This window comes from Argopecten irradians, chromosome 8, assembly GCF_041381155.1.
Source record: "Argopecten irradians isolate NY chromosome 8, Ai_NY, whole genome shotgun sequence".
NCBI lineage: Eukaryota > Metazoa > Mollusca > Bivalvia > Pectinida > Pectinidae > Argopecten > Argopecten irradians.
This window is the reverse complement of record NC_091141.1, coordinates 33,546,358-33,652,024: the sequence shown is the minus strand read 5'-3', so window position 1 is coordinate 33,652,024 and position 105,667 is coordinate 33,546,358. Positions and strand designations below refer to the sequence as shown.

The following is a 105,667-nucleotide window of genomic DNA, read 5'->3' as shown; positions in this document are numbered from 1 at the left end:
TGAAACAACATATATTTCTTATAAAACACAAATATTTACAAGACCGCTTCATTATATTTTTCTAACCGTGCGGAGTTTTGGAAATAAGAAACCTGTCGACCTTACTAAATTTTACAAGTATACGCACAGACCACAGCACACTAGATAGCCTATTGACCATTATGAGACGCTCTAAGGGTCTAAATAAAAAAAAAGAATCGGTAAAATTCGCATTCTACATATATATACGCAAGTGTACTATGTAGAATATAACAGGAAATTAATGAGTACTAAAATTGGCCAAATTTGCGAGTATTGTGGTGTTTTGGGGGTTGGTTCGGGGGGGGGGGGGGGGGGGACTCCGATAAAGATAGTACAATTTAGTAATAGAATGACTGAGATATGAGTTTCACAATGTATTTTGATGATTTTGTGAGGGCTTAAGGCGAGAGATTTTGTTTTTGGGGGTCCTAAGGTATCCCCCGAGAAGGAAAAATATTACTAAATGTATTTACGATTGCTGAGATGAGTTTTACGATGTATTTTGATGACTTTAGAGCGTTCTTAACATGGTAATTTTTCGAATTTAAATTCCTGCAATTAAATAATGATAACTGTGAATGTCGTCATATCATTATGCAACCCTGCTCGATCTGAACTAGTCCGCTAAACCTGCTTATATTATTAGGCTTTTTTTTTTTTTTCCTAATATATATTAGGCAAAAAAAAAAAATTAAAAAAGCCTAATAATATAGGCAGGTTTAGCGGACTAGATCTGAACATACCGGTTTCACACCACCGGTACATTGTTGTGTAACCCAAAATAAATATGAAAATCCCTAAAATGAAGTATGAAAAATGTGCAGAAGGACCTCTTTTATTTTTAATGCGCATTTTGAGAACATTTCAGTCGACGAAAATGGGGGGCAAAAGATAAATTATTGATTTTTTTCTTTCAATCTGCATGTATTTTTCATGTCTCCGTATGTTTGTAACAGATGATTTTTCTATCAAAACGTAGGTCTAAAGAGGTGGGCCCCAATAGGAGGTTTCAGAAAAGATGGCGATGACGTCACACAAAGGTACATCCGGGCGCTCAAAGGTACAACTCCGTATATCTACACATAAACATAGAGGGAAAACAGCCGCTTGCGATGTTTGTTTACATTTTATTGTAATAAATAGTACGACAATCCGAGAACTATTGCGTTATTTTAATTGTAAAAAGGGTAAATAAAAATATTTAACAATAATATTTAGATATAAACATCTGGTATTTATATATTTTACTCCGTTTATACTCCATTTTCTACCGCCATGAGAAAAAAACACGGTCGTCATTAGACCTACGTATAAACATTGACAGAAGTTACAAAATTGACAGAAACTACAAATTAAATTCCAAGTTCCACCAAAAATTACACTGATATTTTAATAAGCAATTACTGTTTTCTAAGTCTTACTTGGTAAAACACCTTACGATGTTTGATTATGACCAAATTAAAATTTGCCTTCGTAGATACCCCAAGCGTACTGCAGCCATTACGTACAATACTGCCGAGATCCCGAATTTCGTCATTTTTCATAGTCACAAAATTATGTATTCTGGTTAACTTTTTCGTTAGAAATTTTGGAATTTAGTTTATAACATTCAATTGAGTCATTTTATAGTTACTTTTTATCATATTTTTAAACAAAACTTCGAGTATTTTGAATTCTTAAAGCCGTGCGCAATGTGTCCCGGTCGGCATTTATAGTAATTACGATCTACATTGTAGCTATATTCATAAATCTAAATGTAGTCTATCTAACATGTATTCAAATTATTTAAAGTGAATAGTCGGGCAAAGAAAACCAGTCTAAATGCGTTCATTGGCCTTCCAGAAGTTCTCACATATTAATACGACGGCCAAGTTCTGCTTACGTTTCCCAGTTCTGACCATTAAAGTAAAGGAAAGTTGAAAGCATTGAAAGCGAGGCTGCGTGTAAATGTAACCACGGACATAGTCAGCCGGGAGGACGTATTAGGATTCCTATACTTTAAATTAATTTCTTCGTACGCAGACAGATTTTGGCGAGAGATTTTATTATTCCACTTCATAAGAAATTATACTGGATACATTCACACAATTTTTACCGACTTTAGCCATCCTTGCCCGACTGTTCACTTTAAAAGTAATATCACCTCAATTTGGGACTTTACATAACGGCACATGGAATAAAAGTGATTAAAAAAATAAAAAATAAACTCATACAATTGAACGATTTCACTATTTTATTTTTCGAGATATCGGCAGCCATACTGTACGTCTACGTACTCATACATGTATATCTTCATTTATGTGTAACGGTGGTTTATACCATTCATTTAAATATACATGGGAATTAAATAACGAAATATATATATTTTACAATTACTTATTGAGATATGTGTTGGTAATTACGTATAAATATTATTAATTTTCCAACTATCGGCTGTTGCCCGAGGTGATCTACCAGCGAAGCCATGCACGAGCGGCCGTGGTCTGGCCAGGTGGTTCATATTTCGTTATATTTATATTAAATAGTGTTATAAACAGATTTTTCGTGTATAACAGAAATATTATACATTGAAATCAATTATCTATTCATAACTTTTTCACAACATGGCTTTCTACGTGTGAACAAAAAGCGGGTACGTGTGACGGCCCGGCACCGCTTCGCAAGCTGGATTCAACACTAAATCTAAACAAATATATTTAGCAATAAACAATTGTAAATATAAATGTCTGTAACCTCTGAAACAATAAGAAACTATTTTGAAATCAGAATTTGCAAGTAAGAAAGTGTATGCTTTTGTCAACGTATCGATTGTGTAGCAGGGATGTACGTATCTGCAGAGATTTAAATACTATATCTCTGGTATCTGTTATTGTTTTTATTAGTCGCCATACCGTGTTTGTACCTTTGAGGACCCGAATGTAAACTTTCTGTGACGTCACGCCATCTTTTCTGAAATCTCCTATAATTGTCCATTTTCGCTACGATCTTATTTCGCACATAAAATTACCAGTAGATTCTATGTATATCAAAATTCCTCGTTTAATTTTATGTGTAAACTAAATTACATACATGCACAGTCGTATTACTCCAGGGTGGACTGAATAGGAAAGAACTACTTATTCATTCGTGGTTTAACCCCTGGCACACCATACGCCACATGACATATGTACCCGCGACATTAATGACATCATTATTTACATGTAGTGACGTCATTTCATAGGTTATGACGTCAATAATGTGTCATTATGTAGGGGATAAATCACGCTACCCAATAAGTCGAAATATAACATATTTTTCACCGTGTGTATTTCCGTAAGTACTAAGACATGTGGCTAAAATACACATGCATGTTGACAGTTCCGCGATCGGCACACCAGCTTCCGGTAGTTGATTGTCTCAGATGACGTCACAACTCAAGGGAGGTAAGTCATAGAAAAAAATCTGTCGTCGAAAAGATGTGAAGATTGCTTTCATTAATTTTACTATTTAGAGACAAAATATAAGCAAATATCAAACTGGTATATGTTTAGATAGGCATTACAAATGTTTCTAGCATATTATCTCATTTTCCATGTCCTTTCTGTTTTTATCACCTTTAAGATACCTGGTATATAAATATTTTCGGTCTTTGCATATTACAGAATTAGCTCCATTGCAGCGATTGATATTGAACGCAAAATTTAATGTGCATGCGACAATAAGTTGATTTACAGTATTCATTGATAATGTATTGGTTCTTTTAACACAAGTAACTTCTCTTATTGATAAACAAAAGAATCCTAGGTTTCGTGTATCTTCGAATTTTTACAAGAAGGTTTTTCAATCCACATAGATAAAGAATTTCGATATAACAAAAAGTAAGACCAAAATTTAGCCGATTAGAGAACGATATGTAATGTTGATTTGTGCTGGGATTGAATTTTACAGCAAAACTAAAACCAAACATGATAAATGCAAGATCATTTCAAATTCCTCTCTACATTGAAGCATTTTATAATTAGCTGTTTTCATTATTTCAGATTATTGTATTGTCTTATATCATATCAATAGGAGTTGAACAACAGGACGAGCCTATAAAACGACCTCTCCTGTTGACATAAGTTCATAGGTACGACAAAGGAAGTAAAAGTGCGGATGAATTGGAGAGTCACTGGATACTGTTAACTGACATTATTGAAACAAATATCAATCAAAAAAGAGTAAAAAAAAAAAGGGAAAAAAGAAAGAAACAATTATTAATTTAATATTCCGTAAATTACAAGGTGAATATGCCCTGCTGCATTTCCTTTATGTGAGTTCAACAATATGTCTTTCGGAGAAAAAGACGTAGTGTTTGCTCGTAAATTGATAACTTTACCATTGATACCTACTCGTAAGGGCAAATAACTCCATAATATGCAAAGACAGAATGACTTCACACTGTCAAAACATCTACGTGATGAGTTTGCGCAGTGTTTTAATCAAGGTGACGTGGATAAGTATGGGACAATCGTAACATCTCAGAGAGATTTCCGATAATCTTCGGATATTGGCGAAGATTAACGGAAATTTCTCAAAGATGTTGCGATTAAAGTATAAGAGTGACCCATGGGTACCTTACTGAATACATGGCTGTCTTTCTTTCCCCAGAAAATACTTTAAAGTGTTAAACGTAAGACAATGACACATAATGTAATTGCACTTCAATGATATGTATTGTTTACATCATAAATGTATCATTATGAATCATGAATATCATAAATATATTACTATGTATTATTAACATCATAAATGTATCATTATCATTTGTTTACATCATAAATGTATCATTGTGTATTATAACATCATACATGTATCACTATCATTTGTTTACATCATAAATGTATCATTGTGTATTGTAACATCATAAATGTATCATTATCATTTGTTTACATCATAAATGTATCATTGTGTATTAATAACATCATACTTGTATCACTATCATTTGTTTACATCATAAATGTATCATTGTGTATTATAACATCATACATGTATCACTATCATTTGTTTACATCATAAATGTATCATTGTGTATTATAACATTATATATGTATCACTATCATTTGTTTACATCATAAATGTATCATTGTGTATTATAACATCATAAATGTATCATTATCATTTGTTTACATCATAAATGTATCATTGTGTATTATAACATCATAAATGTATCACTATCATTTGTTTACATCATAAATGTATCATTGTGTATTATAACATCATACATGTATGACTATCACTTGTTTACATCATAAAAGTATCATTGTGTATAATTAATATCATGATTGTTTCATCATGTATTCACACCATGATGAAATTGCGAATCTAAAAAGCGGGGCTAAAATAATAAAAAAAAACAATAACAAGTACTTTTACACATATAGGTCGAATTCCAGACAAGGTTCAATTTTTTAAGAGATGGCGAAATAATGGAAAGATGTAAAAACATAGGTTTGTATCGCTCAATTAATAAGACTTCTTTATACATGTATGTGAACATTCTGTGATCCCGAAGGTAAAGTATCTCTATCCTTCCTAGCCACAAATCAACGAATATTTGTTCTCCGAGTCATACTTCGATGTATAGGCGATATCTTAAGTAAATCCCACCGTTTGATACCAGTCTGATTTCTGAAATTGCCATTCAAAATTTTACCGAGAAAACAACTTTTTTTTTGTTGACACCGTGACGCCATGAAGGCGTTATGCATTAGAAAATATGCAAGACACTCTCGGACAACATGAGTATTGCAAACCACCAATATACTGGTAGGATTTATTCGCGACGTTTTTTTTATTTTCTTTTATTTTCTTATTTCGCGCTTTCAATTACATCTACACGAGTTCATTCACGGACGAACATCAATAAGCGCACATTTTGGCACGTGAATAAATAATATGTTTGCATGTTGCACTGTTATGCGAACTGTTGGCTAGTTGTATTTACGTAAATAGATACACTAGGAAATATCTGCACGCAAAAACCTATCCACATTAACAGTATATTAGGTGTTATCAGTTTGTACGAGTTCGCATCTGTCGTATTCGCTACCAATCACTTCTGTTATTCTTTGCCTTGTACTGGGTATCATGCTGTCATACTGAGTGGAAGCATTCGGATTGGTCATCTTGACATTGTCATAGTCATCACTAATCACCATGGTAGCCTGATTACCATGGAAACTGTCATACATCCCAGAAATTACTTTCATTTGGTCATATGCTTGGTGACTGGTTTCCGTGGACTTCTGAAGTGGTTGTTGGTCGTAAAATGAGTTATAATGATCATCGACATGAACGTTTCCCGAGTTATGTTGATCATTGACGTGAACGTTTCCGTCCTCCTCATCAACGGTGGAATAGTGATTTCCATCCCGTTCTACACGTTCAACTGGAAAACAAATACCATTTGTATTATATTTAAACATTTTTTTTTATAAAGATGAAAAAGAGAGCATATTTTTACGCTCTGGAAATTTATGATAGTTAATTGCGAAATAGCAAATGTCAATAAACATAGGTATATGTTAAAACAGAAAATAGACGCAAAAGACAATAGATTAACAAAAATCTATTTTAATCTGTTTTAAAATTAAAAAAAAAAAAAAATATCCAACTTACCTTTACGTGACTTCTTTCTTTCCAGATTCCTTTTCTTGAGGTTTCGTCTAAATAAACAGACAACGCAATGAATAATTACAGATTGTAATGATAAACAAATGATTGTATAAAAAAAACGTAATGTAGCACATTTTAAGATACACCGGGCAATATCCTTTTAAGAAATTCCATTAAATTTCATACTGGATTCAATTTCTGGTGTTTCAATCAAGATTTGTTAATATTTCCGTCTATAACGTGTATATGTAGTTCATGAATTGTTCCGAATAAAATTAACTTAATTCTTACATCTTACCCGTTGTTACATATATAATAGTATATAAGTATCGAGATGGAATTTCAAATAATTATTTTCATGTTATACATTTAAATGACTCTTTAACTACACCGAAATGGTTTTTTTATGTTTTGCCGAAATTGGCACTCCTAGAATGCATAATATATATGCGACAGTTACATTCGAGAAGTTGCGAGTGCGTCAAGAATACCAGGCTAGCGTCAAGACGGCAGTGACTAATAAACAGCACGAACGAGTCAAAAGTCCGGAATACTATATGCAATGCTTACCTAGCCAGTATCACTATAACAATAGCCACTATGACTAAGATAAGCGTGAGGACGACCAAAGCCAGAATTCCACCCAGAGGCATACGGTAGTCTCCCCTTTCTGATGGTATAGTACTAGTGCTATTAATACCTGAAACCGACGGGAAATGGGAACATTTTATCATAAACTCAAATACATCATTTTATGGCTTTATTTTGAGAAACGCATTAAAATAGGATTTATAACCGTTACATAACTACTGTTAACGTATATATATTTCAGTAGTAATAATATTTCAACATTTTGCATTCAAATATGATAACAATAATGGTATTTTTCTGATTACATTACCATGCGCACAACATTTGTACAAAGGGTGCATATTCTTCACTGCCTTAAACTGATCAAAATCAATTTTGCGCTAAAATACGGTAATCTCCTTGTGTTAAGGGATGCCCAAGTTAATATGCGTAATATAACACAATCTGATTGTAATTTAGATAAAAGTACATAAGTACTCAATATGGCAGTTTTAAAAGGATCTGACAACATCCCATAAGGGGTCACGTTTTATTATCACATGTAATTTGAGATTAAATTCTACAGCCAGCTACCGACATTTCGTCCCAGTATATATATATATTAAGCTTTATTGTGATCTTTGGACGAGATGACTATGTGCACGGAGAATACTTCTGACGGTTCTTTCAAACGATTTTGTCCCCTGTAAGTCACTTCCAAGATTCTGGAAGCAGCAATATGATTATCCTCGATATTCCAGACGTTCCGATCACTTACAATCTCTGCATCCCTGGATTATCTCATTGTAAAACTGAAGGCAGCTCAGATCAATAAAATATGAACCAATCACAGGTCTGCAATTTCCGTTGAAGACTACAGAGAGAGAGAGACATCCGACTTCAAAGCCACACAGTCAACCACAGTGTATCGTTATTCGGCTCTTTTGATGTACATCAAAGGTTCTGTTGCCTCCAGTTATACTATAAGGAAGTCCTGGGGCGTAGAGATCGTGAGTGATCGGAACCTCTGGAGTATCGAAAAAAATTGACTATTGGAAATGTCACCAGAACGTGACCCCTGATGGGATGTTGTCATATCATCTTATCAAACGATATGTTGATAAAGATCTGTATTTTGATCAGATTGAGGATATCACACTTACTTGTGTTACAGGATTCTCCCGAGAATCCTAACGGACAGACACATTGTCCAGTTGTTGGTAAACATTTCTGATACTCCTCACACTGGCAGGTTTCATTACATGATGATCCATAGGTCTCATTACTACATACTTCAGTAAATAAAAGGAAAGTTTGTGTAACAAATGTGATAGTACTGTTCAGCTGGTTATTTTCGCGGGGATGACATTTTTGCTATTTCGCGGCACATTGCTATGATCGCAAAAAAATGATCTTCAAGAATTGGTTGAATCATATATATCCTAAAAGTGATATCGCAAAAAAAAACCCGCTACAAATCGCGTAAAATTTTGATCCCCGAAAATAACCGTCTGTACAATAATTAATGGCCAGTTAGCTTTACCCTACAAACAGGAAACAGAAAAAAACTCTTGAAATGAAAATAATCAGTACAGAATCCAAATATGATACTTCTTTTCTTCATAAGCTACTAATTTCTTTAATCCAAATTTTGTAGTACTTTAAAAGTTACTATTTTTGTTAATGAGGAAACAGAATAAATATGATGAAATGAAAATTATCAGTACAAAAACAAATGTGGTAGTAATTACTTAATAAGTTACTATATCGTTCAAGTAGAAAACAGGAAAAACCAAATGTGTTAGTACTTTATTTAATAGGTTTAGCACAATATGATACCATTCAAATAGAAAACAGCAAAATATGTTGAAATAAAAATAATCCGTAGTACTTTATTGAATAAGTTACTATATCCTTAAAGTAGCAAACAGGAAAAACAAATGTGGTGGTTGTACTTTATTTATTAGGAATATTAGGTAAGTATGATATCATTCAAACAGAAACGGGAAGAAATATGTTGAAATGAACGTAATCTTTATTACTTTATTCAATAAGTTACAATATCCTTAAATTAGCAAACAGTATTAGTAGCTTTATATATATAGTACAGATAGTCAGTTTAATACAATTTAAACTTTCTTTCGCGACTCTTGCGATCCAAATAAATTCGCTAAAGTTTATCTCCACGAGTTTATATCACATTATGTCTATTGATAAAATTCATCATTTGAATATTTCCGCGAAAGGAAATTGTCGCGAACTTGATTTGAAATGGAAACCGCGGAATTAGGAAAAGAAGGAAAAGAAACTTGGTTTATAATGTATTTGCATGTGTTACTACCATGTATTATGCATGCATTACGTATGGTGTGGTACTGAAGGTTTAAATATTTCAGAATGATGATAATAACATAATAAAACAGTATTAAAAGTCCTGGAATTAAATGTAGCGAAACAAGGGAGGTAATGCCTTTACTAAAACTTACAATCATTACAGAAGCGACCTTCCCATCCGGGTTTACAGAAACATGTTCCATTTACCGGATCACAGCCTTCGGATCCCTGCGGCTGGCACATACAAGGTTCCCGACAGTCCGGACCGTATGTCAAGCTTGAAGGGGGACAGACTGGAATGGACAAATCAATATTGTTATTTATCAAACAATTCGATTAATGTTTTGGCTTTACATGCTCCAGTGCTCTATTTATTTCGTCGCATGGTGCTTTCGGGCATGGTCTATGAAACAGCAATTTCCGACTATACATAATATCGGGTTACAAGCGTATTTGTACCTGTCTTCCTCGCACGATTCATCAGTGTATCCCGAGTTACAAGTGTTTTGTACCAACCTTCCTCGCACAATTCCCCAGTGTATCCCGAGTTACAAGTGTTATTATACCCACCTTCCTCGCACGATTTCCCAGTGTAGCTCGGGTTTCAAATGTTTTGTACCCACCTTCCTCGCACGATTCCCCAATGTAGTCCGGGTTACAAGTGTTTTGTACCCACCTTCCTCGCACGATTCCCCAGTGTATCCCGTGTAACAAGTGTTTTGTACCCACCCTCCTCGCACAATTCCCCAGTGTAGCCCGGGTTACAAGTGTTTTGTACCCACCTTCCTCGCACGATTTCCCAGTGTAGCCCGGGTTACAAGTGTTTTATGCCTACCTTCCCCGCACGATTCTCCGGTGTATCCCGGGTTACAAGTGTTTTGTACCAACCTTCCTCGCACGATTCTCCGATGTAGCCCGTGTTACAAGTGTTTTGTACCAACCTTCCTCGCACGATTCCCCAGTGTAGCCCGGGTTGCAGATACAGCCTTCCTCAGGATCACAGAACCGGTCTGGGCAGTCACACGTCTCGGCACAGAACATTCCGTATTTGTTTGTGGGACAAGCTTTGAAGAAAAAACATTATAACATGTCTGTATAAGGGCAAATTGTGACGTACAACACCTTATAGGTCATTTTATTATATTAATTATATTTCACATGCATTCCACAAGTAAAGATTCACGTGAATTTCAAAAGAAAAAAATACACGCAGTCTCACAAGAAAAAATTCACATAGATTCACAAGAAAGAAATTCACATGAATTTCACAAAAAATGCACATCAATTCACAAGAAAACATTCACTTGAATTTCACAAGAAAAAAATCATATGAAATATTTTACAGTGAATTTTTCGCATAAAATTTGCATGAAAAAATTATGAATGTGAAGATTGTGAAATTCACATGAAAAGAATAATCTTGAAGCATTACTTCACTGTGAAAAGAACATGACACTAGAATATTTTTTTTCCAGGATTACCTTCAGAGCATGTCATTCCCGTCCATCCAGGCATAGAGCACGGACATTGTCCATCAGTCTTGTTACAGACGCTGTTGTTTTTACAAACACATTCAAATCGGCAATCCAGCCCAAACCAGTTATCGGGACATTCTACAACATTAACATACCAGTTGCATATATATATTTAACACAAAATTCGTCTGATATCCAGTGATTTCGCCCGTGTATTATTTTTGCATATGTCACTTGTGTAATATGACCTAGAACGATTTTCATTGGCTGAAAATTCATTGTGACATCAGACAGAAACAATAAAATGACGTCAGGTAAAATGACGTAAGGTCAGGATTCCGGGGACGGCGGGACAAAATGTCGGTCTCTGCTTGATTTTCGAAATACATTTTGACGTTTAATTCTTATGTAGGTATTTGTAGATATGTGATAAAAAGTAAAATAAAAACTAAAAACTTCTTAGACTCGTTTCAAAAAATCTCATATGAAATGAACTCTTATGTAAGATTCTATATATAAATAATTGTTACCAACCACAATAATATTTTTTACGATGATATCCCCAAAAATATAGTTATTGAAACAATGTTCGTACAAACTGTTAATATATAGCTAATGAATAAGGGGGCTTAATACCTTTCATTGTTGGTGTGAAATGATTTTTTTATTATATTTTTTCCAGATATAATTATTCATACTTGAATCTGAACTCATTTAGTTATATTTATTGATATAAGTTAAATATGCAATATTCTGTACAGTCCGTTATTTTTGCGGGCCAAAAATTTCGCGATTGGTAATAAAAAATAGGAAAAGTAAATTTTAGCGAATCAGCATTGTACGATTTGATTCCCTCTTTGCATATTACAGAGTAATCTGCCCTTGCGGGTAGGTATCGATTTTTACGTCATGTTTTTTGAGCGCAATTCACGTCGTTTTCTCCGAAAAGTATGACGTTACGCTTGCAAATACATGACGTCACAATCAATACCTACCCGCAAGGACAGATACCTCTGTAATATACAAATACAGAATACATTATATGTATCATTCAACCAATTCTAAATATTTCACGGACCAAAATTTCGCGATCACGTTGCTGATCCGCGAAATGGCGAAAAGATCCTCGTTACGAAATTAACAGGCTATACGGTATATAACTTACCGATTTCACATTTTGGTCCGATGTATCCGGGTTTACAAAAACAAAAGCCAGTATCCTGGGCACATCCCGTATATGCATTGCTCCAAACACAGTCACATTCTTCACATTGACCCATTGTTCTATATTCATCAACGCCACAGCCTGAAGGCACGAAGCAAAACATACCTGATACAGAGAATTCTTCTTTGTGTATGTGTGTGTGTGGGGAGGGGGGCATAGTGACCGAATGACTACTGTGTTCCAACATTTAAAAAAATATTTTATTAAAAAAAAGGACATAGTCATTCAGATCCCCCGCCAATGGAGATATCAAAGCTGAAGTAAGTTTGATTGTGGAGACTTATGTGTAGGAAAAAAACCAGAAAAAAAGGAAGTTGAGCCAAAGACAGATGGAGTATAATTCAAGTAGAGCGGGGCTGCAATTTTTGAATCAGGTATACAGCCTTGACATTTATATTAAACTATATACACAAAGATGGGTGGAGTTTTGCAAAATAACATTTACCATTTACCATGATATTTTCAGCAATGTTTCCATGGTAACGGAAAAAGTGCAAAAAATGAAAACCTAAAAATAGCAAAAGGTACTACTAGACCATAAAAAGAATGTGTCTTTGAAGTTTCGTGGAAATATCTCTGCTGGTTTTAGAGTTATGCTCCGGAAATGAACCTGCTACAAAAATATGATATTTTCAGCAATATTTCTATGGTTACAGAAAAAAGCACAAAAAGTGAAAACCTAAAAATAGCAAAAGGCACTACTAGACCATAAGAACAATGTGTCTATGAAGTTTCATGGAAATATCTCTGCTGGTTTTAGAGTTGTGCTCCGGAAACGATTCTTACACAAAAATCTGCCATTTTCAGTAATGTTTCCATGGTTACAGAAAAAAAGTACAAAAAGTGAAAACCTTAAAATAGCAAAAGGCACTTTAAGACCATAAGACCAATGTGTCTATGAAGTTTCGTGTAAATGTCTCTTCTGGTTTTAGAGTTATGCTCCGGAAACGAACATGGTACAAAAATATTATATTTTCAGCAATGTTTCCATGGTTACGGAAAAATGCAAAAAATGAAAACCTAAAAATAGCAAAAGGCACTACTAGACCATAAGAACAATGTGTCTATGAAGTTTCGTGGAAATATCTCTGCTGGTTTTAGAGTTATGCTCCGGAAACCATTCGTACGGACGGACGGACGGGCGGACGGGCGGAACCCATTTGTATATCCCCCGCCAACTTCGTTGGGCGGGGGATAAAAATGTAACGAGATACATGTGTCCGAGTTTCAAATTCGTATACTGTAAAGCAACTTTCTTTCGTCGCTATTAAATTTCGCGAATTTGATTTCAAAAACAAGTTCGCGAAGATTAAGATTCGCGAATTAAAGCATTGAATGGAAATTCCTATCAATAATTATGATAAAAAATTAAATTCTGTTGTTGTTATATATATATATATATATATATATATCAGAAATAATCTCATTCAGATATATTATCCAGATACCACAAATTTAAATGCACTATTTAAGCACAAAACATAAACGATACTCATCATTTGAACAACAATTGATGTTTAACCGTATATATATATATATATATATATATATATATATATATATGTCTAACAAACACAAATATGATATATGTGATATAAAATAATTCACCATGCTTTTGGTATTTCTTGTGTCATGGATTTTTCCGGGACGCAATTAATTATTTTTATTTATTTTATCTTGAAATAAAATAAGAAGCTCAAACTTTTCAATGATGGTAATGATGTAAAGTAAGCAACTTTTGTAACTGAAGAAAAAATCGTGTGCTCCTGTTTTTGACAGAGATACATGTAAAATACCATTTGTCAGCGGTGGAGCATCTAAAGTTAACAAATGGCGCACTTTAAACCGTATCTAAACAGTACCAGTGTCGATAGAGAAATATGAACACGATACCACATGAATTGCATATAGATGCAGAGGAACCCGGTTATATTAAAGCCATCTTGGGAAAAGAATATCTATCCAAATTATCCAGATTTTAATATAACCAAGAAAGACAATGAATATGTGTGAAAAGGAATTACATTCAATTTTAAATTAAGTAGTATTTCATAAGAACCATGGAGAAAGACAATGGATATGTGTGAAAAGGAATTATAATCAATTTTAAATTAAGCAGTATTTCAATAGAACCCATGAGAAAGAATTATAATCAATTTTAAATTAAGCAGTATTTCAATAGCACCCATGAGAAAGACAATGGATATGTGTGAAAAGGAATGATTATCAATTTCAAATTTCAAAAGCATTATTTCAATATGACCAATTTCAAATTAAGCGGGTTCTACTTTAAATAAATAAATACAATAAATAAATAAATAAGATTTTAAAAAAAAACTAAAAAATTAAAAAAAAACTAAAAAATTAAAAAAAAAAAATTAAAATAATGTATAAATAGATAAATGAAATAAAATACATCAATTAAGTAATTAATTAATCAATAAATATAATGATAAAATCATGCTATAGTACCTTGATTTTCCCTTTGTATGCATTGATCGCCTTGTTGGATATAACCTGGACAACACTCGTAGTCAGTTGTTACGTATACGCTCCTGGATCGTGTTGTTAATTGATAACTATTGACAGAAATATAGAATCGTGAAATTATAAACATTGACATTTTGAAGAAAAAATATAAATTATAATGATAAAAAATATTTAATGCAGGTATACTATACTTGAAAGAAAATGAAGTAAAAATTACTCTTGCCCTCAATAAATGTTTTACAGGAAAAAACAGCTAAGAGTGTAAACAATAATGGACATGATGTGGACAAATATGTGACAAATTTAATTTGATACTTAGTATTGTAGAGTATATTATTGTAAAATAATAAAAACATTACTCTAAATCAAAATTGATAAAACAAGAATATATTAGCAAGGCGTCATTAGAAAATACAAAGAAAAAATAATAGTGCGTTTCAAAAGAATTAGCGTCTCTTCAACATATTTATATAGCTACTATATAAACGTGGACATTTTCACGTATGAGCATTACGCTAAGTCAGCCTTAAAACTGTTAGCTTTGTGCTGAGTATTATTATTTGATACATTATTCATCTTTTTGTTTCAGTTATTTATTTATTTGTACGTTGATAAATTCGCGGAGACTTAATCTAAAAGAAATCAGCGAAAAATTTCCACGCCGCTAATTTTTCCACGTCATGAACTAAAAAAACGAAAATATACCAAGCATAAGTTTGACCTTATGTATATATTTATCTAGAACTTAGCAAGTCTGATCTGACACCGAAGAGAATATAACCTAATTATATCAAAACAACGACCGAAAAACTAAGCCATATTCTTCTGACTATTTTTGACGCACATTTTTCAAAGTGGTATGGCGCATATCGGATCGTTTCGACCTAAAGGCGACCGTTTTCAAAATTCAAAAATAAATATCAAAATATGACGTTTCTGAATACATTGATCAATATACAAATCAATGTGCAATAACCAAATTTGGTTTATTGTAAACGCACGAATTTTCATACCTTATAGCATAAGTACATCATTGAATTGATTTATAAGCATTCTTCTCTATATATCTTTTGGTCTTTTGAAGAAGTCATGACAAAATTGTGCTCGTTCTTGTTAAAAGTAGATATTTAAATTCTTTTAGGCCACTACCTTTCCAAAACGGCTTTTTTTAAAGGGAATGTAAATATTTATTAGATTACTGCTAATACTACACTTAGCATCACCTTTTGAACAATTTGATTAAAATAAATCAAATCTTCATTTTCATAACGCGGGTCGTCTAATGTTTCCAGCGGCAAAACAATAATATGAATCTACACTGTTAACATTGATTTCACACGAAATCACGCATGGTGTTGTAACCTCTTAGGCCATTGGTATTTATTCTTATGTAAATATTGTTTTAAAAGAAACTTTTATTTTTTGTATCGGAAAGGTAATGGACCTTAAAAGTAGACGAATTGAATTTTTAGATGGTAAGTAAGAAGACCATACTTACATTCGCTTAGCATTGTAAGCTTCACATGAAGGTATGAACCAATAATCTATCGGATCACAGGGAACAACTAGGTAGTCATAGTCGTGGTAAAATTGAGTTCTTCGCTCTCTGAGGAATAAAACAAACATCTCACCATCACATTTCCCCACTGATTTCTAGAAATAATTCAAAGTAAGAATGTAACGAGCATTTTCATTGACTTAGAATTATGTTTGCATCACAACGTAAGCATCACGTCATCAATTGTAATGTTGCACATGAGTGGCTAATTCATCAGCGTAACAATTGACAGATGTCAATCAAACCGCACGTGAGTTTGTATTTTGCATTGTGTATTCTACGATGTTTGCTCCGACATTAAATAGGGATACGTACGTTTGCATGCACGAGACGTGGCTATAAAACACCTGGCGATCCTTCTTAAAAGAGTCCCTTATTAACATTAAATATTATATTGTTGTTGACTTGGGTTGATTGCAACAGAAGATTTGCTGGACTCGAAGCCTCGGGCAACAGTTTGTGTTCAACAAATCATCTGTTGCCCGAAAACCCAGTCGATAACTGTTTTGTTTGACCCATTGACTCAAATATTGCATTGACGTCACAAATTGTATGTGTGATGTCACTCCGGTCCAACAGCACATTTAAACAGTCGGTTTTCTAACAGTTCTTTGGACCGTTCGATGGAGCAATTCATTTGTTGGCATTTTGGCCAATAGTATTTATATAGAAACTATTTTATAGGGGTATAATAATTCACTATATTAGATAGAATGATAAGGATAGATTTGTATGTTGTGGAATTTTAACACACAAATCGTAGTGTATGCTCATCACAAACACCTTCATGGAATATTATAAGACATTCTAATCGCAGTGGTTTATCTCGATAATATTAATATTTATCCAAGCTTATAATATGCATTTAATGCGGCCGAAAGAAGTATGAACTATTGAAAAAATATTGTTTTCTTTGGTAGACGTACAATTGCATTTGACTAGTTTTTTCACAGTCGGATAGTTCCTAGGTTTCGGAGATGTACCGACATATTACCACAAGGCCTCTACCTCTGCGTTACGAGTTTGAATCCCATGTTGGGCAATTGCCGGGTACTATCGTTTTTGTCCGGGTACTCCGGCTTTCTTCCGCCGTCTAACACCTGTCATGTCATTAAATGACCTTGGATATTAGTAGGACGTTAAACTGTTCAAACTAGACCCTTGTGTGAATAATGGTTGGTCCTTTAATCATGGCTGGTCAGAAGGTTTCTGTATGCGATATCGGAAGAACATGTAGTTTGGCCCTTAAATGATCTTAAAAAATCGAACAACGGTACATTTACTGTAAGCTTTTGAAATTGAGTGTCGCTCTCTGTACATCTTCAAAAATTAATCAGTGTTATTCTACTGAACTGCCTTAAGTTTTATTATTACACGTTCCAGTGGCGTAGAGATAGTAAGTGATAGTAACCCCTGGAGTATCAAGGATGTGTCGTGAATACCGTATAACCAGCTATTTACGCAGTTCAAATTTAAAAAAAAATGTGAAAATTAAATATTGTCAAAATTTCGTGATTTCACTTTTAGGACATAATGAGTCAACTATTTGTCAACATTTCGCGGAAAAATTTAGCAATCATAGCGATGGCCCGGAAAATCGCGAAAATACCATCCCTGTGGAAACATCTGTCTTATATATGGAATATGTTACGATGGTCGATATCAGTTGTCACATTAATTTTTTGATAATGGTACGATTTGTACAATTTTTTTTTTTTTTTTTTTTAAATTTGTACATGTACACATGTTATATCTAATATTCATTAACATTCCATTTTGATGATTTGGGAAACACAAAATAAACCATGTACCAAACGTTTGCAGTTTACAGATAAATGTAACTGTTTTCCTAGGGCTTTAATTGTGCCAGATATTCCAGACATACCATCTTTACATCTTTACCTCTGTCAATATATCTTACAATTATTTTTATACACATATATTTCATAATAATAAATTCTAGGTTGGTATTACTGTTGAAAATTAACTTATATATATATATTAAAATGCAAGAGTGGGACTCTTGATCGAATTACCAGCCAAATGCCGAACCAATTTACACCACACAGGTGACCTAACGTCAACATAAATAACAAAGGTTGTATTTCTATATATTTGCCCGAGTATGGAATGTTAATGGATATCAGATATAAAATTTGCACATGTACAAATTTCAAAAAATATACACGTAGAAGTCGTACAAATATGTAAAAAAAAAATTAAAAAAATATACACGTACAAGTCGTGCCACTAATAAAAGATAATGTGACGGCTGATATCGACCATCGTAAATATTCACTTGTTTAACATACGTCCATTTTTTTAATCGTCTGAGATGTTTATTAAAAAAGTATCACCAGAGATTAACATGCAGATAACCATTTTTGTCTCTATCTAGTATGATATATCTTTTTTTTTGGATTTATTTTATTTTTCCAAATTTTTATCAGACAGAGTTATATAACATATAAACAAGATACATAACACATATTATGCATGTATTTCGTTTTACATTGAGACATATAAATATATTGCCAAAAAAGGAGCAGGCCGTTATAAAGCTTTATTTGTATGAATTATAATACATGAGTACTTCCCTCCACTAATTGATAATTAAAAGTTTAACTCTCATACACATTTATAGACTAAGTTACACGCACAGACTCATATCATGACTTATAGATTACATACATACACACTCATTTTCATACAACCATACAAACTTACACATAAGACACCTGCACGTGACAATAACAAACAAACATAGAAGAAGAAAGAGTTGAAGAAATAGAGAGAGAGAAGTGTGGGAAACAGGGAATTCGGGAAAGGTGGATACAAAAAAGGGGGGAGGGGAGAGGGGGTACAAAAAGGGGGAAGGGGGGGGAAGGGGGGGGGGGGGGGGGGGTGCCAGGAGCAGAAATGAGGCTGGGTTAGCAAGAGCAGTATTTTAAAGATTATAAGATAATTATCATACCAATTATTATACCAATTATTATAAGGTTTAAAATTATTTTGCATTGATAAAAAGATATATATATATATATTGATAACTTTATTCAGCTAGCTGTACCAGAGTCATCCATTTTTTTCCATTCATATTTAAAAATCTGCAGCTCTTGTTCACCTTGGCTATTAATTATATAGTTCTGAATATTATAGTATTCCTTAATTTCCGTGATTGCTACATATGGATTTAATCTTTTATTGAGACATCTACATTTACGCTTTAACCGTCCAGTGACTCTATTAGAAAATAGAACTTGTAAATATTGTAGCTCTAACTGTTTAGAATCTGAAATACATTTTTTAAGTGAATGTGAATTTTATATAGACATTCGTAATGTTCTTTTTGAAAAGGCAGACCAAATTTTAACAATTTAAGAACTATAGAAAAATTAAAATTTTTAATGAATGAAATGCAATTGCAGGATATTTTAAGTAAATCTGTATTTTTATTTATGAAAAAGAGACGCTCTATCATTTTATAATGGTTAATAATGTGAAACAATACTTGAATGTATCTATCAGGTTATATCACATGTGAGACGTTCATGTGAGACGTTCGATACAACCTATTTATTCACTGTATAATATTTGAATATTTTGAGTATGCGTGTCTCATAGGTCAAATATTGGCCGGACATTTTTAATGTATATTCTATATGTTTTTTAAATGTGTGACACGAAAATGAAATATATATTATCATTATATATAGAATTTAATCGAAATGAGAATTACATTGTCTATTTTGTATGAAATCTGATTGTGATTTTGCGAAATTAAACCAAAAAGGATTTTTTCTTAATTAAAGAAATATGGAATAATAAGTGCGTCGAAGGGTGTTTCCACACTTTGTAAAAAAAAATTAAAAAAATTTGCACTTCTTGACATTTCCACATAATGGATATTATTGTTTCTTGTTCAAGATTACAGAGAGGACAGAGAGGCGAGGCAGACAATCCTATTTTAAACATTGAAGAATTTGTGGTCAAGCTATGATGTATTAATCTATATTGAAACCACTGAAGTTTTTGGAACTAGTTCTATTTGACTTAGACCATTGATAATACGGTGAAATCTGCCTTAGCGAATACCTCTGTATAAAGTCACCTGATCGATATGACAACATTGTTATGGTTCATAATGGTCGATTTGACCACTTGGCTATACGGATTTTCTTTGTCGATTGTGTGGTCATTATAATATTATATTATACAGGTTTGACTTTGGTATACAAAACATTAGTGCATCCATAACGTATACTAGGACGTAAGTTTGTTAAAGATGCTCCAACGCCGACAGACTATAAATGATACTCATCATTTGGACAACAATTGGTGTTTAATCGTGTATATATATGTCTGATTAACACAAACAATAATATAAAATAATTTATTTTGCTTTTGGTGCATTCGCAGTCAGAACTTCATTCTATATAGAACATAGTGGCATGGAATTTTTTAAGGATGCAATTAATTATTTAAAGTATTTTTATCTTAAAGTAAAATTAGAAGCTCAAACTTTTCAATGGTGGTAATAGTGTAAAGTAAGTAACTTTTGTAACTGAAGAAAAATACCAAATAGTCTGCTGCTGTTTTTGATAGTGAAAAAATAACAATTGTCAGCGGTGGAGCATCTTTAAGGAATCTGTTTGTTTAATAACAAAGAACTAAGATCTCATTATCATCATATATTTGGTTAATGATTCTTGCATGCAATAGATCAAATGCCACAGTAATCAGATATCTATTTAAATGAATTGATCAACGTCGTTCAATTACACCAGCTGTAAGGTGCTTTAGTCTGTATTTCTTAAAGTTTGATTTTAATACGAAAGTTACCAGTATTAATTCAAAATATGAAATAGGAACAATTTCATTTTGTCCTATATGAAAAAAAATGAATGAAAAATAGTAAAATTTAATAACAATAAGTAAATATATAAATAAATAAATAAATAAATAAATAAATAAATAAATAAAATAAATAAATAGATAAATAAAGACTTACCTTACAGGACAAATATTATTGTGAAGTGTGTATACCGATGTGATAAAACACAACAGTTGTGTAACGATTATAACAAACATTTTTGAAATGTGTGGTATCTTGTTGTAATGGCCGCTATAATGAAGGTGCATCCTCAAATGTATCTTGTTTATATTTATATTTACGGTAAATATCAGAAAACAATAATAGCCTTAATAGAAAAAGGAGGTCAGTCATAGAGAACATGACAGTACACAAAAGAAATGCCAATTACTATTTTAATTGTCTGCTGGAAAACTTTTAAAACTTTTCCTTAATATCTAACAGCCAATCAACAGTTGGGAGAATTTCGGAGAACACGATAGTAGGATATTTACCGTACATAGATTTATCTAGTCACTCTTTAGCCGTGCTTCATAAACCTAAACAGGAAATAATTGAGAAAGTCACTGGTCAAGCGGACGTAGCGTGTCATTGAGGCGACGCGCATGAGTCAAAAACTTAAATTCAACAAGGAATCATGACTACTTAACATGTACATTGTACTTCATACTGTAGCCCGAGATACTCTTGCCCTGACACCAGACTTAGACATTATGACAGATTGATGTCCGGTGTAGGGCCAGAGCGCAAGTGTTTGCTATATCAAAAGGTGGAATTCGCCGAAACCGTTTGGTATCGGGCCTGGTTATCTCCAGTTCAGCTGACGACCTAGAAGCGCCACTTATCTTGGTCTTTTCAACAAATAAATAACTTATCTACCCAAATATAAGAATGCACCGAGATTTGAGACGATTTGCATACTATGACAAAATGGCGACGATGAGGACGGAAATTTAAAGTGGCCGAGTAGATTTTTTTAAAACCAAGGTAAGTGACGCTTCTCGATGGAAATGTTTTGTAAGCAGTCTGAATTGGAGGTGACCTGGCCCCATACCAAACGGTGTACGCGAATTCCACCTTTTGATATGGCAATGCGCTCTGGCCCTATATCAGACATCTGTCATGGTGTCAGTGCAAGAGTATCTCGGGTTATTCATACTGTAAACGAATGTATTTTCGCGTCGACATTTGGCGTTTTCATGTTTAACGACAAAGATAGGTTTCCATATACTTTGCGCTCGAATTGTTTTCTCGGAAAAGGAATGCGAAAAACATATTTTCCTCATTGCCTAATGTTATCAACATATGCAAACCCATTTCGTGAGGGGATTTCTAGATTTTACAGTTGCTGTAAATATAAGTACGTGTAAAGTCAAATAGGGTGTAGCATGCAATATTATTAAAGCAAATTCATTTTCAGTATGCATGGATGTAAATGAATTATTAAAATGTGTATGTTGAGAAAAAAATGAAAAAAAAAACCCATAAAAAAGGTAAAGCTAAAAGCACCTACTCATGTTTTACTCTCTGATATTATTTCATAATTGATAAAAAACAAAATGTAAGTTAAAAAAAATCAAACAAATAACAAACAAATTAAAAACACTTATCTCATACGTTTTTGACCTTCCCAATTGTTTCCGTGTCACCAGGGGCATTATAAATTATAAGTTATTGGATATGTTCTATTACTGCTGTGAAGTGACCATTTTAATACATGGCAACTGCCAAACAGGGATTCGTACTCACGACCCAGAAGTGAAGGGTTTGTGGTAATGTGTCGAGACATATTAACCACTCGGCCACCGCGGCCCCTTGTTGGTGGGTGTTTCCCCAGATGTTCCAGCTTCCGTAAACCCCCTAAATCTATTTCACCCTTTAATTTCCCTAGTGTTGATAGGATGTTAAACCAAAACAAGTGGTAAATATGTGTTTAATTCGTCCCTCGGATTTGATTTTGTTTAAATCCCTCGCAAAATAAAAGTATTTATAGTAAATCATAATTATTACATCACTTATTGAATTTCAGGTGAAGCGAAACACAAAAAAAAGTAAAGAAACATTGCCTTATAAGATGACTCATATTTTAGTCCTAGATGTTGACCTTTCAACTGATATCTACACCCTATATAGACGACAGAACACGGTATATGTCTATGTTTGAGAGAACTGTGTCAGCAATATGGAGATACTGGGAATTACTGTGCCGTTATGGCTGGTGTTTACGTTATTAGCACTGGCCCTATATACATTGTAAGTATATAGATGGAGTGTGTTTGTAAACATTTATAAGGATAGCTTAATTGTTGTAGTTATCACGTAATGGTAAACACTGCTGTTTTGTTATATAATGTACATGTATTTACCTTAAATACTACATAAATAGCTCCCAGCGATGATGTTTTGCTATATTATGTATATATATTTACCGTAAATACTAGAAAACTCGCACGTAGCAATGATATTATGCCGGGAAGCGCTGCTAGAGGCAGCTTGTAATTAATATAGTAAGCAATAAAAGTATAAGAAAATGCATGCGCGATAATGAGAAAGAGTTGTAAGTAAATATCTAAGATTTTATTGCTGCCTACGATAGCAGATTGAAGCTACAGTTGCTTTGGTAACCATCCTAAGCATGAATAAATTACGACGTTTTTTACCTAGAACATATAGAGTGCATCATTGAACACAATGGTTTTCTATGTATAGAAACATGAATAACATTAATATAATACCGGGGTATTTGTATTATAACTTATTTGTGCAGCTTAATAGGCTTCCTATAGATGTTGAAAAGTTAAGACAATACTCTGATTTCTTGTCTATTGGGGTTTGGGTTTTATCAGTTTAACGTCCTATTAACAGCAAGGGTCAGGTAAGGACGTGCCAGGTTTATTGGTGGAGGAGAGCCGGGGTGCCCGAAGAAAAACCACCGACCAGCGGCCAGTACCTTGCAACTGCCCCACATGGGATTCGACACTTGCGACCCAGAGGTGGAGGCCTTGTGGTAATATGTCGAGACATCTTCATATAACCAAAAGCCCTTATCCTTGTGTATTGTTAATCCATTTATGTCTGAACATTTGTAATTGGTTTTTCTTCTTTTATGAAGTAAACTTATAAAAAAAAGAATGAGCTTATTATCCTCTTTATAAACAGTATGATGAGTCGACACCATGGCACGTTTAAAAATCTTAACATTCCTGGCCCTGCACCCTGGCCGATTATTGGCAGTCTCCCGGAAATTAATAGAGGTGTAAGTATTTCTACTTCACTGTCTTGACATCGACATTTACATCCTCGATACTCACTTTTATTTACCCACCTTTGGACGTACACATTTCAAAGCAGGAACAAACTGATCAGTCATACAGGGATTTTGTTTTTAATTTTTTTTTGAAGACTTGTGTGGTTTTATTAGTTTAACGTCCTATTAGCAGCCTATGACTAAAGTACCAGCTTTCTGTCTCACAGTATGCTCAAAATGAGGCAGACAAAACCTTAGTTATATGTGCTATAACATGACAAACATTTTGACGTTATTTTTTTCAGTAATCTATTAAACACCACAAGGTTTGATGAATTAGGCTGTAAAAAGCATTCAAATGTGAAAAGATTCAAGTGTAAAGACAAACATGTATAATGCATATTAACATTAGTTAAAACACATAATTTATGCAGTGTAAAAGTTTTGTTTTAATGCCTTATGTATGTTTAGATAAAAACATATATGCATGCAGAAATCACCTTACAATTACTAGCAAAACTGTAAAAATTGTGAATGAAATTGTAGACCACAACTTGGCTTCATGGTCTCACCGTATGTACGCATTTGACTGCACTATCGATGTAAATATAATGATTTTCGGCAGTACTGCCAATAATCATTTTCAGCTCTTATTTTGTACTTGTAAAATTAAAACATATGCATTGTAGGTATTGGAAATCTCAAAATGTTGCTAATTTTTAGTGGTGAATAAAACATTAAAAGCTCTTCTTAATTGGGTAAGTATGAAAATTACGGCATATAACTTAAGTGCAGCGAGCATACGACAATTATCATAGTATTAGTTACCTTTGTATTATCGAGGATGTGATTTACAAAATAAGCCAAAATGTTCGTTATAGCTTTTTAATTGCTCTTATTCATGGACAAAATTTGACCAATTGCTTGGGTCTGAATTGTAGCAAATAATAAATGATTTTGAGGTATCCTTCGAATATCGAGAATGCGATCTTACAAAATAAGAGAAAGTGTTCGTTATAGCGATGCATTTCATTGGTTTTCTACATTGACAAAATTTGACCAATTGCTTGGGTCTGAATTGTAGCAAATAATAAATGATTTTGAGGTATCCTTCGAATATCGAGAATGCGATCTTACAAAATAAGAGAAAGTGTTCGTTATAGCGATGCATTTCATTGGTTTTCTACATTGACAAAATTTTTTCTACCAAATAACTAAAAAAAAAAAATGGTTTCGAAGTATCACTAAGAAGGGTGAATTTTTCTTGAGAACATTGAATGACTAGTAGTTTTTCGGGGAATACTGTTTAACAAAGTGTATATTAGTAAATTTTGATTGGATTCTTATGTAATATTTAGAATATAGAATTATTCAAAACATATTTTTTTTTTTTTAAAAAGGTAGTTTAAATCATGTTTGAAGCATACATGTATATAAGTCAAATTTGAAGGTCTTCTACAACAATATCGAAGAATTTAACCTTAAACCAAATGTCGCTGACGTCTAATCTCTTGCATTACAGGGATTTCAGAAATTCCAAGTCGACTGTATGAGAAAATATGGAAAAGTTTACGGGTAAGTTTAAAGGCTCATTCTGCATTTTATCGCATTTTTTTATTTTTTTTGCGGGGGGTGGGGGGTCGCATTTTTTTTTTTTTTTTTTTTTTTTTGCGTGTCTGTTGGTTCGAATGGCTGATAATAGCTGCAATATTGTAGTTCAAAAGACTTGAAGACAGATAAAAGTGTGGTCTTAAGAGCTACAGGTGGTGCCCATTAATTTACTACTAATGGAGCAAAGTAAAAATTTTGAAAATGAATTTTTTACACCTTTGTATTCATGTTATTGAGACAGTTCTGTATCCCTTACTTACTAGGCAACGTATAAAACATTAAAGTCACAGTCAGGGGCGTTACATATGAATATGGCGGACGTTTCAAAAGGAAACAATACAACAGTTCTAAAGATTGTGAAAGTGACGTCTTGTGAGCGATGTGATTGATACAACGAATGATGTTATGTTGGTCTTACGCGAAATATGATATATATTTTCCTTCGGCTCGGACGCTATTTCATCCCTCGAAAATATTATAAGGCAATAGTGCCCTCTTAACCAGGCCATAAAAGATAAATAAATATTATCTCCATGATAACGCAGTCTTACATTAAGGGTAGCATATTTTTTTCATCGTGATATTTTATGTCGCGTTACGGTAACTCGACTTTTTCAGATTACTATGTCGACAGGTCGTGTTATAATTCGTCTTACCGAATTAGACTTAGTGGATAAAACTTGTAAAAGTACTTTTTGGTTATGTATAGATTCTACGGTGGACTTTCGCCTCAAACGCTCGAAGTCGGCGACAAGGAAATGTTGAGAAAGATTCTCGTTAAAGATTTCGCAAACTTTACGGATAGAATAGTAAGATATTGAAAACTGACAACTGTAAGTTCTGTATTTTGTATTGAACATATTTGGCAACAAATAACGAGTATAGCGGTGTATTTAATGGCTGATATCGTGGGGGGTGCATATAATGACAAGTTAAAGCGCTCACTCTCCAAATGTCAGTCTATTTAGGGGGTTAAAAAGCTACGTTATATTTTGTTGTGTTAACTCGAATATCTAATGGCAATTTCAGATAAATTTGATAATGATTTTGATACGTTGTTATCATCATCATTAAGAATAAAACCTGTATAATGTTTTCGTTGGATGTGATATAGGCTTAGCAAGGGGATAATTAATATTTATATTAAGGTTTGAATCTAGGTTCACATTAAGCATAACACAGTACATAATGTATGCGGCAGAAAACTTGGTATGAAAATAAAGGAAAATAAATAATATTTTCTTTGTCTGATCTTCCTTTTGAGCTATCAACAAAGTAAATACTTTAAACTTGGACATTTTTGCGAGGGGGGAATGCGCTTATCACGCGGAGGTCGCTTGATCGCAAAATATTCCCCCGTGCGTAATAGTTTGTACATGTAAAAAAACTTTGATGTTAAAATCTAAAAGTGTATCTATCGCAAAAATAACAACACCGCGAAAGTTTCGTGCATGAAAATCGCGAAATTAAACACTCGTAAAAATGTCCACGTTTTCAGTAAACTACAATGTATATACTTCACAAAGACAGCTGTAAAGCACTAAGGTTGTAATGTTTCCTCTATTAGGTATTTAAAGGGTTCAATGGGGACGCAGATATGGGGCTCCCTAACTTGAGTGGGGACCACTGGAAGCACGTGCGCAGTAAGATCACCCCTGCGTTCTCCACTGGGAAACTACGCAAAGTAAGAAATCAGAAAATTGTGTTTAAATTATGTATTCATATGTCATGTCAACCAATATTAAATGGTTTCGCTCGTATGGCATCCTCGATACTCCAGTTATTACTATCACTGACGTTATATACACCCCTTGATTGTCTCATTGTAAAAATGGAGGCAGTTCAGGAGAAACAAAGTAACCAATCACAGGCCTGCAGATTCTTCATTTGAAGTTTATAGAGAGAGCTACGCCCAGCTTCAAAGCAACACAGTCAACCACAGAGTTCCTTTGATGTACACCAAAGGAAAATTGCGACGTCATCTGTTGCCTCCAGTTTTACTATAAAATTGTCCAGAGGTTGATATGACGACAGTGACAGTATCCCCTGGAGTATGGAGAATGCTCAATGCCAGAATATAGATAAATTATCATATTTTATAAGTCATTGTAATCACAGGGACTTGAAATGTAGAAAGAAGGAAATACGGGTAACTTTTTTAAAGGCAGGTATACACTTCATTTATTACTATAGTTCTTTTGTCCTTATATATGGTATATATAAATGTACACAGCAGACCGATTCCTATCTACATTTCAAGCACCCATGATTATAATAAACAATGCTCGAATGTACAATTCATATTACCTAAGTCCTATCAAGGTTTGTTTTCTAATACTACGTGTATGTATGAATAAATAACTTGTTACAAAATACAAAGGACAATAAACAGTAGTTGTTTCACCTATAACAAGCTTTTACTTACCAGGGGTTACTATCACTGTCACCCCTGGAATATCGTATACCAAAATTGGCCTGCTGAGACTTCTTTTGATTATTACAGAGACAACCATTCAGTCAACCACAGTATGACGTTGTTCGCCTTTTTATATATATTAAAGGTCCAAACTACCTTCCCAATCCGTTGTCACCTTTAGAGCCTTCAGCTTAGCTATAAAATATTCCAGGGGTGGATATAACGACAGTGATAGTAATCTCTTGAGTTTCGAGGATGACCAATACAATGTAACATAACTATCGTGAGTTATGAAAACATATATATTTTTTTAGATGGCTACTTTGGTGGACCATTCTAGCGACACTCTATTGACGTCGCTTCGGAGGAATTTGAAGAAAGGAAGCGGAACGGTTGAATTGATGGAGTATGTAGTATAGTAATAATGTCGATTTATAGAAAAGAATAAAATGATATTTTAAATATTTTTACTGTTATATAATTATAACATGATTAATTCATTAAAATTTAGCATTGACAAAATGGTTAAAGATGTTCCACCGCCGACGAATGGTAGTTTTCTCTATCAGAAAAAGAAGAAGACGAATTATTATTTTTCATCAGTTACAAAGGTAACTTAACTTACACTAGAACCACCATTGAAAATTTTGAGCTCCTTATTTTAATTCAAGAAAAAAAAAATTAAAAATAATTAATTGCGTCCCGGAAAAAAATCCACTACATTATGCCCTATATGAATTGAGTACTTTGAGTACCAAAAGCAAAATAAATTATTTTATATGTATTTTAGTGTTAATTATACATATATAATAAAATACACGATTATGCATCAGTTATTGTTCAAATGATGAGTATCGTTTATACTCTGTCGGCGGTGGAGCATCTTTAAGATGGCTTACAGTGAACCACACAAGTAAATTAACTCTGGCTATTTAGTTTCACAGATATCATGTACGGTGTCAATTTTCATGTTAATTGTATTGTTGAATCTTAATAAAAGAAAGGAAAAGTTTTATGATAAATATTGTATTTGACATTTAAATGCTGTCTTTTACCTTTATTTCAGAATATATGGAGCCTATACAATGGACGTGATATGTTCGACAGCGTTCGGTATTCAAATCGATTCGCAAAGTAATCCAAATGATGAATTCGTAGTTAATGCAAGAAAATTCCTGATTTTAAAGTTGTTTTCTCCACTGATATTGATTCTGAGTAAGTCAAATACGACCGTGATATCTTTTATTGTGATTCTGAAATATTGATGTTGATGATGATGATGATGGTTATGATGTTGATGATGATTGTGATGATGATGATGAATGATGATGATGATGATGATGATGATGATGATGATGATGATGATGATGATGATGATGATGATGATGTTGATAACGATGATGATGATGATGATGATGATGATGATGACGAAAATGGTGGTAATTACGATGATGATGAGTATATGATGATTGATAACGATGATGATGATGATGATGGTGATGAAAAATGGTGGTAATTATGATGATGATGATGATGATGATGATGATGAGATGATAAGTAAAATACGACCGTGCTATCTTTTATTGTGATTCTGAAATATTGATGATGACGATGATGATGGTTATGATGTTGATGATGATTGTGATGATGATGATAACGATGATGATAACGATGATGATGATGATGTGGTGGTGGTGGTGGTGGTGTGGTGGTGATTACGATGATGATGATGATGATGATAACGATGATGATGATGATGATGATGTGATGATGATGATGATGATGATGATGATGATGATGATGATGATGATGATGTGTGGTGGTGTGGTGTGGTGGTGATGATGATGATGATGATGATGATGATGATGATGATGATGATGATGATGATGATGATGATGATGATGATGATGATGATGATGATGATAACGATGATGATGATGATGGTGGTGGTGTGGTGTGGTGTGGTGATTACGATGATGATGATGATGATGATGATGATGATGATGATGATAACGATGATGATGATGATGATAATAACGATGATGATAACGATGATGATGATGATGGGGTGGTGGTGGTGGTGATGATTACGATGATGATGATGATGAGATGAGATGATGATGATACGATGATGATGATGATGATATATAACGATGATGATGATGATGATGATGACATGATGATGATGATGATGATGATACGATGATGATGATAAGATGATGATGATGATATGATGATGATGATGATGATGATGATGATGATAATGATGACGATGATGATGATGATGATGATGATATGATAAGATGATGATGATGATGATGATGATGATAGATGATGATGATGATGATGATGATGATAATGATAAGATGATGATGATAAGATGATGATGATGATGATGATATGATAACGATGATGATGATGATGATGATGATGAGATGTTGATAACGATGATGATGATGATGATGATAATGATGAGTAAGTCAAATACGACCGTGATATCTTTAATTGTGATTCTGAAATATTGATGATGATCATGATCATGATGATGATGATGATTATGATGTTGATGATGATTGTGATGATGATGATAACGATGATGATGATGATGATGATGATGATGATGGTGGTGGTGGTGGTGGTGGTGGTGGTGGTGGTGATTACGATGATGATGATGATGATGATAACGATGATGATGATGATGATGATGATGATGATGATGGTGATGATGATGATGATGATTATGATGATGATAACGATGATGATGAATGATGATGATGATGATGGTGATGGTGGTGGTGATTACGATGAGTTTGATGCTAAATATTAATGATTTTCGCCACTCGTTGCAGTATTTTTACCAAAGCTTCACTTCCTTGCACCATTGTTTGGGTTTTCTTTCCTGGATAAGGACATTCAGCTGTTCTTCCGAAAAATAACATCCAAACTTCTCTCAGAGCGTGTTGTGGGCAGTAAGGTAAAACAGTATGTCAAAGCTCTTTGTTTTTCAGTGTGCCGTATTTTTTTTAATTGGTAAATCAAGAAGAACTTTTCAGACGTTATTTGCCACTAAAAGTTACCAACATGTTGAAAATTTCAATCCTTACAACACACAGTTTTTAGTTTTAAAGAATATATTTTTGAACATAATTATGCAAAGTCGCTATAACTTCCTATTTTGTTCAGTCACGCATTCAAATTTCTAAAACGTTTGTATTTTATGTTTAGATATTTTGATTAGAACATTGATTTTAATGTTTTATGTGTATTCCAAATATTATTCGAGAACAGACATAAAAGTCAGAATGTACTCCAAATATACCGAGGGTTTGAATTTGTGTGTAGCTTCAAAATCTCAACAAAAATATTAAAGAATTCATTCTAGTTTCGTAAAGCCTCTTTTTCTCGAGCAAATCTTTACATGCATATGTCAGCCAATTAGAGACATCGTTACAAACTGTAACACCATTTTTTTACATTATGAAATGTAACGTTACCTTTTCACCCAATGGAAATGCTTGTTATAAACCAAACCGACTGGAATATTTTTAGGACCGTGTAGACTTTCTTCAATTGATGAAAAATGCTCAACATGAAAGTGAAGATTCTGACGCGGAAAACGATGAAGAACAAGATGAAAACAATTCCGTTAAGACTTCTGCAACGTCATCTTGGACTAGAAAGGGTACATATGGCATTTCATTAGTTAAAGTTTCAACGCAACATTTTCTAGAATTCAACGTATTCTTATATCGTCTTTACCGGGTGTTGGTGTCACTTTTCTTTTTTCAATGGTATAAGGGTAGCGTACAAATATTTGCAAAAAAAAACAAAAAAAAACCCCTATGAAATTAAACAAAAATATTTGCATTCATGCTTATGATGAAATTGAGATTATTCTTCGTTTTATTGTTCCATTCATTGCTTTATAAATAGATAACATATATTCCATAAATCAATACGCAACGTTATTTTCGTCAATGTTGTGACGTCATGATTACGTCACATTTTTTACGTAACTTTCGGATTTATGAAAGTATCCGAATCCAGGTATGAAAGAAAGACGATCTACTAATGAGTAAGTCTAACCAAGCCCAGACTCGGTTTGAAGGATTATAGGATTAACATATGGGAGAAAAGTAAAAACAAAGCAATATTTTTTCAAGAAATAGATCATGGATTTTACAAAAAGAAAAAAATCTAGAATGTCTTATTCAGAAACAACACTTACAATCGATTTCAAAACTGCATTCATCGTCAATTTATTAACTCGTTTATCCCTAAAACGCATTTGAGCTCTTCTGATACAAAGTCTGGGACAGTCCATTATAAATATTCAGGGGTTAATGGTTCAAGGAACACCACATTTGATAAAATTCTTGGAAATGCACACTTTTAAATAAGTTCTTTTTAAAGCAGGCATTACATTTGATGATATTTTAAGAATGTATAGCTTTAAATATGATTTTCTTTAAAATATGCATTACATTTGATATTCTTGGAAATGTATTGCTTTAAATATGTTTTTCTTTAAAACAGGCATCACATTTGATAAAATTCTTGGAAATATATAGCTTTAAACATGTTCTTCTTTAAAACAGGCATCACACTTGATGAAAATCTTGGAAATATATAGCTTTAAACATGTTTTTCTTTAAAACATTCATTACATTTGATAAAATTCTTGGAAATATATAGCTTTAAACATGTTTTTCTTTAAAACAGGCATTACATTTGATGAAATTCTTGGGAATGCTGAAGTGTTTTTCTTCGCTGGTTACGAGACCACAACGATAACCCTATCTATGGCCTCATATTACCTCGCCTTGTATCCCGAGTACCAAGACAAATTACGACAGGAGATTACAGATAAAGTTGGCTCTGTACGTGTATTTTACCATTCTCAATACTACAAGGGTTACTTTCACTGTCATTACATCCACCCCTGGACTATCTCAGAGAAGAAACTTCTTTTCTAAGATTACAGAGATAGCGATACCCAAACTCAAAGCAGCACAGTCAACAACAATTAATTCGTTTACTCTACATCAAAGAAAAATTGGTCAGTTATTTTCTCCTGAACTGAATGTAGTTTTACTATGGGATAGTCCATGGGTGGATATAATGACAGTGATAGTAAACCTAGAAGTATTGAGGATGACATTTTACAGGATTCAGTCTGTCTTTGCATATTATTTATCCCTTTGTTAGTGCATATCGATTGTTTTTGAGTGAAACATACGTCGTTTCCTCTAATAACTATGACGTTACGCTCAACAACATATGGCCGTTGCAATACATACATGACAAAATTCCATCAGTTTATCGAACAAATGTTCGATATTTAATTAAGCACTGGTGTCATAATGTTTAAGGTTTAAGACTGTTTAAACTCATGATATTTCGTATGCCTACATATCACTTCTTAGATGTACTTTAACATAACTTGGTGAATAAAAAGAGTGGCTCTTTAAGTGATATGCATCGTGAGTGTAAAAATCCATACAAGGAGATCCTATCACTTATTCACTTGTCTATATAATATGTTTTGTTTATAGTCCGATCTGTCCTATGACAACGTTCGTGAGGTGGAATACCTAGAGATGATCATTAATGAAACTCTCCGTATAAGTCCTCCTGCGACAAGGTACGGTACTTCGTAGAATATTACTTTCAATAAACCTCAACTAGTTAAATCACTGTATATTGAAGCCATTTGACTCATTGTAACGCAGTATGTTGACACTATTTGACTCATTGTAACGCAATATATTGACGTCATTTGACTCATCGTACCGCAGTATATTGACGCCATTTGACTCATTGTAACGCAGTATGTTGACGTCATTTGACTCATTGTAATGCAGTATGATGACATTTTGACTCTTGTAACGCAGTGTATTGACGCCATTTGACTCATTGTAACGCAGTTTATTGACGCCATTTGACTCATCGTACCGCAGTATATTGACGCCATTTGACTCATTGTAACGCAGTTTATTATTTTTCTGGATTTTTTGTAACTTCTCATTGGTCAAAAACACGCCACGTGATCACCGATAAAAACTACATTGCACGATTTTTCCGGAAGTAGTTTATAGAAAAGGTATATCGCACGGTTATTTTTAGCTAACGTTATCATCTACGTTACCAAAACGCTTCGTGTTCCTGGCACTTTGAAACAAACGCTTTGAGTTTGAAGCGTAACCACAAAATGTGACAGACGACGTTGAATGTTTCGGTTTCTATCAAAGATGATATTGACTTCCAGCTGATAACTTTAAATTTTCAACATAAACACGGTAGGAAACAATCGAATAACATTCATTAAGCATCTGGAGCCATTGAATAGTGAATACGTTTGATATTTATTTTTAAAAATCCACCTTGACTAGTAACAACATTAGGCCTAGGCTAATCCTACTGTATGTATACGATTTTTATTTTACGGAATGGAGTACTAAGAATAATAAAAGCGTGAAGTGCATCAATTGATACTGTCTTCAAATGTTTTTTTAAAACTAAAATTGTCACAAAATTATAAGATTGTAACTGTCTTCACGAAGCAGAATTTACAATGCGTGTTTATTTAGTGTCACACTCATTTCAAAATGTAAAAATCCGGAAAAATAATAAAACAATTATAGCATTTTGATTTCGGTCAATACATGGTTATATCGACCACAGAAAAAATATCGACCTCGGACTACGTCCTCGGTCAATATTTTTTCTTTGGTCGATATAACCATGTATCGACCTCATCAAAATGCTATATTTGTATAATATATTGACGCCATTTGACTCATTGTAGCGCAGTATGTTGACACCATTTGACTCATTGTAACGCAATATATTGACGTCATTTGACTCAATGTAACGCAGAATGATGATATTTTGACTCCTTGTAACAGTATATTGACACCATTTTACTCACTGTAACGCAGTATATTGACGTTATTTGGCTCGCTGTAACGCTGTATGTTGACACCATTTGACTCATTATAACGCAGTATATTGACGCAATTTGACTCATTGTAACGCAGTATATTGACGTCATTTGACTCATTGTAACGCAGTATATTGACGTCATTTGACTCAATGTAACGCAGAATGATGATATTTTGACTCCTTGTAACACTATATTGACACCATTTTACTCATTATAACGTGGTATGTGGTCACTGTGACTTATTGTAACGCAGTATTTGACATTTTGATTCATTGTATTTTAATTCTTCAGGACAGACAGAGTTTGTATCAACGACACTGTGATAAATGGCGTACAAATCCCAGCAGGGATGAACATCAGTGTGCCCATCTATGGTATCCACCATGATCCGGACAACTGGGAAGATCCGGACAAATTTATTCCGGAAAGGTAGAACGAAATATCATATATTATTACAATGGACTATTCATTATCCTATACACCTCTATGTTAACTACTAACTAGTATCCATCTTGATTCGGTTTGGAAACGCAGTTGGCTTTTAAGTAATTGGCCCAAATATCTGAAAGCATTTCGTCTTTACTTACCCCATAACCATTACATATAATATAATTACAATAGAAATAGAAATTCCAAAGGGGTTTTGGCGCCCACCAAAGAATGGCCTATATCTGACAATGGAAAGAGGGATCTTTCTCTGCTTTTCAAACTTCAACTACGAAAATCCATGATGACCAGTCCCAAAATGCAATATCCACAACTACAGTTCAAGGGGAGTCTATATATTGAATTTGAGGAAGATCCCTTTAGAAATAGCGGTAACAGACTTCAACTATCAAAATTTAAGATGCCGACATGTCAGTCATCGTGTTCCCCGATCAGTCCAAAAGCACAATATGTACAACTATAGTCCTAAGGTAACATACAGATCAAATTTTTGACATACCCCTTCTGTGCTTTTGTTTATAGAAATAACGGTAACAAACTTCAACTATTAAAATCGAAGATGGCGGCCAGTTGGCCATGTTGTCTACCGATCGGTCCCAAAATACAATATGTATAACTAGGGTTCTAGAGGAACCTACATATGGAATTTGAGATAGATCCCTTCAGTACATTCTGAGATGTAGCGGTAATAAGAAGCATTAACGGACCACAAACCACGGACGAAAGGCGCTTTGAAAAAACAAATGGTTTTTTTACAGATTCGCGAAAAGCTACGACCCCATGACCTTTCTTCCTTTCGGATATGGACCCCGGATTTGTATCGGCATGCGACTTGTTCAAATGGAACTGAAAATGTGTCTAGCTAAAGTAATCCGTAACTTCAGGATTTCTGTTTGCAGCGAGACACAGGTACTAACTATCTTGTATATGTAATTTGACATTGGCGGTTTCGAGGTCCCAAAACGACGTGGGTAAAGTACAATTTACCGTTGATTAGTCCCATTGGAGAGATTGTGACGTCATCTGTTGACGTGAATTTTGTGACGTCATAATCAGGTGGGACACATCGTCGGGTATTGTATTTTATCCACGTCGTTTTGGGACCTCGATACCCCCAATTGATATTCTGAACTTGCATATTAATTACTTATTTGTCATGACGGTGAGTATTGAATTCATGTCATGTTTTTTTGTGAACACAACATCACATATAATATTTCAGAAACATCTCCCAAGATTTATTGTGCTCCCTCATTGACCTCAATCTCTAGGTGCAATGAACTCTGGGAGAGATTTCGAAAGATTTCGTTCACAAATTGATGACCGATACTGGTATATAACTCTACAATATGTAGAAAAGGAATATAAATGATATATAATTCATGTACCACGTGATATCAGATAACGTTTGTGCGGTACTATCCTTTCAGCGGAAAGATCAAATAGATTTGGTTCCATCACCACTAGAGATACAAGTCCCGTACAAACATCATGGGGTATTACTTGGTACCTTAATCCCATTGTCAAAAAAACGTAACCTACTAAAGTATGGGTTTTTTTGTCGTTTTTTTTTTTAATTTACCTCAATCCACGAGATTATGAATTTCACATTATTATTTATTAAAGAACTTTATATTTCAGAGCTAATTATTTCCTTCCCCTACAGTCTCAAAATGGAAATAGATTTGTTAATTTATTCGCCCCATTACCTCTCGGAAGAAGTTGTTTTGTATTTCATTCTTTTTTTTACTCTACAGATTCCACCTGAAATGTTGAAGTTGGGCTTGTTAAAGCCACAGAATGTAAAACTGAGACTGGAAGAGATCAAATAGACAGTAATTCTGTGAAGAAAGTGATCGCGAATAGTATCATATACTTTCCAATACTGCATAGATGTTTAATTTCATGGGTGTAAAATTTCGCGATTTATCGCGGGGTTATTTTCGTGAATTATCTTTGTAGCCTTTGAAAGCGTTAAGACGACAAGCTATAATATGTAAAACTTCGCAAATTTGGATGGATCCGCAAATTATGCGAAATTATAAACCCGGGAATATTAACAACCATACGTGTCTGTCTATTAAACAAATGTCAAATAAAGTACTTTAGATTTCTTCATTAATAGTAATAAAATAAAACTTCATCAAGAAGCCTTAACGGTCACCTGATATTTGATACTTAGTTATGTCATTTACATGCCATCTGGTGTATTTTGTTCACGAAATAGGAACATACATCCAATAGGTCTATATACAAAGTTTCATTAAGCTTGGTGCATATTTACTCACATCACCGTGTTCATAAAGTTCAATCATTATTATTGCAAAGGGCAATAACTCCGCCATTATTATTATTGCAAAGGGCAATAACTCCGTAAATAAGTTCGAGTCGAATCAAGCTGATTTTCGAACTCGTCCGAGATATTTCCAATGTTAGTCTACAGACAAAGTTTCAGTAAGCTCGGTTCATTTTTACTCAAGTTATCGTGTTCACAAGGTTCAATAATTATTAATGCAAAGAGCAATACCTCCATTAATAATCGTATTAGGCCGATTTTCAAACTCGTCCGAGATATATCCAATGTTAGACTACATACAAAGTTTCATTAATCTCGGTTTATATTTATTAAAGTTATGGCGTTTACAAGGTCCAGTAATAATTATAAGTGCAAAGGGCAATAACTCAGTACATTACCGTCGAATCAAGCTGATTTTCGAATTCGTCTGAGATATTTCCAATGTTAATCTACAAACATTTTAAATTATTAAACTCAGTTTATATTTACTAGTTATCGCGTTCAAATGGAAATGTTAACGGACGTCACACGACGCCGAACGAAAGACTATCGCAATATGGTCACCATGACCAATGGTCAGTGACCTAAAGATCTCATTTATCTCATGTAAATTTCAAGCATAATGATACTGTACGGGTCGCAGGGTCAAATTATGTGATATGGGTAGAATCAAATATTGAAATTAGTAGAAATACTATTTTATCTGGATGACCAGCTGTACAAAGCTATTCAAAACATGTAAGCAGAGAAATCCCGATATCCGTTTTACATGTACTGTAAACTATTTTTTTTTCGTGCGATAAAATTTCCCGTCTTTTGCAGAAATTATGATTTCGCGAAATTAAATCGCCGCGAAAGTGTTTCAAACACAAGTAAAGTAGAGTCTAGATCGCGAAATTAAATCGTCGTAAATAAGCGTGATTTAGACAAAAAACGTGAAATTAAGTTTTCGGGAAAAGAAGTTTAGTTGCATTATACTGCATCTTAAAATATCCCCTTGTTGCCTTGTACATGGTCCTTTAATATGGGAAAGGGAAAAAATAATTTACAATCGACAAATATACATTTTAATGCATTTAATGTTAATTATAAATTTCACAATTTGTAATGCGATTCATTGGCATGTTCATTATAATTTGACAAAATATGGATTTAAGCACCAAATAGAACACAATCTAATTGAAATTAGACTTGTAACTACGCTCAACTAGATGCTCTACGTTAAAAATTCTACTGGAGTGTAATGTAGAGCATCGTAGTGGAGCGCAATTAAAAGTCTAATTCCAATTAGATTGTAAATAGAACACATATTACATCAATAATACAGTCAGTAGTACAATCACAAAACACATCTAAATCGAATATCACAGTCTTTACTTCACTCTCTTCAATCACAGATACATCACAGCGACAATAATGTATAGCACGTTATTATCGCGGGGATGACACTTCTTGCGATTTCCGCAGGATATTGTGGTAATAGCGAACATTTTAGCCGCGAAATATCAAGAAATGGTTTAATAATATATATTCCTAAGGCAGTTCGCGACAATCTAAAGCGGCTAAAATTTATATTTTCTCGTTTTGAGATGAATTTGCGTAAAATATTGACCAGCGAAAATAACAGGCTATACGGTATAAAACGGTATGGCACAATGGTAGATAAATAAACGAAGGGCAAAAACACAAAACGCAAAATACATGTTGGCTGGTTTTGACATAGGATGAGTTCACATGACCATTCCTAATAATATACCTGATATGGGTAATGATTTGAATGCTGAGTGGACGACTAATACCCCCTTCTGCCCAAATTTAGTAATAACTCCATTAATAGGGTACATTGTTGAACCTATATAGTTCACATAACTCCCCTTTGTGCCAGGGTTATGTGTATCAAAATCTGTCGAGTAGTTTAGGAGGAGCTAGGCGGACAAAACTGTGTCTACAGACAGACAGACAGACAGACAGACGGATAACCCAATTACAGTATACACCTTTCCCCCTTAACTTAGTTGCGGGATATAATTATGAGCAATATAATTGAGTTTTGGCAATGAAGTAAACATTTTGGTATAAATTGATCAACCAAATAAAAATGGATTGATTATTTTTAGAAAATAGATGAAAGGTCACCTATATAACCACATTCGTATCATGTAACTTTCTTAAAATAGATATAAATAGATTTGTCAATTGCAGTATTTATTAAAAATTAGCATGTATACCGTATGTATTGCAAGCTTCATCGTGACAAGATAAACTCTAGGTTATACAGTAGCCAAACAAAGGACAGTTAATCTGTAAATTATCTGGCCATACAAAAGGGCAATATCTCTGTAAATATTCGAGTCATACAAAGGGCAATTACTCTGTAAATATATTGGTCATTCAAAGGACAATAACTATGTAAATTATCATTGAAATGACCTAAATTTCGATATAAGAAATAAAGCTGAAAAGGATACCATGACAATGGACAAATGTAATGCCAATTGATTTATAGGATTTTTGGTTCATGTAAAATACTGACATTATCATATAACAAGTACTTCATAATGAGATAATAATGATATCTTTAGAATATAGTATATATATGAAGTATCATTCAGTCTGGTATTAGTACAATAATACATATCACTGTTTAAAGCCAAGCTATATAATCACAAACAAATTATAATTTAAAAGATAAAGCAATACAGTTCTGAAAAAACCCACTTTTTGATCTTTAAAAGTAAAGGAACCTATAACATGGATGTCAACCTGAAATCTTCTATAAGTGGTCCTTTATACATATAGCTGCTCTTTTTATTATACAAATTTAATGTAATTATTAATATTTAAAATGTATGTATACTGACAGTGTATTATGACATCATGTTGCACATCACAACAAGACAATTGCTAATTTTGCTATTCTGAAGCTAGCTGGTCACACGTAGAACTTGCTTGCTTTTTTATGAGCTGCTGTTGAGGCAAAAGACACCAGACCCGGTGTCATGTCAAAATTGTATCTCTCATCAAAAACTATCCAGGTGCTTTTTTGATGGGGGATACTTTGATATGACACCGACCTGGGACTCTCATAAGACCAATGCCTCACATATGTGGTTCTTATGTATACAGTGTAATATGTGTGAACAATAACTGATTAGGTGGTTACACATGTGTTACAGTGTAAGTTACATGTGTGTTACAGTGTAAGTTACATGTATGTTATCGACTGTTGAGTTAGTTACACATGTGTTACAGTGTAAGTTACATGTGTGTTACAGTGTAAGTTACATGTGTGTTACAGTGTAAGTTACATGTGTGTTACAGTGTAAGTTACATGTGTGTTACAGTGTAAGTTACACGTGTGTTACAGTGTAAGTTACATGTGTGTTACAGTGTAAGTTACAAGTGTGTCACAGTGTAAGTTACACATGTGTTACAGTGTAAGTTACACATGTGTTAACGACTGTTTAGTTAGTTACACATGTGTTACAGTGTAAGTTACATGTGTGTTATCGACTGTTGAGTTAGTTACACATGTGTTACAGTGTAAGTTACATGTGTGTTACAGTGTAAGTTACATGTGTGTTACAGTGTAAGTTACACGTGTGTTACAGTGTAAGTTACACGTGTGTTACAGTGTAAGTTACATGTGTGTTACCGTGTAAGTTACATGTGTGTTACAGTGTACAGTTTACATGTGTGTTACAGTGTAAGTTACATGTGTGTTACAGTGTAAGTTACATGTGTGTTACAGTGTAAGTTACATGTGTGTTACAGTGTAAGTTACATGTGTGTTACAGTGTAAGTTACATGTGTTACAGTGTAAGTTACACATGTGTTACAGTGTAAGTTACATGTGTTACAGTGTAAGTTACACATGTGTTACAGTGTAAGTTACATGTGTGTTATCGACTGTTGAGTTAGTTACACATGTGTTACAGTGTAAGTTACAACTGTGTTACAGTGTAAGTTTCATGTGTGTTACAGTGTAAGTTACATGTGTGTTACAGTGTAAGTTACATGTGTGTTATCGACTGTTGAGTTAGTTACACATGTGTTACAGTGTAAGTTACATGTGTGTTACAGTGTAAGTTACAAGTGTGTTACAGTGTAAGTTACATGTGTGTTACATGTGTGTTACAGTGTAAATTACATGTGTGTTACAGTGTAAGTTACATGTGTGTTACAGTGTAAGTTACAAGTGTGTTACAGTGTGTAAGTTACACATGTGTTACAGTGTAAGTTACATGTGTGTTAACGACTGTTTAGTTAGTTACACATGTGTTACAGTGTAAGTTACATGTGTGTTTCAGTGTAAGTTACATGTGTGTTACAGTGTAAGTTACATGTGTGTTACAGTGTAAGTTACATGTGTGTTACAGTGTAAGTTACAAGTGTGTTACAGTGTAAGTTACATGTGTGTTACAGTGTAAGTTTACATGTGTGTTACAGTGTAAGTTACATGTGTGTTACAGTGTAAGTTACATGTGTGTTACAGTGTAAGTTACACGTGTGTTACAGTGTAAGTTACATGTGTGTTACAGTGTAAGTTACATGTGTGTTACAGTGTAAGTTACATGTGTGTTACAGTGTAAGTTACATGTGTGTTACAGTGTAAGTTACATGTGTGTTACAGTGTAAGTTACATGTGTGTTACAGTGTAAGTTACATGTGTGTTACAGTGTAAGTTACATGTGTGTTACCGTGTAAGTTACATGTGTGTTACAGTGTAAGTTACATGTGTGTTATCGACTGTTGAGTTAGTTACACATGTGTTACAGTGTAAGTTACAAGTGTGTTACAGTGTAAGTTACCTGTGTGTTACAGTGTTAGTTACATGTGTGTTACAGTGTAAGTTACATGTGTGTTACAGTGTAAGTTACATGTGTGTTACAGTGTAAGTTACATGTGTGTTACAGTGTAAGTTACATGTGTGTTACAGTGTAAGTTATACATGTGTTACAGTGTAAGTTACACATGTGTTACAGTGTAAGTTACATGTGTTACAGTGTAAGTTACACATGTGTTACAGTGTAAGTTACATGTGTGTTATCGAGTGTAAGTTATACATGTGTTACAGTGTAAGTTACACATGTGTTACAGTGTAAGTTACATGTGTTACAGTGTAAGTTACACATGTGTTACAGTGTAAGTTACATGTGTGTTATCGACTGTTGAGTTAGTTACACATGTGTTACAGTGTAAGTTACATGTGTGTTACAGTGTAAGTTACATGTGTGTTACAGTGTAAGTTACATGTGTGTTATCGACTGTTGAGTTAGTTACACATGTGTTACAGTGTAAGTTACAAGTGTGTTACAGTGTAAGTTACACTGTGTGTTACAGTGTAAGTTACATGTTGTGTTACAGTGTAAGTTACATGTGTGTTACAGTGTTAGTTACATGTGTGTTACAGTGTAAGTTACATGTGTGTTACAGTGTAAGTTACATGTGTGTTACAGTGTAAGTTACATGTGTGTTACAGATGTAAGTTACACATGTGTTTACAGTGTAAGTTACATGTGTTAACAGTGTAAGTTACACATGTGTTACAGTGTAAGTTATTGATGTGTGTTACAGTGTAGTCGAGTTAGTTACACATGTGTGTTACAGTGTAAGTTACATGTGTGTTACAGTGTAAGTTACATGTGTGTTACAGTGTAAGTTACATGTGTGTTACAGTGTAAGTTACATGTGTGTTATCGACTGTTGAGTTAGTTACACATGTGTTACAGTGTAAGTTACATGTGTCTTACAGTGTAAGTTACATGTGTGTTACAGTGTAAGTTACATGTGTGTTAACGACTGTTGAGTTGGTTACACATGTGTTTCTATGTAGGTCCACACATGTGTTACTGTTGAGTTGGTTACACATGTGTAGGGTGTTGGGAGGAAGCGCCACATAGGAGACAAATCTTCTCAGGAACACACAGTCGGTGGAACACATGGCCTGAAAATCAACAACAATACATCAACATTCTAAAAGGTACTGCATACGTACTTACTATAGCGGTAGTTTTGTTTTAGCGCTTTTTGCATCGTATATGAAGCGCTAATTCATGTACAGCACTAAATTTTGTAGAAGGGTACTTTCGGTATTGAACCATTGAATTGTGCTAATTCATATTTGCGATGAATCATACTTTACAGTTTTTCACATTTGACTGAATATTTGACTGTGCTGCTATAAGTATGTTTACAGTATATCCTCCATACTTTGCAGAGTATAAGTCACAACTTTTCTCCTACAAAATCGGGAGTGCGACCTATACACCAGTGCGACTTATACGTGGACAAAAACCAAAATCAGACTATGTTTTGGCATTATGTATTTGTACCCAAGAAACAAACTTTGATTGAAGTAAATTTTGAAAAGTCAGGCAAAAAGCAGCTTGGCAGTTTTTCTTATCTAATGGTGTGATACAGACTGGGGCTGCAGTGGCCAAGTGATTAATATGTCCTGACATGTTATCACAAAGCCTCTGGGTTTCCAGTTGGAATCCCACATCGACCAGTTACCAAATTACTGAATGCAGGCGGTTTTTTCTCTGTACTCCGGTTTTTCATTCTAAACCATTCTTCAATAAACATATTAACTGTATTTACTGTTAACAGAATGTTAAACCAAACAAACTTAACATAAGATTAGTCTAAGAGTACTATAAACTAACTTCCTTTAGCGGCCATTAAATCTCACAATTTCTTTTTGAAAACAAGTTTGCAAAAATAAACTTTCGCAAATTTCAAAAATAAATGGAAGTATATATGAATTTAAACTATATCTATATACATTTGCAGAGATAAACGTTCATGAATTTATTGTGAATGCAGAATTCATGAAAATAATTCATATGCTAAAGAAAGTTGGGTTTACAGTACAATTGGGAATGAAATGAAACTGAAGTGATGTAAAACTTGACCTACCGCATTGGAATGAGAGTATACCAGGCTCGACATGTGACACGGCCTCAGTCAGAGAGAGGTTACAGCACAAACAGTTCCTACAACCAGATACAGTAAAACCTGAGTTAACCGACCACTGACTTTACCGACATCCTGTCATATGCAAACACATTTGTCAAAACATTTTTGTTGTTGTAAATTTTCATGAGTGGGCGCTATATATGCAAAAAAAAAGGTATATGTTTAAACAGATATAAATATATATAGAATATTCTGTGATTTTGTGATGATATGAGGAAAACTGGAAGAGTTCACTTAAGGAACTATCCTTACGAAATGTTCACCTTCACGAGGTCATTTACATGAACATACTAGTCAAATTTACCCCTTAGTCCCCGCTACTTATGTAATGGCAGTAATGAGCCCAATAATTTGTAAAATTTAAAATCCCAATCTTTTTACGTCTATGCTGGGGATCAACCCCCTGCTTGTTAGGTAAAAGCCAAATTCATTAATAAAGGAAATATAACCTGGTGAGCTTTGTGTTGATGCCCCAATGGCTTTCTATATCCTCCTGATATCTCCAGCAAGGCTGGGCCGACACGGGCATGTACGCAATCTGGAAGAAAACAAATCTCCGTGTACACATATACATGTACAGTTCAACCTTAATTACATGTACATAATTACATACTAATCATTTGATATACCTTATAGTCGATTATTTCCACGAGTCAGAATTTTTGCAATTTGGACCTACCGTATTCGCCTTAATTACCACCAAGGGTGCTTCAAAAATTGTAACCATCGGAGGGGGTGCTTAATAGGGAACTAATATGTAAGAAGTGGACAAAAATTCTCTAATAAAAGTCATCAATATTAAACTCTTTCTGTACCCATGACACTGTAATCTGTTACAATAAACTAAACTTGCCTTTGCCCTTTTAACCTCTGAGATGTATTATCTTGTCGTGATTCACAGGTAAAAATACTTGTAAGTTCATGTAATATGGGATACAATGCTGATGTTAGAGACAGTTCAGGTTATAAAACCTCGTTAAATCCATTTGTACAACCTTAATTCCTTCTCCAGAAAAGAAGCGCTAATTATGGTGAATACGGTATAGCAAATCACATTTTTGTGATTTTGCTTCAATTGTTAGAAAAATTCAACCAATCCTTTTACATACAATATGTATATTTCATGGATCAAATTTCGCGGCAAAATTGATGACCTATGAAATCACAAAAATATCAAAAATATGTGCATAAATAACCGTGTCTATAGTGTAATGTTTATACATGGTGGTATATTGTGTACGTACCAGGCTATCTTTGTCCCTATGTGACGAAGTAAGATGGGAACCTTTAGCGGTTTTCTCCTGCACCATTGAATACAGCAACTGTATGGAAAAGGGAATAAAAGGTATTCATGATATATTCACAGCAACTAGGTGGAAAAGAGAATAAAAGGTATTCATGATATATTCACAAGTTAAATTTTCAAGCAATTTACATGGTGGTCATAAGAAATGGCTGTGTATACAGAGCTATTTCATGCACAGAATTTTTCAATTGATACTATAAATAATTATAACAAGAGGCCCACTGGCCTTGACATTCTTCTGACTAAATGTATTTTACATAAGACAACATAAATACAGGAAGTCATAGCAAAAATTTCAAAAGGAGGATCCCCCAGGATGGTTTGTAATCCATACAAGCGTTTAAGAAGAAGTTTGTCTTTGCATATTACAGAGTTGGCTCAATTATTACGGGTTGGTATCAATTGTTACGTCATTATTTTGTGAGCGCAATTCACATCCTTTTCTCCGAAACGTATGACGATATGCTTGCAAACACATGACGTCAAAATCAATACCTACCCTCAAGGGCAGATAACTCTGTAATATACAAATACAGAATAGGAACTACATCATATCATTGTAATACATGTATACAAGGCGTGTCTTACGAATTACATCAGATGAGAACCACTATGCATGTACACTACAGCGTAATGTAGGAGTGTAATAATTTGTGGATCCATGACAATGTCCAAATCAATGTTTTTGAGAAATAGAGGTGGCAAAATTGTTTCTGGAGAAGAAAAGATAAACTTCTACAGTAACAGTACTGGATCATGTAGATCATCAGTGACCAAGTAGCTGAATTGGTGAGCATTCAGCTAGTGTTTGGAGGGACTTCAAGTTTGTACTGCGGTCATGGCCATGCATTTTACACTCCTACTATACTATAAAAACTGACAACAAAATAGATATCAACATCAATCTGCATTAAAGTATTTTTGGATACACATACCTCTGGCATTAAGGTGGAAGGTTTCTTCGCCCACAGTACGAGTCTAGCTTCTCAAGGAGGTTGTGTGTCACGTTTCTACAATATCAATCAAACATAAGGTTTGGAAAATAAAGGACAGGATTGACTTTTTTAAAAATGGATTGAAAAAAAATTGTCTGCCTTTTGTCGGAGATCGCATCTAGGACAAAATGTGTTTTAAAGATGGCTCTGACATCAACCACAAATTTGTAGAGAAGATAGGCTAAGTCATCAAATCACAACACTTTGTCGGGAATGTCAGGATGATTTTCCATTGGATATAATTAAAGTGTCTTTCAAGTTGGCTGGGCGGCCATCTTGTACCCCGAAAAATTTGTGGGCGCTTCATTTCATCCAAGTTTCAGCCCAAAATCTTTCAAAATGAACGAGGCCATCTTGGATTAGACGCCGAAAAATCACTGATATGTCTAGATCACAAAATTATGTCGCAGCTAACGTTTCAATTACATTTTCTTGTTTATGAAGTTCAAAATGTGTTTTCAAGTGGCGGCTGTTTGGCGGCCATCTGCGATTTCGGGATTCGACCCGAAAAATAACAACACTTTGTCGGGACCATGTCAGGATCATTTCATAAGTTTCAGCACAAATCCCAACCGAGTAGTAGATAACTTGAGAAGAAGTTTCATGTAATTCAAGATGGCGGCTGTGGCGGCATCTTGGATTTCTTGGATCGACCGAAAAGTAACAACACTTTGTCTGTCAGTATCATTTCATGCCACAGGCCAAATCCCACTGGTGGAACTTGAGGGAAGAAGTTCAAAATGTGTTTTCAAGATGGCGGCTGCTTGCGGCCATCTTGGATTTCGGTTCGACCCGAAAAAATAACAACACTTTGTCGGGACTTGTCAGGATCATTTCAGAGCAAGTTTACAGCCAAATCGCACCAGTTGAAACTTGAGAAAGGAAGTTCAAAATGTGTTTTCAAAGGATGGACGGCTGTGGCGGGCCCATCTTGGACTTTCGGATCATTGTCAGGATCCATTTCTGCAAGTTTCAAAATCACACCGATAGAAACTTGAGAAGAAGTCAAATAAGTGTTTTAAAGGATGGCGGATGTGCGGCCATCTTGGAATTTCGGTTCGAAAAAATTACAAACACTTTGTCGGGACCATGTCAGGATATTTCATGCAAGTTTCATGCCAAATCGACACGGTAGAACTTGAGAAGGAAGTTCAAAATGTGTTTGCAAGATGGCGGCTGTGGCGGACATCTTGGATTTCGGATTATACAACACTTTGTCGGGGACCATGTCAGAATCATTTCATGCTAGTTTTCAGCAAATCACCCCATTAGTAGAACTGAGAGAAGTTAAAAATGGTGTTTTCTAGATGGCGGCTCTGTGGCGGCCATCTTGGATTTCGTTCGACCCGGAAAACATAACAACACTTTGTACGGGACCATGTAGGATCTTTTATTGCAAGTTTCAGCCAAATCACACCGGTAGAACTTGGAAGAAAAAGTTCAAATGTGTTTTCAATGACGGGCTGTGGCGGCACATTTGGATTTCACAACTCTTTGTCTGGGACCATGTCTGGATTCACCTGAGAAGAAGTTCAAAATGTGTTTCAAGATGGGGCTGTAGGCGGCCATCTTGGATTTCGTTAGACCGAAAAATATCAGCACTTTTGTTTCGGGACCTGTCAGATCATTTCATGAAGTTTCAGCAAATTCCATTGGGTAGAAATTGAGAAAGAGTTCATTGTTTTCAAGATGGCGGCTGTGGCGGCCATCTTGGTTTTCGGTTCGACCCGAAAAATAACAACACTTTGGTGCTCAGGATCATTTCATGCAAGTTTCAATAACACTGGTAGTTGGAGAAGAAGTTTAAAATGTTATGTATAAAATGGAGACTACATATATCTGTACAGATAGATGTTGTGCGTCTCTGATTTATAATCCTGAATATCTAAGCTGACCAAAATTCTTTTGTTAACATTCCACAATGGTGAATATAAGGGGTTACTTACTGTAGTTGTTAAATTTCGTGAGTGTGAAATTTTTGCGATTTACGGTTTGTATTTACTTATTCACAAGAGTTTATTATCACAATTTTCTCTTTGTAGCCTTTAAAAACGTCATTTATACAACATGTAATATGTTTAACTTTAATTTTGATAAATTTCATGAATTTGGAATAATCCGCAAATTTAGCCAATTTTGATAACCCCACAAATATTATTAACTATGCAGTATATGACAAATCTTCGTTAACTTAGCAAGAAAACTGACCGTTTGCTTCTGTTCAGTAACATGGTGATCAACGCTGACCGGTGAAAACTGCTGGACATTTGTCCACTCCTTAAATCACAGTCCTGAAGAACAGTTACCGTGGTAACGGGTCCAAGGTGACACAACATTAATGACGCAATGTCATCCCAGGAAATAAGTCCGTCGGCCTTCGGTTCACCATCACCATGGTTATCTGAGGTCTGCTTGCCTTTATCGTTCAAGCATTCAGACATAGGTTCACTTGCCTTCTGATGAAGTGTGTTCTCAATGTTGTCGACCAGAGAATCCTGGTTCTCACCATTCTCCGTATTTAACAAGTTCCCTGAAGTAGTTATAGTAATATCATCATAGCTGTCCTGTGATATGTTTGTTGTACCTGCCAATCTTTCTCTACATGATGTAACATCTGACCATTTGGACTGGTGTTGTTTGTATAAGAGGTCGACCACAAACGTCCACTCCTGTAGTGACTGGGGAACATAATCTGTAATATAGATACACCATAGGTTATTCCATCTGTGATGCACTGCACTGATAATGTCATTTATTGCTAGAAAATCTTACAATTCAAAAGGGTCACGTAGTAAGTGGAGCCAGACATGAATTGTGAAACGACAGACATGAATTTCTGTATTTTTCACCAAAAACAATTGCGAAACGACAGATTTGACTTTCTGTATTTTTCACCAAATTGTGAAACAACAGACTTGACTTACTGTATTTTTCACCGGGCATGAATTGTGAAACGACAAGATATGACTTACTGTATTTTTCACCAAGAATGAATTTGCGAAATGACAGACATGACTTCACACAACTTACTGTATTTTTCAGCAAACAGGCCAATATCTCCTAAGTGTATGATGGTTGTAAGGACTTCCTCTCGCCGATTTAGTTGTTGTAGTAACTGTAGACAACCCAACCAAAACCTGCAAGTATAAAGTATCAAAATTACTGATATCAGATTCCAATAGATACAAATTTGTCTCGCTACATCTGAAATTTGATATAAAAAGTTATGAATTCTATATAACACTTATTATAGAGATGTGAATTTAGGATTTTGAATTTGATTCATCAAGCTTTCAGAATGTTTTCAATATCAATATGAACATCAACCTTCAAAATTTATGAGAAACTTACCATTTTAACCATTTTTTTCCATTTACCATCTGCAAAAATGTATATCCATCAAACTTAATAACTACCATAAAGAAATTAATCATGTTATCTTTTATATTTTTGCATACGATATCATATCCTTTAAGCTTCATTCTGGTATGATATTAGTTCATATTCACCGAATAATATTTGAAACTGGAAGTTTCAAATAAATTTAAATCTAGATGCAATCTTTTTCTTTTTTTTTCCACTCTAAAAGAAAATTCATTTTTTCAGTAGAACCTACCCAGAAGACCGGACGAGATCCAGAAATGACTCTCTTTCCGCATCATCTTCTGCTGAATTCAGAACACTGAGAATGCACTCAGGTTTAATCCAGTCTACCAAATGGCTTCTTGGTCTAAAAACATTAAAACCATGCTTATTTGATATCAATGGCAACTCATAGATCACCGGCTGTCAATCAAAATGTCCAGGTATTGCACATGACATTGGATTTTCCATTAAGTGTGCTAATATGTTTGCTTTGGCTTTGGATGGAAACAACATGTGCATGTGTGATCACATGGCGTGGCTACCTGTCTGACGATAATTCAACTGAACTGTTAATTAGTAAAGTAAAACATCAATCAGAATTAAACTCCTCATGTTACACATATCTTATGTGTCGGAGTGTTAAAAATAAAATCTTGAAATCTTGAATTACTTTTACAAATTCAATTCCAGTGAATTAAAGTCAAGCTTGATATAGTATAATAAGGCTGTCTGTAAAATTTTAAGTTTTATATATCATAATAAGCAGTTTATGCAAATGTTCACATCATGAAATGATATTTAATTTAAAAGTTTTAATCTCATTTTTCATATTTCAAATAATTTGTAAATATAGTGTCACAATTCTCAATTTGGGGATTGACCTAAAAATGTACAACATTTCAGTTGATTCCATGATAATAATCAAGCCCTGATTTCTCGTAACAAACTCTAGTAAAAAATTATATAAGTTACATAAAAAGAAAATTTGAGTTTTTACTTTAGTCAGTGCCTTTTATTTCATGAATCTGGGAATAGGAGAATAAAGCAACAAAGCCACCTGAAATATTTACAGTTTGACCACCTAAAGACAGTGCAACATCTACAGTGAAACCTCAATAATCCAGACACATTTGATTCCCGCACAAACTGTCAAGATTACAAATTTTCTGGACTGCCCAATTTTGTGTTCTAAGTCAATATGCTACATTGCAATAATCTGTTTCCTGATATTTCCATCCACACTGCATGATTTCTGGACTATTGACATCCAGATGATCGGGGATCTACTGTATCTTTACTATACTGATCATGCTAGAGAGTGATTTTGTATACCTTGGGAGGCTATCCCCGTCAGTCAGTTCTACTGTCGGTCTGTTCTCTACCAGTAACAGTTCCAGCCATTTCAGTCGGATCAGTGGGTGACCATACACTGTATCGTATTGTCTGGAAAATAAAATATTTTTTATCAATTTCTCGAAGCCAATTCTTAAATTAACAAAATTTCCATCTATCATCTATCACCTGTTTGTTGCCATGACATCACTAAGTACTCACCTGTTTGTTGCCATGACGTCATTGACCCTGGTGTACATATAAGGAGAGAAATACTGGCTGACAGACTGGCTATGGTAAAGACACATGAAGTAGACATCGAGGGGCTGTATGTGGAAGCTATCCTGACAGAACTCCAAGGCCTTGACCTTATTCTCCTCGAACAACCTGCAATTAGGTCAACCAATTCATATTTAAAGTTGAAACAATTGAATCTGTACAAGGAGGTAGAAACATATTCTTTACTGGATATGGATTATTGCCACCAAGTTTTGTTGAAATCCCACCATTAGTTTATGAGTAGTAGTCGGTCAATCATTGTGACTACAGACGGACAGACAGATTGACAGATGAATAACCTGAATCCAGTATAACATTTCCATCCCCTAATTTTCATGTGAAGGTATAATAATCAATAAGTAAACTGAAAGTCATTTATACTTCGATAATGAAAAATTGAAAGTCATTATTGTGATGAACAAAAATTAAAAGTCATTATTATGATAAAACAAACTGAAAGTCTTTGTGATGAACAGAAATTGAAAGTCATTATTGTGATAAACAGATATTGAAAGCCATTATTGTAATGAACACAAATTGAAAGCCATTATTGTGATGAACAAAACAATAATTTAACTCATACTTAGTAACACAGGCCAACATCCTGACTCCATTGTAGTCGCCAGTTCGTAGTATTTCTACTGCGTAATGAACTTCCTTATTTATCAACTTCACAAAAAACACATCTTTTTTGTAAAATTCTACAAGGCAAACAAACAAAAAGATCAAAGAAGATTCCTCATCTGATTTGTCAATATGGGATTTTTTAAACTCCAAAATATTATGAAGGCATATGATTTTTATGAAATTCCGCTACACTAGCAATCTATATATATGCCCAAAAGAGAAGACAATTCTGTAATATGCAAAGAAGGGGTAGCTAGGTATCAACTAGACATAAACAACAAAATTAACTCATTCACCCCTGAAATTTCATAATGAACTGGTCTAGTCTTTGATTTAGAAAAGCCTAAAAGTGTTGTCAGGGGTAACTGTGTTAAAAGACAAAATTCATTGTAACCTTCAGTAGTTTTTCATTTAAATCTTTCACCCCTATATAACTTTAGTAGTCTCTACCACGCATTGATCTGGACGAGTCCATTATGACCTACAGTGGTGAAAGGGTTAATATCAATGAACTTACCATGTAAACACTTAATATATGTACACCAGAGCTGGAACAGGTTACCACTGTAACCATGTAGTTTGTCCTTCACCCTACTTAGGTCTAGAAGAAAGCAATAATTTCTTATAAAATTACACACGTCCTCATCTTGACTAACAAACGCTTCTGTACTGTTTTCAACACCCTCTAACACAGCTTCTGTCCGATCCTCGTTATACGAATCTCCTATAGAAGTCTGTAGTTCAGGAGGGTTGCAAATTCTGGAATGTTCCTCTTTGCACTGTTTTTCAGACATTTGTTCCTGGTTTCCATTTTGGGAATCCCTTTGATCAATAATATCATCACATTTGACCGTCAAAGGTTTAGAATACTTAGAGACACTTCCATAACATTCGGCCTGGAAACATATCCGAGCCAGGTCAACCATGTTTTGAAAAAGGTCAGCGGGCAAGTTAAATGGGTCGTTACTATGGATACTATCACTAATTTGTTCTGCAATTTCATCGCAGAGGAAATCCTGAGAAGAATTATCTGCAAGTTTTGTTTCTTGACCTATCATCATTTTGGATTGGTCATATTTGTTTTCTGTACATCTTACATCATTGTCATCTCTCTGTTCTTTCGTTTGTTCGTTTTCTGACCAATTTTCTGTCCACTGATCATGATCAGAGTTATACGGGTCTTCAGCAATCTTCTCGTTTCTATCTTCCTCCTGCACTTCTCCCTCATGTAGAGCCCCCTCATGGCTTCCATCTTTATCCTGTACCTGACTAGAAGTATTGATGGCCATCCTTGCCAGTTTGTCCCTGTACAGTTGTGTGTGAAGAGCTTGTAGTGTGATATTCAGCTGAGTCACCCATTCCCTCAGCGTTGTCATAACACTCTCACTATTTAACACGACCGTCGTATCTTGTAACATCTTCAGTGTCTTCGTCGTTTTCTCTATTAACTGGGATAACTCTACAGTTGGTTTGAGGTTCTGTTCTTGTTCACAGCTGCTCTCTCTAATGCTATTAAAGCCTGATTTCATCTACAATAACATAAAACATATAATGATACTATATTCACCATAATTATCCCCTTCTCTTTTTAACTTAAAATTTAAGTGCCCATAATCTTGATACTTTTAGCAAGTCCCTTTACACGGAGGTTCCAATAACTTTTGGAAACCTTAAAACTTATTTTGCGGCGACTTAATTTGACTTGTTCAAGCCAAACAACATTTTTATGTTGGTATAATTTCTTTATTTTTCGTTAAAACACTCTACAGTACTTGAAGTTGAACCTCTTCTGCTTGGATTAATTTTCGCAAATTCTGATCTAAAAATTTATTAAGCGCAAACAAATTGCACACAAAACCATTTCATTGGCCATTTTAAGACAACACAAAATGTACACATTAGCATATAACTGATAGAAAGTCAAGAAAATAAAGCACACACCTTATCAGGTCCAGACTCCATTGTTGATAAATCTTCTCCCGCAGGAGAATTGGACAGTAGGTTCATCGCAGCCAGGTCTTCATGTGACGTCGACTTTGTCAGCAAGGTTTTTTCCTTGATCGTCTTCAACAGTTTCCGTTTGGTCACTGAAAACTTTGACTGCAAACTAATCAAATAGAAACTTTTATAGAACATACTTTGTTCAGAAAATACAATTATCATATATACGAGCCATAGAATGTTGTGAACATTTACCATACAAATGTCTACATACTGGTGACTGGTTAACTTTAAAGCATTGGCACCAAAATTAACAATATTAATTAACATTGACTATATATATATAGCTACATTAGATCTCTATTCCTTCAAATAGGAATTGCAAGCTTGAAAAAAAAAAAAAAAATTGTACATATCTTTGTGCTTTTGAAATATATTGAACAATTTACGCCGAAGACACGTAGGAACTTATTTAATTCAAAAGTTTGAACAGTTCATTTTGAATTTTCAAAGGTAAATGAGAAAGAAGCTAAAATCACTGTCTTTTCAAGTGTAACTTATTCACCCCTGAAAGCACATTTAGGTTCTTCTAAATTGAAGACTAGACCTGTCCATTATGAAAATTCAGGGGTGAATAAGTTCAGAAGCTAAAATCACTGTCCTGTCAATTTTAAATCATTCACCCCTGAAAACACATTTAGGCTCTTCTAAATCATAGACTAGACTAATCTATTATGAATTTGCAGGGGTGAAAAAGTTAAGAAGTCTTACCTATCCTTCATACTGCTAAGCGATACTTTAGGTGAGGTACTGATAGAACTACCCCCTGATGGTCCCTCCCACGACAGACTAAGAGGGCTTTGGGACGGCGACGATCCTAGAGTACTTATGGAGTCCAGGCTAGACGTCAGATCAGCCAACTTTTTCTCTGTACTGCTCAGGAATTCAACAGATTTTTTGTCATAGCTGTTGGAGAAATCGGCCGCTTTTTCTTCCCCATTATGGAAAGCTCTGGAATCCTCGCCAACCTTTCTATGGGAAGACATTTTACCAGCAATGTCCGACTCACTTTTGACCTTGGTCATCCTATCAATTTTCCTGAAAAATCATGTAAATCAATGAAGTTTTTTTTATTTCTCATTCACAATTTTCAGAAAAGTTTGCAACATATATTCAATATACATTTACAAGTAGTTTTTAAGAGCATCATTTAGTTAATTAAATCATCAGGCCCCGATTTTGCGAGAGAAAAAAATCCTGACTTAAATCATATACTTGTTAGTTTCCAACCTTTTTAATGTAACTGAAGTAAAAAATTACTTAAATCTGTTTTTTACTTATGTTTGTTTTTCGAGAAATCAGAGCCTGATGGAACTGACTAAATAAGTGAGGAAAATAACATGAGAACCAATCTATGATGGAACTGTGATATAAATAAAGTTAAAAGGGAGACTATAAACTTTTTCACAGAGAGGCAGTAGGGAATCTGGTTGGCCTCAATTCCTCGATACAAACTTATAAGTCAAAAAATGAATAATATAATATAACATATAAGGAGAAAAACTTCAGTTTTTACTCAAATCTTGAGGTAATATAAGAAACTCAAACTTTTCAATGGTGGTAATGGTGTAAAGTGAGTAACTTTTGTAACTGAAGAAAAATTCTAATTTGTCTGCTCCTGCTTTGATAAAGAAAAAAATACCATTCACCAGCAGTGTAGCAAATTTTAGTTTTGACTTAAGTCTGCACTTTTTTTCGAGAAATTGGTCCCTGAATGGTAATTAACACAAACCTATCAGTAGTGCTGTGTGGTTTAGAGGATACACTAGCGGCAGGGTCAAGATCGTCTGGCGTATTAACATCAGGTGACGGAGACGTTCCATGGTCTACACCTCTCTCTACATTCTGTACACTTGTCGTGTTGGTTGTTGAAGGTCCTGTACCTTCTGAGAATATGTCGTCTTCATAAATATCCAGAGATAATGATTTGGTATGGGAATCTGTGGACATAGTACAGAGTGGAATAATCATTAATTGTAATTTATTCCATAACTATTCATGATTTCACAATGGAAAACCATGTAATAAAATAGCAGTTGCTTATCGTGATATATGTATACTGCATGTGAAAGATCTAGATTGGTAGCTATATTTGGAAAAGAAGTAGATTAAGGAAACATTTCATTACCTTTGACCTTTGAAGTTTCCTCAATAGTACTTGTACTGAAGGACCGTTTCATACCTCCCCCAGACTTGCTGCCTGAAAACAGAAAATATCACACTTCTTACACTAACAGTCTTTGCATATTACAGAGTTATCTGCCCTTATGGGTAGGGTACCTAAGGTCACAACAGACACATGTGTTATGTTTTACCTTGAGAGTGTGAGAATTTCCAGATAAAATCACAGTCTATCAAGTTTCATTCATTCACCCCTGAAGACATATTTAGACTCTTCTAAATCAAAGAGTAGGCCAGTCCATTTTGAATATTCATGGGTGAATGAGTTAACATTCCGAAATGCTGGCTCATGTCCCACCTGTTGCTAGAGACATTAATTTTGTTCCTTGTACTCCATGTTGAGTATCATGTGTACAATTACACCTGTGCTGGCTTTGGTTACCTAACAGTTGTAACAGAATTAAGCCTACCTTTTGGTTTCATTCTGTTCCCTTTGCTTGGAGTTCCGAGATCAACTGTCTTCACTCTTCTCTTTTTCTTTGCCTTTCCTACAGGTGTGGAAACCTCCACTGCTGGACTCACTGCCAGTACTGGTGCCAGGTCTGTAAAGGTATTGACAGCTAATTATAAAAAAATAAGAATTTATATCATATCACAGGATTAAATATCAGGTCACTAGACTCTTTGGTTATTAAAAAGAAGTCGTTTTAAGATTTTAGCCTTTTTGACCCTGTGACTTTGAATGAAGGTCAAGGTCATTCATTTGAACAAACTTGGTAGCCCTCTATCCCAGCATGCCACATACCTAATATCAGGTCTCTAGCCCTCTTAAGGAGATGTCGTTTAAAGTTCATAGCCTATACATATCACGAGGATTAAACCAATTGATTTGTATTAAGATTAACAGTGTACATGATTAAACCAATTGATTTGTATAAGAATTAACAAACTTTTTCCAATGTGTACATGTTTATTTGCCGAGATAGTGGGAGGAACTCCCTTAATTAATACAATGCATCTAAACTACAATACAAGATTAGGAATTTTTTTTCGTGTCTTCAGAAAGGGGCGGATAACCTCGAAAATTTGACAGTATTCTGTCCACACTGTGAGAATTACTTCTTTGCCTGATACAATACACGATTATATTTACAATGTACAGGGCCTGGACAATTGATTGCTGTGTTAATTATCAGGTACCAGACAATCAAACCGGCTGTGACTGGAAGTAGTTGCTGTCGGTTATGGTCATGTCAGTTTGATAAAAGCTTGTATACTTGTTCCCTTCAATGTTCCTATAAGATGTCTGTTGAATGTGTACTTTTTCATTTATGTTTGCTGAAACTCTTAAAATCCCAACATGTATTTCAAGGGTAGGGGAGCTTATTGGCGGTAGAATACAGAATAATGAACCATAAGTCTAAGTGATAGCATTAGTCCCCAGAGATTCTTTATAACTTTGTTTTACTTTATTTGCCCTATTTCAATCAGTTACATGCTTTACCAAAACTCACCATCATCATTTTGCATGGCTTCTTGTGATTCATCGGGCAAAGCGTTGTCTATTTCGTCTTCTGTGGTAAAATTTGTGACACTACCATCAGGGTCAGCATCTTCACTGACTAAGGCACTGGGAATCTCAAACGATGCCGTCCCATTTCTCTCTTTGCCACTTTCAAGGACATCACCAAGGTCAAGGACATGACCATTGTCAAGGTTAACATCATCAATCTCATTTTCGTTATTTTTTTCCACTTTGTCTTTATCTAGCTCAGATTTTTGTGTATGAGTGAAATCGGTATGCTCTTCTTCGATACATACTTCTTCCGACATGCTTTGTGCATTATCCACATCACCATGACAACCATTTGCAGCACCATGGTGATCAATATATCTCATTTCCTGACTGTCCTCGTTTGGGGGAAATTCTGTATCTTTTAGTACTTCTTGTGATTTGCCATCAGCAGGCATGTCTGCACCATCCAAGATGGCTTCCTCTTCAGACGGCCGACTACCTGCATTTAGGACCCTGGTGTAACTTTGAACAGAAGCAGAACTACTTGAGCGGCTTCTGTTGGACTCAGAACTGTCGTCATCATCATCGTCTGAATCGTCATTGTTTCCTCTTTTCAAAACTTCCACCATAAAATTATTGAACACCAGTTCCAGGTCGGTTCCTTTGACCTGCTGCTGAAGGTGTTGAAGTCTCTCTATGGAAAGATGTTTCCTCCACTTTCCCTTCAGAAGCACCGGCTGGAATTTACAACACAGGTCTGCCGCGAGCATCGCATTCTTTTTCTGTAGAATGGAGACAATCTGTGAGACAGAAAACATCTGGATCCTCCGGACCTCACCACTCGTCAAAAACAGGTACATATCACTCTTCACTGTACAGAGTTCCTTGATTCCTGAAACAGTCAAAGATCTAATGTATGGAGAGAAGCTACTTCGCTTTAACCCACAAGGAGTTACTTCCCTTTAACCCACAAGGAGTCACTTCCATTTAACCCACAAGGAGTTGCTTTTCTTTAACCCACCAGGAGTTACTTCCCTTTAACCCACAAGGAGTTGCTTCCCTTTCATCAATAAGGAGTTTATTTCCTTTAACCCACAAGGAGTTACTTCCCTTTAACCCACATGGAGTTACTTCCCTTTAATCCCTGTACAGGATATTTTGTCACCTTCATCATTTCACTTGATGAGATATAAAATTTTCTGGGTGTAATATTTCGCGATGCACTGTTTAAAACTGTGATTCGTGGCCCAGGATTTTTTTTTCACAATACAAAATGTAAATGTAGTTAATAGTTCACTTTTTTCAAAATTTCATTTCAAAACCTTTTTCCAGATGAAAAATGCCCCATGATGGATTATTCCAGAAAACTGACAGATCTGTCTATCAAAACAGGAGGATAAACGTTTTGAGAAGAATAAATTAGTTTTTACATATCGGACATACCTGTGTCCAGTTCCGTCCATAGAATGACCTTGACCTTGACTGGGTTTAGTATGTAAACTCTGTTGTTTCTCCAGCTTACCAAGTATTGGGACCTAAGGAAAAGGAATTTGATACAGAGGTTAAAATGCTAAGTACCGTAGAAGAAATCGTTTACACTCAAAGCTGACCTATCACTAAAATTTCAGGCTCAAATTTGAGCCTCACTTTTGAGACCCAAACTTGAAAATTAAATTTAAGACTCAAACTTAAGCCTCATACTTTATAGACTCAAACTTAATACCCAAATTTCAAACTTTAACTTAAGACTCAAACTTTAGTCTCAATTGTCAGGCTTATACTTAAGACCCAAACTTGAAGCTTAAACTTTGAGTCAAATTTTAGACTCATACTAAATACCTAAACTGAAGACCCAGTGATTGAAGTCATGGCAAGAGGAAAATCTTGAATAATCAAAGACTTAACTTCAGCAGCCATTTCCCCTTTGCTCATACACACCCGAACATTTTCAGACGAGGTAAATTGATGCCTTGTCCAGCCCAGTCAGACGGCGGAGTTGATACCCACTCTTTCTCACTGTAACAAAATATAAAATATACTGAAAAATGAAAATTAGAATTTCATATTTATGAAAAAAAAAGTTTGAACACTTCATGCCTATAACAACCTTTTCAAAGCAATTTAATTTTGCAATTCAGATATGCATGGTTTTTTTTTCTACCTGTGCTTTAAACACTTTTCCTGCAGTGATTACCATTGATTTTGCGATGATTTTTAACTGACTGTGAAACAAGCCAAAAAATTGAACACAAAAATCAGTAAAAAGCAGTAGATAAAGTAACCCTTACTTGATATCAATAACTTTAATCGGTGGAATGGCTAATAGATGTTTAAACTGATGTGTGCTCAGCACATTTCCTTCATAGTCTACCTGTAAGTGAATCATACAGCAAAATTTAGTCACACACACAGGGTCAAAGTCAAACACAGAACAGTAAACATTGACATGTTCACAAGCACTTAATTTCGCCATTCACATGCATAAGACTTTCCCAGATCGTTATTTTTGCGATATATAGATGCACCTTCAGACTTTTAGCAACTTTAGTTTATACATTTACAAAAAATATCATTTCACTCCATGTCCCAAATATCAGGGCCACTTAAAATACTGAAGGGCCAGTAAATTTTATTTTGGGCATGCCCTCTGGTCCAGCTAATATCAACCCTTATTTTTACCCCTGGAAGATATCTATACACTGAAATTAAATTCATAGTACATTAAAATTAAACAATTGAACTTCTTCATCAATACCACCCCGTAATTCAAACTCCTTTTTCACAAAGTTCCCACATGGTTAAGCATTTTTCTTCAGTTCTGACTAAAATTTATGCTAAAAATTCAACCCCTATTTACTTGAGTTTTAGATATAAAGTTTAAACCATTTTTCAGCTGGCTTTGACAACATAAAAAAAGCTTTAATGTAGGTAGAAGTGATATTTAAATGTACAAAACCTGACTTACCTCCCAGACACGAGAACTGGGCCGGGCACAGTACATCATAGGAAGAGACGTTTTACTGAGTTTGTAGAAACAGCCGCCATATTCTCCTTCTCTGAGTAATAGAATATCAGGGTTATAGGTTAATCTGTTATATACTCTAAAATATTTTAAATTCATGGACATCGACATATCTGTAATGGTGGACTTGCGAAAATGCTTCATTCTTTTAAGTAGTATAGAAGAAAATTATCAAACACAGGTCTGCCTAGGAAATAGGTCACACATCAGCAAAAATTCCTGGAGGTCAGCACTCTTCAAGTCTCATGCTGCAATTTTCTTCACAGGTTGAGTTCCTATATCATTGATAGACACGATTAAAATTTAATGTTCTTATTTATCTTTTAACATCCAGAGATGTCTACTCTTGAGACAGACACTGATGGCTGTTACAACATTTAAAATATTTATGATACCTAAACTACCTTTTGAGACAACTTGAAAAATATCTATTTGATATTATAGGACTCTTTCATATGTGGATATGAAGGATAAGGATATTCTACCCTAGAGTCACAAAATGTAGTAAAACCTGAGGCTTGCCGAGGGTTTTGCAACATTTTGTGATCCCGAGGGTAGAATATCCCTATCCTTCATATCCACTTATGAAAGAGTATTTTTCTTTCATACCTTGACGTTTTATTGCAATTTTACAACTATAATATCCTGCCATTTTGAAATAAATTCGAAGAAATCAACGGCTGAAAGCCAATTATTCATTACGTGATATTTCAACAAAAATTCCGTTGTTTGTGTCTTTTATTGTAAAACCAGTTAAGTTTGTGAAAAAATGTTAAAATTTTACCGAGGAAATAGAAATTTTGTTGATGCCGTGACGTCACAAGGCTGTATTGCATGGGTACATAGACAATTCTCTATTCCTCTTTTTTTATTGCAGATCTATAGGCATAAAACATTTACCTTACATATTGAACACTATATAACAATAAATTTAGAAACAGTTCAGTAATTGATCATGCTAACAATGTAAATAAATCTGAACAAACCTTGGTTTCTTTCCAATCTGTGAATACTGTTGTCTGGAAAGAAAACAGACCAATCAGATCAGCTACATGCTTTATATGTGAATCAATGACCATGCATACTAATAATGGTACAAGTGACACAAGACAAGTTAATTATGGCCCTTATTTTATGTTGTTATACATTCTTGTATGTAACTAGGGCTAAATATGGCACATAGTTACAAGACAAGAGAACAGTCACTCTTACCTTATGGTGCTACATAAGTAAGCTCTTGTCATAGTTGATACCAACAGTTTGTTATCGGACCAGTCCATCTGAATCACCGACGACTCAAGACGCATAATGACATCAGCAGGGATCCCTACAAGGTTCTTCACCTAGTCCAAAATAGATACAGTAAAACTTGTCAAAACCGGCCCTTGTCTAGCTGACATAATATATTGCATTTTTCTACTTAATTTATAATTAAAACCTCTACAATCTGGAAACCTGGCTATACCAGCCAAATATTCTGACCCCAGTGGCATCCAGTATAGACAAGTTACACTAATGTACAATCAGCAAACCTATTCAATGGTTTGTTTTCTTAGGTTATATGTCCTATTAATAGCCAGGGTTAGTTAAAGATGCTCCACCGTCGACAGAGCATAAATGATATTCATCATTTGAACAATAATAGGTGTTTAATCGTGTATATATATGCCTAATTAACACAAAAAATAAGTGCATGCGCAATCAGTACTTCATTCCATATAGGATATAGTGTTATGGAATTTTAAGCTCAAACTTTTCAATGGTGGTAATGGTGTAAAGTAAGTAACTTTTGTAACTGAAGAAAAATACTAAATCGCCTGTTCCTGTTTTTGATAGTGAAAAAATACCATTTGTCAGCGGTGGAGCATCTTTAAGGACATGCTAGGTTTGGTTGTTAGTGGAAAGTTAAAGTTTCCAGAGAAAAGCCACCGACCAACACACAGTCTCAAAACATGCAGACATCCACACATGCAACAAGAGAGGCCTTAAATCGCCTTAGCTGTTAATAGGATGTTGAGTGTAATCAACTAACAAATCATTTCCACATTCATGATTTACAATAAGCCAAATTATTTTAATGTAATTATAATGCATGAATTTACATGAAATTAAAATCATTTCATTTAAAAAAAGTCTGAAGGCATGAAAATATGTAATTAAGAGTCACGAGAATAACTTAGATCTCAATAGCTCTGACTGAAAAGCAAACTATCGTCCCAACTTGCATGAAAATATGAAATTAAGTAACTGCGAAAATACTGTATTTGACATAATAAGTACATCTCCCCCTTTTGAGGGCTCATCTTCACTTATGTTGACTTAAATACACAATGTGCCTATAAAAATCATGAAGATTTTTCTACTTGGTTTCTTTTGTAAACTGATAAATGTCTGTGCAATAATTTTTTGAAATGTTAACCCAAATGTTAATGCTAATAAGCATCCCTTCATTTTTCAAATTTTTAATCACTCTGGGCATTTATTGGGTCTAATACGGTATGTTGATTTTCAGTAGCTCTGACTAAAATCAAACTGTCTATCACCCACCTTTGGGATGACTGAGGTGGAAACTTTGCCTGTGGAGTCTGCGACGTAGATTTTCCCACCGGAGTGCTCCCACTGTATACAGGTGACTGTTGTCCTCATGTGTTCAGTCACGAGTTTCAGTCTTTCGGGCCGAGCTCGTTTATCAACATTCATTTCCATCACGATCACATGGCCGTTTCTATGTAATGGTAAAACCATAAATTGTTTAAAAATCATCAAATCAAAGAGTAGTAAATATTAAATACATCTGTCTCCATACAACAAGATGTGACAGGACACAGAATGACATGCAGAACTAATATATAAGTGGATATAGCTAATACTATATATACCTCGTCCCCATCCCACCCCATCCCCATCCCAACCCATCCCCGTCGTCCCCATCCCACCCCATCCCCATCTCATCCCGTCCCCATCCCACCCCTTAATGACAGGCAGTATAATTATGTTAATTAAGCAATTTAACAATCTAATGGCCAAAGGTAAATCTAAAACACAAACTTCAAAATCAGATATTTAATAAATACGGCAAAAATCTAAATCCTATTGTGTATACAGGCCAACAAATTAGTTTTGAGTGACAACAATTTTTGCGAGACTTTTTTTCATCATTTCAATGGAATTATTCCTGATTTATTTATGAAACATATATATAAAGCCTTCCTTTTCAGCACGTTTTGAGTTCCCAAAACAATGTGGTTAAACTCCCATTCACTGTTAATTAGTACCACCTTCAAGTGATTATGACACATATTTTGATGTGATATTTGTGACATCATACTTTACCCACATCGTTTTAGGATCCTGAAACCCCAGTATCAATGTGCTGTTTAAAAATTCTTGAACTCTTGAGTGTAATACTTACAATGTTGAGAAGGCCACCGTCTTCTCATTAGGACACAAGGCAACAACATTTACTGCTGCAGGATCCTACAAAACATCAATAAACTTATTATGATTTTATTTCAATAGTTAAACATCCCATAAACAGTCATTTAAGGATATGACAGGTTTAGATGGTGGAGAAAACCCAGAGTTTTTTGAAGAAAATCACCAACCCGCTGTAAGCGGTCATAATCTGGCACCTGCACTACATGGTATTTGAACTTATGACCCACTGGGCCCCTGAATCAACTGTAAAAAAAATATAACTATAACTTACCACTTCTGGAAAAACTTACCACTTCTGGAAAAACAACTTGGAGATGCTTTTGTGTATTTCTATCGAAGATATATACATTTCTGGAAAAACTTACCACTTCTGGAAAAACAACTTGGAGATGCTTTTGTGTATTTCTATCGAAGATATATACATTTCCTGTGTTACTCCCCAGGGCTATGAACCTTGTAGACACCGATAAGCAGGTAAACTGAAAATAATTGAATTCAAAATAGAATATTTGCATGCAATTGGATTGTAGAAGTCATGAATTAAAATATGGTATGGTATGAAATATTATTGTGGCAAAAATCATTTAATTACCTCAGAAAATTCACCTGAAATTATCTAGCCTACAGTAACAGTTATTGTAAACTACACTATCAAAAGTTCATCACATGGGTTGAATATTCATAAGATCAACAGTACTGAACTGTACATGAATCATTTATATAAAGTATCATAACACTCTTACTTTCTTTCTTGCTGTTTTGTTATATCAAAAGAACATTTGTATATTACATACAGAAACCAACTTATTCTGATGTCGGATCTACCATTTATGTGTGTTCAGTTTGGATTACACAGGTTTTATTTGGTTGTCCAGTCTACCTACCTTAAGCCGTGCTGACCCACGTAGTGGGGTCTGAAGGTTGTCCAGCCGGCCTGACTCCAACAGAAGGTGTGTCCATCCATGTGGATCAGCCATATTCATATGAAATGTTACTTTCAACTGACCATCTTGATTCCTATAACATATGTCATGAGGTGGGTTAAAAATAGGAGTATCATGTTATGGACAAAGGTACAATGTATTTCATGAGACCTAAAAAACAATGAATCACAGGCCTGTAAAGACTTCCTTTGAAGTTCATTGAGAGTGACGCTTAACTTCAAAGCCACAGTGTCTTGTTATTCAATTCTGTTGATGTACATCAAAGGACCAAAGGACCTATTCATCTGTTGTTGCATCAAGCCTTCAGTTATGCTATGACCTAATGACTAATGAAAGGGTGGATATTTTGACAGTGATAGTAACCCCTCAAATGTTGAGGATGTTCATGATCATACTACATGTTCAGTCAATCATCACTGCAGTTACACAATAAGACAATCGGCTAATAATACTGTTACAATGATCCATAGTCGAAACTTATGAATCACACAGGGATTTGTAATAAATAATTAATAATCATGTAATAAAAATAACAGTCACTGATAAATCCGTAGATTTAGTCAATACTTTTTTGTAATGAATATGAAAAAAAAAATAACAATAATCAATCAAGGGGAGATCATTAGTCTTGACTATGGATTATTGTTATTTTTATAATCATTAGGCCTACTCATTGCAAACCCCTGTGATCTGGTGATCGAATGCATGTAGACTAACAATCAAACTCGGCAATCAGCTGAACATGATCAACATCATACATGCAAACCGGGCAGGTGATTGTTGACATCGAATACATGTCTAAATATTTTCATCATAATTAAACAGACTTATGAAAAGTGAAGTAAATTATAATATTGATAACTATATCCAATGCTACATCGACTGAGAGCCTCATACAACCTACCGCCCTCCGTTGTTTATTTTCACTTTGCTCTACAAAATCACATGATGGAGAAAACTTCCACAAAGGGAGATCACTCCAATAGCAGACGACGGATTATTGTCGTGTATCGTTAGCTTAATCTGTCATCTTGTCATACAGCAATGTCGATAGGATTGTGAAAACCATCAAGAAAATTAGTATTCTTCTGGTAATCATTTAATATTTTAAGACACATATTGGTTAAAATTAACTGCAATTACTATTTAAACGGTAGAACGTAAGCCTATGGATGTACATACATATGTATGGATGTATAGTATACTGTACATGTACAAATACATTTACATTTGTACATGTACAAATGTACATGCAATTTTATCTGTATAAGATCTACATGTCACACATGCAGGGCCTACATGCGACAATATTGGATCCGGAGAGGACCAAATATATATTAAGTTCGCATTCATTCTCCTATATTTGCCAACTGAATGAAGAAACCAACCAACTAATCGGAAGTGTCGGTGACCTTAGACATCACCTTGGCATACATTTTTAAATATTTGAAATTATTATCATTATTGGCCATTGCCTCGGTTGTATCGGATCATTGAATTAAATTCGAAATGAAAAAATAATATTGCATTTTATGTAGTGCACATCAGTTTTTGATAAATTCATGTACACAGCCTACATTTTTCAGCTTATCGAAATTTGTTTTTAAAGCATCGCCGTGTAATACAGAGAGTTTAGCATACGGTGTAGTGATTTTTTTTAAATTATCTTCAGCGCTTTGGAAGTCATGACTCAGAAAAAAAATTAATAATGATTATTAAAAGCATTAATGTATTTGGCATCCACCGCTAACAAACAGTATTTTTTCACTATCAAAAAAAAAAGCAGACGATTTAGTATTTTTCTTCAGTTACAAAAGTTACTTACTTTACACCATCACAACCACTGAAAAGTTTGAGCTTCTACTTTTACTTAAAGATAAAAATATCAAAAACAATTAATTGCATCCCGAAAAAAATCTGTGACACCACGTGTATGTCCTATATGGAATGCACTACTGATTGTGCATGCACCGAAAGCAAAATAAATTATTTTAGATTACTTTTTGTGTTAATTAGACAAATATATACAAGATTAAACACCAGTTATTGCTCAAATGATGGGTATCATTTATGCTCTGTCGGCGGTGGAGCATCTTTAACACACAACTGTACAAAAGTATTACCGACGACCAATGTACGATATATGTTCTTCACAATACTATGGTGGCTGGGTTCTACTGTCTTGCGACAATGACAACGGGACAAATTACGGACGCCAATCCGATTTCTTCTCATCGTCTTGTCGCTTTGACGGATTATTTTTGCCTCGTTGTCCAATTGTCTACGCCAATGCGAAAATACCGACAAGATATGTCACCACATTTCATAAAAAGGACAATACATGCTGTGATATTTGGTGACCTGATATTTGATTTTTACCTGATGCATGTAAGGAATGCCAAAAATTTGATTTTTTTTTTATTTGTAAGGAGTCTTATCATTCTCCATGTTTATTCTTCTTTCCCTCTTTCTCCTCCTCCTCCTCCTCTTCCTCCCTTCTACCATTATCGTATTTTGTCTGTCTCCTGCTAATTATTTGTCGACAAATTAGTTGTCAAATAATGTTTGTCAATTTCTTTGAAACTTTTGTCAATTTCAAGTTCACATGTTATTTCTGCCGGGCTTTGTTTGTGTTTACCTACATACGGTATACATGCTTATATATGTGCACTGTACTTTGACCTTGACATAAAATTTACGGTTGAGGAACGATAACAGGTAAATAGAATAATATTACATACACATATCGTGTGCCCTATATACTTTATCTGTACGGAGGAAGTTCAGTGTGGAAATAGATAGGCAAATGTTGTGAACATCTATTTAAGCAGCAAGGAGGGGCCCTGTAAGGAGTTTGAAGATCATGGTGCTCTGCAACTTGTGGATGGGCGTGGCAATTTGGACGATTGCCTTGACGACGAGTCACGCCCATTCCGAGACCACTCCTAATATAGTATTTATTTTAACAGACGATCAGGATCTGGAGCTAGGAGGCACGGTAAGGGATTCAATGAGCATTGGGTATCAAGATCCTTAAAGGGAGTTGATATTTGGGATGGGAGGGGGGCGGATAGGGGTATGTTTTTTCGGTTTGGATGGTCGCTCCAGAAAATTACCTTATATAGTAAGTGCTGTATAACCGAGTTATAAGGGCCTTTTTGTTCCTGTTTATTTCACTTGTCTAAAGTTTTTCAACAATCCAACCTAGATTTGTGTTTCCTTGTGTACGAATGAATTAATTTAAAAACACACTGTCAGTAAATATCGTTTCGTATGTTGTATGTACACATATGTAAATGCCGACATATTCTAATATCGAATGTCTATTTTCCCATTTAACTCTTGAAAGAGAGAGTGAAATTAAATACAACTTTCCGTGTTATCTCATGCATGTAAAAGGAATATATGGAAAAAAAATAATGACTGAATATTTATTTTTCAGATACCAATCGAGAAAACTCGTGATTTAATTGGCAGTCGAGGGAAAGTTTTCGAGCAGTTTGTATGTAAAGTAACACATTTTCAGCAGTAATGGAATCAAATGCGTGTTTACGATAAAAACAAAAACAAAAAAACTCAAGGCAATCATTTTAGGCTTATAGGATGGATAAAATTTCTTGCAATCATGAACTGTTTTAGAGCAAAAAAAAAAAAAACAAAAACAAAAACAAAAAAAACAAAAAAAAAAAAACGCGAGTCTCTAGTACCAAAGCACATAGAAAGAATAATGATGTTCTGCATCATCATGGATACTACAGGGGTTACTATCACTGTCGTCATATCCATCCCTGTACTATGTGATTGCAAACCTAAATGCTCTGAGACACATCAAAGTCTATAAAAGTGGTAGTTTCTGCTCCTGCTTAGCGCTCAGCATACAGGGAGTGGAACGACTGGTTCGCCCGTTGTCAGTATAATGTGACCGGATGGAGTGTGTTGCTTGGTGTCTTCGGCGGCATGCTTCAGTGATATAGCACTATAAAAAGGGCAACAGTTCCACAATACAAGAAGACACAACATGGATATACCGCAGTCTCCCAAAACACGCACATCGCACAACATACACGCAACACACCGCATACATGCATGGGAGGCCGTCCTTACATGACCATAGCTGTTAATAGGACGTTAATTAATCAAACAAACAAACAAAGTGTACGACAACATATGAGACACGTAGTTTGGTTCTTTGATGTGCACCAAAATAATCAAATAACAGTATACTGTATGAAAACAACAAACACAGTGTGCGACAACATAATAATCAAATAACAGTATACTGTATGAAATAACAGTACACTGTATGAAATAACAGTACACTGTATGATCTTGAAGTTGGGCCTCACTCTCTGTACATTTTCAAAGGAACTCTTTACAGGATTGGTCAGTTGTTTTCTCCTGAATTGTCTTCAGTTGATAAAATGACAGTGATGACAACCCCTGGAATATTGAGGATGACCTTGCTATGTTATTTCGGTATTTGAACACGCCCCTTTGCTGTGTTGTTTCAATATGTTAACACGCCCCTGTGCTGTTTTGTTCCAATATGTGAACATGCCCCTGTGCTGTCTTGTTCCAGTGTGTTAAGTCGCACCTGTGCTGTCTTGTTTAAGTATGTTAACACGTCCCTGTGCTGTCTTGTTCAGTATGTTAACACGCCCCTGTGCTGTAATGTTTCAGTATGTTTAAACGCCCCTGTGCTGTTTTTTTCAGTATGTTAACACGCCCCTGTGCTGTTTTTTCAGTATGTTAACACATCCCTGTGTTGTATTGTTTCAGTATGTTTACACGCCCCTGTGCTGTATTGTTTCAGTATGTTTACACGCCCCTGTGTTGTCTTGTTCAGTATGTTAACACGCCCCTGTGCTGTATTGTTTCAGTATGTTAACACGCCCCTGTGCTGTATTGTTTCAGTATGTTTACACGCCCCTGTGTTGTCTTGTACAGTATATGTTAACACGCCCCTGTGCTGTATTGTTTCAGTATGTTAACACGTCCCTGTGCTGTCTTGTTTCTGTATGTTAACACGCCCCTGTGTTGTCTTGTTTCAGTATGTTAACACACCCCTGTGTTGTCTTGTTTCAGTATGTTAACACATCCCCTGTGCTGTATTGTTTCAGTATGTTAACACGTCCCTGTGCTGTATTGTTTCAGTATGTTATGTTTGTCTTGTCAGTATGTTAACACGCCCCTGTGCTGTCTTGTTTCAGTATGTTAACACGCCCCTGTGCTGTCTTGTTTCTGTATGTTAACACGCCCCTGTGCTGTCTTGTTTCTGTATGTTAACACGCCCCTGTGCTGTCTTGTTTCTGTATGTTAACACGCCCCTGTGCTGTCTTGTTTCAGTATGTTAACACGCCCCTGTGCTGTCTTGTTTCTGTATGTTAACACGCGCCCCTGTGCTGTCTTTGTTTCTGTATGTTAACACGCCCCTGTGCTGTCTTGTTTCTGTATGTTAACACGCCCCTGTGCTGTCTTGTTTAAGTATGTTAACACGCCCCTGTGCTGTCTTGTTTCGTATGTTAACACGCCCCTGTGCTGTCTTGTTTCTGTATGTTAACACGCCCCTGTGCTGTCTTGTTTCTGTATGTTAACACGCCCCTGTGCTGTCTTGTTTCAGTATGTTAACACGCCCCTGTGCTGTCTTGTTCAGTATGTTAACACGCCCCTGTGTTGTCTTGTTTAGTATGTTAACACGCCCCTGTGCTGTCTTGTTTCAGTATGTTAACACGCCCCTGTGCTGTCTTGTTTAAGTATGTTAACACGCCCCTGTGCTGTCTTGTTTCTGTATGTTAACACGCCCCTGTGCTGTCTTGTTTAGTATGTTAACACGCCCCTGTGCTGTCTTGTTTCTGTATGTTAACACGCCCCTGTGCTGTCTTGTTTCTGTATGTTAACACGCCCCTGTGCTGTCTTGTTTCTGTATGTTAACACGCCCTTGTGTTGTCTTGTTCAGTATGTTAACACGCCCCTGTGCTGTCTTGTTTCAGTATGTTAACACGCCCCTGTGCTGTCTTGTTTCAGTATGTTAACACGCCCCTGTGCTGTCTTGTTTCTGTATGTTAACACGCCCCTGTGCTGTCTTGTTTCAGTATGTTAACACGCCCCTGTGCTGTCTTGTTTCAGTATGTTAACACGCCCCTGTGCTGTCTTGTTTCAGTATGTTAACACGCCCCTGTGCTGTCTTGTTTCTGTATGTTAACACGCCCCTGTGCTGTCTTGTTCAGTATGTTAACACGCCCTTGTGTTGTCTTGTTCAGTATGTTAACACGCCCCTGTGCTGTATTGTTTCAGTATGTTAACACGCCCCTGTGCTGTATTGTTTCAGTATGTTAACACGCCCCTGTGCTGTCTTGTTTCAGTATGTTAACACGCCCCTGTGCTGTCTTGTTTCAGTATGTTAACACGCCCCTGTGCTGTCTTGTTCAGTATGTTAACACGCCCCTGTGCTGTCTTGTTCAGTATGTTAACACGCCCCTGTGTGTCTTGTTCAGTATGTTAACACGCCCCTGTGCTGTCTTGTTCAGTATGTTAACACGCCCCTGTGCTGTCTTGTTTCAGTATGTTAACACGCCCCTGTGCTGTATTGTTTCAGTATGTTAACACGCCCCTGTGCTACTTGTTTCAGTATGTTTACACGCCCCTGTGCTACTTGTTTCAGTATGTTAACACACTTCTGTGCTGTCTTGTTCAGTATGTTTACACGCCCCTGTGTTGTCTTGTTTCAGTATGTTAACACGCCCCTGTGCTGTCTTGTTTCAGTATGTTAACACGCCCCTGTGCTGTCTTGTTTCTGTATGTTAACACGCCCCTGTGCTGTCTTGTTTCTGTATGTTAACACGCCCCTGTGCTGTCTTGTTTCTGTATGTTAACACGCCCCTGTGCTGTCTTGTTTCTGTATGTTAACACGCCCCTGTGCTGTCTTGTTTCTGTATGTTAACACGCCCCTGTGCTGTCTTGTTTCTGTATGTTAACACGCCCCTGTGCTGTCTTGTTCAGTATGTTAACACGCCCTTGTGTTGTCTTGTTCAGTATGTTAACACGCCCCTGTGCTGTATTGTTTCAGTATGTTAACACGCCCCTGTGCTGTCTTGTTTCAGTATGTTAACACGCCCCTGTGCTGTCTTGTTCAGTATGTTAACACGCCCCTGTGCTGTCTTGTTTCAGTATGTTAACACGCCCCTGTGCTGTCTTGTTTCTGTATGTTAACACGCCCCTGTGCTGTCTTGTTCAGTATGTTAACACGCCCCTGTGCTGTCTTGTTTCAGTATGTTAACACGCCCCTGTGCTGTCTTGTTCAGTATGTTAACACGCCCCTGTGCTGTCTTGTTTCAGTATGTTAACACGCCCCTGTGCTGTCTTGTTTCAGTATGTTAACACGCCCCTGTGTTGTCTTGTTTCAGTATGTTAACACGCCCCTGTGCTGTATTGTTTCAGTATGTTAACACGCCCCTGTGCTGTCTTGTTTCAGTATGTTAACACGCCCCTGTGCTGTCTTGTTTCAGTATGTTAACACGCCCCTGTGCTGTCTTGTTTCAGTATGTTTACACGCCCCTGTGTTGTCTTGTTCAGTATATTAACACGCATCTGTGCTGTATTGTTTTAGTATGTTTACATACCCCTGTGCTGTCTTGTTTCAGTATGTTTACACGCCCCTGTGCTGTTTTCTTTCAGTATGTTAACACGCCCCTGTGCTGCCCCAGCAGATCCAGTATCCTCACCGGTAAACACCTACACAATAATTTGGCTGTAAACAATTCTCTGGACGGTAACTGTAGCAGCCCCGCCTGGCAGCAGACCCAGGAAGTGAGGGCCTTCCCCACCTACCTACACAACAAAGGGTACACAACGTTTTTCGCCGGAAAATACCTTAATCAGGTACCAGTTTCATTCATTTATGTGTATATGTTATCATACTGGTAGTTGCGTTCAACTATGATAATATAAGAATTTATTTCTTTCCATGGCTGTAATTTTACAGATCCACTACACCACAGGGACTTGGCACAAATTGTAAATACTGTTGGTTAGAAATTCGTGCTAGGTCCCTGTGATATATGTATATACGTACGAAATATAATGGAATCGGGGCCTGAAATACGTTGCTGCGGTAATAAACTGATAACCTCATTAATTCATATGCCGTAAATATTTCTTACAACTTAAGTAAACTTGTGTATTCAAAATTGACAATATACTGTATGTTTATATATATATATCAATGTATTTTGTTTCAGTACGGCAACAAACATGCAGGGGGAGTTAAGCACGTGCCCCCAGGATGGACACATTGGAACGGACTGGTAAAATTTATTATGTCAAGGTGGCATTACTCCATTCACATGACCTTCAGGAATTCTAATTTCTAGTTGATGTCAACTATTTTACAAATATGGTATACACGTACATATAGCTCATAATTTATACAACCCAAAACGAATGTGTTGGCGAGAACGAAAATTAGGCGCGAATGTACGCGGAAACCCAGGTAAATTTCAAAATATGTAACTGTTACTATGTAATTTACGAGTCTCTTCAAATGTTAACTTTGCCCCTAATACATCACCGTTCTGAATTGTTCTTTACACAGGTAGGGAACTCTAAATATTACAACTATGTCCTGTCTGTGGATGGCGTGGCGGAAAAACATGGCGACGATTACGACAAGGATTACTTTACTGACGTCATTGTAAGTTATACGTACATGGCCACGTAGTTCTTTGAACCCTTTGCACTTTCAGCGTTTTGTTAAAGCTAGCAAGCAAGAATTCAATATATTGATGATCAGATATAGTTCATAAGCATATATACCGAAAAGCTATCTTTTTTTTCATTTCATTTGTTTTTGTTGGTTTGTTGTTGGGTTTTTTTTTTGTTTTTTTTTTCAAAATATAAATTTAAGGAGTTTTGTTTGAACACAGCTTCAAATATTCAAGTAATGCCAATAATGGCAAACATATTGCAACTAAATATAAATGCAATGTTTGTCTCTGCAGAACAGAAAAGCTACAGCGTTTTTAAACTCTGACCACCAAACTCCGTTTTTTATGATGTTGGCCACGCCCTCTGCCCACGCCCCTTTTACTCCAGCACCCCAGTATCGGAATCGATTCAGCCAAGTCCGGGCCCCAAGGAACGGCTCATACAACACTCATGGCTCAGTAAGTATGGATAGCAAACCTTGTCCGTTAAGTCACACGGATCTCTCGGGGTTACTTCTCTTCGTTTCACTCCGTCAGTACTGACGGAGTGAAATAGAGGTTTTCAAAGTTTATTGGGTTTTACATCCAAAGTCATTTGGGGACGGTATCCCATGTGTAAAATGGGTTCAGTGTTTGGATGCCTGTATGTTTTGTGAGACTTCGGTATGTTCGTATTGTGTCTCCATGTGATAGTGAAACTCTTGTCCTGTTTATAGTGCTATCTCACTGAAGCATGCAACGAAGGGAAGTAACTCTGATAGATCGGTGTGTTTGAAGAAGGGGTTTCATGAGGACAGTCAATCCTCATAACCATTATTATTTTATTGTAGTTTACGGTAGTTCGTGTGATAATGTCATGCAAGGAAGGTCCATAGTATATTGTAGTTTTCTTTTTTATTTCAGGACAAACATTGGTTAATACGGCAGGCGATAACGCCCATGCTGGACGAATCTGTCGAATATATAGACAGTATATACAGAGATAGGTAGGAAGAACTCTTTTTAAAGATAATTCAACTTGGGGGGAAATGATGCTTATTTGAATTATTTTACTTTAAAAATTAAAGACACTTTGAATTATTTGAAGTGAACACGTTTTCCTTAATTAAATTGCGTCATGATTTCAGAATTATTTTTGTACTGTAGAGTTTTTTCACCAAAAAAATTAAGCGTAGAAATTGCAATGTACATGTATTTTATTTAGTGTGTTATCATTTTTACGTTAATGTAATACAAAAAGGAATATTCATGAGGTTTTATTTCGTGGTTAAATGCTTCGAATTATATTCCTTTGACAGAAATGCGTGGTTCATCCTTGTAGCAATGACTCCAAGATTGAACTAAATTTGCGGTTCCATAGCAATAACCGAAACAATGAATGCTCTACCGTATACTTCATTCATGTTATTTTTTTCATTTTACTTTAATGACCGATAGATGGCGGACATTGTTATCAGTCGACGACATGGTGGAGAATATTGTGAACCTATTGACGACAAAAGGCCTCATCGACAACACCTATATCTTCTTTTCCTCGGATAACGGTTACCATGTGGGTAGGTACATCCAGACAATTTGAACATAGCTTGTTGTGTTAGTTAAATATCTTCGGTACACAAGGTGATATAATCACCGACGTTATATCCACCTCTGGGAGATGTCATAGTAAAACTGGATGCACTTCAGGTGAAAAAAACTGACCAATGGCAGGCATGCAAAGACTTCCATCTTTGGTGATTACAGTGAGATAGCGAAGACCAATTTCAAAGCCGCACAGTCAAGTAGTGTACCATTAATCGATACATGTGTGTTATGTTACCTTCAGTTTTTGCTATGGAATAACCCAGGGGTTGGTATAACGTAAGTGGTAGTAATCCGAAGAATATCGATCATGTCAATGGATGAAGGGAAGTTGATGTTGCTTTAATCACTGACATTGGCAGGGGACGATTGTACAATTAATTTTCTGTCAAGAAAATGTCTTTCATGTTTATCTTATTAGAAGATTAATGATCATTACAGCTCCAAGCATTTTTTATCTCTTAGAATTTCAGTTTACTAACAAAGTCTTGTATCGTTCGATTGCAGGCCAATTTTCACTGCCATCAGACAAACGCCAACTCTACCAGTTTGATATCCACGTGCCATTTATGGTTCGGGGGCCGGGCATTACCCCCGGGACGATCAATAAGGTAAGACCGTAAAAATATTTTAGGGTAATTTTTTCGTATATAATATAAAGCATAGATATCAATTATGGGCCTTTGTTTCAGTCCATATGGTGTTATATCGCACGCGTAGAATAAATAATAACCGAGGAGGGCGTAGCCCGATGTCATTATTTTAAATTCTACCAGGTTGATATAACACCATAATAACCGAAACAAAGGTCCTTAATTTTCATATTAGATATGTCGTTTCTTTAACAAATGGCAAAAACAATCTCTTATGTGTAATTACAAGAAAAACATTGGTCAAAAACGCCACCCTGAAGAATGCATCGTTTGGGCAATTAAGTTCGCAAAGGCATATTTAAGCATTGTACAGTTACCAAATTGTATTATATATTCGATATGAATACAATTTGGGTGACAGATCAATTTAATTTTGCAAAATTTAAGATCACCTTGTTTTATTTCAGGATCTGGTCACCAACATTGACCTTGCTCCGACCTTTTTGGAAATTGCAAACATCCAGCCTCCGTCTGATATGGATGGTTTGTCCCTTCTTTCGAGGCTGCGTTCCAATACACCAACAAATGCGCAAGACCGGAACTACATTTTGATTGAACACCATGGAGAACACACCGACATCATTCCTGGATGTCCTCAATATGATTATCAAAACATGGGTGTACGTCAATTAATTTATTTTGTTTGTCGATTAAATAAAATTTTGAATTGGATTTCGTTCCTCCACCAAATACAATCTTTAACTGGCTTTTAGAAATCGGCAACAATTTAATTAAAAGTCTGTGTTCCTTTCATATTGTCTGATGAAAAAAACATGGCTTGAAAAATTTGTTCTACTGAAACTAATATAACAAGATAAGATCATATCGAATAGTAACTTCTAATAAATCTCGCTCTGTATTTGTGCTTTATAGAACTGCCTGTCTGCCTGTGTCTGTGAAGACTCCATGAACAACACTTACTCTTGTATCGTAGGCGGAGAGGAGGGACAGTTTTATAAGTACTGTCAACTCGAGGATGACGAGGTACGGTGTGAAACATTGCATTCAACTTCTTATTCCATCTTTAAATATTACAGAATTATCTCCCTTGTGGATAGGAACCGTTTTTGATGTCATTACATTTTGGACAAAATACGTAGACTGGATTCCTAGCTACTATTGTAGCGGAAAATATATCAACTTCTGACTGACTTTTCCGAACGTGGTATCTTTTCCGCTGCCGATTCCCTACCTTCGTACTAATTCTTTCCTCTAGGTTGCGCTCATAAATACTGGTATTTTCGGAACGAAGCTTAGCGGAGAGTAGAAAAACTACGGCAGGCAATATAGTCTTAAGAATTACGTTATTTTCTCCGAAAAATAAGACGTCTCCTCAAGGAACAAGGGCAGATAATTTTAATTATGCAATAAATAATTTCGGATGGTGGGGTGGTGGTGGGTTGATGGTGGGGGTTACATTGTGTAATCCCCGGGCCGCATTCTCATTCGAATTAAATAGAATAAATTCCGACTTTTTTGGTTATTTTTTGGTCATCTTCAAAAATGCGATCATTGATTACCTGTGACTAACGTATTGTCTATATTTCGTTTCAGGATTTCGAAGAGTTTTACGACCTGAAATTGGATCCAAATGAACTACGGAATCTCGCACCTGTCATCAAGAACAATGCCTCATTTTACAACCACGTGACCAGAACTTTGTCGCACCTGGTCCAGTGCGGTGGGTCGTCATGTACACAGATACCTAGTGATGATGAACTTCTCTCGGATTTTAAACAGAAGTGTGTAGATTTATTTATGTATATTGTTAATATTATAAAAACGTTCCTGAATTTATGAATAAAATAATGTTCAGCAAATGTATTCTTGTCATACAAATATAGAGAAGTCCGGCCTTCCAGCAAGAGGCACGCGTGATATTTGAAGCAATGCTGTTTTACTTCAATGAAGTTGGATGTATTACTGTCAATGAAGTTGAATGCATTATTGTTAATGAAGTTGAAAGCATTCCTGTCTATAAAGTTGAATACCTTCCTGTCATTGAAGTTGAATGCATTACTGTTAATATACCCCTCCCTGACCCTCTCTATCTCGCGCCATTCACTTCCAATCTTACAAACCATGTCCCGCCCATTCAATCTAAACCTCACCACATCCCTCTCCCATTTTCACTACCATCCTCACTCACTCTCTCTCACTTCCTCTCTCTCTCTCTCTCCCTTTCCCTCTCAGCCTCATCTCACTCCCTCCCACTCTCTCTCACTCCCCACTTTCACTTACGCCCAGACTATAATATAGAGGCCTTCCGAAGAAACAGCTACTTACCTTCAAAAGTAGGAACATTTAATATAAAGACACAACTATCACAGTAGGAGTCTCCAAGGAGAATGTACAAACGTAGATGTAAGTGTAGTATCAGTACACGGTAACCATCTAAATGCACCAGGGTTATCTTACAGGGAGGCCAATCAGGGTTTGGGGGAGCTTTGATTAAACGTTGTTACATTTCGCACCTGTGTTTGAAAATGAGTCTAACAAGAGTCTGATTGATTGATTAATTGATGGGGCTTAACGTCCTTGTTCCGGTTTTAACCGAGCCTAGGACACTAAATGGGGAGGGGGTTTGATGGGGATATTAAGGTAGGCAATTTCGCACTTTACTGTATACAATACAGATTCTAAATTATTTGGGCCAGAAACACTAACACTGTGCCTTACATTAATTGACTTAATTGATAAATAAAAACAATAATAATAAATATATAGATAAATAACCTTGTAATTTTGAACTGTCACAGAATTGTCTATACCTACATTACCTTACCTAAGCTATATTAACCTAACAAAACCTACAACCTACTCTGTGGCGGCTTCGAATACCATCAGAGGACGGCGTGACTGACCATACACCGGACCCCGGATTTGATGTCTTTTCCGAAGGACAGACTAAGTACAAAATCCGGCTCCCTACCATAAATTTGTCCAATACCCCAGACTAGACAGCCAATCACGACAGAGGAAACACAGACACGCATGTAGGGCAAGATTCACGAGGAATAATGTACATTCTTGTATAGAGCCTTACAAAGATCACAGTACAGGTACACAATACACATTGGGAAACCAGTTTAACTTGTTAGCTTGCCCTGTCCATATATATAAATTTACATCCCCCGCTACACTTATATACATGTACATGTAAAGAAATAACGAATTTTTACTACAGTCTTAATGGCCAGGTTCAACCTTAGGGCAAAAAATCCTCTCGGGTTTTACCTCCAAAGTCGGGAACCACATTGAATTTTTGTAGTAAAAACGTAGTAAAACAAGTCACGTGCTTATACGTCATTCATGCCATTGGCCAAAATATAGAATTGCATTATGGGTAACTAGTGATCACGTGATTGTGTGTTTACTTCCAAATATGGTTATAGTTTGCTTGCCAATTTTCGGAAAAATTGATTTATTTGAAAATATGTAAACTCCAAAATATTATTAATATTTCATGTATATCATTTTGACTTGCATATATATACTGCTTCACTATAAATAATCGACTGAAATGAGTTATAAAACCGCCATTTCCACGTTTTGTCTATAAAATTCAATCGGTCTAACCGTCTAATCTAGGATCAGCGAAGATCGGCTACTCCCGGCTAAATTCGCAGAATTCTAAATTTATATTTACTTGCTTTAGGTTTCAAAAGCAAAAAATATAACACATGATCTCCGTCAAAAGACCAAATTATATATACTAGATACCGGGTAAGAGAAATCAAAGTCAATTTGAAAGTAGAGACAATCATGTGATCACTAGTTACCCATAAAACAATTCCATATTTCGGCCAATGGCATGAATGAAGTATAACCACGTGACTTGTTTTACAATGTTTTACTACAAAGAATTAACGTCCCTTCCGAAGGACAGAGAGGTGGTAGAGGACAGTTTGAAATAGCGTAAAGGAAACCAGGAAATACGAAAGTAGGTTTAGATGGTTAATGGGTAGAAGTTTATTTTTTTAAAGTGGGAATCTTAGATGCCATAGTTTTAGTGGAAACTTGGCTATCTTAAGAAGGTGTCAGATGGGGTAAAAGATTAAAAAAATAAAGGTAGATTGATAAAGGGTTGTGTTTATACCTCTGCAGGGGTTGTTAGAAATATAAGAATTGGTTATATGGTGAAGTGTTTTATATTACAACCAATGGGTTTTTTCGGGAGACTGTTGATTACTTTATAAAATCGTCTACAAGTCTGCCCTACTAAAGTAGAGGTTTGTATGCAAATCATGTTGGGTAGTAGTAAAGGAAGAATAGTATGGTAGAAGACGGTGGGGATTGGGGTCGGGATAGGGGAGTGCTTGGGGGGAGGGGTCATATATGAAGTTTGTTTTGTTGTTTGGTGTTTATAACGTGATTATTGTAGATCAACATGGACTACATGCTCTCGTTAAGGAAGACAATACCTTCCTGTCGTGGGATGCTATGACTGATGTGATGTTGTTTTGGTATGTTTATAACGAGAAGGAGAAGAGATGCATCAGAAAAATAGATTTTTATATGAATAGCTTTGAGATATAGGGAGAAAGAAAGACAAAGCGTGATAGCCATTCAAGAACACCGCCCGACCTATTTCTAGGCATCCCATAGTAAGGAAATGGTGACGGCTTGCTGAATGGGATACACGCTTAGTTTCTAGTGGTACATTGTATGGTTTTGTTGATGTATGCATGAAAAAAAGGCGGTAGAGAGAAAAAAGGCGGTAGAAAAAAAAAAAGAGATCGTGAAGAAAAAAATACATAATACGAGTATGATAGCCAATCAGGTCCACCGTCCCGACCTATTTCTAGGCATATCATAGTAAGGGAATGGTCACAGTCTACTAGCTGCATGATTACATATATACCTGGGTACATATCTGTGTATTTATGGTAATGTGTTGTGACGGGTTTTTGTGTTGTTGGCAAGGTGTAGATCTAAGTAGCCTAGATTTTATCTATATAATCAATGTCAGCGAGATATGTAAGTAGAAGCATAGGAGGTTGACGTTCTGGCAATAATATATACTATTTTTTTATATATATATTTGTACTATATATTATTTATAGAACGTTAAACTCCTGTGGTAGAAGGTCAAATATGGTTCTCAAATATTGTTTAGGAGGATTTAATATAGATTTAATATCAAATTTCACTTTATCTAACTGTTCTACTAGGTCTTTAGAAGTTGTCCTGTGATCGTCATGGACGTTACATTCTAATAAAATGTGTCCTATCGTTTCCAGTTCACCACAGTTTATACAAAAAGAACTTACTCTTTCTTAATTCCGTTGATGTTATGACCTAGTTTGGTATAACCTAGCCTAAGTTTGGTGATAACTGTATCCTCTGTTTTATTATAGCTATATAACTGGGGTTTGAACTCAACATTATTTTCGATGTTTTGTAGCCAGTTATTAGTTAATGTCGACAAACCATCTTGCCATATCTTTTGAGTCTGTTCATTAATTATATACTAATGACCTCTGTGACACTCGAGTTTATATTAAGATGTATTACATTTGACCCTAAGGCTTCGTTAGCTAATTGATCTGTTATTTCATTACCTGCTATATCTACATGAGATGGTATCCACTCAAATTTAAGGTCAATCTTACGAAGGATTTATATTTTCAATAGCTCACTATTTATTTCTACTCTTTCTACTGTTCTGCTCTTAGCATTAGCATAAAATTTCTTATGCGTGCATAATTTAGCAATTTGTTTTGACATATTTTATTTTCAAACATTTTGCATATTATACATAGATGGACTCTACATACACACTTGCGTGTGTATACGCACTCACACACAACACTCCGACATCAAGGTGAACGTTATATTTAGTCATACTCACATACATGTACATACACATTTATAACGTGACATAACATGGTATTACCCTGCATAACATATTTATGCATGAATAGCATAAGAAACTGCGGTGGCCGAGTGGTTAAGATGTACCGACATATTACCACATGCCCTCCACCTCTGGGTCGCGAGTTCGAATCCCATGTGGGGCAGTTGCCAGGTACTGACCGCTGGTCGGTGGTTTTTCTCCGGGTTTTCCGGCTTTCCTCCACCAACAAACCTGGCACGTCCTTAAATGACTCTGGCTGTTAATAGGACGTTAAACTAATCAAATCAAATCAAGCATAAGAAACTACATACATGCATGCATACATACACACGTAAATGCATGTCTGAATACATACACCCTTACAAGCACACATGCGTGCATACAAGCACATATGCATGCATACGTATAGCAAGACATACATAACACAACATTATATACATTATGTATACATACATCATGACAGTGGCATACTGTATCATAACATATACACACAATAGAATAAAAAAAACAAAGGTAATATTACGGGTAATTTTCACAATTGCAATCTCATTACCATTGTAGGTGAGACATATGTCTTGGGATACTGTCCCTCTACCAAAAACCATTACTTTTGTTTTATCAATATTAACTTTAAGGTGCCAAAATCTTTAGTGTGTGTTGAATACATTAAGTTGCGTTTGTAAATCTTCGGCAGAATCTGCTAATATAGGATTGTATCGTATATATACCATTATATATAGTTTGAGGTTGACTTGCAATTCAGATTATAGTTTTCCCGGCAAATTCGAACAGGCCTTTACAATCATAATTTGATATCAAAAATGTTCCAAATAGTTTTAGAAATATTAAAAAATAAAAACCCCATTGATGTACAAGTGTTCGTTTGGTGACTATCTAAGAGATGAATATTACGGAATGAATATAAAAACGAAAACACGTTGTAAAAAAACGAAACTAAAAAGGGGAACCGAAAGTGCTACAACACCTACAAAATACTTCGATAAATGTTCTCGTAAATTCTACAAACCGCTACCAATGCCGGCGGCGAACATCAAAAACGACTGATCTTTGCCGTACTAATGATTTAATAACGCACTTGTAAAAATAACGCAGTCTTTGTAGTTTGAGGTTGACTTGCAATTCAGATTATAGTTTTCCGGCACCTATGATTCTATAACAAATGGTCCATGAAAAAAGTTCGAGATTCATACATGGGTTATTAGTAATGTTTATATAGTGAAGAAATTCGGGACCAAGACAAAAAGTTCGATACAGCGAGAAATTCGATTCATCGAAGTTTCGAATCCCGGCAAATTCGACAGGCCTTTACAATCATAATTTGATATCAAAAATGTTCCAAATAGTTTAGAAATATTAAAAATAAAAATTGAGATAAATGTTCTCCTTGTCTGAATATTGGGTAGTACCAAAAGCATGTTTGGCAGCATCGACGAATATTTCACACAAGTTATTAACAATTTCATTAATTCATATTCTTTTTCACACATACATGTACTATCTACAATGTTTTCTATATAGATATCGAGAGATATTTTGCAGATACAAGTTCTTCAAACTTATCCCTTGCATTATTATTCAATCTTTTAGGTTTGGAAATAAAATAATCATCTTCATTATACAGTAGTCGACATCACTGGTGTTTTTGCAAGTTAATTTACCGACATTACGATCTTCGTTCATTCTTCCATTTGAAATAGAAATATTACAGCGATCACACATGTATAATAAAATTAATGCTTTCTATAATTATTATGTACTTTTTCTTGGGAACACATTGTCTTAGGTGCATGTAATTCTTGGATTCTGTTAACATCTGATATTTCAGAAACATTATCAACTATATCTACAAATTCAGGAATATTTGCAGTTCAACTATTATAATATTCCACAAGACAGACACAATTAACATCATTACTGAGGGTAAATAAATCATTTTTTCGATCTTTTCAAAATAATTTAGTGAACATTATTTCGAATTGAGAACAGAACTATTCACTTTGATCCATGGCACGTGGCTGGACTCTGTTTTAATATGAAAAACACATTTTACATATTCGTTTTTAATGTATATGACAATTCCACCAGATTTAGTAACCGACAGTGACTTTCTATGTTTACAAAAAAGTGGTATATCGCTCGATGTCTAATGAATCTGCGTCATTGGTCTTGGATTATGTAATACATATCACAACTTATTGCCAAAAGTATTCTAGAAATTCAGAACATTTCAATTTACTATTGAGACCATTTACATTAATACTTGAAATTTTGAATGTAGAGTCTTTAGGACATTTTGATGTGTCTCCCTGCGCGTGTCACTATACTGATTTAACAAATGTTTCCTCGTCGTCGGATTGGTCAGTAGTGTGACCGGCTTTGTAACTATAGTGACAAATAATTATATAAGAAGGAAGAGAAAAGAGAGAGAGAGAAAGGGAGTAAGTTTCTTTATTACACACGTAGGAATATTGTAGTTTAGAAAAAAACTATTATATGATAAAAACTGGGCTTAAAATCTTTTGGCTACTCAGCGATACAAACTATTGTGTAACAACAATCAGTATATGATATAGAATAAAAAAAGGTTAGAAAAAACTTAAGTAAGTTACCTGTAATAAACTGTAATAGATTAAAGATGCTCCCCTGCTGACAAATGGTGTTTTTTCACTATCAAAAACAGGATCAGACGATTTGATATTTTTCTTCAGTTACAAAAGTTACTTACTTTACACCAACACCACCATTGAAAAGTTTGAAGTTCTAATTATACTTCAAGTTAAAAATATAAAAAATAATTATTTGCATCCCGAAAAAATTCCGTGGCACTATATCCTATATCGAATGAAGTATTGATTGCGCATGCACCAAAGGCAAAAGAAATTATTTTATATTATTTTTTGTGTTAATTAGACATATATATACATGATTAAACGCCAATCATTGTTCAAATGAAGAATACCATTTATGCTCTGTCGGCGGTGGAGTATCTTTAAGTGATTTTTTGTTTGTTTGTTTGAGTTTTACGGCCCATCGACAACTAAGGTCGTTTAGGGTTAACTACAAGTATAAAAGATCAGGGTAAGAAAAGGCAAGTAAGGACTAAAACACAGATTAAGTGAAAGACTAGGATAAAGGTATTGACTCAAATAGATCTAATAAAGGTTACCATTACTTTGAGCCTAATTTAAATTGTTTTTTAAATTGGTCACTTTGACTGTTATACATGTAGTTTTGTACTACAAAATTATTCTTAATTACATTAATAAGAGTATTGATATTCAAAGAGTGGCTAAGACATCTAGTTTTATATATGTAATGTTTCATAATAATTAAAATTTCATTGTCAACAAAGCTACAACATGTCGATATATCTATATCGATATAACATTTCAACGATTAATTATAACTATAACGACTTCAATTCCTCACATCTAAATCGACTTTCTGTATCTTGACATATCTTGTTAACAACTCAATAATTACGACAAGTTGTGATATTATCTAAACAAGTCGACATCTACATGACGATATGTTAAGTTAAATGTTGTCAAGTCGACTTAATTTATGTCGACAAAATGACATTTAACACAACAACAAGAGGTCCATATACGTTTCCGTACGTTTCCGTATGTTTATGCTCGGGTGTGACACCGACTTGTCAGTTATTGATGTTGACATCTAAACTAAAGATGACATATATGTCGACATCTGGTCTTGAAAGTGGAAATCAAAGGCCACTCTTTCATGACGCACTGTGTATATGCAGCAAGGCACCTGATACCACAGAGATCGTCGTTGATTTTGTTAATTCAGGTTTTTATTTATTTGATTTCAAAATAAAAAATTGTGATTCTTTACATCCCGGCCATGCAGCTGTACAATGTACATATCCTGCGTGTACGTAGCTGTTAGTCCGAGCTGAGGAAGTTAGGGTGCATTTCCATCCTCTTGGCCATAGTAATTTAATAATATATATAACCGTGGGTTGAAATTTCGTTCCGAAAGATAAATATTCATGGCGCCCAGGGCGCCATTCTATTTCAACTGTATGTCAACTGTATGTCCAATCTGGTAACAGTTTATATCTACATCCCTCGATACACTTATATAAAGGCACAACGAATGTGTGTTATTGTTTTAATGGCCAGATTCAACCTTTGGGCTAAAAATCCTCCCGGGACGCGATTTTAAACTCCAAACTCGGTATACATCTACTATTTTTTTTGTGTAGTAAAAACACGCGTTCATCGTTGTCAAACGTAGTAAAACAAGTCACGTGCTTATACCTCATTCATAGCATTGGCCGAAATAAATATGGCATTGTATTATGGGTAACTAGTGATCACATGTCATGAGTGTGTGTTTACTTCCAAATATAGTGATTTCTCTGATCTTGTATTTACATGTAGTAAATCAATTTTGCCTTTTGACGAAGATCTTATTTTCTCTGTGTAATATGTATCTGTTCTGAAACCTAAAGCGGGTAATTATATATATAAATATAAATTTAGAATTCTACGAATTTAGCCGGGAGTAGCCGATCTTCGCTGATCCTAGTTTAGACGGTTAGACCTATTGAATTGGTCAATTCGCATTATACCATTTATTTACAAAACGTGAAAATGGCAGTTTTATAACTCATTTCAGTTCATTATTTATAGTGAAACAGTACATATGTGCAAGTCAAAATGATATGCATGCAATATTAATAACATTTTGGAGTCTAAATATTTTCAAATAAATCAATTTTTCCGAAGAAATGGCAAGCAAACTATCACCATATTTGGAAGTAAACACACAATCACGTGATCAACAGTTACCCATAATACAATTGTATATTCCGGCCAATGGCATGAATGAGGTATAAGCACGTGACTTGTTTTACTACGTTTGACTACAAAGAACGCGTGCTTTTACTACAAAAACCCAGATGCAAGATGTATACCGAATTTGGATTTTAAAACCGCGTTCCGGGAGCATTTTAGCCCAAAGGTTGAATCTGGCCATTAAGACAATAACACAAATTCGTTGTGCCTTTAAATAAGTGTATCGAGGGATGTAAATATTTATGTACATGTATATATCCATATGGACAGGGCAAGCTAACAAGTAAAGCCGGTTTCCAAATGTGTATTGTGTACCTGTATTGTGACCTTTATGGCTTTTAAATTACGTAACTTGTATTTTTCGTGATTCGCTAGAAAATAAAACATGCAAAAATCTTTTTAGTACGGTATGTACTACATGGACTTGGTACGAATGCCAATCCACAAAACACACACACAGCTTTTAAACGAATTTTCAACCCACGGTTATATATATTATTAAATAATTATGGCCAAGAGGATGGAAATGCACCCTAACTTCCTCAGCTCGGACTAACAGCTACGTCGTACACGCAGGCTACAGCTACAAGGCCGGGATGTGCAGGATCACAATTTTTTTATTTTGAAATCAAATATATAAAAACCTGAATTAACAAAATCAACGTCGATCTCTGTTGTATCAGGTGCCTTGCTGCATATACACAGTGCGTCATGAAAGAGTGGCCTTTGATTTCCACTTTCAAGACCAGATGTCGACATCTTTTAGTTTAGATGTCGACATAAATACAATGTAACTGACAAGTCGGTGTCACCGACCGAGCATAAACACGATTAATCGCCGAGTTACCGACTTTTACATATAGGTGGTACATTTGGTAAGTCGACCTATTCTTCTGTTTATGCCGACATCTTCCTATATGATCTCGACATAATGCCTTAATTATGTCGACATCATTAAGCCGTAAGTTAGCAACCCGATGGCAGAAATATGCCACCATAGTTAACTAACCATTTTATCGCACGGCAATCATAGGGGACTGTCATGGTCTGTTTGCCTCCAGTATATAACCCATACCAATCACAGGGGATTGTAATGACCTGTTTGTCACATGTATAACACATACCATTCACAGGGGACTGTCATGTTTGAATAGATATTTCCTATTTTTCATTATGAACACATTAATGTCCTACCATAATGACTTACTTGCAATGAGTCAGGGGAGATAACTCATGCGACGTTGTGCTTTAAGAGCAAATCGAGCAGACTAAGTACTATATATGAAGTAATAATGAAGACATATATATATTTATTTTTAATTTACTGTACCACTGTACGTACAGCAGATCAATATTTTATTTTTAAATAATTTGGATTTGTCCGTCTGTCTGTAACACTTCGTTTCCGTACAATAACTGTCACAAATGTAAACCGATTTTCTTCAAACTTTAGTAGCAAGGTTAAATGCCTTAAGGACTCGGCCAAGTTCGATCGCGACTTTCTTTCAACGGACCTTATTTAGCGGAGTTATGGCTTTTTGCTTAAATAAAAAAAAGTCAGTTTCTGCCTCTTCCGTACAAAAACTGTAATAAATATCAACCGATTTTCTTCAAACTTGGGAACCAGGTTGAATGCCTTAAGTGCCTGGCCAGGTTCGATCAACTCTTTCAGCGGATGTTATTTATCAGAGTTATGGCCCATTAACTTACTACAAATGTCATTTTTCTGCAGTTTCTGTATAATAACTAACAAATGTTTACTAATATTAAAACTTGGTAACAAAATTAAATACCTTAAGGGCTTAGTCAAGTTCGATCGCCACTTTTGGCAGATCTTAATTAGCAGAGTTATGGCCCTTTGTATTAATAAAAAGCCATTTTCTGCCACTTCCGTACAATAACTGTAATAAATATTAACCGATTTTCTTCAAACTTGGTAACAAAGTTATTGAATTTCTTAAGGACTCGGACAAGTTCGATCGCCACTCGCGACGGACCTTATGTAGCAGAGTTATGGCCCTTTGATTTAATAAAAATAAAAGGTCATTTTCTGCCATTTCCCCGCAATAACTCTAATAAATATTAACCGATTTTCTTCAAACTTGGTAACAAGGTCAAATGCCTTAAGGGCTTGGCCAAGTTCGATTGCCATTATGAAGTGGAGTTACAGCCCTTTGATGTACTAAAAGTGCCATTTTCTGCCATTCCCTGTGCAATAATTGTAACAAATGTAAACCGATTTTCTTAAAAGTTAGTATCGAACTTAAATGCCTTAAGAGCTAAGCCAAGTTTAATATAGTCACTTTCAGCGGACATTATTTTACACATCTTACTTCCGAATAAGACTTCAGTTTATTATTCATGTTTCAACCAAGGTTAAACCGGTAACCTCAATAATGTTTACCTACAATATGTCCTGAAATTCCACGAATTTGCCTGTTTGACTTTATATCGATTGTAGGCCATTACAAACCGAAAGTAGACATTTGTTTCGTAGTTTTAACGTTCCTGATATTTCCCTAAATTGTTACAAGTTTCATGCTTTTATTACAAAACCCTCAATTAGTTATACCGGCATTTATATTAGAGTAATTGTAAGTTTTGTGATAAAAACATGAAAATTTACATAAATTTAGGATATCATCACCCAACCATTTTTTTATATGGGGACAGTTAATTTTTTTTCAAGATGGTCGCCAAATCCAATATGACTATGTACAGTACATCGTATTTTTTAAATATCTGGATTTTTATTCTAGATCATTAATTCAAACACAATATAAACATAGACATTATTACATTATTTACAAATGCTTGCCACCAAAATTCAATATGTCTGCCAAATCAAAGACTAACCATAGTCGGATACCAGTTCTAGACACATGTACACATGTATTACATAATATGTATAGACTCCGAATCGCGAAGCATCCAACTCCAAGCCTACACGATGTCATCAAAAGTCAATATTTCATACTTTCCCGCCAAATACTACTTATGTCACGTGACGGATTAGTCGCCCAAATCATTAAAAATATCCACTATCATATTGTTTAAATACATTTTCAGAATTATCCTGTGTTATTAGCTATCAAATAACAGACTAGAATGTTGAATGGTAAGTTCCCAAAGTAATGATGGTCAGTTAATCGCTTTATTTCGAATGCAAGGCCGCTTACTATCTCGCACACAACATGAGTCGTCTGCCGTGTTGGTAAACAGATTGGATTCGGGAAATGAAAATGTAATTTTCGAGAGAAACATAAAATCGGAAACATGGAAAAGAGAAAAGAATCAAGTGGTAATTTTTATCAGATATTATTACAATGAACATAATATTTCAAGCGTATACATAGAAGGAACAGATGCCCTAGTATGGTTAATGTGTTTACTAAATCCAACTCGGGCTATTTACTGTATCACAGGGGCACGAAAAATGGAAAACAGTAACATTTTATTCGTAGGATAGATCTAATCAATGGTTCTATGGAACATAATACATGAGCATTTTCGTTTAATGATTTCCGCGTTGTAAAGGCCTATGAAATGTTACATCAGCACAGGATTTAAAAGAAATCGGAGTTTGACAAATTTGTATCCCGGATACCATTGTCATTGGTACAATTTATCAATATACACGTTAGTACTTTGGCATCCTCGATATTCCATGGGTTACTATCACTGACGTTATATCCACTCCTTGTCGGACTTTCTCACAGTAAAAGTGGAGGTAGTTCAGGAGGGAAAAACGATCCACGGGCATGCAGAGACTTTATTTGAAGATTACAGAGAAAGCTACGCCCAACTTCAAAGCAACACAATCAACCACAGTGTACTGTTATAAATTCCTTTGATGTATATCAAATGATGAAATTACGTGTGTTTTCTGTTGCCTCCAGTTTTACTATAAGATAGTCCAAGGGTGGATTTAACGTCAGTGGTAGTCATCCATTGAGTATCGAGGATGGTACTTTGGGAGAACGTATGTGATAGGAACTGCTGAAGTATCGAGTATGCGTGCTTGGAAGTCTTTCTTTTATCGAAGAGAAAACGATGTACACGTATAGTGAAATGCGCTTCATGTAAAAGAAATGCTAATAAATGGTTTGATACCGTCAACATTTTGCACCTAGACCGACCCTGTCCAGTCTTTAATTTATACTTCTTTTATTAATTTTTAATTTATTTCTAATTTCTGGGAAGCCAATCAGAATCTACGAAAATTTTAATTATTATATTTATGAAATGAAGATGAGTAGTATGAGTATAGATTTCATTTCATTAGATTTCAAAATTGAAACAAGAAGGTGTTTACGATAATCAAATCTTAAGCGTAATGTTCAAGCGTAATGTCCAAGAACTTTCAGAAAAGATCCTGCTAATGGCGACACTCGAAATGTCACTATTGCAATGTACATATCTCACTTGACGTGGAAAGGAGAAAAGCCCGGAACACAAACTGTACTCTTGTATATGTCTCTGATGTATCTGGTTCCACAAACTGAAAATTTGAACTTTGAATATTTGTACATCCATACAATGTTTCTCTCCAAGACAACGTTATCTGCCTGTTGATCCGTTTCCGACATAACCATGTCTTTCAGTTGGTATTCATAGCCAATATGAATGCCAACTGGCCAGAGGCAAATTTTAATTTGGAATTGCCTCTTGCCAGTTGGCATTCATATGGTTATGAGTGCCATCTGAAAGACGTTCACTGCTTATATTTACATTTGAGAACAATTTTATGATAAGATCCCAACAGATTTTGGATCTAAAGTTAATAAAGAATTCATTATCGCCAAGGATGGAACAGTCATTTGAACAATCATCTTCCGTTATCACTTGCACGACAATTATGACATCACAATGATAATGACGTTATAATAAGCGGATGGCAATTCATAGACTGAAAAACGCCAATTGCGCTTCGTAAGGTTTACATATTCATAGAGCTCTATAGGGTTGCAGTGAAAATATAAATATATTGATTTGGAAGACAAAAAAGTTTTGTTCTGAAACTTGTGTAAAAACTGCAGCATATCGAAGACTTCGCCTCTAAGACATTATACTAATAGCTATTTTAGACGATAGCTTAATGGCTGTTACAGTAGAGAAACGAATTTTAATGATTATTTTCTGTGTCAAATTGCTAATGATTTAACGATTATCAGTGTGTTTATTTATGACTTCAAATGACATTTTCCTGAAATGTAAAATTTGGGAATATGAGAATGTATGTCGTGTTATCAAACTTTTATTTTGTTTCAGAAGTGAAGACTGATGTGAAACTCTTACTGGAGTGTCTACAGTACCAAGCTGATAATTCCTCGGCCACGAAACAAGCGCTCTTTACTTTGGCCTCAATCTTCTCTAACTATGGTAGGTTTATATTATGATAAAGTAGCTAGAAGTTCGACTAGCACTGTTACAAGCAACTATATGTTCTTTATTGAAATCCGGTTTGTTGTTGAAACTCATTGACGAAAAGACAAAATTAAAAATTCTTAAATTTTGTCTTTTCGCGGCGAAAAGACGAAATTTAACAAATTTTAATTTCGTCTTTTCGCGGGGAAAAGACGAAAAGACGAAAAGTCAAACACGAAAAGACGAAAGTGATACACGCTAATTAGTGTTGACATGCAGTGGTTTTTTAGCTACCCATTAGAGCCCTGTCGTGTTTATCGGAGGACACCAGTGTTCGACCAGTTGAAATCTGGCTGTTTTCCGAGGTTCCTCGATACCTAGTGACATTTATACGGCATGCTATATATTGTATCACATACCAAATTAAAGATAAATTATCTGGCTGTCGATTGAGAGTATTCCCATTATCACATCTTATACGGTTATATTCATGCTTTTTGTAAAATTGGGTAGTGTTATAAGGCCAGCCGAGTTATGAACCTTGACACAGTATTACACATCTATAGAGAAAAATGTCTTTAGAGCCAAACGCCTGTGCTCTACGCTCCGCTAGGTCTCCGATTGATCGTGCTACGCTCAGCTAGCTATATATATAGGTCTTCAGTTGATCGCAAAAACTAGCTGCGAAAATAATTCGGTTGAAATCATTTATATTTTTTTTAAATTTCATAATTATGTTACAGAGGGGTCAAAGGATCACTTCCGTAACATTGGAGGGCTGAATTATGTGTTCAACATCATAACCTCCACAACAAACTCCGAAGTACAGGAATCGGCTTTCTACTGTTTAGGGTGCTGTATAGAAAATAATGGTAAAGTTACACGATTAACTCATAAAATGTTGCTGAGTGTATGTATTTGCAATTTATTTGTTTGAAAGATAATGCAAGTCGATATCTTTCTTTTATATTTTCCTTCCAAATAAATCTATCTAGAATTTAAGAAGTGCGATAGACACATTATTCAGAGTACATTTTGATATATAAGTGGCAGCCACTGGATATATAATTATTTGGCAGCCGCAAGATAGTTATTTGGCGGAACTTTCGTTATCTTGGAAAATATTTTTCTATGTGAGCCTAATAAGCTATCGTAATACGAATGTTCAGTATAAATTTCCTCTTCACATAAATTGTACACATACATATATGTACATGTTGTGGTGATTTTGATTTCAGTGTTCTGTCAGAAGAGCCTTACATCTAATAGCGTGTTTGTTTACATCCACGGAGTCCTGTCCAATACTAAGTGTCCTACAAGGCTCAAACAAACTGCTACTTTTTTCCTTCTCAACCTCGTTTCCAACAATGGTTAGTATTTTAAGAAATTTGACATTTCAGCCTTTCAGGTCAAACGGGTTCATAAACCATGCATGTCAATAACATTTTTACATGGCCCTGAACGACAATCACAAGATATCACAATAATGAACTAATTTCTAGTACCATATTTCATTCATATTTATATATATATTTGTGTTTAAAGAGTGTGCGTGTATAGGCATGTTGCCTTTTGCCAAAATCCCACTGTCTTTGACATCTGACAATAGAATATTAGGAAATGGAAAAAAACCGACATTTTAACTTCTGTATTTTACGGAATTTTTATAATCAAATAAGTGATTTTCAACCTTTATAATGCTAATATTGTATAGAAATGGATTAAGTACACAATGAATTGCTGTAGAAAAACAAGGGGGTTTAAATACTATGTATTTGAAGGAAATGGGATATATTATTGTTCGATGAATACGGGATATTCGAACTAACAGCGGTTTGAGCTATTCGGGTGTTTGTAAAATGAAATATACAGGAGAGCAGTCGGAACAATGCAATATGTTCGACGAACAGGGGTATTCGTGGAAAACGAGTTTGAGTTGGAGGGGTTGGTTCCTAGTTAAGGAATTATTAAATAATTTTTTTTCTCGCCTACACTTAATTGTCACTACAACGTTTTGGTAGCTTTTTTCACCTAATCGAGGGGGATGTTTGATATCGTAACCGATGACCAACGAAAGAAAAAGCAAGACTTTATTTTGCGTCCTTTACTGCTTGGCACTGAAACTGCATGGATGAATAATTGAAGAATTACGATGAAAAACTATAAATATAATCCATGAGTCCATCTATGTAATACAAGTGTATCTTCTAGATAAAATACTTGTATAGGTCATAGGTTCACCATGACAAGCACATTTTGATTTTTACCATCTATCAAAAGAAAAATCGTATCTTGTGATTATTTACATATGTATCAGTGGACCACTGCAAATCGTTCGAAAAGTCTTTAATATTATTTTTGTCTTAAAATAATTTTTACCTGTTGTTTTTGTTTTCAATTTTGTTTAGGTCAAGGACAAACTTTAGTGAGGTCTACAGGTTGTTTATCAGATTTATTGCAGTTACTACGGTAATATTAAACTGATGAATATCTCAAATTATAGCTTGTAAAATATTAAAAGTTTTATTTTATCAATGATTTCATATCTCAAGACATCAAAAAGACATTTTCGTTAGTTTATTTAAGTAACTACTTAGACTTAAATGATATCTTTAGAATTTAAGATTAAAAAAAAACTGTGCTGGTTTATGTATCTGAAGTTGCCCAAAATAATGTAAATCTGAACCAAACTAGTTATCACTAATTTGTTCTTACATATAGGCATATTCCCTGGTATATTTTCCCATGTTTATTTAGTTAAGTTGTTCCTTGATTACCTGCAATATTGTAGTTCCAAGGATATATATGTATATATAGACAAATACTGGTGTCATATTTAGAAAGCATTGTATGCCGGGTACATGTATTTGTTCTATTCATTATTAAAAATTCTATTGAGTATAGATTCAAGTGAATTAATCCATATTTTATTTGTAGTTCATCGTTTCCAAAGACAGAAGTATTTAACAGACAGAGTGCAACAGAATCCTGGTTTGAGGATGTTGGGACGACCAGTGTGGAGCTTTGGTCCAGTGTGGCTAGCACACTCTGTATGTGTGTCAACAATCCACGCAACGGTACACACTTTCTCAAACATATTTATAAAAAAAATAGAAATTTAAAAATATCGCATAATTTTCGTTTTCAACCATGCATTATATTTTTTATGTAGATACAAAATACAGACTGTTAATTATCATAATCAATTATTTACTTTTCTTCAACTTAAATATATTATAATTGCAGCCAAATGTTCAAGGAACTGCATGTACTACGGAAAACAGCCCATGTAATCATAGTCCATGTTTAGATGACGGCTATTGGTTTAATTCAAGATTACATACCGGGGTACTTTAAAGTCGTGTAGTTGGTGGGCTGATATTTCAGCAGCTATCACTATCATTAGTCTTCAATCTGACAAATGATTTCTTGATTAAAGGCATTTGAAAGTCCGCAATGTCATTTTATTAATAATTTTCATCAACACCCATATAGCTCGCACTGCTGGTAAGTGTTTAACAAATTGGAAATGATACGATTATTTATAAATTTTGCTTTCTTTGTAGATGAGAACCAGAGTCGATGTGGACTGGAGCTAGGGTTTATGTTCACACTAATACAACATTGTGATAACCCATCAATTCTGCGACCTTTGCTATCTCTAGTCGGGTTCACTGTAGCCAGTAATGGTAAATCATCTAATTTTTTATCTGAACCTGGGGTTACTTCAGATAAGATATGTTTTCTATTAAGAAACAATTTTGCAAACCATGTTTACTTTTTACACTTTATTTGAATTTGATACTTTGAACTTGAAATTTAGTCTTTAAAATACAGATCCTCTAAGGATACTTAAGTAGTTCATTGGTAAGAAATATTTGTGACTAGAAAATGGAACAGCGATTCTATCAAAGTATAAACCAAATTACGTTATTCCGTCTTTGCATATTACAGAGTTAGCTCCCTTGCGGGTAGGTATCGATTGTTACGTCATTATTTTGTGAGCGCAATTCACGTCGTTTTCTCCGAAACGTATGATGTTACGCTTGCAAACATATGACGTCACAATCAATACCTACCCGCAGTGCAGATAAATCTGTATACATATGTATTTATGTTCGTGGTTCGACACCAACCACGAAATCGACGAAAATTTCTACTCAATGCATATTTCCTGTTATACAGGTTGATGTGATTATTAATCTAACACGTAGATTCGTTATATTTATGTAATACGCGGTTCTGCTTTATATATATTTAAGCTTCCACACAAAGGCAAGTTCGGCAATGTGGAGGTCTAGTGGTTCTCATTGCCCGACTCAAGGTTGCTTTGGATTTGGCTTTACAACAGAACTCCGAATCAGAGTCTCACAGAGCCCAGATCAGCATTGCCATCACTATTGCAGGGACCATAGATTCTTGCATACTGGATAATGGTAAGGACTTCAACAATTGTTTATACATGACAGTGTTACTTTACTGAACACATCGGTATACCATATTAAGCTTTTCCAGGAGAAGACTAAGATAGGCTATGCTTGATGTCTTATTCTTTTGACACATAACATCTTTTGTCAATAAAATATTTGGATATCAAGGTTTTATCTTTTCTGGTAGCATAAACTAACCCCCATAAAAGGTGTACTGTAAACCAACTTTCATTCGTGTGCTATTTGTTTCGTTAATTTCGCAATCCAAGAAAATTGAAAGCCCACTACCTTTCTGGAGCAAAATTTAAAGGTTTCTTATAATCATTATTAACATAAGAAAATACATATCGAAACATAAGATGACCCACGTTATGAAAATTAACATTTAATTTATTTTAATTAAATTGTTCAGAAGATGATAAGTGTAGTTTTACAGTAAGCTAATAACTTTTGCGACGCTACAAAAATTATCGATCTCATTTTACATTACCATTTTAAAAATTAAAAACCGCTTCGGAAAGGTAGTGGCTTTAATATCTTTATCATCTTTATTGATAGGAATTATCATTCAACTCTTATATCCGCGAATATTAATCATCGCGAACTTGTTTATGAAATGGAAATCGCGAAATTTAATAGCCGCGAATGAAAGTTGGTTTACAGTAGCCGGAACCACTAACGTAAGATAATGAGAATTACAGAATACGTCTTTAAAACAAATTAAAAAATCGTTTATCTAATTTAGAAGTCCTCTTGTTTGCAAATAAAAAAGGATGGTCTTTCTGATAAAATAAAAATGTATAAAAAAGACTTTTTTTGGTGTATAAAATATAAGATAAGATTGCAGGTAACAGATCATATGTAACGTTGATTGAATTTCTGAATTTCACAGAATCAAATAGCTTTCATAGTATTAAAATTAATACATTACTATTGAATCCTATTGTATAATAATATAAAGTGCTATCTTGGTATGTATCCTATCATTTATTTAAATCAAGCGTTTTCTAGTGAAACTCAAGTCCTGATTGATATCTGATGTACTAATTACAATTACAGCTGAGAATGCAGAAGATTTGAGTAAGGGGGATGCCATTCCCTCCATGATGCAGCTGTTGCTATTAGGATCGCTGAAACAGGAGGACAAGCTTCAAGTGGTGTTGACACTAGGCCACATGCTCGAACTTTCAAGTAAATGAATATATTCTTAAAACAATCGAAATTGCCATTAGTTTGGGCCTTTGTGGGCAGAGCAAGACTGAAAATCATAGCTTTAGTAATAAACCATTATCTTAAACTACGCCTAAGAATTATACTTGATACTCTTCATAGCCACCCTCGATATTCGAGGGGTTACTGTCAATGTCGTAATATCCAACCCTGAACTATGTCATGTCAAACTGAAGACAGCAGAAAATATAAGTAAATTTCAGGAGGAAAAAAAATGACCAATTACAGGCCTAAAAGGTCTTCCTTTGAACATTATATAGATAGTGACACCCAACTTCAAATCAATAGTCAAACACAGTGTACCTTTATTAACTAATCTTTTGATGTGCATCAAAGGACCAAACTACCTGCCCCATCTGTTGTCGTACATATAGCCTTCACTTTTGCTATGACATAGTCGAGGGGGGGATATAAATACCTTTGAAACAGTGTCGTGGACTCCTCATGACATGACTTCAACATGCGTCCAAAGTATGAATATTGTCTATTTATTTTAATTCTGAATGACTCCATTTCTTCCTTTATGTTATCTCATGTTGGTATATGTGGATTTATTCCCCTGTGGAGACATGATAGAGTATGCGTGATAGTTTCTTTTCCAGCTTAGGGTCCATTTATTCTCAGTATCATGTGATCAAATAAATGCTAGATGGCTGTAGTAATGAAGTAGGATTAATGGGAGGGAACACGCTGATTGCTTTCACAAAAATTAATATTCTGTATTTGCATAGAGTTATATGTGCTTGTGGGTAGGTATTAATTGTAACGCCATGCGGCGTTAATATTACCCACAAACTAATGACGTCATAATGGATACCAACTCGCAAGGTACCCAACTAGGGTAATAGGCAAAGTCGGAATATACGTTGGTCTTATAACATGCAGCATGTTGCATCACACTCACTTTTTCTCCCTAGGTGAGAGCAGGACTCGCATAGATGAAGTGACTGGTCTTCCTGATTTAGTTAAACTCCTCACAGAGTCTGAAGACGAAGAATTCTCAAAAGCTGTAAAATACCTCTTACAAATGTGTATTGCAAGAAGTATGTGTATTTATTATTAATATAAGCATTTGGGAATATTGACATATTTTAACAGTTAATAGTAATAACCATTAAGTTATCCTAGCATTTGCAATGCACGTAGACGAATTCCCCTTTTCTTTTTATACGTAAGAACTAAGTATTTTTCATCATTAAAATGTTGGGGGTTTTTTGTTTTGTTTTTTTCACTGTTAATTAAGTTTGAATTTTCGAAAAATATTGTAGATGAAAAGAATCAAATTGAAGTTGAAGAGGAAAACCTTGAAGCCGTAAGGAGGTACTACATTTTTATTTCATTTTCTTGACTAAAATAATATCACTTAAAATATATTAACATTTTTGACACTGCTATCAGCTATTGTTTTATAGGTTATGTAAATTTGTGCTAAATGTTTAGCATATGTCATTTCCGTATTTTGTATTCATCATCCAAAACAATATCAATAAGAATGAGGTTAACTGGTTTTACTTAATGCATGCCTAAAATCAATATTTCATTTGAAGGAGTTGAATATATATCATATGTATGAAAACTTTTTGAAATCTAGAGAAAATGGAAAGAAAATGCTGCTAAGAATTGATGAGATTAGTGAAAGACTGAAAGTAATTGAAAAAGAAGCTGAAGAGAAAAGTTTGCTAATGCAACAAACAGCACAAGGATTAGAAACAGTGAATACGACACACCGTGATGCCATGTCACTCACGCCAAGGGAAAAAGGTCTTCTTTTTCAACTACAGCAGGTAATCAATGTGCTAAGTAAAGAAGTATAAAAGAATCATAAAATTATAAAATGGGCAATGTATTTATAGATTAGTATAAAAAAAGAGTTATAGAATTATAAAATGGGCAATGTATTTATAGATTAAAAAAAGTATAAAAAAAAAAGAGTTATAAAATTATAAAATTATGGGCAATGTATTTATAGATTAGTATAAAAAAAAGAGTTATAAAATTATAAAATGGGCAATGTATTTATAGATAAGTATAAAAAAAAGTTATGAAATTATAAAAATGGGCAATGTATTTATAGATAAGTAAAAAAAAAGTTATAAAATTATAAAATGGGCAATGTATTTATAGATAAGTATAAAAAAAGTTATGAAATTATAAAATGGGCAATGTATTTATAGATAAGTATAAAAAAAAAGTTATGAAATTATAAAATGGGCAATGTATTTATATGGCAGACGACAAACATAATCATTAGGTTCGTGAACTTCATGGAGTGTGTTTTTAATACGATTAGAGAACGTAGTTAAAACATCTACATTATTCGTTTCACGTTGATTATACATAACACATTTAATTTTTGAATTTTTTTTTACATTTTTATTAATTGAATATTAACATGGACCAAATGTTTTAAATAAAATATAAAATTTTATTTCATTTTCAAGGAAAGAGATGATAGACAGAGAATGGAGTTTTTAGCGTTACATATGCACGCACCATCCCCTCGTACACACCAGTATGGCTTAATACCAAGGCAGTGTTTGTCTGAGGAAAACTATCATCTTCAGGGACGATCAATACTTTTACAGTCGGATGGACAAGGGCTCAACCATCAGACATTTTGTTGTAATACATCAGAAGTCCCACATTACCAGAAACATAATCTAGATCATCATGGCCCGTGCAGTATGAATAATTGCCCAGAGTACTCGAAGGGAATTCAGACTGATGGTCGTGGATCTTGTATCTTAGGGCTAGATGGAAATACTACAATATCTCATAATTTAACAAAACAACAAAGATCTGGAAAAGAAGTTTCTTTGCAAGAAAACAATGCACCAAGTGAAGCAGGAATGTATGGCCAATCTGGACCAATCTCCCGTGATATTCAAATGGAAAGTTTCCCACAAAATAAAAATCATGGACACCATTGCCTCCTGGACCATCGAGGGGATAGAAACGCTGATGGTTATTTTTCAGAAAGTTACAGATTGTGTCCCACATCTTACAAATACGACGTGGGCTTAAATAAAGGCGAAGGAAATACCAAAGTAATTGATAAAGAGGCTGATTCAACAGTAGAGGTGAGCTGTGAAGGTAGAATGAGGGGGACTACCACCAACAACATCAATAGTGTGTCTAGTCCAGGGACAGAAACAGAATTGGTCACGCAAAGAAGCATGCATGAGGTATCTCAGGATCAAGCAGTCATCCAAAGATCTAACTCTTCAAGAGATTTATCATCGAATTCAACATCAAAGGGTATGGGAAGAGCTCAAAAGAAAGCTCCCTTTGTAGAGAAAGACAGTAGAACACACCATCAGGAAACCATAACAAACATCTCTGGTAGTGGTTTACAGGTCAACTCTCTAAACTCGAGTAGTGCTGAAAATCACAGATCAAGTGGGCAATGTGAAATAAATTCATCTGGCACAAAATCATTCACAGAAAGCGAGAGAAAGGATGTGTTTCTCAAACCAAAACCTCCATCGATAGCTAGCTGTTACCGAACACCAGTCAAACGTCCTTCCAATACAAGAATGACCCCATCACTGGGCAACATAAATAGATCAAATTCATTGGTCAGGCATAAGCACTCATTTGTCCGTAAACCAGTCGATGAAGAATCTTATCCTGATTCTGACTGCAGTTCTGTTATGGATACAAGGTCTGAGTTCGATTTGGACTTGATGAAAACTGCTAAGAAAAACACATTTTCACAAAACATTTGCTATAGTGTTACTCCTTTGCGGCGAGAGTATTGTTTTAACAAAACTGACAAGTTCTCCGTCCAAAAAGTCCCCTCTTACATTGGGGGCACACCATGTAGTGTTAAATCTATTGTAAGAATGAAAGACCACGGTGGTGAAAGCATCAATGATAGCTGCTCGGATTCATTTTCTAGTGAAGAAGGTAATAGTTTTTGTTATATTCTTGTCCTCAAAAGGGGGAAAATGGAGGTGCAAAAAAATAGCAAGTTGGGCTTTTTACATTGAAATAACATTGTACGGAAATAATTTTTAAACCATATTTTCCATCCTTTTTGACTGTAAGAATATTGGAAGACATCATAATCTAAATGTTTCAAAAAATATATATATTTTACAAATCTCTTTAATGATGGATCTGTTGATATTTTGGCGAGACTTTAACAACACATGCTACTCTGTTCTAACTCCTTCTTTACAGATGATTGGTCGGATGTTGAAAACTCTGAAACTGAGGAGAATATGGAGTGCCACGATGATCACAAACCATCTGAAGAATTGAAAGATTCAAAGTGTCCAGGTAAACAAATAGTACTTCATCTCGTTGTGACAGAACATAAGACTCTTTCATATGTGGATATGAAGAATAGGGATATTCTACCCGATGGTCACAAAATGTAGTAAAACCCGAGGCTTGCCGACATTTTTCAACATTTTGTGATCCCGAGGGTAGAATATCCCTATCCTTCATATCCACTTATGAAAGAGTATTTTTCTTTCATACCTCGATATTTTATTGCAATTTTACAACTATAACATTCCGCTATTTTGAAATAAATTCGATGAAATCCACGACTGAAAGTCAATTTTTCATACATGAATAAATACGTGATATTTTCAACGAAAATTCGATTGTTTGCATCTTTTATAGTAAAACCAGTTAAGTTTGTGAAAAAAAAGTGTTAAGATGCTCCACCTCCGACAGAGCATAAATGACATTCATCATTTGAACAATAATTGGTGTTTGATCGTGTTTATATATGTCTAATCAACACAAAAAAAATGTCATAAAATAATTCATTTTGCCTTAATTGCATGCGCAATCAGTATTTCATTCCACATAGGATATAGTGACACAGATTTTTTTCGGGATGCAATTAATTATTTTTCATATTTTTAACTTAATGTAAAATTAGAAGCTCAAACTTTTCAATGGTGGTAATGGTGTAAAGTAAGCAACTTTTGTAACTGAAGAAAAATACTGAATCGTTTGCTCCTGTTTTTGATAGTGAAAAAATACCATTTGTCAGCGGTGGAGCATCTTTAAAGTTTTACCGAGGAAATAGAAATTTTGTTGACGCCGTGACGTCACGAGGCTTTATTGGATGAGTAGCCATGTAATACAACCTCAGGCGGCATGAGTGTATTGCCCTAGACTAGCCAGTATTACACCCGTAGATATGAAAGAATATTTCATCTACATGTAATTTTCAAGTAGATTGTTTTAATTTTCTATGGAAACAATTGTAGTCTTGAAATTATGAATTAGACTGGGAGGTCTAGTGTCTGTATTACATATGTACCCAATAAAAATCCTAGTGAAAATGTACAGTAACTTCATTCAGCAATAAGCAAAAAAAAATGTCAGATAGTGTGTTACTTAGGTCTGTCTCCACGCGCGTTCTTTTTTTGTTTCGTCCAGGTATATTTTTAAAAGGAGATGTGGCATTTATGTCTTAAACATCTAGCTTCCCAATAGGCTTTTTTACCAATGTCATAGATAGTTTTACTCACATAAACGATATTTTTAGCTCAACTACAGAAATCGTTTCTTTTCAGGATGTACAGTGTGGCTGAATTCTCCCTCAAACAGTAAACATATGCTGATGAATAGCAGGACATACAACCTACTGTTGGAGACCAGCTTGTATACGTGTGACAAGCACAAGGCTATCAGGGACTGTGAACGGAAATTTATCCAGAAAATTAGAAAGAACTCTAAAGTTATAAGTAAAAAGAGGCATCTTCCTCCTATTACAACAAGACACATAGAAGATACACATCCGTCTAGGAATACCATGTCTGTGTATGAATTCAGGACAAGTGAATCGGAGAGTGATGGTAGGGTATGTACTTTTTATAAAAAAAGATATAGCTCATAAGTACTGACAATCTTCGGGTCAATGACACGTTGTCAAGGGAGTTCACTTTTTATTTCAAGTCGAGTCATTGGGTTCTTGCTGACGGTCAGTGACCTGTGTGCATGTGCGCGTTTAGTATTGAAATAAAAACTTGTTTTACAAGACTGCTTTATTTATACCCATCCTTACCAACATTATCTAAGTGTCCTGAAATAAAAATGGTCCCCCAACTTCGTTAGAAACAATGGCCGATTTACATGGGTCATCTGAAAACCATTTAAAGATTTTTTTCATAACAGGAATGTGTGTAACTTGCATTATCAACTTCAATATTGGTTCCTGTATAATTGTACTCTGTGCTCAATTATCATTCTTTGCAAAATTTATACAAAATTTTTTTATTAACTTCTTTTTTTTGTATTCCTGTGTTGTATAAGGCAAGTCATGATACATGTAAATCAAATGTGGGTATGTTTTTTGTTTTTGTTTTTTTTATATAATTATTATTAATTTAAAATATGTTCTGCCTTTATCAAGGTTACACCTCCCTACTCCATAAACTCCTGCAAGATAAATCTCGAATCTTTGAGGAATGTAATACCACGTCGTAGCCGGATTCCATATACAGAGGAAGAAGTAGAGAACATCATGACTGGTGTGTCGCAGTTTGGCACCCGCTGGAACCAGATCCTCGTCACCTATAAGTTCCATGCTTCCCGAACGGCCACTGATCTCAAGGACAAGTATAAAAGACAAGTGGTGAGAAATGATTTTTGATTTTGGTAAAATAGATAATATAAAGGGTTATATACAAAAAAACACTTGGTGTTAAAAACAATTCCGTCTGCCAAACGATTTTTTATTTTGCTGAAATACATACATGGAAAGGGTTATAAAACATTAACAAGAAAAAATTGTGTTCAAAATATAAAACAATTTCGTCAGCTAAAAGATTAGTGGTGAGAAATTGATTTTTAATTGTTGTAAAATAAATACATAGAATGGTAAATAAAACAATTGCAAACAAAACCTGTTTTAAATACATAGTACAATTTCGTCTGCCTAATGATTATTGGCAT

General features: G+C 35.0%; 5 protein-coding genes across 7 annotated transcripts; 3 read left to right on the top strand and 2 right to left on the bottom strand.

Moving 5' to 3' along the window:
- Positions 1–2,233: 2,233 nt before the first annotated feature.
- On the bottom strand, positions 2,234–21,444 carry LOC138330163 (platelet endothelial aggregation receptor 1-like). The gene is made up of 11 exons (XM_069277585.1): positions 21,321–21,444; positions 16,250–16,357; positions 14,734–14,840; positions 12,202–12,342; positions 11,043–11,174; positions 10,503–10,625; positions 9,714–9,854; positions 8,391–8,519; positions 7,228–7,357; positions 6,661–6,707; positions 2,234–6,430 (listed from the first exon to the last, which is right to left on the bottom strand). The coding sequence occupies exons 1-11, from the start codon at positions 21,398–21,400 to the stop codon at positions 6,045–6,047; spliced, it is 1,524 nt and encodes a 507-aa protein (XP_069133686.1). The 5' UTR covers positions 21,401–21,444; the 3' UTR covers positions 2,234–6,044.
- A 457-nt stretch (positions 21,445–21,901) lies between these two features.
- LOC138330162 (cytochrome P450 3A11-like) lies at positions 21,902–37,949 on the top strand. 3 transcript variants are annotated; one of them, XM_069277583.1, is made up of 15 exons: positions 21,902–22,169; positions 23,212–23,435; positions 24,342–24,438; positions 25,952–26,004; positions 26,750–26,849; positions 27,608–27,724; positions 28,771–28,862; positions 29,523–29,671; positions 31,306–31,430; positions 32,006–32,138; positions 33,179–33,336; positions 34,012–34,100; positions 35,694–35,831; positions 36,608–36,758; positions 37,607–37,949. In XM_069277583.1, exons 2-15 carry the CDS (start codon positions 23,365–23,367, stop codon positions 37,679–37,681), a joined length of 1,548 nt encoding a protein of 515 aa, XP_069133684.1. In that variant the 5' UTR covers positions 21,902–22,169; positions 23,212–23,364; the 3' UTR covers positions 37,682–37,949. The 3 variants fall into 3 exon arrangements, with proteins under 3 accessions (XP_069133684.1, XP_069133683.1, XP_069133685.1); XM_069277582.1 differs by having other exon boundaries at positions 21,902–22,542; XM_069277584.1 differs by lacking the exons at positions 21,902–22,169; positions 23,212–23,435 and adding an exon at positions 25,119–25,187.
- Positions 37,950–43,762: 5,813 nt separating this feature from the next.
- Positions 43,763–66,929, bottom strand: LOC138330161 (uncharacterized). Its single transcript, XM_069277581.1, is given in 30 exon segments — positions 43,763–44,092; positions 45,067–45,143; positions 45,576–45,664; positions 46,371–46,448; positions 47,368–47,402; positions 47,405–47,442; positions 49,636–50,119; positions 50,458–50,564; positions 51,044–51,157; positions 52,126–52,236; positions 52,348–52,512; positions 52,988–53,105; positions 53,549–54,560; positions 54,973–55,138; positions 55,744–56,070; positions 56,765–56,972; positions 57,161–57,232; positions 57,624–57,755; positions 58,668–59,561; positions 60,113–60,204; positions 60,608–60,685; positions 60,958–61,040; positions 61,635–61,725; positions 62,678–62,710; positions 62,904–63,034; positions 64,239–64,416; positions 65,104–65,168; positions 65,495–65,608; positions 66,014–66,146; positions 66,744–66,929. Coding segments are annotated over 29 exon segments (5,274 nt in total). The 5' UTR covers positions 66,113–66,146; positions 66,744–66,929; the 3' UTR covers positions 43,763–44,009.
- Positions 66,930–68,816: 1,887 nt separating this feature from the next.
- LOC138330160 (N-acetylglucosamine-6-sulfatase-like) lies at positions 68,817–78,831 on the top strand. The gene is made up of 12 exons (XM_069277579.1): positions 68,817–69,071; positions 69,516–69,575; positions 73,748–73,951; positions 74,311–74,376; positions 74,664–74,762; positions 75,070–75,234; positions 75,679–75,761; positions 76,213–76,331; positions 76,864–76,967; positions 77,417–77,629; positions 77,883–77,993; positions 78,564–78,831. The coding sequence occupies exons 1-12, from the start codon at positions 68,937–68,939 to the stop codon at positions 78,807–78,809; spliced, it is 1,605 nt and encodes a 534-aa protein (XP_069133680.1). The 5' UTR covers positions 68,817–68,936; the 3' UTR covers positions 78,810–78,831.
- A 12,077-nt stretch (positions 78,832–90,908) lies between these two features.
- On the top strand, positions 90,909–105,441 carry LOC138330159 (uncharacterized). Its single transcript, XM_069277578.1, has 16 exons — positions 90,909–91,017; positions 92,988–93,098; positions 93,827–93,955; positions 94,322–94,453; positions 95,492–95,552; positions 96,021–96,160; positions 96,650–96,772; positions 97,346–97,519; positions 98,573–98,704; positions 99,661–99,786; positions 100,012–100,063; positions 100,335–100,527; positions 101,185–102,652; positions 102,929–103,027; positions 104,287–104,573; positions 105,126–105,441. The coding sequence occupies exons 1-16, from the start codon at positions 90,993–90,995 to the stop codon at positions 105,363–105,365; spliced, it is 3,492 nt and encodes a 1,163-aa protein (XP_069133679.1). The 5' UTR covers positions 90,909–90,992; the 3' UTR covers positions 105,366–105,441.
- The last annotated feature ends 226 nt before the right edge of the window (positions 105,442–105,667 follow it).

What these genes read in the sequence shown, in the direction of transcription:
- LOC138330163 (XM_069277585.1), bottom strand. Translation starts at nt 21,400, where the DNA reads ATGTTTGTTATAATCGTTACACAACTGTTGTGTTTTATCACATCGGTA. An exon ending in AGGTCGCTTCTGTAATGATT is followed by an intron (nt 8,520 to 9,713) that starts GTAAGTTTTAGT and finishes TATTTACTGAAG; the next exon opens with TATGTAGTAATGAGACCTAT. An exon ending in GTTATAGTGATACTGGCTAG is followed by an intron (nt 6,708 to 7,227) that starts GTAAGCATTGCA and finishes CTGTTTATTTAG; the next exon opens with ACGAAACCTCAAGAAAAGGA.
- LOC138330162 (XM_069277583.1), top strand. Translation starts at nt 23,365, where the DNA reads ATGGAGATACTGGGAATTACTGTGCCGTTATGGCTGGTGTTTACGTTA. An exon ending in ATAAGTCCTCCTGCGACAAG is followed by an intron (nt 34,101 to 35,693) that starts GTACGGTACTTC and finishes TTAATTCTTCAG; the next exon opens with GACAGACAGAGTTTGTATCA. An exon ending in GACAAATTTATTCCGGAAAG is followed by an intron (nt 35,832 to 36,607) that starts GTAGAACGAAAT and finishes GTTTTTTTACAG; the next exon opens with ATTCGCGAAAAGCTACGACC.
- LOC138330160 (XM_069277579.1), top strand. Translation starts at nt 68,937, where the DNA reads ATGGTGCTCTGCAACTTGTGGATGGGCGTGGCAATTTGGACGATTGCC. An exon ending in GGACACATTGGAACGGACTG is followed by an intron (nt 74,377 to 74,663) that starts GTAAAATTTATT and finishes TTCTTTACACAG; the next exon opens with GTAGGGAACTCTAAATATTA. An exon ending in CCCCCGGGACGATCAATAAG is followed by an intron (nt 76,968 to 77,416) that starts GTAAGACCGTAA and finishes GTTTTATTTCAG; the next exon opens with GATCTGGTCACCAACATTGA.
- LOC138330159 (XM_069277578.1), top strand. Translation starts at nt 90,993, where the DNA reads ATGGAAAAGAGAAAAGAATCAAGTG. An exon ending in CAACCTCGTTTCCAACAATG is followed by an intron (nt 94,454 to 95,491) that starts GTTAGTATTTTA and finishes AATTTTGTTTAG; the next exon opens with GTCAAGGACAAACTTTAGTG. An exon ending in AACCTTGAAGCCGTAAGGAG is followed by an intron (nt 100,064 to 100,334) that starts GTACTACATTTT and finishes TTTGAAATCTAG; the next exon opens with AGAAAATGGAAAGAAAATGC.